Genomic DNA, 131,374 nt, shown 5'->3' with positions numbered 1-131,374 from the left:
TCTGCCCTAGGACTTCTCTACCAAGAAGCCATCCCAGTCTGTGAGTGAGCATAGCCCAGAAGGTCAGGGTGGCACTCCTGGGGTGGTGGTGGGGGCGGGCTGGTGGAGAAAGGCTCCCACAGCCCCACTTCTGGGCAACAGCTCTGGAGGTGGCTCTGTGGCTTCTCAGCAGAACTTGGTGAGGTCACGGCTCCTCCAGACAGAAATGATTAAACACTGTCACCCACCTGGGCTTCCCCTCTTCCACCACCTCTCTCCCAGCCCCTCACTCCTGCTCCCTGGGAACAACTAGCTCTCAAATAAGTCGCCTACACAAAAGTCCTGGTGTCTGTCCCGCTTTCATGTGACACCGGCTGGAGCACCTGTGGTCCTGCTAGGAGCCTCTGGGGTGCTGCCCGGCTACTTGACTTTCTGAATGGAGCAGTCCTGGGTTTTTTAGTTCTAAATTTCCATAGACGAACCTTAGAGATCATCTCGCTGGACCCCCACATTTTGCAGTGAGCCCAAGAGGAAGCTTGCCTGAGATCACGTGGGGAGGTGACTGGCAGAGCTGGGTCTGGAACCCCACCCGTTCCCTGGCCTCCTCCCTCCCAGCAGGCCTCTAAAAGCTGCTCGCTGGAGGTTACAGAGCTGGTTTAATGAGCTTCTATCTGGGGAAAGCCTTGTAAACTGTGAAGCATTATAAAAATGTCATTTGTCATGATTTGTGCCAGACCTAGGACTGGAACCCAGATCTGCTGGCTCCCTGGCCAGTGCATTAAACTCGGCAATAAGAAGACGACATTAGACAGCAAGTTAGGATTCCTTGTTTTTATAGTTACACTCTCAGACACTTGCTTACTAAAATCCTATCCCAGGGGCCACCTCCCTGCACACTCCTTGTGTTGCTTTCTACGGGGTGGCTGGGGGGAGGGGTGGCTGCTATCCTTATTGATCTTTCTTTCTTTCTTTCTTTTTTAGTGAGATAGACAGAGACAGAGACAGGGACAGATAGGGACAGACCGACAGGAAGGGAGAGAAATGAGAAGCATCACTTCTAGTTGTAGCACCTTAGTTCATTGCTTGCTTTCTCATATGTGCCTTGACCGCCCGGGGCCTCCAGCCGAGCCAGTGACCCCTTGCTCAAGCAACCTTGGGCTTCAAGTCAGCAACCTTGGGCTTCAACTCAGCGATCACGGGGTCACGTCTATGATCCCACACTCAAGCTAGCAACCCCGCTCTCAAGCTGGTGAGCCTGTGCTTACGCCAGAGACCTCGGGGTTTCACACCTGGGTCCTCTGCATCACAGGCTGACATTCTATTCACTGCACCACTGCCTGGTTGGGCTCCTTGTTGATCTTTCACTCACTTATTCAAATCTCCTAAGATGTCCCAGGCACTTTGCTAGTTCTGGGGATATAGTGGTGACCAAGACAAACCCAGTTTCTAGCCTCAAGGAGATTAGAGCCTAGTAGGGAAGAAATGTATTCAATAACCACTTGACTAGCTATATAATTTCAACATACTGAGTGTTATGAACAGAGGGCAGGATGCAATGACAACGAGTCCACAGGATACCTAAACAAGTTTGAGGGTCAGGGAAGCTCCTCTGAGGAGGGGACATTTAGTTGAGACCTGAAGAATTAACAGGAAAGAGGCACACTTGAGAGGAGAAGGGTGATCCTGGCAGGAGAAGAGCACTCATGAGGCCCCGGGGGCCAAAAGGAACTCAAAATGTTGGCAAAACCAAAAGGATCCTAAGAATGGCTTCTGTGTTACAGACAAGTGACAGGCAAGCTGAGACTAAGAAGGGCTTGGGCTCCTTGAGGGTTTGTCTTCAAAGCTTTCTTAAAAGCAATGGAACATCATTGAAGGTGTTATGCAGAGCAATGACATAATCAGAGCTTTGTTTTCCAGGGGTCATTCTGCTCATAGGGTGGCTGGCGAACATGTTGGAAAGGGGCCAGCCTGGCTCTGGGGAGGAATGTGAGGAGACTACCGAACAACCCAGGGAAGGGGAGCAGTTGGTGGGCCAGGCGGTGAGGAAAGAACTGGATGAGTTCATATGACATTTTAAGGTGAAATCAGCAACACCCCCAAATGTGGGAAGAGAGGAGAGGAAACTGTCACTGGTGACGCTTGGGTTTCTGACATAAGCAGCAGGGTGGATGGAGGAGATGCCTCTTCCTGAGCTGGCAGCCGGATGGAGGGACAGATTTGGGCGGAGGAACAAGATTTTGGATGTGTTGAGTTTTTGTGCAACAGTCACATGGATATGACAAGTGGCAGTTGGATATGTGAGACTAAGAGCTCTGAACAATGCTCTGGCCTGGAAATACCCAGGCACAGGTGACATTCAAAGCTGTGAAGGAGATCAGCCAGGGATCACAGTGGTGATGGAGACAGGGTCCCTGCCTTCAGGGAGCTCACATACAGAGCGAATAGACTGCCACCTCCGGTAATGTCAGAGTAGCTCAATGGAGACCAGTCCTCTCACTCACAATGAGCTCGACAAAGTTCTGAAGCCATCTGTTTGTAGGCAGCCAGGATTTGAGAGGTCAGGACCCTAGAAAGATGGGGAGCACAGGAAGGTAACATTCAGTGTTACTCTTCCTCTTATGGCATCATGGATTTGTGAGTGGCGTAGGGTAAAAAGACTAAGAATCAAGCCAAGGTGGTGGATTAGAAGCCAAAAACTTGAGCTGAAGCTTTTGGCAATCTCATGGGGTGGGAGACAAAATTGGAGTGCAGAATTCCCAGGCAAGCCAGACCTGAGGGCCAAGATGTCTGGCAGAAAAGAAGCACATTGGGTTCGCTGAAAATTCCAAGACTCTTTCCCTGAGGCATCTGCTGGTTCATAAGCAGCACTCGCCAGACTAGTGAAAGACTGAGCAGGAAGCAGAGCTGAGAGATCCAGATGCTGAGCAGAGGTTTGGAAGTCAGATGGGGGGGGGGGGGAACAAGCTTGAAATCAAAGACCCACCAAAGAGCACAGTCCCTAGAAAACAACCCAGATCCAGTGAGAACTCCAGGAGGGAAGGAAGGATGAGCCAGAAACAACCGCCCTCACAAAGTCTGACAGCCAGAACCAAGGCACCTCCATTCCAGACTGGATCCGGATGGCCTTCCGATACCAGAGCAACCCTCCAAAAAGCCAGAGTAAATCCTCTTGGATGAGAAATGCATCAGTCAGAGCCCAAAGAGAATCTCTGTAATAGCAGATATTGGCGTTATCTGATACTTTCAAATAACCATGATTAATATGGTCCAAAAAATTAGATGACAAGATGAGAATTTTACCAGAGAAACTAGAATCTCTATGCAAAAAGAACCAAATGAAAATTATAGTGGGATGGATAGAATTTGAAAATTAATATCGTTGAAGAACAGTTAGCGTTTTTCCAACAGCCAAGTGGAAGGGTGACCCAGAGGCAGGAAGCCCACCAGTGGCAGCCTCCACAGGCGGCAGCCGGCAAGCAGGACGGAGGGTGGGGCGTGGGGCTGGCTAGTGACGAGGGTGGGGGTGGGGCTGGCTAGTGACTGGCAGCATTCAGCGGAGGAAATTCATGGAAAGCTGGTTGGAAGCACATTATGCTGGAATTTGAATGTTGGAAGAAGAAATTGGAGTTCTGTTCTACGAAGAGTGAACAGTAGTTATGTGTGTCTATGTCTCTGTTTGGGTTTAGCTTGCCTCAGGGTCAGCTTAGAAAAAAAAAACAGTTTGCATTTTTAAAAAATTAGTCTTTTCTCAAACATCAGGAAATATAAAATCTACACCCGTACTTAAAGCATTTTTAATTGTTTTTCTATCCCTGCAGAGTTTCATCTTTTGGGCTATTTTTGTAAAACTGTATAACAAGACTATATTACAGTTTCAGATTGTAATATTGAACTTTTAAACAAATTTTGCTATTGAGCAAGACCTTTCTCGGCTGGTTTATTTTGTCCTTCCTCTGCTGACCTTGTAAACTGCTTAATTGCGAAACATGGTTCATCTCAGAGTGCCTCTTAACATTGTATTCTTTAAAATGGAGATTTTTCCATTGCATGGGAGACCATGCTAACACTCACACACACAGCTCCTCCTTCCACTTACTTAGAGACATATGGTTTCTATCAGCCGCGTCTCTCTTCTTGGCAGAAACCATGGCAAGGACCTAAATTTTATTTAGCAAATAGCCCACTCCTCTCACCATGAGCCCTCAGATGCTGTTTTCTCTCTTCCCCTGTCCCACGTGACCCCACTTCCAGCTCTGTTCCTCAGAGAGCCCCCAATCTCCTGCCAGGCAAACCCTCTTGATTGGGCTGCCCCACCTGCCAGAAACCAACCCAAAGGCCTCTGGGAGTTGGAGCATGAGTATGTGTATGACCACCTCTCAGAAGAGAGGGTTCCTCACATCAGATGGGCCGGCCAGCTGGGAGCTGTTCCTCACTGCTGCAGAGAATGGGCAGCTAATGAAGCTCGTTCAAGGACTGGAGACTGCTGACATTTGGGGTGTCCTGACTCTAAGATGATCCTGTGAGAAAGCCAAGCCACACCCCCTTGCCACGGGCTCCCTCACTTTCTGTTTCTACCAGTTCTTACTCTTCCTGGTGTCATTCTGAGGGAGGCAAGGGGCCCCTACCTCAGTCTCCTTCTAAGCTGGCAGCAGTTTGGTAAGCCCACCATCCCCCTGCCTATCCTTCCTCCGGAGGCTGGCTGAGCACACCGATGTGTAAATGGCCAGAAAGAAGTACCTGCGTGCTAGTGAGAGCAGCCCCAAACTAGGTGCTGAGGGGCCCAGGCTGTCCAGCACCCTCACCACCATAGTTATCACAACAACTGACCATTTCTGCCCTCAACGTACCCTGAACCCATGCTCCCCTTTTCACCTCCCCTGCTGCACCCTGGTCTCAGGCTCCTCCATTGCTGGGACCCAGCATGTCCCCCTGGTTCCCCTCAGGCCTCCCCTTGGTCCATTTTCCCTGCAGAGGCAGAGTGATCTGGCCAAGGCCCCACTGAAAACCTCCTCCGTGGTTTTTCACTGGACTTAGAGTAAAATACTGACTCTACACCCTCAAGGCCCTGCCTGTCTCTCAGGCTCACTCTGAGTGACCCTCCCTCCGCCACTGTGCCCCAGCCACACTGGACTCCCTTCAGTTCCTCCTCACTGCAGCATCCTGGACCTCCCAGGCCCGGAGTTGGCTCAGCCTCTTCCCCTCCAACCCGGAGCTGCACAGCCTCTGTGCCTGCAGGTGGGCCTGGCTCCAGGGACCTAAAGGTAAGATGGTCCCTTCCTAGGACTGGGCTCTATGTGTCTCAACCTCATCTAGCCCACCCCCTCATATTTCAAACAATGAGACAAAGAGACCCACACAGGAGCAGGGGCTGTCCAACAGTTGAAATGAGTTTATGGCAGAACTGGCCCAGAAGCCTGTGTCTTGACTCTCAGGCCAGTGTTCCTTTCTCCTGCCCAGGATACCTGGTGAAGGACCACCAGGGGCCACCCAAGGAGCAGAGAGGGGCCAGGTCTGCAGTGTGTGCAGCATTTGGGAGACTAACCCCCAGTCTGACTGCTGCCCTGCAGGTCCTAGGGTGCAGTGGGGCTCTGATTTAGACAGATGAACGTTTCTTGATGCTTCCCACCAGCTGTGTGTGCCGGGGACTAGCCAGAGCTCACCCTCTGGAACCATGGAGGGTTTAAAAAGCCTGGGTTTGAATCACACACTGTGAGACTTTCAGCCACACAGAAACAGTGATCCCAGGCAAGCAGCAGGGCTCTAAAGGCCCTGCTGAAGGAGGAAGAAGAGGCCTGCCTACAGGTCAAGGCACTTTGTGGCTGGTGCTCCAGGTTGGGGGCAGCAAGAACTGGGAAATAAAGGCTTAGGCTGTTTCCAGAAGGTTCTTGCATTGGGAGAGAGGGTAGAGTTAAGGAGGTACTGACAAAGGAGGGATAGGACCAGAGCGGGAAGGATGTATCAGATTAGGCAGGTAAGGTGATGGAAATATCTCTGGACTGTAGTTAGACTTGAGCAGCAGGAAAGAAAAAGCTGCATTATAAACAACCAACAAAATTAATTTTGTACCCTGCCTTCCAAGGGGGCAAAATTTATATCAAAGGGCTGAGGGATCTTTATGTGCCTGTAGGGACAACTGGGAGGGGACGAGTTAAGACAATTTGATTGTGTTAAAGAAAAAAATAATTTCAACGCTAATCCTTAATATTTTCTGAGCAGCCAGAGGTTGGCCCAGAGGCAGTCTTAGGCAGGGGGTGGGGATGAGCAGCTCCCCAGGAGAAATCGATGCTATGGAGGCTGGCTGGGGTGGGGGTAGGGAGAGGGGAGGCAGCTGGAAACCTGTGATATCCAACTTTACGGTGCTTTCTGTGCTAAAACTCAATATAGCTCTCTCAATTATATGTTGGAAAAATGTGTTACGTGTGCCCTATGCTAGGACTACTTTGGGGAAATCAAGAAAAAGGATCTGAGTTTTACATTAGTCTTGACACAAGGCAGAGAGAAGGAAAGAGCCTCAGGACAAAAAGAAAAAAGGAAAAGAAAAAAAGGAAAGGAAGAATAGGAGATAAGGAGGGAGAAATGGAGGGAGGGAAGAAAGGAGGGAGGGAGGGAGGGAGGGAGGAACGAACGAAGGAACGAAGGAGAGGGAGGGAGGGAGGAAGGAAGAAAGGAAAGAAGGAAGGAAGGAAGGAAGGAAGGAAGGAAGGAAGGAAGGAAGGAAGGAAGGAAGGAAGGAAGGAAGGAAGGAAGGAAGGAAGGAAGGAAATTCAATAGGAACAGAGTAAGAAGTGTTGCAGGAAAGCCTGGGTTTCCCTCTCTTGTGGGTTGAGTGTTTGGTCCATTTTCTCTTGGATATTAAAAGTCAAATGACTCTAGCTGGACCGGGCAGTGGTGCAGTGGATAGAGCGTTGGACTGGGATGTGGAAGACTCAGGTTTGAGACCCTGAGGTCGCCAACTTGAGCGCGGGCACATCTGGTTTGAGCAAAGCTCATCAGCTTGGACCCAAGGTCGCTGGCTTGAACAAGGGGTTACTCGGTCTGCTGAAGGCCCATGGTCAAGACACATATGAGAAAGTAACCAATGAACAACTAAGGTGTTGCAACAAAAAACTAATGATTGATACTTCTCACCTCTCTCTGTTCCTGTCTGTCCCTATCTGTCCCTGTCTCTGACTTTCTCTCTGTCTCTGTAAAAGAAAAAAAGAAAGAAAAAAATAGTCAAATGACTTATAAGCCATAGGACACCCAAAATGGTAGATGTATGGATTTTAATCTTGTAACCTACTAAGTGATCAGGAAGAAGAAAGAGGAGACATGTGAGGTTCAGAGCATTCTGTAAGGGCACTTGAGGGGATTCATTATCTAAGAGTATAAATCCAGGTGTGTTCTGTTGAAGGCAAGTCCTCAGCTCACCTTAACAAAAGGGATGGATATTAGAACCCTTATAGGATCTAAAAGGAAGTGGTCTTGTCCTGGGCCAGGTAGCTCAGTTGGTTAGAGCATTGTCCTGACATGCCAAGGTTGCAGGTTTGATCCCCAGTCAGGGCATATACAAGAATCAACCAAAGAATGCATAAATAAGTGGAACAACAAATTGACCTCTCTCTTTTCTCCTTCCTCTCTCTTTAAAAATCAATCAATAAAAATTAAAAAAAACACAATTTTTTTTTTAAATCACCTGGCCTGTTGTAGCACAGTGGATATAGAGTCAACCTAGAATGCTGAAGTTGCCGGTTTGGAACCCTGGCCTTGCCCAGTCAGGGCACGTATGACAAGCACACAATAAACAACTAAAGTAAAGCAACTATGAGTCGATACTTGTTGTTCCTCCCACCCCCTCTGTAAAATCAATTTTTAAAAAATCTTTAAAAATAAATAAGCCTGACCAGACAGTGGCACAGTGGATAGAGTGTTGGCCTGGGACGCAGAGGACCCAGATTCAAAACCTGAAGTCTCGCCTGACCTGTGGTGGCGCAGTGGGTAAAGTGTCGACCTGGAAATGTTGAGGTCTCTGGTTCAAAACCCTGGGCTTGCCTGGTCAAGGCACATATGGGAGTTGATGCTTCCTGCTCCTCCCCCTTCTCTCTCTCTATCTCTCCTCTCTCTCTCTCTCTCTCTCTCTCTCCCTCTCCTCTCTAAAAATGAATAAATAAAAAATTTAAAATAAATAAATAAATAAATAAATAAATAAAACCTGAAGTCTCCGGCTTGAACAAGGGATCACTTGCTCTGCTGTAGCCCCCCAGTCAAGGCACATATGAAAAAGCAATCAATGAACAACTAAGGTGCTACAGTGAAGAATTGATGCTTCTCATTGCTTTCCCTTCCTGTCTATCTGTCCCCGTCTGTCCCTTTCTCTGTCTCTCTCACAAAAAATAAAATAATAAATAAATAAATAAATAAATAAATAAATAAATAAATGGAAGTTGGCTCATTGTTTCCTTCTGTAAATACACACCCCTTCAGATTGTGATAAGGACAGGCCTGGCTCAAGTGTCTCCCTGCTCACTTCCTCTTGCTATTTCTTAAAGCCAGCTTTAAATTATGGATTGGCTCATTACTAACCAGTTAAGATGACTGAGTGATTTCATCTATATTTCAGGGCAGCCCTGGGATCCTTTTGGCCAGAAATGAGGACACAGTTCTTCCTATTTTCCTTCTCACAACCTGAAATTGTTCAAGGTGCTGATCTCTGAGAACTTCATGTGGTAGAGCCAAGTCACTTCACTTTTTATAGAAATAGACACCTCAAATCATTTTCTACCATGACTGGGGTCCCTTCGAAAGGCCTCCCCAGCACCAGGCCCACAGGTACCAACCTTATATCTTGGTTTCTTCAGAGAGAAGTCAATCCATCATGTACTTTACTGTAACACAACTCTTAGCGAGAAGGCTCCTAGGGATTCTAATGTGGATCTGTTTATCAGAAGAGGATGACCATGGTGGGAGAAACCTAGGAGCTGTCTCACATATCAAATAAATTGAGAATATTGAGTCTAGGGAAGAGCAAACCAGAGAGAACACACAACTGTTAATGAGAATTCTGACTTGTAAGTAAGATAAATGCAACAAATTAGATTATTGGCAAATGTAAAAGGAAAGCTTGATTATGTAGGCTTCAGGAATGGATGGATCCAGTAGCTCAACAATGTCCTTGTGCTTCTCTCTCTCTCTCTCTCTCCTCCAGCTACCTTTCTACTCAGCATTACCCATGGCTGGATCCCTCAAACTATAGCCTGAGGGCTCTGTCTCATGCCATCTCTCAAATATTTTCTCAGCACATAGCAGGAAGCCTTTTTGGCCTCCAGGAGCCCTATATTCATATTTATCAGTTTAGATATCCCCACCAAAAAGAGATGGTCTTTCCTAACAGCTGTCAGGAAAGTCCTGGGTTCTATTGACTGGCCCAAATTAGAAGCACAGACCCCTCTCTGAACAGTATCTGTGGCCAGGAGGTCGGGTATGCCTGTTGGGCAGGCCTGGGTCAGAGGCATACTCCCTGGTTTGAGAAGACTACAATAAACTCTACCCAAATCACATGGAATAGGTGCCCACAGGATAGAGCAGTTCTATTACCACAGGAGAATAGAAAAGGTGCTACCCAAAGAAAAGACAGCAGATGCCTACTACAGCTGCCTACAGCTTCATTAAACAGTCTGGGTTATTGTTATTTCTATATAGTGCGAGTTTGATTACATCACCACCTTGCTTAACATGCTTCAGCGGCTCCCCAGGGCCTAGCAAATAAAGTCCAGTTCTTTCGAATGGCTTGCAAAGCCCTCCACGCACTGGCCCTAGCTCCCCAGTCAGCTTCGCCTCCTACTGCTCTGCCCAGTTCTCTCCTCCACCCGCAGCACCGCTGCATCCAGACAGACCTCTGTCCCTCCACCCAAATCATGGGCCAGGCTTTCTCCTAATCCTCTAGACCACAGCCAATGATTAGTTCATAACACTGCCTAAGGCAAAAAAAAAGAAGTACATATTAGAAAGCACCCCTAGATTGTGTTTAGAAGTGGCTCTGCTAAGAATTCACACTAACTTCAAAGTTCTTCACAAGCCCACTGCCCAGCTCACTGGCCAACTGCCTCCATGTGGTCAGGGATGAATCTCCTGCCACCACTGGCATCTGGCAACTGTTCCCCTTCCTTGGAGCCCAGCCCCAGTTCCTGGAAGTAGTTTCCCTTTCCTGTTCACATCTAAGATCTGCCTCCCAAGCCCCTCTTTCCTGCCCTAGAATTTGCCTTTTCTGTACAATGCATTATTGGCAAGAGGGATATCAAAACAAAATACCTGTATGACATCTTTCAAAAGTTTAGATGGTCAAGCTAAAGCATAGACAGCCTCCTGTGGAACACCAACTCCCAAGTCCAGGTTGGGCGGAGCCGGGCCCAGCCTGGTTCATCTGCACAGTTGTTTTCTTCATTGTAAGCTGAAAGAGTGCTTTTCTCCCACATTCTTCTCCATTCCAGCCCTCACGTTCACACCACTTTGCAAGAACACACCAATTCTAAGTGTAAGGTAGTCTCATTACAAATTAGGAGATGCTCAGACCAGAATTCTGTACCTGACCTCCTGGCCAGTCTAAAAAAACACAATGCTCAGAGGCAGAATTCCACAAATTCATTCAATGTATATTACTAAAGAGTATTAACATTTCAGACTAAGAAATCCCGTTTAGGGCCCCAGCACTGCTTTCCCACACTCACCAAGAATGATAAGCAAGTTTTTGTTTTATATTAGCATAGCTGAAAAAGCCAATTCAAGTGAAACATTCCAAAACAAAGGAACATCATCCATAAAGCAAATTTTAGTCTCCCTCCTGAAAAGCAGACAACTTTTAATCCTAAATGGAATTATTTTCCATTTTAGAAAAACTAACTTATTATAAACTCATTACAGAGTAATTTTTTAATTCCAGGACAAAAGACAACAAAGAGAGCAATTGGGTAAAGGCTAATTTCAAAGTTTTGTCATGAGGGACCTACTGACACATCCAATCAAAACCAAAGACTAATTGAATATGGAAATTTTCTAAACCTGCTCTGAACACTGAAATTTTGCAAATTCTTTAAAATTTTATTTTAAAGCATAGCTAAGCTCAAAAACAAGAACAAAAATATTCTAGGCACCATAAATGAAACAGAAACCTGTACCCATAGAGTCAAGGAGTAAACTTCAAAAGTCAGTAGTGAATCACCCCAAAATAGTCCTTAATAATTCAGAACCATTACAAGACTGTTGTAAAAAAATAACCCTTCTGAGGATGAACTCGCAGACCAAAATGATAAAATATACCGGGAAGTCCAGTGCCAAGACAGAGACTCACTGGCCTAACAAATAGGATCATTCACACCAGAGAAACTGGAGACTAAAAAATTATCTGAAAAGAAACAAGTTTGATTAAAGGTTTAAAGAGATAAAGGAAGGTCTATTTAACAAGAGTAGGAAATTATGAAATAAGGACAAGGGGATTTGTAATCTCTAACTCTAATTGTGGGTTTGTCCATTTCTCTTTGCAGTTCTGTCTCACTTCATGTATTTTAGCCCATACCCATATCCCAACTCTTACCACTCTTATTAGGTGCATATACATTAGAATTCATCTCTAGATGAATTGATTCCTTTGTCACTATGAAATAGCTTTCTTTGGAAATAGTCTTTGCTCTGAAATCTGCTTTGAAAAATGTAAATACAGCTGCTCCAGCTTTCTTTTGATTAGTATTAGTATGGTATATCTTTGCCCAACCTTTCACTTTTAACCTGTTTAAGACTATATTTAGGCCCTGACCGGTTGGCTCAGTGGTAGAGCATCGGCCTGGCGTGCAGGGGTCCCGGGTTCGATTCCCGGCCAGGGCACACAGGAGGGGCGCCCATCTGCTTCTCCACCCCTCCCCCTCTCCTTCCTCTCTGTCTCTCTCTTCCCCTCCCGCAGCTGAGGCTCCATTGGAGCGAAGATGGCCCGGGCGCTGGGGATGGCTCCTTGGCCTCTGCCCCAGGCACTGGAGTGGCTCTGGTCGCAACAGAGCGACACCCTGGAGGGGCAGAGCATCGCCCCCTGGTGGGCAGAGCGTCGCCCCCTGGTGGGCGTGCCGGGTGGATCCCGGTCGGGCGCATGCGGGAGTCTGTCTGTCTTTCCCCATTTCCAGCTTCAGGAAAAAAAAAAAAAAAGAAGACTATATTTAAAGTGAGTTTCTTGTAAGCAATATATAGTTGAATCTTGCTTTTAAAAATATCCAATTTCGTAATCTATGCCTTTTAATTGAGGTGTTTAAATCATTTATATTTAATGTGATTATTGATATGGTTAAGTTTAAATCTGCCACTTTTGATATGGTTAAGTTTAAATCTTCCACTTTGCCATTTGTGTTTTATAAGTATCATCTATTCTTTGTTCTCATTTTCCTCTTCTCTTGAGTTATCTAATGTGTTCTATGATTTCATTTTATCATAGGTCTACTTTATTCATACGATATCATATGGTATTTATTTTAATCATAGGTCTACTTCATTCTTTTTAACCCCAATATAGCATTCCATAGTATGGATATATCATAGCTTATTTATTTATTAATATAAATTTTAATTTTTTTCAATTTTTGAATGTTACCAAAAAATATTGCAGTTAACATCTTTATGCATGCCTCTTTGTATCTCTGTATATCTGGAGCATCAAGTCTCAGAAGTGAAACTTCTGGGTTAAAGGATAAACACTTTTTCACTTCGATGGAGTCTGCCAAGTTGCCCTCCAAAAAAGCTGTATCAGTTTTCTCCACCAAAATATGGCAGTTCCTTAATTCTTGCCAACCTTACATAAAATCAATCTTCTTTTATTATGTTTTGTCATTCTATTGGGGAGGTTGTCAGTTATTGTTCTTAATTTTCATGTCTCTGGTTTTTGATAATATTAAACATTATGACATAAATTCATTGGCCATTTGTACTTCTGTGAATTATCTATTGTTTTTGGATGAATTATACCTCCCCAAATTCATAAGTTGAAGTCCTAACCCCCAGGATCTCAGATGTGACTATATTTGGAGATAGGGCCTTTAAAGCAATAATTAAGGTAAAATAAGGTCAGGTAGTGGGCTCTAATCCAATGTGACTTTTGTCCTTATAAGAAGAGGAGATTAGCACACAGAATTGTGTGTACAGAAGAAGGATCATGTGAGGACACAGTGAGAAGGCAGCCATCTGCAAGACAAGTAAAGAAATCTTAGAAGAAATGAAACCTGTCAACACCTTGATCCTGAAATTCTAGCCTCTGTAACTGTGAGAAAATAAGTTTCTGTTGTGTAAGTCAGTCAGTCTGTCGTATTTTCTTATGGTAGCCCTAGCAAATTAATACTCGTATTCATATATATTGCCCATTATTCTCCTAAATCTTTTTTTCTTATTGTTTTATAAGAGTTCGTTATATAGTATCAATAATAACCTTTTGTATAAGGTGACCATATACTTTATCATTCATACCAAAAACATTTTTGAGAATGACAAATGCTAAACCAGATGGCACACCAGGATAATAGATATAAACCAAAACTGCCCTGAGAAAACTAGAATGGACGTCCACCATATTATTGTTGGTTATATCTGTTGCCAAAATTTTCACCAAGTATAGACTTTGTTTTTAGAGCAGTTTTATGTTTATAGGAAAACAGAGCAGAAAGTTCCCCTATTATTAACGTCTTACATTAGTGTGATAACTTGGTACAATTGATGAACCAATATTGGTACATTATAATTAACTAAAATCTATAGCTTACATTAGCATTGGCTCTCTGCTGTACAGGTCTATGAGTTTTAACAAATGCATAATGTCATGTACCCACCATTAATTATATTATCATACAGAGGGGTTTCACTGACCTAAAAGTGTCCTATGTTCCATCCATTTATCCCTCTCTTCCCCCAAAAAATCTGTGGCAACCAATGATTTTTTGTAATGTTCCTAAATTTCCCATTCCAGAATATTATATAATTTGAGTCATATAGTACATAGCCTTTTCAGACTGACTTCTTTCACTTACCAATATGTATTTAAGATTCTCCAGCTTTTTTCATAACTGTTAATATATAATTGGAAGAAACTATGATATCTTTCAATAGGTGAAGGATAAAGAAATTATGGTATCTCCATACAATCAGATATTTTTCAATGATAAAAAAGGAGCTATCAAGCTATGAAACAACATAGGTAAATACTTAGGAGCAGAATTGCTGGATTGTATAGTAAGCCTATGTATAGTTTTTAAAGAAACTGCCAAACTGTCTTTCAAAGTGGCTATACCATTTGCATTCCTACCAGCAATGAAGAATTCCTGTACTCCACATCCTTGTCAGCATTTGATGTCAGTGTTTGGGATTTTAGTCATTCTACTAGATGTGTAGTTTTATCTTTTTGTTGTTTTAATTTAAAATTCCTTGATAATGTATGATGTTTAATCATCTCATATGCTTATTTGCCATCTGTATGTATTTTTTGTTGAGGTATCTGTTCAGATTATTTTGCAATTTTTGACTGGGTTGGTTGTTCTCTTGTTGAGTTTTAAGAGTTCTTTGTGCCCAACCAGTGGTGGCACAGTGGATAAGGCATCGACCTGGAACACTAAAGTTGCCTGTTTGAAACCCTGGGCTTGCCTGGTCAAGGCACATATGGGAGTTGGTGCTTCCTGCTCCTCCCCTCTTCTCCCTCTCTCTCTTTCTGTCTCTTCTCTAAAATAAATAAATAAATAAAGTCTTTAAAAAAATTTTTTTAAGAGTTCTTTGTATATTTGGATACAGGGCACTTATAAGATATATCTTTCGCAAAGATTTTTCTTCCAGCCTGTGTCTTGTTTTTTCACTCTCTTAACAGTATCATTCACAGAGCAGAAGTTTTTCATTTTAATGAAGTCCAACTTAGCAATTTTTTTTCATTAATTGGTCTTTTATTTCAGAAATCATTTCCAAATCCAAGATCACCTAGATTTTTTCATGTTGTCATCTAAAAAATTTATAATTTTGTATTTTTCACTTAGATCTATGATCCATTTTGAGTTAATTTTTGTGAAGAGTATAAGATCTCTGTCCAGATTTATTATTTTTGTATGTGTATATCTGATCGTTCCAGCACCATTTGTTGAAAAGACTATTCTTTCTCCATTGTATTGCCTTTGCTCCTTTGTCAAGGTCTGTTTGACTGTATTTGTATGGGTCTGTTTGTAATATCTTTATTCTGTCCTGCTGATCTATTTATTCTTTTATCAATACCATATCTTGATCACTTAGCTTTAAAGTAAGTCTTTAAATCATGTCATATCAGTCCTCCAATCTGTTCTTCAGGATTGTGTTGGCTATTCTGTGTCTTTTCCCTTTCAATATGAATGTTTGAATCAGTTTGTTGATATCCACAAAATAACCTACTGGGATTCTGGTTGGAGTTACATTGAATCTATATATCAAATTAGAAAGAACCAACATCTTAAAACTTTTGAGTTTTCCTATCCATGAACATGGAATATTGATCTATTTATTTAGATATTCTTTTATTTCTTTCATCAAGTTTTATAAATTTCATATATATCTGCACATATTTTCTCTTTATACCTGTTGGCTTTTTTCTTCTTTCTCCCTTTCTTTCTCCCTTTCTTTCTTTCTTTCCTTATTTCTTTCTTCCTTCTTTCCTTCCTTCCTTCCTTCCTTCCTTCCTTCCTTCCTTCCTTCCTTCCTTCCTTCCTTCCTTCCTTCCTTCCTTTCTCTTTCTTTCTTTCTTTCTTTCTTTCTTTCTTTCTTTCTTTCTTTCTTTCTTTCTTTCTCTTTCTTGCTAAAGTAAATGATATTGTGTTTTTAAATGTCAAATTCTAATGATTCATTGCTGGTATATAGGAAAGTAATTAATTTTTGTATATTAACCTTGTATCTTGCAACCTTGCTATAATCACTTATGAGTTCCAGGAGATTTTATTGAGTCTTATAATATTCTACATAGACAATGATGTTATCTGAAAATAATGATAGTTTTATTTTTTCCTTCCATTCTGTATATCTTTTATTTTTTTGTCTTATTGTATTAGCTAGGTCTTTCGACACCATGTTAAATAGAACTGGTAAGAGTGGACTTGTTCTCCATCTTAGAGGAAAAGCATCTAGTTTTTCACCGTTAGTTATGTTAGTGTTCATTACTTTTTTTAAAAAGACTTTATTTATTCAATTTTCAGAGAGGAGAGAGAGAGTGTGTGAGAGAGAGAGAGAGAGAGAGAGAGAGAGGCAAAGAAGGAGAGAGAGAGAGAAAGAGAGAGAGAGAGAAGAGGGAGGAGCAGGAAGCATCAACTCCCATATGTGCCTTGATCAGGCAAGCCCAGGGTTTCGAATCAGTGACCTCAGTGTTCCAGGTCAACGCTTTATCCCACTGCACCACCACAGGTCAGGTGTGTTCATTACTTTTAAACATGAAAATAAATAATAACTAATTTAAATATGTCCTTTTGTTTTCTAGATTTTATGTTTTTCTTAAAAAGGCCTTCCTATTAGTTAAATTTAAAAAAAAAGGCTTTCCTTATTCCAAAGTTATGGAAATATATCCTTTATTTTTAAAAAATAAGTATATATATATATTTGCTTTTTACTTGCACCTATTTAATTAACCTGAAATTTATTTTATACATGGTGTGAGGTAGGGATCTGTGATAAATAGATAATATAAATTGGCTGAATCAAAATTCACATCAGTGCCCTTCCAGTGTGTCTTCCTATATTTCAGAAACTTCCTTGAAGCTAGGATTCGAGATGTAATAAAGATTGGATGCCTTCAGGATCAGCCACAGCTCCAAACCCATGACTAAGCATGGAAAGAAGTGTGGCCATTTTTTTCTCACATAGAGGGACTCCTCTATGAGCAATCTTTGTAGTGGCCAAAACTTTCTTAAGTTATATCACAGTCTGAGGCTTTTTCTACCTAATCTTCCTTCTCTCTTTACTTTCATAAGTGTCAGACTTTTATCACAGGTTTCCCCTGCTGCTCCTGCTCCTTCTCCTTTTTTATCTTTTATAGGCATTATCCCAACAAATCCCCTGCCCTTTATACTCCATGTTGGTGTCTGCTTCCTAGAAGACCTAAACAGACACAACATACATGAAGCTTTGAGTTATATGGAGAAAAAGGCAGCAGAGCCTTCATTTCACCAGCACAGATCCTGGCAAAGTTGGTAGTTGGTATGGTTTTTGAACAGTATCCATGGCAAAAAAACATCTTGCTATCTAGAAGCTTCTAGATTATAGCAATGACATCTTGGGTGGCTCAGTTCTGCACTGTGGCTTTAGAAGCTGTTCTAGTAAGCTCAACTTAAAGTATTTCTCCAACATTCCCTATAATTCTGACAACTATACATCCTCCCCTAAATTTCCTTCTGATTAAAATAGCTAGAATAAATTCCCTTTTCAGAAAGAAAGATTGTCACCAATGTATTATATCAAATTTAATTTTTTGCAAAGTGGGTAATCTATTCTCCCCAAACCATTCTTGAATTGCCATTCCTTTCCTAGTGATTTTAAATGCCCTTTTAGCATACACTAGATTTCCATGGATATGTTTCCTTATTCCTTTGTTTGTATTATCTGTTCTTATACCAATATCGCTCTGTGTTGACTACTTTATACTAAATGCTTATATGTGGAAGAGCTGTTTCTTCTACATCGTTCTTACTGTATAAAAATTCTTCTGGCTATTCTTGTGCATTTTTTTCTCCTAGATGACTTTTAGAATGAGCTTGTAAAGTTTCATTTTTTAAACTCTTATTAAGTTTTTATTGGAATTTCACCAAGTTTATAGATTAATTTGGGAAAAATTTATGTCTCTACAATATTGGACCTTCACCAGGACCTATTTGCATTTGAGACTGGCTAAATGGCATGGAACTGGGCCTAAAGCTTGCAAGCACAGGGCTATACGAGGCCAATGAACTTGGCAAAGAGTAGCTTATTGGTGTCATAGGTCTTAGAGAGAGTGAGAAAGTTTTGCAAAACAGTTGAAATGCAAGCCAGACCACCTAGAGTTAAGGAAGGGTTTGATGAAGATAAATTGAAGGATAAATAACCATCTTAAATGTAAAAAAGAAGCACTTTAGGTTATATACTATATAGGTGAGGAAGGGACTCTGTACTAACAAACTCTCCCATGAGGTGGCTATCTCTATGTGCTGGTGTAACCAAAAAAGCCCCCAAATTCTGAGTGACATCAGATGAAACTGAAGACAAAACAACACTGAGGCTTCCAAAGAACTTGGAATCAGGGGAGAATGGAGGAAAAGATCCAGTTTCTGGTTCCTTAGAGACAAGGGTAGCTGAGGAAGAGCTTGACAGATGCTGCTGGAGAATGAGGTGGGACGAGGAATGGAGGACAGGCTCCTTGGAGAGTTAGGAAAAGAAGGACCAGCCTTGGAAGAGACTGGATATGGACTGGAACACAGTCTACAGAGTCAAGGCATTGCTATGCAAGGTTTACCAGTAACAGGAACCACAGATTAGTCCTGTGTCCAGTTAGCAAGGTTTCCTTCATCAGTTTTCTCCCTCAGTTCCCCTCAACACCACTGACCTGGATGTGTATTGTTACTGCTGACTTATTTCGAGTAGAGAGTGAGGATCCATGAGGGTTATATCTTCTTCCCAGGACCAGAGTTTCAAGCCCTGACTGGTAGCAGAGGAAGTGTCAGAGAAGGCAGGGACCTACCCCGACACCTGCTCAGAGCTCTCCTATCAGCATGCTCTCCAGAGGTTGTCTGGACTGACCCAAGTTCTTCGCGAGCAATTTGGGTCCTTGCAGCCACTGTTGAGCTCCAGACTGTATCTTTTGTCTTCTTCCTTTTTATTTTATTTTTAAATATATGGCTAACATTTTAGAGTATATGTTCAGTATCTTATTTGACATCCTAAAAATGCTATGATTTAGGTGTAGCTATAATTACTGATGGGGAAACTGAGGGATTGACTCACCAAAGTTACAAAGCTACTAAGTCTCAAAGCCATTTATTCATTCAGTAAATGTTTCCTAGGAGCTGATTTTTTTGCCCAACATTCAGAAGACCCAAAGTTGAAGGAGAATCTGTCCGTGGTCATCCTGGTGCTCCCAGGCTAATGGGCAGGCAGGTTCGTGAACAAGCAGCTCCAAAGCAATGTATTCCCCTGGTGATGGCCTATACCCATTCAGTGGTTACGCAGGAGAAAGTCCCCAGATGGTGGTGGAGCAGATTTGAGCTGAGACTTGAAGAATGACTAAGAATTTCCAGGGAGAACAAAGGGAAGAATGTATTCCAGGAAGAAACAGGAGCACAGATACCCAGCATGAGTGAATATGGAGTGTTCAGGGAAACTACAAGTTGTTCTGGATCACTGAGTCACACGGTGACGAGGGGTGGGGGCGGTGGTGCAGAGACAGAGACAGATGAGGCTGGAGGGATATTCATTTTGTGGTTGACATATATGCCAGGCTCTATCCTAACCACGTACAAACTCATGGACTCTTCCCTGGTCTAGGCTGGGACCCTGCTGAGCATAATGTACACCCCAGACCCCCTCAGGATGAGGCTGAGGCTGCCCCCTGTGTGACTTGTCCATTTCTCAGGTTGGTCTCTTCCCTGTCCTGCCTGCTCCTCCCCCTTTAGTGCTCCCTGGAAGCATTTAACAAATCTTCACCTCAGGAACTGCTCCTGGGCAGCCCACCCCAAATACCCGCTTTATTACTTTCAACCACTTACAGCTACTTGACACCACACTATGTTTTTATTTGTTCACTGTCTATCCCCTACCATGAGAATATAAGCTCCAGGAGGATGGGGACCTGACCCATTCCATTCACCGTGCCTTCTCATGCCTGGAACAGTGCCTGGCACATAGTAAGTGCCCAAAAGATATTTTGCTGAGTAAATGATCTCAGTTAATGACACTGTGTGATAAATGTTATCATCTCATTTTACAAATAAGAAAACAATTTTTCCCTAGCTGGTTGGCTCAGCAGTAGAGCGTTGGCCTGGCGTGTGGAAGTCCCAGGTTAAATTCCCGGTCAGGGCACACAGGAGATGTGACCATCTGCTTCTCTACCCCTCCCCATCACCTTTCTCTCTCTCTTTCTCTCTCTCTCTCTCTCTCTCTTTCCCCCTCCTGCAGCCATGGCTTGAATGAGCAAGTTGGCCCCAGGTACTAAGGATGGCTCCATGACTTCACCTCTGGCACTAAAAATAGCTCATTTGCCAAACAATGGAGCAGTGGCCCTAGATGGGCAAAGCATCAGCCCCAGATAGGGGTTGATGAATAGATCCCAGTGGGAGTACATAACAGAGTCTGTCTCTCCACCTCCCTGCTTCTCACTTGATAAATAAAAACAAAGGAGACAACTTTGTAAAAGTTTAGTAACTCATCTAGGCAGATACAGATAGAGCACAGGACAACCAGCATTCCAAACTCTGCCTATGACTCCAGACCAAAGCTTAGGCTTTAAACCCAAGCCCATGTTTGCAATTTCCAGAACATTCCAGGCTATTTCACACCTCCTCAAAGTGCTTCATAAGTTGCTTCTTTTGCAAAGAAATATCTTTCTTAATCCTCATTTCATCCCCAATTGACCTTCACAGTGCCCTGTGAACCCCTCTGTCCCTGGACAGATTCTTGGTGGCTTTTGTTTATGTTTATATCCTGTTTCCCTTCTGTGAAGTCCTTTAGGATAAAACTTTACCTTGTTTATTTTTGCTTCCCTAGCACCAAGCTGGAGCTTGATAGAGGCTAGCAACCTGTGCATGTTCGTTGAATGGAATAAAGAAAACACTTGTCAGGTTCGCTCATTTCTGTGGTGTAAATTCTTCCACCACAGCCCATAGCAAGCTGGCAAACTCAGTCACTGCATGTGGTGTTGAAAAGAAATGCACACTGGCTTTCAGGAGCCAGAATGAGCCAGCGCTAGTGCATAACTGACCAAATCCACTTTATTTAAGAGAAAACTGTGGTTCAAAAACTTGCTCCAATTTACACAGTCAGTACTAGCAGGGGATGGGATAGAAGCCCAGGCCTGACTGCCTAAAATTTGGAGACCCCTTTCTCTGTGCCACCTGTAAAATGCTCTCTATTGCCATGTGCTCACAGAGAGAGACTGAACCTAAAATCCAGAGATGTAGGTTTGGAGCCTGCATAGTACTCTCCTCTGTGAGGCTGGTTGCTTCCCTTAGCTTTTCTTAACCTAAGGCCTTGGTCTCCTCATCTATTAAATGGGAGCAAATACATAGCAGACACAGAATCACTGTGGCTTCAATGAACTCTGCCAGCCATGCTTTATGGCCAAAAAAGCTCGACTCTAAGCAAGAGCAATGGGCACTACAGTGGGACTCTAAGCAAGAGCAACTGGCCGTTGCTACCAGCTCAGGGAGCCTGCCTGTCCTGAGGACACTGCTTCCCATGGGCTTGGGATCCCTCCTGCCTCCTTCTGCCTGAGAGTCTGTAGCCAAAGACAGGTGGAAGCAGCATCAGATGCTTGCTTAAGTCCTGCCTCAACCTCCTAACGCTTAACATTCCTGCACAAGGTCCTCCTTCCGCCTCTGCCTGGGAACTCAAGGGACAAGGAAGAGATGCCGGTGACCTGGGTCTCTGGGAGCATTTAGGGAGGCAGAGGGGGAAGCATGGGCTGGAGACTGTGAGGGAAGGAGAAACAGAAGGGATTTCCTGGGTGAGTGATCCTGGAACTGCCCTCAGGAGGGGCAACTTTCCTGGAGCTAACTCGCTTGTCAGGAGGTCTGACCTTGTGCCGTAGGGCTGACTTAGGATCTGAGGAAAAGACTGTTTCTTCAGAATACTAAAGAAGCTCAGAGAAAGCTCTGGCCTTAGAAGGGAGAGAGGGAAGGAGGGAAAAAAAGAGGAAGGAAGAAAGGAAAGAAGGAAAGAAAGAAGGAAGGGATAGAAGGAGGGAGGGAAGAAGGGAGGGAGGGAGGGAGGGAGGAGGGGAGGGAAGGAGGGAGGGAGGGAGGGAGGGAGGGAGGGAGAGAAGGCTAAGACAAGGACTGGGAACCTCATTCCAATGGGCTGTCCAAGCAACGGGCCAGAATAAGTCACATGGGCCAGTGCTGTCCTTACCTGGGCTGCATGCAGTGTCATTCCAAAGCTTTGCTTTAAATATTTGGCTGAGGAGTGGTCTGGGCAAAGACAGGCTCCAGAGAAGCAGAGTTCAGAAGCAGCAGTGGCTTTGGGTCAAGATATGTCATATTCTTGGCATCAGAGGAGAGAGAGAAGTCACTGAGAGAGTTTCTCTCTGTGAGAACCTGAGCTAAGAAGAGGTCATTAATGGGGGTGGCGGTCCAGTAGGCCACGTAATATTGACTAAGGGACCTCTCAGGTGGCATTATCTTGGTAAATTGACCATTATCCCAGGTCTCAGAACCAATCCAAACCATTGGGTCAACTTGCCAATCAAACCCTCAAGAGTCAGAAACTTACAGACCAGCCTTGGCCAATGGGTTTAACCCTCATGAGGGTCTGGCTGTGGAGCCCTTGGACAGCGGAGGCTGAGTGTGGGATGTGTGCAAAGTCTGAGGGCCACTCTATCCTGGCCATGTGAGGCCTGATGACCTGCTCAGACCACTTCAGAGCATGAGGCCTATGTCCTGGGGGTTTCTAGATTCAGGGACTTTCACCCCAATGGTGTTGGGCAAACATTGCCTCTGTGACTCAGGGGTCCTCTTTGCCTCTTCCAGGTCCATCACCCTACATTGTCTGCCCCAGTCTTCGAGTGGGTGGGTCCATCTTATTACCTTCTCCCTCAACCTGTCTCTCAGAGCTCACCCCAGTGAGGCTCGGTGGGCACAAGAGCCATCAGTCCCAGGTATCATTGCTTGGCCGACTTTCTCGAACCATGAGTTTAAGTCTCTGAGGGCAGCTTCTGAGAGTTGCCCCCAGGTCCAGCTCATGAAATAGCCTTTGCCTCGCCCCAGGCAGCTGTGGAATCCCTGAGGGAATGTAGGCCTCCCCCAGTGAGATGCTCAGCTGGTGTGGACTCTACAGACCTCCCTGACCACCATGCACTACACAGATGAGGGCCCGCCCTGAGGCCCAGACTGGGGACACGGCTACTCCTGGGTCACAGAGACAGGCTCAGGGCAGACTGGGGCCGCACCTGGGCCTCCCACTGCCCACCCTTTCTCTTTCAGTTCATTTACTGCTGCTCAGCAATTGAGACACAGGAAGCTTTCCTGCCAGGCCAAGGACCCTGCACCCCTCCACACTCTCCAAAGGTGAGCATTGGTAAGGGACAGGGTGCACTCTGGCCAGGGCAGGAAAGTGCTGTCTAAACAGGCAGTAGGGCCTGTGTGTCTGGCTGGGCTGGCTGTCACCCGGGACCAGGTGGGCCTCTGACAGTCAGCAGGAATTTTCCATTTGCGCATCCTCTTGCTGGTTAGGAGCCAAGGCATTTTTAAACTTTTTTTTTTTTCCATTCCAGTTGTCTCCCCTGCCCCATGAAGATACACCCTGCGGTTCAGACCGTAGGTCCCTAAATTCTCAGGGAGACTCCAGGGAGCCCCACCCAGGAGCCACCTGTTAGCGCCTAAAATATAGAATTCTAGACTGGAGGAGCAAGAAAAGTGCTTTTTAAAAATCTATACAATGGTGAAATTGAAGTTCACAGAGAAGGATGACATGCCCAAGGTCACTCTATCAGTAAGTGGTGCAACCAAGGTCAGGCACAGGTTTGTCTAACCCTGACACTTCCATTTCCACAGTACAGCTGCCCAAGGTCAAGAGCCAAGGTCACTGAGAGACTCCACAGCCACGTGAGGGAGTTTCACAGACGGGGCTGTAAGAGAGAGCTGAGCCGTCCTGTGGGGAAACTGCCAGGCCCCGGCAAGGACAGCCGAGCTGGAAGGTCACACGCTTCCCCATGCTCCTTTCCCAGCCTCTCAAGAGCAGTTCCAATCCTCCTTTCCAAAGGCAAAGCCTGCAGGCGGTTGCCCCAACCTGCAGGGCCTGTGCCCACTCATCTTTCATCACAGTGGTGGGGATGTCTCCTGGGTCAGGGCAGACTTAACCTTGGGGCATTCCTTGAGCAGTAACAAGGGCCCTAACCTGGTGAGCACATGTGAAGTACTGACTGGGAGGCTGGCCCTATGTGTCAGCTGTGCTGGGCTGGAGCCTGGATCTTGTGGGATCTTTGTCAAATGGTGCAGGGGGCTTCAGTGGGCAGCCACAGACAGGAAGTTTGCCCCCAAGACAAACCCTGGTGGTTAGAGCAATACCTGTGCCTGCAGGTCAAAGAGAAAAGACCAATTCTACAAGTTGAGTATAGCATTCGACAGACTCTTCTGTTGGACTCTAGGGATGTTTCCCAGAGTCATAACTCACTCTCCAGAGCATGGGTCTTCACAGAGCTGGACCTCAAGAAGTCCCAGCCTTGTTCAAAGAGGCAGAGGTGGGGAAGGTGGTGATGGCAGACCTGCAGTGCTGTCTGACCCGTGCAACCTTTACCTTCATGAAACTTGTAGAACAAGGTCCCCACTTACCAACCCAGCATTTCCCCGAGACCATGGAGGACCCAGCATCTCCCTCCTGGTCCTCACTGACTCAGGGATAGCAAAACAGAATATAGTCAAGGCATAGAAATGTTGGGCTTGTCAGAATCGGGCAGAAGGGACTGAAATGTGGGTCCAAACTCTGTGGCTTGAACGAGATAATGATGTTGGCAGGTCAGAGATAAGTTTAAAAAGAGACTTGAGATTTTGAGAATAATCTGAAGAGTCAAAGGGAAAAGGGGAAGCTTTGAGGAAGGCTAACTATCCACCTAGAGAAGAGTGAGTGAGTTTAGGGAATTCTATGCCTGATTTCACAGAAGGTGTGAGGCTGGTTTCGGGTGTCTTTAAAGAGTAGTTTTAAACACCATTTATTCATGTACTCATCCAGTGCAGACGGAGCCCCAGTCATTGGGCAGGTGCTGCTGAGACAGTGTTGAGTCAGAAAGACAGACTGATGGGTCCCTGCCCTCCTGGAGCTGATGGTATAGTGAGGGAGACAGACAGCCAATGCTTGAGGTACAACTGGTTTTTGGTTATGATGGTGTTGGGAGGAGAGGGGGACCCAAAGACCATGAGGGACCTAATTTCTCTGAGTCAAGAAGGACTTCCCTGAGGAAGGGACCGTCAGAGGAGCAGCCATGAGCCTGGAGGCAGGTGTGTCTTCTGGACAGAGGTCAGGATCATATGGGGGCTGAGACAGAAGGAGCAATTTGGGTTTGGGACCTGAACGAAGGCTCCAAAAGCCCAGAGGGGCAGGGCAAATGAATCTCGAAGCCAGGCTGGGAAGGTAGGCGGAGAGGATTTGCAAGGACCCTGCAGGCCATGCCCAGGGCCCGGGTCTTTTTATAAAGGCAATGGGAATCATTCCAGGGTTCTGATTGGAACCATGTGAGACAGGCTGAAAAGAACCCGAAACTATGAAAAAACGGCATGGCTTCTCTAGTGGCTAAGACAGACAAAGGGAACCTGTCCTCAGATGGGGGATGGGTATGCAGGTGAGCTAAAGAGGGAAGTGGAGGGGAAATCGTGGACTTGGGGAGGCGCCTGCAGCGTGCTCAGGCCTCGTTCTGGGTGCTATACACGTGACTGCTTACAGCGGCTGGAGGCACCTAACAACAGCCCTGGCCTCACAGAGCCGAGCACACGCTTCCCCCCACCTCACCCCAAACCCTGTGGTCTGGACCTGAAGGCTGTCAGGGAAGTGCTGGCAGAAACAGGCAGGGCCCTTGAGTGGGGGCTGAGGGAGGAAGAGGAAAATAAGCAGGGGACCTGGTCTCAGCAGCTCCAGAGAGGGTGCTGCAGAGGAATTTTAGAAGGTGGCTGCTCCAACCATCCCCCTTACAGATGGGGAAACTGAGGTCCAGGGTTCAATAGTAGAGCTGGAAATAAAACCTAGGTTCCTCCACTGCTCTTTCTGCTGTTCCAGGGGTGTGTGTGTGTGTGTGTGTGTGTGTGTGTGTGTGTGTGTGTGTGTGTACATGTATGTGCACGTGTACTTGTGTGACTGAGATGAGGCCATTGTCACTCCATCTATCCATAATCCAGGTTGGCCGTGATGCCAGCATGAATTAAGATGTATATTACAGCTCAGGGTCTCTCTTGCTGGGCCTGGGGACAGGGGTGGCTGAACCCTGGCCTTGGCTTAGACCAGCTCTGTGCCTCAGTTTCCTGCTCTGCACAGCTGTAGGGCTTCTCTTTCTCCGTCCCTCTCCCCGATTTTGGGGAGAAGGTTGGTCTGGCCCAAGAGCAAAAAGACTCAGCCACAGGAGGAAAGAGGCAGGACTCACATGGAAGAAGCCCAGGGTACCTGGCCTGGCAGGACCCTGCGGGAAGCTCTGCGGGTATTCAGAGAGAGGGGAAGCTGCACAAACTGCAGTATGTTGTGGGGAACAACCCAGGGGTCCCATGGCCCCATTCCCTGCCTGGGTGAACCCCGGAGCCATCCTCCCTCCTTGGGAAAATGGAGACGACAGAGGGAACACATGTGCACCAGGGGTGCTCTTAAAACAGAGTTTCAGGGCAAACAGGAGAAGGTATTTCCAGGGTCCCCACTGGTGGGTGGACAGAGGTCTTGATGCGGCCATTTATTCACCAGTCAAGCCCCTGGTGATCAGCCACCTCCTGGAGCTGCAGCCTACCAGCCCCCACAACTCCCTGACCTAAAATCCCCAGGAAAGAACCCTCCTCTGCAGAAAGCTGGACCCCCAGGATAGCAGGAGGTGAGCGGGAGCCCCACCCAGGGCTCATTGGGTTCTTGGCAATTTTGACTACAATAAAAAAACCAGTTTCCAATTTCTCCAGATTCCAAAGGTCACCACAAGCACTTCTTTTAAGTCTAGTGCCCAGGCCCGTGCCTAGGGCACCATCATCTCTTTGCCAGTCAGGGTTCCTTCCTAGCAGGACACTCAGTGACAGGATTCAAACTCAATCAAGCCCAAGTGCCATCACCATGTTCCATGCTCTTGGCCCTTACCCTGTCTGGGCCTCGGCTTCCTCGCTTGTTTAGTGGAAATTTAGACCAGATGACTCCCCTTCTCCCTCTCCCTCTCTCTCTCTCTCTCTCTCTTTCTCCCTCTCTCTCTCTCTCTCTCTCTCTCTCTCTCCCTCTCTCTCTCTCCCTCTCCCTCTCTCTCTCTCTCTCTCTCTCTCTCTCTCTCTCTCTCTCTCACACACACACACACACACACACACACACACACACGTTCCCCTTGGAACTCATTTCGAGATTATACATTTCGCTGAGTCTCTGCCTCTCATCAGCTCCGTCTCTCCACAGCCCACCCACCGCATCCCAGGTCAGACTCAGAAAGCCCCTTCCCCAGCAGATCCCTCAAGCCTCAGGGTTGGCTTCATAGGGGTTGGTTCCCCTCAGCCTTTACCCACAGAAGAGGGAACAGAGAGAAAGGAAGAAAGCATTTTTGACACACTAGTCCTGACACAAGGACTAGTGCTCCCTGCATCTCACCTAACCCTCCCAACCCCCACTCTAAGCAGGTGGGTTACAGAGCTGGGCAGGGGGGACCCACCCAGGGATGCCGACCCCAGATCCTGAGTGAGCTCTTTCCTCTGCCCCTCGGCTGCCTCCTCAGATCCACTCAGGTGAAACAGGACAATGCTCTCTGGCCAGGTTCCTCTGTTGCACTTTCTGCCCTGACTCAACTCAGCAAGCCTGTACTAACACACCAGAAGGTTGCTTGGCAAGATATTAGGGGACAGAAAAGGTCCACAGAGCCTACGGGGTGATTCCCTTCTGGCCTCTGGGCTGGGGCTCAGTTCCTCCCCCGGGGCAGTGTCAGTCCATCATCAGACACCCCTGGGCCTCTGGCAGCTGTTTTCCCATTTGTGCTTTTGGATCCAGCAAGTTACAGCTCATTCCTTTGGCCACATTGTTCATTAACGACATCACTTTTTCCATCTCCCTGACGGCTCAGTGCCCTCTGCCTGAGCACTTTCTCTCAGCTGATCTCCATCTCCCTGACATGCTGGATTCTGTGGATCACAGGGCTACACCATCTGTGAATCACCTGAGATTCGCTCATCACAGAGCCCAACTACCACACGTGACTCCCCATGGTGACCTAGCAGCGTGACCAACCCTTGTCCGTGTGGTTGAATAGTAATGTCTGTCCCCTTTGAATTGCTTGGTATGCTAGAGATGTTTCCCTTCTTCCAAATACCCAGCTCAAAGGCATCCTTCAATCTGTGCACACCAGTGGAGACCCTTCTAAGTCCCTGTCTAGGCTGGGTGCCTGGGCACCATACTAAGATTGGGCCATGGACAACTTGGCCCCTTCCTTCATCTCCATCTTGGATCCACCGCCAAATCCAGCTGGTTCATGGACAGTCCTGACTCCCAGCCCCTTTGCAACCTGGAGTCACTTGGCCTTACCCACAGTTCTTCCCTGTTTCTTACTCAAAGTCAAGCACCTGTCCCTCTTGGGGCAAATCCAGATTCTGGATCCTGACCCTTTCTGTAACTTTCCTCTCTGAGCTGCTCATTCATTCACATAGCCCCTGTTTTTTCATTTTTTTTTTTTTTACAGGGACAAAGAGAGAGTCAGAGAGAGGGATAGATAGGGACAGACAGACAGGAACGGAGAGAGATGAGAAGCATCAATCATCAGTTTTTCGTTGCGACACCTTAGTTGTTCATTGATTGCTCTCTCATATGTGCCTTGACCGCGGGCCTTCAGCAGACCGAGTAACCCCTTGCTCTAGCCAGCGACCTTGGGTCCAAGCTGGTGAGCTTTTTTTTTCTTTCTCAAGCCAGATGAGCCTGCGCTCAAGCTGGCGAGCTTGGGGTCTCAAACCTGGGTCCTCCGCATCCCAGTCCGATGCTTTATCCACTGCGCCACCGCCTGGTCAGTCTGTTTTTAATTTTTTAATCCTCTTCACTGTTCTGGGCCTTGCTGATAGCACCTTCTCTTCTATTTCCCTGTTGCTGCCTACTTCTGCCCTCAATCATTTTCTAGCAAGGGAGCATGGCAGAGAAGTGGAGGCACAGACTTTAGAGTCAGATTTATCGAGGTTTGAATCCTCAATCTGCCATCTATTTACCCATAAGAACTTAGACAATTTATTTCGCTGTGAGCTTCAGTTTCCTCAACTGTAAAGGAGGACTGTTGCCATTCTGAGGGCTGTTGGGAGCACTAAATGCAATCATATATGTACCTGGCATAACGCGTGTTTCTGGCAGAAAGGCAGGAAAGAGCCTGGAGCATTTGGAGGAACTGTGAAGAACACCAGAATGGCCAGCTACCACTTGTGCCTCCCCATGGTGACTCCTGGCCAGTGCCAGGAGCCCCAAGTGGAGTAAGGGGAGGGGAGGCCAGAGGGTGGGCTTGGCGGCTCAGGCAAGAGCAGACTTAGCTCTGGGCACCACGATCGTGTGCTGGAATAGCCATGCCCAAGCACCTTGCCCCTCCACTGCCTCCAAGTAACAGTGCAAACTTCTTAGACTGGCACTCCAAGCTTCCCTACAACATCCCGGTCCAGCCTTCCTTTCCACCGCTCCCAGAGTCATGTGGAAAATAACATGGTTTCTTCGTTATAGCCTCTCTGCTGGCAAATGATTAATGTGGGGTGCTGAGAAGCAGGGCAATCCAGGCTTGCTTGGTGCCACCCCCCTACCGCTGTATCCCACCTCCTTCCTTCTCCTCCCCACCAGCGCCAGCCTGATCTAGATCTGGGAATCGGCTGTCCTCAACCCCAGTGTTGCTGCTCCTCCCCCACCCACAATGCCCAAGGGCTGTGCATGGCCTCGCAAGGCCACTGGTTGCCAAGCCACAGCAGGGCTCCTCTTTGAGGACAGACCATCTGAGATCACCAAGGCCAGGGAAAGCTGGAAGTCAGGTGGCGGCCACAGCAAGGCCATACTACTCTCAAAGCTACACCACGAAAACCAATACGGGAGCGGGAGCGGAGCGAGGGGCCAGGCTGGGGAGGGAGAGCTGGATCCCAGCTGTTAAATAACAGTGGAACCTGGTTTTTTCTTTTTTAAAAAAAATTGACACATAATTGATATATAACATTGTATTAGTTTTAGGTGTGTAACATAATGATTTGATATATCCATATATAGTGAAATGATAGCCATGATAAATTTAGCTAACATCTATCACCACAAATAGGTACAATATTTTTTTCTCGTGAGAATTTTCAAGATCTAATCTCTTAGATCTTAGATCTCTTAACTTTTAAATATGCATAAAAGTATTAGTAACTAATGTCATCATGCTGTTTATTATATCCCCGGGACTTATTTATCTGGAAATTTATACTTTTTGGCCATGTTCACCCATTTTGAGCCCCTCAACCCCTGCCTCTGGCAACAACCTGTTCTCTGTATCTTATAGCTTCTTCCTTTGTTTGTTTCTTTCATTTTAAGATCCACATATAAGTGAATTCATACAGTATTTTCTTTCCCTGTATGACTTACTTCACTTAGCGTAATGCTCACAGGTCTGTCCATGTTATTACATATGGTAAGATTTCCTTCTTTTTATGATTGAATAATGTCCCATTGTATATATGCACCACATTTAAAATTTTTTTATTTATTAATTTTTAGAGAGAGGAGAGAGAGAGAGAAGGGGGGAGGAGCAGGAAGCATCAACTCCCATATGTGCATTGACCAGGCAAGCTCAGGGTTCCGAACTGCTGACCTCAATGTGCCAGGTCAACGCTTTATTTACTGCACCACCACAGGTCAGGCTTTAAAAAATATTTTTTTTTTACTTATTAATTTTTTTACACCACATTTCCTTATCCATTTTTTTTCTCAGTGGACAGGCTATTTTCATGTCTTGACTATTGTAAATCATGCTGTAACAAACATAGGGGTGCAGATATCATTTTGAGTTTGTGTTTTCATTTTCTTCAGATAATTGCCCAGAAGTGAGATTGCTGGGTCATTTGGTAGTTCTACTTTTAATTTTTTGAGAAACCTTTATGCTATTTTCCATAGTGGCTACACCAATTTACGTTCTTACCAGCAGTGCAAAGGGATTCTTTTTTCTCCACATCCTCACCAACATTTTTATTTGTCTTTTTTGGTATTAGCCACTCTAACAGGTGTGAAGAGATATTTCACTGTGGTTTTGGTTTGCACTTCCCTGATGATTAGTGACATTGAGCACCTTTCCATGTACCTGTTGGCCATTTGTAAGCCCTCTTGGAAAAATATCGATTCATATTTTCTGCCCATTTTTTATTTGGATTGTTTGTGTTTTTGTATTGAGTTGTATCTGTTCTTCATATACTTAGGATATTAATCCTTTATCATATATATTACTTGCAAATATTTTCTACAATTCCATAGGTTGCTTTTTCATTTTGTTGATGGTGTCCTTTGCTGGATAGAAGTCTTCTTTTCATTTAGTTTACACTCTCATGTTTCAATAGAATAGAATTAATTACTAGTCTTAGCTCCACATCCATCTTCTTCCTTGGAGTCCCCCAACCGCTGTGTGAGTGAGGCCACATGGAGATGGCTCTGCTCACTTTTCCCTCTTACACAGAGGAGGAAACTGTGGCTTGCCCCTCTCTCACAGCTGGTCACTGCTGAGGTCTCCTGGCTTCTCATCCTCTCCACTAGGCTGTTTGTCTGGAGAGTCAGGGGTCATACCAGTTGCTTAGTACCAACCTAGAATCCTAGAACCTCAGCAGTGGAAGGGACTAATGTTCAAAATCCCTCCTCAGCATCCTGACAGTGTTCGAAATCCTTGAGGGAGTTCTTCCTGGAAGAGAGAGTCAGCACAGCTCAAAGAAAGACTGCTGTGGCCTTGGGGCTCCTTTGGCTCTCTCCTGCCTGTCACCCCTCATTTTCAGGGACCTCCCTCCCATTTCTTCCAGCTCCGACACAATCCAACCTCCTCAAAGAATCTGGGACTCAGAAGCCACTAAATCATGGTCCAAAAAAATCATGACTGGTTTTTTGGGGGAACATACATTTCACTAAACTTCTAGAGAAAAAAATGCCAGAGGGCATTCATAATTTTAAAAAATATATTATTTCGGTATTTTTAGAAACATAGTCTGAATAATTAGATTCCTCCAGCATATATTTTCCATGTTTGAAGATTTCAGATGGGTTCTTCTCTAGTTGGTCAGCTTGTTTCAGCCTGGCTAGAAGCCAAACCAGATGGACCAGCTAGACTAGAGTTTGTTGTGTTAAAAAAAACCAAAACACTTTACTGAGGTATGATTGGCATGTGAAATGCTGTAAATATTTCATGTATACAGCTTGATGAGTTTTGAGATAAGTATACATCGTGAAACCATCACCAAAATCTATGCCATAAACATACCCATTGCCTTCCAGAAGTTTCCTTCTGTCTTCTGAATTTATTATTATTAATATTTTTATAAGAACACCCGAGGCTTTCCGTCTTTAGGAACTTTAAGTGTATGCTCTATTATTGAGATGGACCAGAGTTTGAAGGTTAGAATAGCTCTCTCTAGTCCATCCTATTCTTTTGATAGACAGGGACACTGAGGGTCAGGTCAGAGAAGTGCTTTCCTCAGTAAAATTCAGCTCCTTAGTGGCAGAGCCAAGTGTCCACCAAGGTCTCTTAGTCCACATGCACTGTGGCCTGGGTCTGGGCAGCCTGGGGAAGGAACAGGGTACACTCTCTGAGCAAACCCTGGCCTCAGAACCACCTGTCCAACCCTGAGCCTCAGGCTGCTTTCATGTTCCCACTCACACGTGTGTCTGGCTCAAACGGCTGTCCCTTTGGACTGCTGCAAGGGGCTGATTAGATGTAATTGCTTTGCCTAGAGCGAGCTATCTGCTTAATAGAATCAGCTCCCAGTTATTAGCCTGCCAGAGGCCCATTTCCCCTGCTGGAGTCCTCTGGCCTCCAGGCCCTTACTCCAACCTGTGAGTGTTGGGCCTCTGCAGGTAGCAGGGTGTCTGGTGTACGTGGTGGTGTGGGCTGCTTTGGGCAGGAGAGAAGCTGGTAGAAAGCAGTGCTGTAAAGGCTCAGCAAAGACTGCAGGTACAGCCCTCCCTGGGGCCAGAGAACTGCAGTATTTCATGGTTGGAGGGGCAGAGAGCCTGGCACAGAAGAACTGCTTCATAAATGTTGAACTGAGCCCAACTGAATCACAAAGGGCTTCTAGTCTAGCCTCAAATTCAATACTTTCAGTAATCAAAAGGCATTTCTTGCAGAACTACTATGTGTTAAGAATTGTACTAGCTTCTTGGATTCTTCTAAAAGGGCTTCAACCCAAGGGGTCAGTCAGGCTATGCTTGCATACCTCCATTGACCAGGAGCTCATTACATCCTGGGAAGCCCATTCCTTCTTCAGAGGCATAGAGAATATTCTGCATATTGGGGGCTGCAAGCTCTTTCACTGCAGCACATCCTCAAAGATTACTGGCCCCTTTTAGGTCACCCAGAGCAAAGTTAACCCCTGCTACATGTGATAGCTCACATGTCCCCTGTATCTTTTCTGCAGACAGAATATCCCAAGTCCCTTTGTATGTGACATCATGCTGGTGAGACCCTGGTTAATATTATTGATGGGCCTGGAACCTGCTTCTGTTGTCAATTCTTCTCTCCCAGCATGGTTAGGAGCCCAGCAGCGGAGACCATGGGATCAGGATTCCTCTCCCAGCAGAAAATGCCACTTTAGCCAGAACATGGGACCAAGGAGTGCCATGGTGGCAACCTGGCTGCTCTACTGAGGGACAAACACCTAAAACCTATTCACTGGGAGTAAAGTCACCTCTCCTGCCCTCTCCCCCACCCAGACACACACCACACACACACACACACACACACACACACACACACACACTGCCATGCACACTCACAGGCACCACTCAATACTCACTGGCTGATTAATCATTGCAAGTGCTATTATAATTATTGTGTTTGGTGCTGAGAACAGGCTGCCTCTGCTTGCTTCTCAGAAGCCATAAACCTGCAAGGAAGGATTTCAAGATTTGTGAGGCTGTTGACTAGATCTTCAGGCTTACTCTTTCTTAGCAGTAACACATTTGTTTGTCAGGGAATACAGGCATGACTGCTCCTGAATCTCTGCAGAGGACAGGCTAAGGGATTTAATTTTTGCAATGGGAAGGGGGCGAATTTCGGGAGCTTATCTTATAGCCAAGGTTTGTAAGTCACGGGAACTAGACTTGAGCCCCCTTTGGCCCAGCAAGCTGGGAGGCCTGAACATGCAATGGTCATAAGCACTATCACACTTTTGGGTACGTGTCCCAGTGAAAATTCCCTGCAGGTCTTTAAGGACACATGTGCAAGGATGCTCATCTAAGCGTGCTATTCAGTCAGAATCAGGGATGGAGGTTGCCGAGGAGACCCTCTCTAGGGGAAGGTATCTGTCAAATGTGATGGATACTGACTTTGGACTAAGGTTTTCTGCTGAGAAAGGGAGCAAGCCTGATCCACAGCAGATCCACGAAGACAAGTTGGTTCCCTCCTCACTAGGAAGAGACCCACATGTATATCCTGAGCTGGTCACAGCTCATGTGGGGCAGGACTGAGAACAGAGCCAGGTGTCTACCTCCCAACGTGCTGCTATCTCCTCCCACAGCTCCCAGAGTCTCTCTTTTGTGAACAGCTGACTTTTGTGTTTGGTTTGGGCTTGAGATGTTAAACAAATAGTGTCTCTTGATAAACGCAAGCAGGCTGCACTGGGACCAGTTATGCTCTGTAAATCCAGACTAATCCTCCATGTCTCTCCCTACCGAGATATACCAAGAAACACCTCAGTCACACCCTAAGCTCCCTGATCCCATCAACTTGCCATCAGATACCATGTCCCCTTGTGCAGCTTTCAGCATCAACCACTTCCCTGTCATTCTGCTGCAGCCCCTGAGCCCATGGGACCCCTTCCTGTCTCAGGCCTGCCCCTGATTTGATGATGAGATGCCTCTGAACACTCCTTCCTACAGCAAACCATGGGCTCCAGGCCCTGCCAATTCATCTAGCCCAGGAGGGCCTACTGGAATAGACGGAGGAGTGTTTATAGAATGTCTTCTGTGTCAGCTGCTATACCAAGGGCTGTGGGGTGCAGGGATGAATAAGACCCTTTCCCTCCCAAGTAAAAGCTAATGATATGATCTAGACAAAATGGACCAGAGTTTCATGTGAGGCTCTAGAGTAGCTTTAATTGATAGTCAGGATTTGAACTTGGCTAGCTAACTCTGGGTCAACTCTTTCACTCCCTACCTCCCTGGCCCCTGGCCCCATCCTGCAGCCCAACTGGCCAATAAAGAGGGGCTTTGAATGCAATGGTCAGAGAGGGCTCTGTGGCCCTTATTCTTTAGACCACATTCTAGACCAACCACTACTGGTCACAGGGCCAGACATGTCATTAACATCACAGAATGTCAGAGCGGGAAGGGACCTTTTGAAACAGTCAACCCTTTCTTCTATAGAAAAGGACACTGAGCCCTGGCCGGTTGGCTCAGCGGTAGAGCGTCGGCCTAGCGTGCGGAGGACCCAGGTTCCATTCCCGGCCAGGGCACACAGGAGAAGCGTCCATTTGCTTCTCCACCCCTCCGCCGCACTTTCCTCTCTGTCTCTCTCTTCCCCTCCCGCATTCAAGGCTCCATTGGAGCAAAGATGGCCCGGGCGCTGGGGATGGCTCTGTGGCCTCTGCCTCAGGCGCTAGAGTGGCTCTGGTCGCAACATGGTGACGCCCAGGATGGGCAGAGCATCGCCCCCTGGTGGGCAGAGCGTTGCCCCTGGTGGGCGTGCCGGGTGGATCCCGGTCGGGCGCATGCGGGAGTCTGTCTGACTGTCTCTCCCTGTTTCCAGCTTCAGAAAAATGAAAAAAAAAAAAAAAAGAAAAGAAAAGAAAAGGACACTGAGCCACAGAAAGGCTGTGTGACTCTTTCAAGACCCCCCGCCCCCGCAGCTAATTGGTAGTTGGTAGCGGAACTGGACCAAGCACCCAGTGTCTTGACTCCCAGTCCAATGCTATCTCCACACACTCCTTCAGGCCTTCGGACACTCACATCTGTCTTTATCCTCTTCCTCTAAACCAGACAGGGCTTGCTCCAGCTTTAGAACTGTCTGTCTACAAAGAGTCACAGAAGCAGATTGCTGGGGCTCTCTGCCTGCAGACTCCACCAGCTGTGCCCCTCTCCCCACTGACACTGCCGGCCTCTAACCCAGCAGGTGTTGGATGCTACTGAGTACACAAGAAAACATGCAGAGCCACTCTGGTGTGCAAAACACTGTGCTCCCCACTGCGGAAGGCATAGTGTGGGCAAGAAGGGTCCCCACACTGGAGAAGATAATGAGCCAGTGCAGAAGACAAATGTTAAAGAATTAACTAATCTAATATGCAGAAGAATTACCTAGTGAATTGAAGTTTAAACAGGGTGCCTTGGAAGCACAAAGAAGCCAGTGGTTTTGTCTGATGGCAGCTATGAAATGTCTCATGGAGAAAGTGGCCTTTAAGTTGGGTCTTGAAGCCTGAATAAGAGTTCAACAGCTAGAAAATGGAGGAGCCAGCATCCCAGTTGGCCCAAAAGTTCCTCACTGTAGTCACCGATGAATTGGGAAAAAAATAGAATATGGAGAAGCCATAGATGAGCAGTCTTTCTCATGTATAACAGACAAGATTGACAGAGGTGCCCTCTGATGCTTGGCTCTGGGCAGACAGTGGGGCTTCCCTGCCAGTGTGGGCAGGTCCTAGGAATCTTGGATGAAAGGGTGTGTGATAGACCAGTGGTCCCCAACCCCCGGGCCGCAGACCGGTACCGGTCCGTGGGCCATTTGGTACCGGTCCGCAGAGAAAGAATAAATAACTTACATTATTTCCGTTTTATTTATATTTAAGTCTGAATGATGTTTTATTTTTTAAAAATGACCAGATTCCCTCTGGTACATCCGTCTAAGACTCACTCTTGATGCTTGTCTCGTAAGTTCGACAATTATATTTAAAAATACCACAGTTTTTACGCCGGTTGCATAATTTTATTTTGTGCATTTATCTGTCCCACCCTAAAGGCTGGTCTATGAAAATATTTTCTGACATTAAACCGGTCTGTGGCCCCAAAAAGGTTGGGGACCACTGCGATAGATGATTGGTCTTTGGGACAGTCCCACCCAGGTCAAGAGTGGGTTGATGGGACTCTTGCCTAAAGATCTCAGGAGCTACTTAGAAGTGTAGTTCCCCTTACCAGTCCCACACCTTAAGAGAAAGGAGGCAGGAGGGGCGGGAGGAGGAGGCTCAGGATGCTTTCCTGGGTTCCAAGGACACTGTGGATGTGTTGTGTTCCCTACCGGAAGGTGTCCTGATCTCACGAATGGAGATTACAGAAAAGATGCCAACCATGCCCCTGCTCCATGAGCCCTGCCCCCCTTCACTCACTGTGTGACCTTGGGCAACCTCCTACACTTTAGGCCTCAGTTTCCTCATCTGTAATGTGAGAGGGTTGGGCTAGACAATCTCTAAAAGTCCTTCCAGTTCTGAAGAGCTGTGAAAACAAGCTTCATCATAATTAATAATAAATGCCTTGCCCCAAAAGACAGCTTTTTCCCTTTTCTAAAGCTCTTACGCTCATAATATCGCCTTTCATCTGCACAGCCATCCAGCCTGGCAGCCAGAAGCAAGCAGACATCAACACATAGCCTTTCACACTGAAAACCAGCTCTAGCAAGTCACTGCTCCTCTAGACTGGCTTTGGGGAACAGATTTCAAGGGGGGTTGTGGCCAGGAGCATAGAACCCAACTTGTACCCTTACCCCTGGGAGCCAGGAAATGCAGTGTTTTTCTTCCAGAAAGCCAGAGATGCCAACAGGGATGCCAATGGGAAAAACCTGTGGTAGGCTGGGTTCGTGGCCAAAGGGGCAGGGCCAGAAAGTTTGTGTCTTCAAATAAACAAAGATCTTGGGGGAAAAAAGGGTAACTCTGGGATAGAGAGAGGTAAGGCCAAAAACAAGGTCCTCTCATAAGGCTTTGGTGAGAGATCCGAGTCTCAGGGGAAAAGAAGGTGCTATCGAGCCCCATATTGTCTTATTTGCACACATGTGGTTTCCTTCAATCCCTCACAACAATTTGTGCAAGAGCTAGTATAATCATCTATCCTATTTTCAGAGTCTTGAAAATTGAGGCTTAAGGAGTCATGATGGAGAAGAGCATGAGTTTAGGGAACAGACTGAAGTCTCTTCCCAGCTAAATGGTCTTGGGTTATTCTCCGCACTGCCTTTAGACTCAGTTTCCCCACCTATAAAATGGGATTGTGGTAAAGACTAGAGATAATGAATGTAATAACATATATATTGAAGGAGGTTGAAGGAAATAATGGGTTGGTGACACTACTGGGAGAAGCAGTACAGTGTCCAGCAGTGACAGGCCAGCCCAGGCCCTGGGCAGATGGTGTTCTGGCTCTGGCTGGCTGACTCCTAAGCCTATCCTCAAGTCAGGGGCCTTGTGGCCTCTTTCATATCTCTCCTCATGGCCCATGCCAGGGTCCTGTGAAATGCTTTTGACCCTCCTTGGCAGTGGGATTTGCATTCCAATCATTCTGCTCACTCAGCCCATCCAAGTCCAGAGTTGTTTAAGCAAAGCCTGCGGGACCATCTGCCACGGCACCTCATCAAGGAGATAAGGAAGTGACACTCGGAACGGTGACGCCTCACCCGAGGTCCCACAGCCTGCCCTTCCTCACCACCACTGCCACCATGTTGACAAATGAGGAAACTGAGGCATAAGGAAGCCTCCTGGTTCCTTCATTCTGTCAGCAAGCCTCTAAATCTGGGCCTCATCTGTCCCATTTCATTGAGAGCTAACTGCTGCAAGATGCCCCATGGTGGTGTCCTGCACTGTCTGTGGAAGCCCAAGCCCAGCCAGGACTGCTGGTGCAGGACAGAGGCCATGAGTGATGTCAAAACAGTCCAATAGCCTCTGGGGAGCAGAGCAGAATAAGGGCCCCTGGGACTGGGTGCTCCTGGCCTCAGCTACCAGTCTGTGCCTTCTCAGCCAATTCCAGGAGTCATGCTGACCTGGGAGGGAACACATTCTATGAGAGCAGGGTTTTCCCTGGGGTTTCGGCCCACATGTGCCCAGGTCCACAGCTGTGCCCTCCTGCTTCTAAGACAGCCAGCAGCCTGGGAGGAGGGAAAGCTTTGGCAGAGCCCCATGCTGGCACTAACTCACTGTGCACCTTTGCATGTCACTTGACCTCTTTGTGCCTCAGTTTCCTCACCCACATATTAAAGGACGGAACAGCAAGGCCCAGGATTCCTTCCAGCTATAGCATCTTGATTTCTGTGTAGGGGTGTGCAGGGGTGGGGCCTCACTCTGCCTTTCCTTTCCCCTCCCTGCTTGTCTGTCTCTGTGTCATTAGTTTCTCTCCAGCGATCCAGGTCTCCCCTACCATGGTCCACTGCTCTCTGCTGCTCTGAGTATTTTTCTGCCGGCCTCTCCTGTCTACCAGGAGTCTACCTCTGGTTTTATCTCCTTGTCTGTCACACCCCCTCTGCCGCTTTCTCTCTCTTCCTCTGTAGTTAAACATGCGTTTCTCTGTCTAGTTATCTCTCGCTGGGTCCCTCTCCGTCCTGGCCGCTCTTTCCGCGGCTCTCCAGCTCGCTCCCCGTTCCTCCCGCTCCACCAGCCCCCCTCCTCCCTCCCTTGGTGCGTCTCCCCAGTCCTTATTTGGCTGGGCGGGAGGGCCGGCGGGAGGAGGCGGCCTGCGGGCGGGGGGCGGAGGGCGGGAGCGGGGCCGGGCGAAGGAGGGCGGTGGGTGGTGCTGAAGGGACAGCTCCGCGGCGGCGTTGGCGGCAGCGGCCCCCCGGCGCGGCGCGGGTGCCCGGCGTGGGGAGCGGCGAGCGCAGCCATGCCCCAGGCCGCCTCCCGGGCAGCAGCAGCGGCGGCCGAGGCCGGGGCGCGGGCCGGGGGCGCCGGGGGGCCGGCGGCGGCCCGTGCGGGACGATGAAGCGGCAGAACGTGCGCACGTTGGCGCTCATCGTGTGCACCTTCACCTACCTGCTGGTGGGCGCCGCGGTCTTCGACGCGCTGGAGTCGGAGCCCGAGATGATCGAGCGGCAGCGGCTGGAGCTGCGGCAGCAGGAGCTGCGGGCGCGCTACAACCTCAGCCAGGGCGGCTACGAGGAGCTCGAGCGCGTCGTGCTGCGCCTCAAGCCGCACAAGGCCGGCGTGCAGTGGCGCTTCGCCGGCTCCTTCTACTTCGCCATCACCGTCATCACCACCATCGGTAACTGCCCGCCGGGCTTGGGGCGGGGGGCGTGGGGCGGGGACCCTGGGGCTGGCAGTCCGGAGCCGACCGGGTAGGGGGGCTTCCCTCGGGAGAGGGTCTAGACGCCGAACCCCGTGCTCCACAAAACCGGAGTTCAGCCTGGCGTGTCTGCTCCGCGGGGACAGGATTCGGGGGAGGCGTCGATTCCTGGCTCCGGATCTGACTCTCCCGCCGGGCCAGCCCCAACTTGTCCCTGCCAGGCTGCGCGGGGCCCCGGGGGACTCTGAAGTGTGTGAGAGGGGCAGGAACGACCGGCGGAGGCTAGGGAGGAGGGGTGTGGCCCGGCCAGGCCGTGCATCGGGGCGCCGAGTGTGAGCCGCTGCGAACGTGCGGCTCCTCCGTGTCCCTGCAAATGGGCTTCCGCACCAGGGACCGGTTGGGGCTCCAGGGAGAGGCGTGTGTGGATGCAGGTACTCGGCACTCTGGGCCACGCTGGATTCTTGAAACACCCGGTAACTGCAGGCTGTGAGTGCCAGTTTGGGCACCTCCTGCCAGTACCTGTAATTTCATTAGGGTAGCAGAGCTGGTGCTGGAAGCCAGATCCAGCGTTGCCTGCCTTCTTCTCTGCTGTCCCAGAAAGCAGTCACCTTACAGGAATGGCCCCAGTTTTCTTCTCCAAGCCAAGGCCAATCCTGGCATAGAAAGCCCCCCCCCCCACACACACACACACACAACTCTCACAACATAGGCATAGGCGCTCACACACAGGTACACATATAAGCACATACGGAGCACACACAGGCACAGAACAGCACACAAACAGATGTCCAGGAGAGAAATCTCCACTGAGGCCCTTGATGTGCTGTTCAAAAGTGTCCAGACAGAGGTAAACACCTTACCCACTCCTGAGACTCTATGATTCCAACCCAGCTCCATCAATTCTCCTGCTGTATGACCTTGGGCAAGTCCCTTCCCTTGTCTGGGTCTTAAGCTCACCTCCAGACAACAAGAGGTTGGCTGAAATGATCTCAAGGGCTCCTCCCATTCCTGACGTGCTCCCAGCCCACCTTCCCCCAAGCCCACTGCGTTGCCTCCAGGAGCTGTTTCCTCCATCTTTCTCGTTCCCTCTCCTCTCCCTGGTCCCCTCCTTGCCTTGGCTGAGCTCCCAGGGGCTTGTTGCCACTTGGCATAGACCATAACAAGATGGCAGTGTTTTCCTGGGAGTCAACAGGAGTTGAGAGGGTAAAAGGCAGGACTAGATGCTGTCCCCGCAGTCGATCCCCAGCGGGACTCTGTACCTAGGCTCCACGGCTCTCTGGGGACCGTAGGGAGCTATGCTGTGTGGTTTCTGGATTCCTTTCTTGGAAAAGAAAAAAAGTAGGCATGGCCCAAGTGGGAGCACCTCTGGGTTCTGCTGACACTCTGACTTTAGAGCAAGATGGCCAGACAGGCCAGCCCAGAGATCAAGCAGTCTGCTTTCCTGGGAAGGACAGGCCAGGGATCTCCTCACTCTCCCACCTCCCTGTCACCTGCCAGGGTTTCAGGAGTACTGAACATTGTCAGACGCTCCCTCCCCCTCTTCCCACACATCACGCCCTTGGTTCTCAGCCCCACTGTACCCTGCTCCCCAGTTCTCAGGTAACCTCCCTACTGACTTCCCTGCCTCCAGCCTCATTTCCCCATGGATCAAGTTCCCCTGGACAACGTTGCCAGAAAAATTCTCTCCAGAGCACAGCTCTGACCATATCAGTACTGTACTCAGAAGCCCCCAATGGCTCCCCCTAAGCATGGAATCTGGTCCATGCTCCTTATCTCTTTCATATTTGGCTTCAATCTCTACATCCAACTTCGTTTCTCACTTCATACTGACATGATTCTTTCACTGCAGCCAAACTGTTCCCTAAGCACACCTTAAGTATGCCTGACACGCCTTTTTCTCTGTCTTCTATTTATCTTGTCAAAGCTAACCTTCCAGCTCCAGCTCAAACTCCACTTCCTCCTTAAAGTCTCCCAGGACATCCCAAGCCACTGCTCTGGACAACTACAGAACTTCAGGATGACCTGGGTGACAGTGAAGGCTTTTTTTGCATGGTTACTTAAATTTTAGGGGGGGGGGTGTTTTGTCTCTTTGACCACATTATAATTAGCCTCCTTGTGGATAGGGCCCCGTAGTTCCCATCTCTGTGCTTCCCGTGCTGGCACAGTACCCAGGGGCTCAACACATGAGCACTCAGAGAAGGCTATTGGTGGGTTCAAGGTGTGTAGAAATGAAAGGACATTGTCTTTTCCTTCCATCCCCACTGTTTCCCAAAGTGCTTGTAGTCCTCATCAAGAAAAATGCCAAGAGCTGGGGGTAAAAGCAGACAGAGTGTGGTTCTGGTGATTATTTATTTATAAAGTTCTGGGCAAAAGGAAAGACAGCATCAAAGCACCATCCTACTTCTGTGGGGGCCCCAGACTGGCACTGCCCACTCCCTGCCTAACCCAATTGTCCCTGGCTTTTTGTCACCTTTCACTCCAGCTATGCCACCTGGCAGGAAGCTGTCCACAGGAGTTCTGCTCTGAAAAATATGTCTGGGCTGTGATCAGATGGCTGGAAAGGGTTTTATATTAGACTGATCTTAACCCAAAACTCAAAGGCAGCGGCTTCTGTCCACCTGACACCTTTGGGGGCCTAAATGGATCTCCTGAGGCACCAGTAATTCCATCAGGATAGACTAATGACAGAACCTACCATTCCATTCATTCAGTGGCTTAATGGTCCCAACGCACTTCCATCTCATGTCATGAGTTCCAGCCTTCACAGCTCAGGGAATTTTCCAGGGCAGGTATTATTAGCTCCATTGCACAGGTGCAGGCATGGAGGCTTAGAGAAGGGAAAAGACTCCCCTAAAGTAATGCAGCTGGTGAGCAGTCAAGTTAGAGCAAGAAGCTGCATCTTCTGACTCCAAACCCAGTCCTCTTTCCCTTGCTGGTCTCTGTTTCCTCTGCCTCCATATGCTGTGAAGCCCAGAGCCAGCCAGGATTGGCATGACCAAGACGCGATTAGTGATGCCAGCTTGCCGGATACCCACAGGCAGCCCTGATTGGTCGAGGGGGTCAGCAAGGTCTGCATTAGTCATTCACCTGGTTAGTCACAGTCTCTGTTGGCCGCAAGGATTCCTCAGCTCCCTCACCTCTGGCCTCCCAGCCAGGAAACCCTTCCTTTCTTGGGCCCTAAGTTCATTAAATGCAAACAGAAACTCTTTTCTTGGAAGCTTATCCTCTCTAGCTGTTGAGTCATTAAACTCCTCCCAGGGCCCCAGCCTCATCTATTCATAGCTGGAGGCTGTCAGAGCAGGAAGGGGCCTTGAGCTCAGCTGGTGCCACCCCTCCTCTTACAGAGAAGTGATGGGAGCCACACAGCCAGTTGTTAAGGATGCTTTTATTTATTTATTTATTTATTTATTTATTTATTTATTTATTTATTATTAACAGCAAGAATAATAGTAGTAGCCACCATTTACTACCTACTTTTGGCAAGCTCTATCTAAAACTCTTTATTTATGTCCCCTCAATTCATTCCCTTACTGACCCATCAAGATAAGCATTGTTACCTACAGTTTTCAGTGGAGGAACCTGAGGCTCTGAGTACAGATGACACCCACGGCCTTGGGACTCGAAAGGCAGCACCTGCCCAGATTCAGTTGAGCCTCTCTGACTCCCATGGCCTGGATATTTTGCCAGTTCTTTCTCCACTTCAAGAACTCAGCCCAGACCCCTGTATCTTAAAGGTACCAAGTAGCCACAGCTTGTCTGTCCCCTAACAAAGCCCTCTCCAGAACAGTACAGCCAGCCTGCTGCTTCCCCGGGGCACCTGGCCCCCAACCAACCCGGACTGCGTGTCGGAGCTGTGCCAGCACCAGGCCTACCTGAGACCGCCACAGGCTCACAGCGTCCTGTGTTCCCACTACAGGTCCCCAGAATCCTTGTGGCTCTACAGGAACAAGAGACCAGGTGACAGATGAGCTGAGGGAGCTGGAGCAGAAGGCTTTGTGCTGCTCCTCCCTCGGCTTCTAGCCTGTTCGCAGCTGAGCACGGGCTCCCACTGCCCACCTCGTGGCCAGGGAACCCTTAGGTTATGAATTCAAGCCGGCCCCTCGTGAAGGAACCTGTACTTGTCACATCTTTCCAAGAAGGAGGAAAGTACAGGAGTGAGTGCCCTGCCATCCCCAAATCCCAGACCTCAAATAAGAATGAAAGGAAACATTAGCAATCACCCAAATGTCCCCAGAGTGACTTGCCCAAAGTCATAGTAAGTTGAAGGTACAACCCTGACTAGAACCTGCACCTTTGGGTACCCAGACTGGAGTTCTCTCCATCACTCTAGCCTGTTCCCCTCACAACCCACCTTCTCTCTAAAGCACTGGGGCCTCAGCTGCTTATCACTCCACTGTTCCCAGTTCTCTCTTGACTTCCCAGGGGGGTTGAAGGGCAGTCCAGCCTGGAACAGTCCCGCTGCCTGCTCTCAGTTGGCATTTCCTTCCTCCCTGCCTACAGGTCACCGCTGTGCTTCAACCACACATGCCTTTGCTGAGTGTGGTGTAAGAACACGGTGCTGGCTTTAAAGCAGAGTGCCTGGGTTCATCTCTCAGCCCACCTCTCCACCAGCCACCCCCAACCCCTGCCATCGCTGTATGATCTTGAACAAATTACTTAGTCTCTCTGAGCTGGTTTTGTCATGTACAAAATGGGAGGATAATATCTACCTCCCAGGATTGAATGGGTTAATATAAAAAAAAAAAAGGTGGTACAGAGCAGGCACTTGATAAACAGTATCTGCAATTATTAGTGTTGTTAATATTATTGTCCATGTATTATTACTTCCCCCCACAAGGCAACAGCTCTGTTTCCCAAGGGTTATCATGACCACAGCTACCTCTGCTACTTCCTAACAGGTGGAGACAGAGGGGTTGAAAACAGGAGGGTTCTACCCACTTCTCTTTATCCTCCTTTTCCCCTCCCCCCATCCCAGGCTTCCAAGATCATCACCTATGCCTGGAGTCTGCCTGGCATCCAAACTCAGGGCCAGTACTCCCTCCTCTGAGCAGGCAGACCCTGCAGAAAACCCATCAGAGAGAATGAGGTGCAAAGTGGCAGGAGAATCTACCCTGGATTGGAGCAAGGAGGCAAAAGTTCCAGTTCCACTCAGTTTAATTGCTGGTTCTCTAAACATATCAGTTTCCTCATCTGCAAAGCAGGTCCATTGGATCAGAGGTCCTCTGACCGCCATGCCTCCTGCCTACATGTCCAGTTCCCACATACCATGATTGGAGACACGGAGGGAGTGGGGGGTGATGATCGGGCAGAACTAGAAGACACACACCTGGCCACAGTGGAGACAGGACCAACACAATAAGTATTTTCTAAGAAAACATAAACAAACACAGATGAATGTAGTGCAAATCACTGCCATAAACAGCTTTCAGCTGGCAGCACAAACGGTGAATCTGTGAGTTGATTTTGTAATTTTAAAAAATGCAAAAATGATTTTCCTGCAGTCAGCCAGTGGGAAGGGAGGAGACCCAGCTCTGACTGAGACCATGATCAGTTTGGGCAAACCTGAGCTGAGACCTGGGATAGGCACTCTCTCACCCTTAGACAAGTTACTTCATCTCTGCATTGGATGCAGGGGTGTGCCACGTGTCTAAACGTCAGGCCCTGTCCGAGGCCCTTCTGACCACCTGCATTCCCGCAGCTGCCCTGGGAGGGCCGGCCTTTTCATCTTGTTACAGTTGAGGAAAAGGAAGTTCGGAGAGGTTCAGATATTGGCCCAGAGCCTTATAAATATTAAATGATAGTGCCAGGGCTTACACCCAAGACTGCAGGGAGTATCTCTTCACAGAGGCATGCAGCCCCCTACCCCTATAGAGCCTCTGCCATCCTCTTACGTGAACATCACAAACAATGAAAATGGGCACCTGGGCCCACACAGGGCATTCAAGCTGTGGCCTCAGTTTCGGGATCTGTTGCCCTTGGGACTATGGATAGAGCCCAAAGAGGACTCAGAGTGTTAGCCCCAGCCCTCTCGTTTCGCAGTGTGGAAACTACAATTCAGATTGGAAAAGGGGCTTGCTAAAGGCCACACTTTCCATGGTCTCAGAGCTGGCCTTGAAGCCCTGTTTACTGATACCCCACTCTGTGTTCTTGGGTCCCCCATGGACTCTTAGAAAAGAGAGCAAGCTGCCAGCCAGCCACTTCTGCTTGCTCTGGGCTGCCTCCTGATGCCTCTGTTAGCCTCTGGTCCTCAGAGAGCCACATGACAAACGCCCTTCGTGGTCACCTAGGGAGCAGTCAACAGGTGAGCTAGTTCCACCGCCTGTCTGTCCACACCTGCTCACCGTCCCTGTCCAGAAACTGCCCATGCTCAGGCAGCTTTACGGTGGCTCATGAAGGCCAGCTCCTCACCTGGAGACACCCGGCCCCAGGCCGCCGCCCCAATCACATTTTCACTTCCCCGTTTGCTAGGGCCGGCCTCAGCTGCTGTCCAGAGCAAACAGCTCCAGTCCTCCTGGTCCTGTGGCCTCCTGGGTTCCCTGCCAAGCTGGGACTAACCCCCTATCCCTGCTTCTTCCAGTAACAACCAACGACCTCTTTGTGAAGGGGGCACTGGCTGCTATGAATACAAAGCAGGAGCCTGACCTAGGAGCTAGAAATGGGGTTCTTTATCTCCCCCCAGAGGCCTTAGACAAATTGTTCCCTCTGCCCTGCTCTCCTGCCCCTGTACTCATGGCAGGAGCAAATACTTTCCTAGTGTGCCTCAGTCTTCCCATCTGTACAGAGGATGTGTTCCACAAGAAGAACTGATATAGGCTAGCTCAGCAATGCGGAGTTTTCTACATTAATGTTTCTCAAACGGTCAGGTCTGGGGGATGACCTGGTTGATCTTGCTTAAATGCAGATTCTGAATCAGTAGGTCTGGGATGAGGCCTAAGACTGAATTTCTAACAAAGCTCCAAGGGACCTGATGCTATTGATCCATGATCCACACGTTTAGTAGCAAGAATCTAAATAGCCTGGAGACTTGACTTCTGGGAATAGACACGCGGTTTCTGGTTTTAAGAACAAGAAGATTTAGGACTGGGAAAATCCTTAGGAATCTGATTGTAGAATGTTTGAACCAGTGGCTTCAGAGGTAATGGACCCTTCTTTGAGGTTTGAAGTAGGGCTGTGATTTGCCCCATTGGGAGCCAGCTATGGAGCCTGGGCGGGGCCACGTGCATCACAGGTACTGTGGGTGGGAGAAAGGGAAGAGGAGAGGGTGGATGGAAAGGGAGAAGAATGGAAAAGGGCTTGTCCCAGAGTGAAGCCTGGGAACGAGGATGCACTGGTCCTCAGCTGTTCTTTTCTCCCCTGTCTGCCACGGAAGTTCCTTAGCTCCACGGAGAACAGGTGCCCCACAGATTAAAGTGGGTGACTGGTTCCTCCTTGTGTCATCTACCCAAAGTCCCAGGGGCAGTCCCATTAGAAGAAATGGCTCAGGCTCATTTCTTCTTTCACAGGCTAGAATCCGGACAGCAAAGACCCATAGAAGTCGCAGGCCCTATGGCTACCAGATACATTCACCCTGTTGCCAGCTACAGTGTGGAATTCAGATAGCAGGACAGGCCCACTCTTTTCTAGACCTGTCAGGCCTCATGTGTCTGCACATTTTAAGAGGGACATCAACAGCCTGGGGGACATTAAGAGGAGGGGAGCAGAACATCGACTGCAGGACACTTAGCAGAGGCAGACCTGCAGAGCATGAGGCTGCCTTCAAATGTCTGCTGGGCTACTGAAAGATAAAAGAGTCAACTTTGGCTGATTGGGTACATGGGGTTGAACCAACACCAGTGGGTAGAGTCCATAGAAAGACTTAATGTAAGTCCAATATAACTCAGAACTTATTAGAGTTGAACCTGACCAAAGATAGATTGTGCTGCCTTAAGAGGTGGTGAACTCCCCATCAGAGGAAGCATACAAAAAGCAACGATTGGGCAGGCAGCTGAGGTCATCTGTATCAGTCAGGGTTCAACCAGAGAGGTAGAACCAGTAGGAGATATATAAGAGATATATTACAGGGAATTGGCTTATGTGGTAATAGTGGCTGGCTAGGCAAGTTCGAAATTCGTAGAGAAGGCCACCAGGAAGGACAGGCAGGAAGTCCTTCCAGCATGGGCTGGAGCTGCTGAATTTTTTCTTCAGAGAATCCTCAGCTTGGCTCTTAAAGCCTTTCAAGCTGATTGAATCAGGTTTACGCAGATTATCTAAAATAATCTCCTTCACTTAAAGACGACTGATTATGGACTTTAATCACATCTACAAAATGCTTTCATGGCAACCTCTAGGTTAGTGTTTGATTAAATAATGAGGAGCTTTATTTAGCCTAGACAAGTTGACACATCAAAAAGATTATTACCCTTGACCATCTATCACACTGCGCGCCGCAAAAAATGGCTTTTGAGAGTCTTCCCAATCCTGAGATGCTTTGATTTCTTCATCTTCAAGAGGGCATCCTGGAAAGTTAGAGCACCCAGAATGGAACTCAGGTGTGGTCTGGGGACCCTCAGACCCTCAGGTCACCTTACAAAGAGAACCAAGGTTGGCCTTCATTTCAGTCAGTTTACCATTAATCAATGAGCTCTCCTGGGTGCCAGGCACTATACCAAGGGAACAGAAAACTAAGACCCAGCTCCTTCCCCAGTGAGCCTCTGGTGCAGTGGAATCCTGAAGCCACAAGCTGAATGGTATATATGCTAAGTCCTAATGAAAAGGCTAAAACAGGGGTCCTTCTGAAGCAGGTGGTACTTCAGGGGGCTTGAATGAAGAGTAAGGACTTCAGTAGGTGAAGAGTGGCAGTAGGAGCTTTCTGGGAAGAGCGAGCGGCGTGAGACTGGCAGAGGGGCATCAGCATGCCCAAGGAAGGCTGGTTGGGAGCAGAGCCTGCAGGGGGCTGAGTACTGGCCCTGGTGGATGGACTTGATTGACAGGTGCTGAAGGAGGGAAGTGACAGACTCCAACCAGTGTTCCGATCCACTACCTGAATCCTGACCAGTGGGTGTCCCCATGGCTCCATTTGAACTACTAAGTGCCTCCATGACCCCAGTTGAATTAGTGGTTACTAGTTCATCAGCTCAATTGAACTAGTGGGTGTCTCCATGACTCCGGTTGAACCAGAAGATAATGACAGCCTGAATCCTAATTGTCCCCCTTCACCTTTTCCTGGTCACTCAGCAGACCTTAGCCAGCACCCAGGAAGAGCTTTCACCCCCCCTCCCCCTCCCCCACTTCCTTTTCTGGGCCAAGTCCACTCTGGAGCCCAGACCAGACCTAGTTTGACGGGTGGCGTGCAGGAGCCATGGGGACAGTGCTGGGCTGAGAGAGACGAGACTCCGGCTGTTCTGTGCATGGACAGCCCTGGGCCCCACTCTCAGATCCCCTTCATCTCTGCTCAAGGCTCCGTGGCTTGGCACGGACTCACTGTCCCTCTTCAGGAATGTGCAGGGCCTCTCCTGACCACAGCTCCAATGCAGAAATAAGCATCTCAGAAACATCTGGAGAGGCACATTCCAGCCTGCTGGCCACAGGATCAGTTGGGGAACTCTCTCCAGAGACCCAAATTGTCAGGCCCCAGTGAGCTTACCGGAGACAGCGATGCCAGGCCCTCAGACAGGAGGCACCCCTCCGCCGGGAAGGGCCATGTCCTCCCGCAGGTGCAGGGGAGCTCCCCAAGGCCTTGGGAGCCGGCAGCAGGCAGGCAGTTCAATCAGAATCAAGTTTCAGGCTGACCCAATGGAGAGGTCTTCCCAGGGCTACCCATCCAGATCTTAGACCTGAACATGAAGCAGTCATTCCCAAGCAGAACTGGCCTCAGTTTCCATGGTCATGAATGAAGGCTGCCATTCACTGGAAGCTTTCTCTGGGCTGAGCTCATTATGGGAATTATCTCATTGAATCCTTCTGATGAGGCTGGCACTGTTATAATCCCCATTTTACATATGAGGACCCTGAAGCTCGGGGGGTTAAGAAATGCTCCCAATGTCACCCTGTGGGCAAGTGCAGAACAGGGCTGCATGAAGCACACACAGCTCTTGGTTTATAAAGCACTTGGTCCTACAGGTTCTCTTTGGAGCCTCACAACAACCCAAAGGTGTGAGTATCATTATTCCTACTTTGCCAATGAAGACATTGGACATGAGAACATGAGGTCCCTTCCTGTAACCCCAGCACCAATAACTGGGAGCAGGAGTCAAATCCAGACCCTCCGACCCTAAACCAAGTTCTCCCCCTGAGGGCAAAGGTGGGTCATACCCACTCTGGATGTTAGTGCGTATGGGAAGCATGTGTCTGCCTATGGAGGGCAAAAGGCAGTGTTGTGGGGCAGTTGTCACTGAGCGGGCTTGGTTCCACTAGAAATGAGAACGGAGTGATGATTCCTATGAGTGGCCGGGGAGTGAGACAGGGAGCCTTTATTGGAGGTGACAGGCAACTCACCTGCTCACTGATGCATTGGCGGGGGTGGGAGAGAGGGGGTAAGATGTCAGCTGTGTGCTGGGTAGGAAGCTGGTCCCAGGACCATGAATGTCAGTGCTCAGCCCTGAAGCATTAATTCATTAGAACGCGCTAAGCCCAGAAGGCTATAAGTTTGAAACACGCCCCAGGTGAAAGCATCACACCCAGGCACAGGAGAGAAAAGAGCTTCTTAAGACCAGCGTTCTGCAGCCCAGAAGCTGGGTCTCTCATGAGCCAGCAGCTAACGTTTTCTTTCTGGGTTTCTTTCGTATTTAAGAAACATTCAAGGGACAGCTGAGGAAGAATTTGGAGTTCACAAGCCAAAGTACCTGGAGTGAGCCAGGTGGCAGAGACATCAGGAGTCAGCGGGTGGCCCCAGGAGAGGTCAGTTTCCCCCACCCCCTCAGAGAAGAAAAGGGACTGAGAGCCTCAGTGAGGGACCAGGGGACAGGCTGTGTCTCCCCTTCATGGCTTTAGCTCTCAAACAACCCCAAGGAAAGGCATCAGCCCACAGGAGGCCCCTCGGCCATACCAGCATCACCAGGGAGCAAACTGGGGGCTTTGGGCAGACTGAGCCAGTGGGACGCCTTCTTCGGCACGGCCTGCCTCATGGATTTTCTGCCATGAGGCTTAGGCAGAGTAAGACCCTCTAGGGCTGTTCATGGTCCTTGGTCCACCTCCAGATGGGGACAGAGACAAAGGCACCTGGACTCAAACTCGGTGGTAGCCTCCTTCCCTGTGATGTCTTGCTCAGCTTAACACCCCAGAGTCCTAAACCCTTGCATATTTCTGGGGCACCCATGAGGCCCTGATGTCCCCTGCCTGCCCCTCAGGATTGTCCAGTGGATTTGTAGAGGCTGTGCATCCTTCCTCGGAACTGGGGCTGATGACAGTGCAGCTGATTGAGGACAGTGGGGGACACGGGCCTCTCCACTGTTCCTCTGCTCCTACTTGGCTGTGAGAGGAGCAGAGCACCCTGGGCTTATCTGTGAAGGACTGGGCTGGTGAGGCCCCCACCCCTGACGGCTAGGACAGCTTCTGCGGGACCTACTCCTGGCCTCTTTCTCCCAGCCCCTCCTGAGAAGCACACTGTCCACGAGTACGCTCTTGTCCCCATCTCACCCCATGCTGGCTGAGCCCTAGAGGGACTTCCTCTGTGTCCAATCCCGAGAATAGAGCTCTGTCCAAGACCTCCAAGTCACCCCTTTCTGGAAAGAAAGCATTTCTGACTGTGGCCTAGGCCCCATTATCAGCAGAGCGAGTCCACTGCCCCAGCGGCTGGGACAGCTGGAATGCAGGAGCCGCTGACGCTGGCAGCTCCCACGGCAGCCCGGAGATGGGTTAAGGGAGGAAGCAGAGGTGCTGAGAGGCTGAGAGCAGGCTGCCCCCAGCCAGTGCCCTCTGACAGGGGTTTCCTGGAGAGGTGGCAGACAGTCTTACTTCCCAGATTGCCTCTAGACCTGAGCCCGCCCAGGGTGAGTGCACTGGTGGCCAGTCCTGCAATCCAGGCCTTCAGCTAACCCAGAGGCTTCCAAGGCCCTGGAAGCCAAGGTCCTGCTCATGGACCACCTTTTGACATCCCAGTGACCTGGTTGACCTGAGAGGGGCTGGGGTTTGCCCCATGGCTCCTTACAATGGTTTGATGACTCAAAGCATTTATGAGACATTACATGATTACCCGTTGTAGAACATACACAGGCCAACCACAGGTCATGGCAAGCATCTTCCCCAGCCTTTGGCCAGAATAGGGTCAGTTCAGGGTGCTGACACTGGCATGCTCATGCAGAACAAGGGCTCCGTTTGGTAGTGGATGGCATTACAGTGATGCCTAGGGTCCTTTGGATTCCTTGAGAATCACTGATTCAGTCCAACCGTTCTCTTTTCCAGATGAGGAGACAGACACCCAGGGTGGGGTGCAGGGGGAAGGGGGCGTGGAGAGTAGCCCACCCCAGCCACTAGCAGTTCAGTAACAGAGACAGTCCTCAGACCCTGGCATCTGACTCTCTCCTTCAGTCACCCACACAGCCATCACTCCAACCCCTTTGGCTTTTTGGGCATCTTCCATGTGTCTGGCACCATTCTAGACATCAGGGACTCAGCACCTGTCCTCACAGTGCCTACATTTTAGAGGAAGCAGATAGTCAAGAAACTAAGTTATGTGATCACAAATAAAAACATCATCCAATGTTAGCAAGCCCAGGAGTCAGTAAACACAAGCATGTGGTAGAGAGTGATGGAGAGGAGGGATGGGCAATCCGGGGGCAGCCTCCCGGGGAGGGGCCTGTGTAATGCAGAGATCAGAAAAGGGCCTTCCGAGGAGGAAGAGCAAATGCAGAATCCCCAGGTAAGCCAGCACTTGGCTTGTTTGAGGAACGGGAGCAGAAAGAACAGTGTGGGTGTGGCCTACTGAGCAAAGAGGTGGAGACTGGGAAGGGCTGAATATTGCAGGGCCATGGAGGCCCCAGTCGAGAACTTGGATTTTATCTAAGTTTGATGGAAGTTGCTGGCAGGTCATAAGCAGAGTTGTGGTGTGATATGACTTAAGTTTTTAGCAGACCCCCTGGCTGCTCCATGGAGGTCAGATGGGTGTAGAATAAGAGGGCAGCTGGGAGACAGGCCATGCTGCAGTTCAGTGACCTAAAAGAGAGGGTGACGGAGGACTGGACCTGGTGGAAACTGTGGAGGTGGAGAGCAGGGTGGATGGAGCGTGTGTTTGCGAGGAAGACTCGCCGGACCTGCTGATGAATAGGCATAATATGGTGGAGAGGAGGGAGGGAGAGGACCACGGGATCAGGGAGAGGAGGTAACCAAGCATGGTCTTGGGCCTAAGCTGCTGGGTGAAGGGTAAGCATTTTCTGAGCTAGGAAGTAAAACCTGGAGAATAACAGGTTTGCTAAAAAGAGGAGATTCAAGAGTTCTGTTTTAGACCCACTGGTTAATTTTGAGATGCTCATTACAGATCCAGGGGGGCAGTCAGAAAGACAAGTCTGCAGCTCAGGGGAGAGGTCAAAGCTGAGATATAAATTTGGGAGTTATCAGATGGAAATAATAAAGTCATGCACTACACAAGAGCAGCTGGGGAGAGGAGTGAGAAGAGCCCAGGGCCAGCCCCTTCTCCACACCAGGAGGCGGAGCCTGAGGGACCTGGGGAGTGCAGGGTCTGGAGGCCAAGGGGGCGTTTCAGGAGGCGGAGCCTGAAAGGGGGGTGCCGGGAGACTGAGGGACCTGGGGAGTGCAGGGTCTGGAGGCCAAGGGGGCGTTTCAGGAGGCGGAGCCTGAAAGGGGGGTGCCGGGAGACTGAGGGACCTGGGGAGTGCAGGGTCTGGAGGCCAAGAGGGGCGTTTCAGGAGGGGGAGCCGTCCACTTCCAGCTGCTGCTGGGCGATCAGGACAGGTGACCGTAGAAAACAACCAATGGGTTTGGCAACATGGTGCCATTGGAGAGAGACATTGACCATGAAAACAGTGTAACATTCAACAGCTTTTCCAGGAGCACGGAAGGTGCGAGCAGGAGTGGGGTCTCTTGTGTTTGCCCAGCGGTAGCGGGGTCTCTTGTGTTTGTCCAGCCTGAAGTGGAACGGAAGAGCCAGATCCAGGACAGGCGGGGGAAAGAAAGAACAGCATCGCTGCTCAGTTTCAGGCTTTTTCATACATGCTTCACGAGCCTCCTCCTGCAGAGGCCCAGGAGGTAGTTATCATTATGTCCATTATGCAAATGAGGCCCAAGGCCCAGCAAGGTTATGGGCTCAGGGCACCCAGCCAGGGACCTGAGTCCAGGCCTGTCCAACACCACAGGCCGTGCCATTGTACGGTGGCCCCCTCCTCCCCACTGCCTGCTCTGCCTGCCTCTCCCTGCAGCTTCTTCCACACCCCCGCCCATCTTCCCGAGGCATCCTTGCCCTTTGATCAGTTCTGCTAGCTTCCAGCAGTCTGGGTCTCTGCCTCCCTGCTTCTCTTTGATCCTGCACATCTGCCCTCAGCTATATCCTCAGTGGGGCTCTGTGCCCCCCACCCTGTTGCTGCAGGATATCCTTGCAATAAGGTGGGGGATCTGCAAGAGTTTCTGAGAGCCTTGGGGAGCCTGGGCCTGCGGGGTGGGAGTGTGGCTTCTGCCTCCTTGATCGCCATTTACTAGAGCCTGGGGGGGGTGGGGTTCAGGCTTGGCCAGCCTGCAGCCCAGCCCCTGTTCAGCACTGAAGGTTCAGAGCTCTCAGGCCAGCGATGCCTGCAGAAGCTGCCAGGAGTGCTAAGAAGGCCATGCATTTTTACCCCAGTGGGGCAAGATGGATTTCAAAGTTCTTCTCAAGAGAATGGTATGGATCAAAGGCGGCCACTACCACCCCCTGCACTTCAGAGAAAAGGGGGACACTGAGGACCTCAGAGTCTCTTTTAGAGCCAGAGCGACTCCAGTGGGAAGTTGTAGACAGGCCCAGAGAGCAGTGAGGTGGGGAAACCTGGCAGGGGCCCAGGCACAGAGCTCTGTGCCCGGCCTGGGTTCCCCCTCCCGCCCTGGCAGCCCAGCCTGGCCCAGATGTCCAGAGCCACCTCCAGCTCCTCTGTCAGAGTCTGAGGTCCTGTCTGTCCCCAGCTGCCCTGGAAGCACCTGGAAGAGAGGAGTAGAGGGGACCCAACACACAGACACCTGGGGCCCGCTGCACTCCCGAAGGCCTGACAGGGGGCTTAAATAGTAATTAGCTTCTCACACATCCCCTGGGTTATTTTTAAGCCCTGTTCTTCCCTGGTTTATTTTTGAAATAGCACTGGCACATGGCTAGTCGGCTGTCCTTCCCAGGTGCTGGTACCAATTTGGGCCAGGAAGGGACCAGAACAAGAGGGGCCCTTCCCCAGGACCTCCAATGAGTGCCAGAGTTAGCCAGCCCCTCACTGGCTGGCCAGGGAGGTTCCTGCTGTGCTAAAAGCCTGGGCCCGGCCTGAAGCGAGCAGGTGGCCGGCAGTGGGGGACCACCAGGAGACTCCCACATCACCATCTTTGACCAGGTCGGTCACTACACCTGTCAAGCCTCAGCTTCCTCGTTTCTCAGTGGGGTGTGTGATAGTGATATCTGCCTTCTGACTGTCAGACACTCAAAAGTGAGCAATAAACTAAAAGCTGCACAAACAGAGTATTGGGAGTAACCCTTCCCACAGACATGCTGCCCTCACCATTGTGCTAACCCGCTCCGGGCCATGCCCTGCTCCCTGGGTGAGTGGTTCCAGTCTTAGCCTCCTCTGTTCCTTTCATCCTTTCTGCACTGGCCCTGAGACCTGCCTTCCACATTTCCAATCAGGCTGAACTCTAATCCAGCTGCTCAGGTGAAGAGTCAGGCTGCTGGTGACCACTGAACAGCTTTGACTTGGATTGGGGGAGGGGGGAGGGCAGAACCACCCTACCCCAGCACTGCCCCTGCCCCCTTCTCCCTGACTGCCTTCTAGACAGCGTAGCTATGGAAAAGCCTCTCCTGGGGCAGGGTGTGTAGCAAAGCTGAGGCTGAAGAGGCATGACATGTGGTAGAGGGCATTGAAAGGTGGGCTGAGAGTTTGGGCTTCTTCCCTGTGATCAATGAGGAGTCATGGAAGGGTTTTGAGTAGAGGAGTGGCGTGACCAAGTGGAGCATAATCTGGGAACAGGTGTGGGGAAGACTAGGGGAGAGGGGGCTGGAAGCTGCCAGGGCACGACAGTTTGGACCAGCCGCCCAAGACCAGATTGAGACTGTGCGTGCCCAGACTATAGTGGTGGCTGAACAGAAAGAAAAGACAGAACCAGGAAAGAAAGAAGGACTGTGATTAGGAATGAGGGAAGAAGAGGAGGGAAAGGTGATGTGTTCACCTGGTTGACTGAGGAATAAGGACATTAGGAATAAGGAAATCAGGCAGCAGAGAGAATGGCCCGGCGTGGGGGGTGGGGGCAGATGATGCATTCAGGTGGCCAAGCCAGGCTTGGGTGTCCTAGTTCAGCCAGGTGGTGGGTAGAAGTACAGCATGGAGCAGAGCTGGAGGCATGGCCTTGGTGGCCTCCCGGGAACCAGCATCAGAGCATCCCAGGCCGAGTCCTGGCCCGCTCTTGCAACCAGGTGCAGAAAGAAGCAGAGGCAGCAAGGGAGATGCAAAGGACCAGTGGGAAGCAGGAGGGTAGGGTTTCGAGAGGAAGAAGACTGGCCATCAGGGCTGAGCGTGACCACAGTGTGAGGACGGTGGGGATGCCACAGCCAAGGCCGCCATGTGTGATTGTCCAGGTCAGGCACTGCCCAGAAGAACCCAGTGGAGGGGTTTGGGTTGCTGAAGTCCAGCCTGCTCATCAAACTGCACTCCCAGGGGCTACATCCGACCAGAGGAGCCCATTTTGTTCTAGTTGTCCCAGCCTGCCACAGAGCTAGGGCAGCCCTGCCCTCAGGGCAGTGGGTCTGGATCTCGGGACATTCCTGAAGCTCTTGGGGAGAGCAGTCCTAGTGGATGAAGTGGGGACCGCCTGATGGGTGAGGGGAAAGTCAGACCAAGGAGAGGGCATGGTAAGCCTGCCTCCCTTCCTCCTTCCCATCTCCCTCCCTTTTTTAAAGACTTAAGGCTAATCGTGAGGATCTGGCAGAGGGCCATTTGAAAATACCCTTAAATGGGGTGGCCTCCAGGAGCAAAGCCAACAGGGCCCTGGCAGAGTGCAGTAAGGGGTCAGCCTTGGGAGGGGAGGCCCACCTCCTCTGACACGGGAGAAGAGGAGAGGGTACAAAGCAAACAGAGAGTAGAATAAGCCATCTGGGAGGGCCTGGCTCTGCCATATATTTGCTACATGACCTTGAGCAAGTCAACCTCTCTGTAGCTCAGTTCCTGCATCTTTAAATGGGGATAATAATAGTACTTACCAAATAGGATTCTTTGAGGATTAACTGGCTTAGAGCAGTGTGGCACATAGTAAACGCTATATAAAGGTCTACTGGTATTGTTTTGAATTGGGGAGGAGGGAGCAGTGACAGAAGCATTTAATCATTTGAATAAAGTCAAGTGCATAGAAAGCCAGCCCAATCCCCCGAGTCAGGGGGAAGAAGGGAGAGGAAGGATGGAGAGGCACAGCAGAAACTATAAGCAGTAGCTGGAGAGAGCTGAGTCCTGGGGACACTGCCCAGCTTGGAGCTCTTAGCACCCTCAAAAGCAAGCTCAGGACACCAGTGCAGAAATAGGCAGCCCCTATAATCCACAGGAACCATGAAGTCATTCTCCTATTATACCCTGGCCCAGCCAGTCTGCCATCCCATCCTGGGCTGTGAACAGTGGTGTGCGGACAGAGGGCTTGGACGGCAGGTGGAGTGGCAGAGATCATTGAAAAGGCTGAAATATCAGAGGTCAGAAGAGAGGTGGCAAGCCCAGGGTGAGTCAGGCAGCAGGAGGCAGGCAGGGGATGAGCATCTGCCTCCATGTCTCTGTGTAAAGGGCAGTGTCCCCAAGGATGGGGACAGCTGCTTGCTGTCCTCACTGAAGACAGGCTGAGCAGGAATGGCCTGAGCCGCAGTCATCATTCTGCCTAAGGAGCATTTCCAACAGACAGGGCGTAGGGTTGAGTGAAGTGTGTTTCCATGGAGAATGGCCGAGTCTTAGCCTCTGAGAAGAGTCTCAGGTCCATGGGGCCTGTGTTGGGTGTAGGGCTAGATTTGCTGGATTTGGTGGCTTCTTTACGTCCCTGATGGTGTAGAACTTGAAGAAACAGCAGGGCCCAGAGGCCAGGTCCTGTGGGGGCTCCTTCTCCCTTTATTAAGGTGCGGACTTTCCCGTTTCCCTGGGTGTGTCCACCCCAAAGCCCATCTGGTTCTTGTACTCTCTGCCCTGAATGGCAGACAGAGTTATGCCAAGAAACCACCGTGGAGGACATGCGGGGTGTTGGTGTTGGAGTGAGTGTGTAGGAGGGGACACTACATCTTCAGTCTGGTTCAAAGGGAGAGAAGGTCCTGGCAGCTGCCTCCAGGCTGAAGTCCTTGTTGCCTGGTGTCCCTCTCCGCCTAGGCACTATGCCAACCTACACCATCTGAGCCTCTAAGCCCTGGGGAGGGTGCTGAGCCTACGAAAAGCCTCCTTTACATCCCCTGGCATCTGCTGCCAAAATGCCTGCCAGCCCAGAGCTGTCTGGGCCAGTAGCCATGACCATAAAGGAGAGTGGGGATGCGGGTGATGGAGACAGGGCCCACAGGGGCCATGCAAGCTCCACGGCCTCCCCACCAAACCCAGCCCATCTATCGAGACTGGCTTCATGTGTCCACTGAGAATCCACCACGGACACTGAGCAAGGTGGGCCAGTGGGACAGGGACGCTGGCCCATGCAAAGCTTGGGGACAGGAGAACGTGTTCCAGAGAAGGCATCCCTGGAGCTGTCCTTGGAGGACAGAAGAGAAGAGATGATGGAGGGAACTCCAGGCAGCCCCAACAACGTGAGGAAGTACTCAGAGGCGAGGCGTGGAACAGCTGCAGAGGGGACCGGGATGGTTGGGGGAGTCAAGAGAAGGAAGGCCAGGCAAGGGGTGGGTCAGGTTGTGGGTGGCCAGCCTACATGCTGGACCAGGAAACCCCCAGACTGTACCGTGTACATTTGGGGGACTGAGGAAGGCTTCTGAGTGGTGAGTGGCAGCTCAGAACTGTGCTTTAGAAAATAATAGAATTAATCACAGCTCCTGCTTCCTGAGACCCTCCACATTGCCAGGCCTTGTACCAGGAATATTACACACTGCATTTCTACACCACGGCTATCCAGCTTCCTAGTTAGATGGGGGATCAGAGCTCCAGCGTGTGTTGTGGAAGAAGCAGTACGCCTGGAATTAGGGTCCCAGGTCCAGCTCTGGAGCTGCAATCTTGGGTGAGACACCAATGTTTCCAGGCTTCACTGTCCCCACCCACTGAGTAGAGACCAGCCCTGCTCTATGGGCAGCGCAGGATGCTGTAAGGATCAGTGGGAGTGTTCCTCAACACTGTAGAGAGCAGTGTCCATGTGGATCCCCTGAAATCCAGCCAGGGCCCTTCTGCTGTGCTGCTCACCTTGCAGGTACACCTAGATGCAGTGCTGGGTACCTGGCCCCTCCATCTGGAGTGGCTAGAGCTTAGTCTGGGCACAGATTGCCCTTGGACCAGTGCAAGTAAAAGCGACTTCAGAAAGGAAACAATGCCACTTAGCCAGGGTCAAAGGCCAGCAATCAAAAGCCCAGGCCTCTCCCTTCCTCTCTCTCAGGCAGCAACATCCCTGTCTCTGCTGTTCCTGATCACATTGGCTTCTCTTCCCTTATAACTGTGACTTGCATGTGATGTTGGTTCACTCTGGTCCCAGCGAGGACCAGACTCTTTGTCACTCTGCAGCTCAGCTCTGCAAAGCTGACCAGCCACTCAGCCTCTGATCACAGTCTCGGGGAGAGTCAGCCTGACTGTATCAGTGAAGCCGATAGCTTGAGTCCTCTTGGATCAGGGGTCCATCCCTGGCCCAATCTGCTGTGGCCTGGGCCTGGGTCACATGGTACAAAGGGGCTGTCTAGGCCCACCTTTGACTAGGGTTGTTGCAAGGACAGCTCCAAAGAGTCAGGAAGGGGGCAGGCGCCCTAGACATTTCCACCACAGGTGGCCTCACTCAGGGCCCTTACCCCTGCCCCCCAGCTTTTCTGTCCTCACCTCCTGCTCTGTCTGGCTCAGGGCCATACTAACCCCTCTCAAGGACTTCCAGTGGGCTGCTCCTTAGGACAGAAAGGGCTGTCCATCAACCTCTGGGTTCATCAGCCTGCTAGAGTGAAGGGGAAAGGTTCAGAGAGAGGGTATTTTGAGGGACACCCTTAGGACACCATCTCCCTCCTCACGTGGTCTGAACACCCACTGTATACGGAGCACCAAGACTCTGGAACCCAGATCCTGCCCTAGGGGCTTACATTGGTCTGAGAATAACGGCCCGCCGGACACCATGTTCTCAAATGAAGTGGATGGTCCCAGGGGTACCTGAAAGGGCCTGGACTTCAAGGTCAAAAGATCTAGGTTGAATCCTAGCTTTGTCAATTTTTATTGATGTGACCTTGGGCAAGTAGTCTTGATTTCCTCATAGAAATGGAGCTAATAATGCCCACCTTGAAGATCATGCTAAAGATTAGAGAAAGTTGACAAAGTATGGGTCTCTAGACTACCTGATACTGTTGCCATTATTAGCAGAGAAGACACAGGCTCTGTTCTGGCCTGTGAATGCCCTCCCTTCCTGTCCTCTTCCTTCTTCTTATCCTCTACCCCCTCCCCGTTCCCATCTGCCACCCCAGACCCAGCCACGCAGGTGGGAGGCCAGGAGGTGAGCCCCCACCCAGGGGACCAGGCCTGGGCCCTGACTGCCTCCCAAAAGCCTTGGCCAGTGTCCAGCATTACCCCAGGCCAGCCGGCTCCCTTCCCCCCATTCTGTGCTGGCAGACTTGATGAAAGGCGCTTTGCTCACCAGGCATCGCTGTGCATAAGGGTGCATAAGGATATGGGTGAATATGCCAGGTAGCGTCTGCCAAGAGAGGCCAAGAGAGGCCGAGTGAGTGGCAGAGATGGATGCTGTGTGAGCACTGAGAGGTGGGGGTGCCTGACGGGCCAGAGAGGAGGAAGCTTCCTGGGAGAGCGCAGGGAGGATGGAGGCGGGACACAGCAGCCAGGAACGCATCAACACCGGGGAGGCGGGGAGTGTTTAAAAAAGGAAGTTCTTCACAATAATTCTGCAACACCTAAAGTTGTTCCAAAGTAAAAAGTTTACTTAAAAATAGTAAATGGTAAAAAAGAAGGAGGAGGAGGAGGAGATGAAGAAGAAAGAAGAGAATATGGCCTCAGACTATGACCTTGATCCAATGTCTAATGACAGCCAGGGCCAAGCAGCTCCGTGTGCTAGCCAGGTGTTCACACACCCCCAACCCAAACAGCGCTTCCAAGTGTCCAGGGCCATCTTCAAAGGCCATCGGGAACAGAGAATGCCATACTCCCAGCCATAGGAGCACTGGCAATGTCTGGGGTGCCCACAGACCCACCGTCACAGAGAGGCCCCCCTAGCATAGACTCGGCACATCCTGGGACAAGGCTTTACTTAAGGGACAGTCCTCTCACCTGCCCCCTGGCTTTTCTCTTTTCCCAGAGGGCAAGACTGAGCCAGCCTTGTCTCTGCATCCTCTCCCAGCACTTAGTCAAGTTCCTGGCACAAGGTAGTAAGTGCTTAAGAAATGTTTGCTCAATTAATTAATTAAGACAAGCTAAGAGGGAATGAAGCCATTTTCGTCTCGCTGATTTCCCAGCTGATATTCTTGAGACAAGCCAAGTGCTACAGCCTCCCTGGGGCTCCTGTTGCCCCCTCAACCTACCCAGGTGCCACGTCCCCTCTTCCAGAGCTAGCTCAGGCTGGGGAGGGTGCCATAGGTGGAGACCAGTGCACTCCCAGGCCAAGCCCCTTGGGAGAAGGCCTGGAGGGGAAGGGGGAGGGATCTCAGCTGGAGAAACACCTGCTTAAACAGGGAACAAGCTGCCCACCTGCCTCTCCTCGCCACCACTTCCCCAGGACAACCTGAAGAGCAATTCATGAAGGTGCCACTTATTGGGCCGTGGACCCTGCTCCCTAAAGGCCACTGAGAAGTGGAAGAAGGAGAGCAGGACTTGGCCTACAAAGGCCTGGCTCTGCCACATACCTGTGTGGCCTTGTCCAAGTCACCCAGCCACTCAGCTCAGTTCCCTCAGCCAGAAAAGCAGGGCACTGCCATCCAGATGTGGCATCTAACCAACTAACACCAGTTAGGCTGTACAAGGCAACAGGCCTGAGTTGGTGCCCTGACTCAGTGTCTCACTAGCTGTGTGTCTTGAATGAGTTACAGAAACTTTCTGTGCCTCAGCTTTCTCATCTGTAAAATGGAAATAATGTTTTGCTCATAAATTTTTTGTAAGGAGTAAATGAAATATTAAAACTAAAGCACTCAAGACAGTACCTGACACACAAATGCTCAATGAACGTGAGCTTTATTATTTACTACTGTTACTACTGCCACTATTGGTACTACTTATCACCCACCACCAATACTCCTAGCCACTGCGGGCCAGCACTGAGCTACTGAAAGGTGTAAGACACTGTCCCTGCCCTCAGAGCCCAGAGGGATACTGAGAAGACAAAATGAGACGAGGAGGAGGAAGGAAGAAGGAAGAAGCAGCTAAAGTAAAAAGAAGCAAAGATTCAAAGTGCCAGGAGACTGGCCTCCAGGGCTAGATGGAGGCAGAGTTAGAACCCTTCAGGGCTCAGCAGTCAGTAGGGAGAACCTGAGGACCAACAAGAGTTCTTGAGCGCACTGGCCTATCTTGGGCTTGGGAGGTTCAGGCAGGGCCACGCAACCATCTCGGCCTGAACCCATGTGGCTTCGTGTGTTGGGAGGTTTTAGAGGAGTGGAGTGGAAGAGACACGATCTTATGTCTCTGAAGAGCTGACTCTGGCTGCCCCTCTGCTCCAGCTATGGGGGTAGGGGGATTTCTCACAGCAGTGCCGACCAGCTCTGGCCCTCCCCTCTGAGGATAGCCCAGGGTTCTCACCCTGTCCACAGCATCTGCTCAGTGCCCACCGGGACAACTCTGCAGAAACACGTGGGCCCCAGCAGCTGTGGGTCTAATATGTACCCAAAGGCTCAGTGCCATTGCTTTGAGAACCAAACAGTCCCACTGAGACTTCTGCTCCCTTCACTGTTTATGGATGAGGGAACATGGCCACTCTGAACACCCAGAGCCCTAGACCATTGCGGGGCCCCAAGAACATATCCTCCAGCCTCTTCATTTCCTGGAGAAGGGACTCCAGGCCCAAAGAAGGACCAGGTCTTGCCTGTAATCACACAGTGGTACAGCAAGAGCCAGGTCCCAAGTCTTCTGACTCCCATCTCTGTGGAAGAGTCCTGGGGCAGCTGACTAATGTGGAAAGAGAACTGCCTTTGAATTGCAAGTTTGGTTCCAGCATTATGGCTGGAGACAAAACACTTCATGTCTCTGAGCCTCAGTTTCCACATCTGTAAAATAGGAGCAATAATGATAATGACACCTACTGGACAGGATTGCTGTGTGAGTGCAAACAATAGAATGTATAGAAATTACTCGTAAATGGGAAAGCCCTGCAGAAGTGAAACACAGGAATTGTTATAACGATTCTAGAACTTGGAGTACTGCACACATTAGGGTCTCAGAACTGCCTTTGGTTGAATGGATGAATGTGTGAAGCGTGGTGAGTAGCGAATAAGGGGCTCCAGCAGCACTGATTTGCTTAGGGGGGTGAGATTGAGGATGGCATCACAGAAGGGGTAACTTCTGAGATGGGCTTTGATGAAGGGGTAGAAACCTGTCCAAAGCGGGGAGTAACATGAGCAGAAATGGGGTGGTGCAGCTGTGCTCTCCAAAGAGCTGTGGACACCGATTCTATACACAGGTTTGGGCTCAAAACTCATCCCTTTCCTCTGGGCCTGTGCATGGCCCTTAGAACAGGGAGCTAGCGATTTGCTACATAGAAATAACCTTCTGAATTAACTTCCCATTTGACAGGTAAGAAAACTGAGGCTCAGAGAGTTGACATGTCCTAACCAAGGTCCTACAGCAGACTTCATAAACTACGTCCCATGGGCCAAATTTGGCCCCCCACCCATTTTTATAACTAGTTATATTGGAGCACGGGCACGCCAATTCATTCACATATTGTCTTGATACAGTGGCAGAGTTGAGTAGTTACAAGAGACCATACGGAGCTGTGAAACCCAAAGTATTTACTATCTGGTCCTTTACAGAAAAATAGTTCGCCACCTTGCCTCCCACAGTAAATGGGGCTCCGATTCCTGGGTGGGTGCTCTTTCACTCGGCACACCCTGCCTCTGGGCCCCACTCCACCCCGGGAGCACGGCCCAGAGGATGCGATTTCAGGCAGCCAGTGTCTGGGCAGGCTTGGCTGCAGAGCACATGGCACAGCTGAGCGGGAACTCCGGGGCGGGCTACTGTTGCCCCTATGACCCAGTGGGGCTTCTTATTGGGAGCAAGTCACCCCTTTTGGGAAAAGCAGACAAGGAGATGGCAACAGGCACCTGCTTCTCCTCCATGGGCAAAGCAAAAAAAGCCAGAAAGTGTAAGTGTCAGAGTCAGGCCAGCCAGAGCCCAGAGTTACAGACACAGCCTTTCAAAAAGTGCACAGAGGAGGACTGGCATCTCAGCAGATGGCCAGGTCCACTTTAAATCGTGCTGTAGGATTTCTTTCTCAATGCCAGACTGTCCCTGGTGGATTTGTGTAATTAAAACCCCACCAGATTTAATCTGTTGGTAGACCTGACTTCTAACAGACTGTCCTGTCCTGCTGGTCATAAGGATGCAGACAGGTAAGAGGCCTAAGCCATAGCCCCCTGGGGCAATGGCTGGCCTGGAACAGAGCCCCTACACCCTAGGTCAGTGTCCTGCCCAGAGCACCTGGATTGCTGCCCTGTTCTGTGCACTGCCCACCTCTGGGCCTCACACTCTGTCCATCTTCCCTGTCTTCACCTCTTTCCATCCTCTGGGTCATTTTTAATGCTTCCCCTCCTTAATTCACTCATTCAACCTGGATTTACTAATTTATAAAATGCCACGCCCTCTGCTAGGTGTGAGGAATAGAGTAGTAACAAAAGAGACAACAATCCTTGCCCTCATGGAGATTACAGTTTAAACCTACAAATGCGAGAGCATCTCACACACTGTGTCTACTCTTTCCTTCCTCCCCTGTGCTCCCTTCCGCCTGCCCTCTGTCCCCTCCTGAACTCAGTACACTGCTGAGCACCTGACAGCAGACCGTGCAGAGGCCTCCTAGTGAATCCTCCTGCTTCCCATCGGCCACTGCCAAGGCCTGCACGGGATGCTAGGAGAGCTCGTCACCATACCTCTCTGACATGTCCCTCCTCTATCCAGGAGCCATCAGTGACTCCTCACTGCCCTCAGATTGAGGTCTGAGCTCCTGCACCGACCCTTCAAAGCGCTTCACATTTCAACCCTTGCCCATTTTACCAGTCTTCACTCCACTAGGGAACTCTCTGCTCCAAGAAAAGCAGAATCCATGTTGTTGTTGGTTTATAATACTTGTTACTTTCTACTCATAAAAGTAATAGATTTTTGTAGAAAATACAAAATATATAAAAGAAAGTCAAAATTAATTATAAGCCCATACTTCAAAGATAAACTCTATGAGCTTTTTAGTACATTTCCTTTCAGCTTCTCTTACTGAGGTGTGTGTGTGTGTGTGTGTGTGTGTGTGTGTGTGTAGATACTTTTTTTATATTTATATATTCAGTGTGGGACCCCATCATACATAAAGAGCTGTATCTCACCATTTGTATTTAACATTCTATGGTGGTTTTCTATGTAATTAAGAGACTCCTTGAGAACAGCACTTTAATGGCTGCACAATATTCCAACACATAAATATACCTTAATATGTTTAACCAAACCCTATCGGTGAACATTAGAACTGTTTACAATTTTTCACAATGAAAATGCTGTTATAAACGTCCCTGTTCATAAATCTTTGTTCCGATCTCTGGTTATTTTCCCAGCAGAGATTCCTAGAAGTGGCACTGCAGGTTCAGCGGGTAGACATGCTTCTGAGGTTCTAGATGCATCTCAGGAAGCTGGCTGCCTGAGAGGTGTGTCAGGCCCCTCACCCCCCATTTCGGAGAATGCCCACCAGCCTCAGAGGGGTCTGTTTTCTCTGCCTCTAACACACCGCCTATCTTCCTAGCTTTGTGTCTCCCAAAGCTCCACTCTGTCAGAACCCTGCCTCTCCCACCACCCTTCAGAGCCCAGGGTTTACCACCTCCTCTGTGAAGCCCTTCCCGATAACCCCAGCCGAAGTTCTCCACCTCTAGCCCTCCTTCAGCCCCTGTCTTAAATTCTTCCTAAAACATTTCCCATTAGTGCCATACATTTACATAATTTGTGTAATAATGACCTCTTCTTTGTTCAGGGCATTGACTTTTTTTTTTCAAAGTGCTTCCATTGAGATATTTCATCTGATTCACTTTCAGATGGAAAGTGTTCTGAGGGCCAGGACCATGGTGTGACCATCCGGGTCTACTTATTCACTCCAGCCCATCACCGGCCTCAAGTCCAGCCCCTCAAGCTAGCCCTTGATTTACTGGAAGACTTCACTACTCCTTGGCCTACCAGAACAGACTTTAGGCTGCCTCTCTCTGCAGAAAGAACTGAGCTAGGACAGAGGGCCCTGACTCATCTTGACCTAGGTCCCTTTCTGGGCCTCAGTTTACCTATCTATAAAATGAGCAAGTTGAGCTACATACATAGTCTCCCACACCCCAGAACTGATTGGCCCTGCAGCCCCTGGCCCCAGGCACTCAGAGCAACCCTGGGGTGCCTCTGAGGGCCCCTGTGCAAAGCAAGCCTCTGGGATAGGCCGGAGGGAGCTGGCCCGGGAGGCAGGCCTGGCTCCAGGCCAGGCTGTGTCTGCAAACACTGACCTTGGCTGCTGCAGGGATTTTCCATGACACTAGCACCCTCCGCCTCAGCTCCCCCTGATCCTGTGGGCCTGGGCAGGGTGGGGGATGGGAGTGATGAAGGCTTTTCTACACCCGAAGACCCTGAACTGGAGTAACAGGGGCACCTGTGGATGGCAGAGAGCTTAGAAAGAGAGAGAGAGAACAGTGGGCCTGTCCTGGAAAGTCTGGAGGAAAGCTGGGGTAGGGGGACCTGCTGGTGGGGAGTGCGGGAAAGAGCTGGAAGAGCAGCTGGGAAGATGGAAGAGAGGCCTTAGAAAGGGGCAGGGTGGAGGGAAGGAGGTGCTATGCTTCAGAGCTGTCCTTCCAAGGAGCTCTGGCCTGGAGGGGACAAACTCCAGACCCACTTCTGCACACTGGTCCCTCCTCCCAACCCAGGTCCATGAGGCCCTGGTGGCTTCCCAGGCCTAGCACAGGCTTGGCCAGGCCCTGCGCAGTAGGGATTCCTTCTGAGGCCCTGAAGCTGGCCTCCTTCGGCAGGGGCCTGGGGGCCACAGGGGGGCGGGAGATGTGAGTCACTGAAGGCTGTTGTCAAGGCCTCCCCTCCCCACACTGGGTGTCTAAGGGAGGTTTCTCTCATCCACATCCTAGGCTCCAGGGCTGTCTGGGCAGGGCAGCTGCCCCAACTAGGCCTTGCACAGGACACTGAGGGGACTCGCTGGCCCTGCAGGAGCTCAGAGTCTGGCAGAACTGCTCTGCAAACCTGAGTGCATAAGGACCAGGCATTTGAATGAGGCAGAGAGGTCCCTCCAGCTCTGGAAATGATCCTAAAAGGTTCTTGAGAAAGGTGCTGCCAGAACTGGACTCTAAAGGATGGGAAAGCACACACTTCTCCCCCACTGCACCAAGCAGGACAGCCTCCTCTGAGGGCCTGGCACTGCTACCAGCTGTCCTCTGCCTCCTCTCCTATCACATCCATTAGGCTCCTTCAGGACTCTGGTCCCGCTGCCTGTCTCCCCGCTGCTGCCATCTCCAGAGCAAGGGGGCAGTCCCCTGTTAGTCCTCAGGCCCCTGAGGAGGCAGGATCCTTGGAGGGCCTTTCTGAGGTGAGGTGCAGGCTCGCGCCCAGCAGGAAAGCCCGGACCCTCCAGCAGGAGAGCCCGGACCCTCCTGGGCAGCTGTGTCTTACAGCCAATCCTCTGGGGCTGTCTCTGTCTCCCTTGAGCTCCCATTCCTCTCTGGTTGCCCCTCAGGCCCCTTCCTCATGGCCCCTTCCCCAGGGCCAGCTCTGAATCAGCCCAGCTTGGCCCAGAGTTTATAGCCTTTGGGCACCTCAGGCTGCAGGTCGTTCATCCATCTTCCCTCAGGGCAAACATTAGGCCGGCCAGTGCCCATATTTACATTAGATAACTAGGTCTGCAGGGAACCAGGAAACAGACTGCAGCCAGGCATTGCCAAGGGCTCTGGGTTTCTAATCTCCAGTGGGGCTGAGCCTACCAGAGATGGGACAACAGAGAAACTCAGAGTCTTGGAAGAAGGACCTTAGGGTTCCTGAGGCTACAGTGAAGTGTCCCAAACTGTGCTCTGGGGAACACTTGTCCAGCAATGTGCACTGTGAGAAAAGTGTTGAAAGGTCAAATAAGTGAAAAATGTAGTTATGTTCTCCAACTGGGACTGACGACCTTGCATATTAACATATGTATGGCTCTGATAAAGCTGACACAGAAGAAATGACAACAGACCCTGTTAAATCCAGTCTTCCTCCAATTCAATTTAACCAAGCAACTCTTTTCTCATTCAACAGTTATTAACAGTCCGTGGAACCAGTATTCTAGGCAATTACTGTAACTTTGGGAAACACTGATCATAGAATGTTGATGCTGAAAGGAACTTTAAAGGCCCTCTAATCTTGATGTTCCCAAAATATTCATACTAATGATTAATATTTATTGATCCTAAGGTCTTAAGCATTTTAAATCTACTAACTCATCAACTCCCACCCAGCTACCCTAGGAGGTAAGCACATCACTATTCCCATTTTACAGATGAGGAAAATGAGGCACTTAGATTCATTAACCTGGCCAAATTGAAAGCTGTTTGCTCTAAGGACTGTGCTCTCATCTATGCCACTACATTGCAGAGATGCCCTCCAGAAAACAGAAATGCCCATTTTTAGTATTACAAAAGCATAACAATAACTTAGTTCAGTCTCATAAAATCAGTTATCCCACGCTCATCAGAAGATTTGATTGGCAAATATGTTCTTAATTTTGATGAGAAAATAATTACTGCTGTCACAATTATTTATTTAATGACTGGTCTATGTGGTAGTTAAGCTGCACTGATCGACACATTGTACTTCATAGATAAAATCTTTCAAAATTTAGGCTCTCTGTGAGTGAACAGAAAAAATTAAAGGGGCCTTGGCTTGTTGGCTCAGCGGTAGAGCGTTGGCCCGGCATGTGGAAGTCCCTGGTTCGATTCCTGGACAGGGCACTCAGGAGAAGTGCCCATCTGCTTCTTTACTCTTCCCCCTGTACTTTCTATCTCTCTCTTCCCCTCCCGCAGCCAAGGCTCCACTGGAGCAAAGTTGGCCCAGGCGCTGAGGATGGCTCTATGACCTTCTACCTCAGGCACTAGAATGGCTCCGATTGCAGCGGAGCAACGCCCCAGAGGGGCCGAGCATCGCCCCCTGGTGGACATGCCAGGTGGATCTCGGTCTTCTTACTATGGAAAAATACAAAAAAAAAAAATTAAAGGGACCCATAGCTAAGAAAAAAGGTGGGAATCTTTTATCTTGTCCTATCCTCCCCTGCTACAGATGAGTACAATTGAGGCCCAGAGGAGGAAAAGGACTTATCTAAGGCACGAAGCTAGTTACGGTTTGGGTCAAGTCAGACCCCCACATCTCCTGCCTCCTAGCCCCATGCTCTTTCCTCCACCCAAGACTGTGGCCAGCCTTCTGGCTTTGTGGCCAGCTGGACCAGGGGTACAAGATTAGGCACTCAGGCTGGCAGGTCACAAAGTCAGTGGGGACAGGCAGCTGAGACCAGTCCAACCAAGGCCATTCTGAAGGTTCAGAGTGGCTACTTGTGCTTTGACTAGAAGGAAATGGGCCAGAAAGCCAGGGAGAGAAAGTCCAACAAGAGTTACAGCTGGACCCCCACCCCTCTGCAGCTCCTTGGAAGGCAGAGCTTCAGCCAGTTTCTGAGCTCCTTGGTGATGCTGGGGAAAAAACAAATAACAACAAAAAACACCTGAGGCCCAGGGATTCCTGTCTCACTTCTCATTTTGCCTCCTACTCAAAAATATTTATAATTAATATTTATGTCCAGCCACCTGGCTTCCTCAGGTGAAGTCCCTGCTTCCGGCTAGGCTCCAGGACCATCTCTTAGCTGAGTGGCTCCCACACCGGGACTGCTGGGCCATGGTTGAATAAACAGGCCAACCTGGATCATACTGAGCCAGTGGGAAGAGGACATAGCACTGAGTGCAGAACTGAGTATCTGGGGTTATAGTCCTGGTTCTGCCATTTACTAGCTGTGTGACCTTGAGAAGGTCATATTTCCTCTCTGGGCCTTTATTTCTCCATCTGTACAGTACAAGAAAGAAGCCATATGACCATTAAGGGCCTCTGTGGCCCTGAGAACCTTGAACTCAATGGATTCAGGCAGGGTGGGGGATGGGGGGACAGGGACAGCCCCAGTCAGCATTTGAGGAGACAGCGGCTAGAGTCTCATGGTTGGGGCATGAGTTCTGGCTGGTCAGCCCATTGGATACTGTGAGGGAGGGTCTTTAGACAATCAGCCCCAGATGGCAGCCTCTGTGTGTATCAGTGACACACAAGGACAGATGGAGCCCCTCCCAGGAGACGCAGGGCTGGCTGGGCGGAGAAGATGTAAACTACCTTTTGCCCCTCTCTCCCTCGTAAAACCAAGCCTGACGTGGGCAAAGACCATGCAGGCTGCAGGCCTGCTGGCAGGCAGACAGGCCTTGCCAAACTCCCAATCACTTCCCAGACCTCGCAGGGTCCCTTGGGAGTGGCTCCACCCCAGCTGGCGCCCTTCCAAGGGGAGCGCCCACGTCAACAGTTCCTCACAGCTCCTGTGTCCTTTCACCCAGTGACAGTAGGACAAGCAAAGGGGCAGGAGCATGCTGACCCCAGGCCTGATACGTGGAGAAGCATCTGAGTCCCTGGGCATCGCACTCCCATTGCCATTTCTGCCAGGTCCAGCTCTGGGCAGTGCCGAGGTGGAGTGCTCCCCTCCTGGGGCCCCAGTTTTCCATCCTAGGCACCCTTCCTGGGTGATGAACTGGCTCTGAGACATCAGAATGAGTGACGAGTCAAAAGGCCTAGTGGTCTTGGCCAACTCACAAGCCCTCTCCAGCCTTCATTATTCTGGCTATCAAACAGAGATAGTCATAATAATGACCTTGTAGGAAGTTTTTGAGAATTAAAGTTAAAAATATACCCGAAAGCCTGACCTGTGGCGGCGCAGTGGATGAAGCGTCAGCCTGGAACACTGAGGTCGCTGGTTCAATACCCTGGGCTTGCCTGGTCAAGGCACATGAGAAGCAACTACAAGTTGATGCTTCCCACTCCTCCCTCCCCCCTTTCTCTCTCTCTCTCCTATCTCTAAAAATCAATAAATAAAATCTTTTTTAAAAATGTACCTGTAAGATAAGACCTTAAGCCCTAGCCTATGGTAGGAAGTAAAGGTGGGCCCTGGGGGGCATCTGACCCCAGGGTAAGGCACATCCAGGCTGGGGCCACCCTGGACAGGACAGTGGTTGTAGTACGACGGCATGAGGCTCTGGCCCGATAAGAGCCTTTGGTTGAGCCTGAATATGCTACTTGCGTTGAAAATCACTACATTCAATAGGAAGCGAGCAGGGAAAGGAGCTGTTGCTTCTGACCCGGAGACAGGTAAAGCATGAGGGCAGGGCAGGCAGAGGCAGGGAGGGGCGTGGTGTGAGGAACCCCTGCGGAAACAGGTAGCCATCATGTCTGCTGGGATGGGGGCTGTATTCAAATCGGGGAGAGTCCCTCTGAAGCTGGGGGCTTTGTGGGCAGCCCACAATGGGCAGTGAAGCTGCCAGGCAGGTGTGCGCTGAGTCTTCCTACAGGATGGCGGGCCAGGAAAAGCCACAGCCTATGTAGACACAGGGTGAGGTGTTGGTAGGGGCCAGAGGGGGTCCTTCTCCCTGACGGTGAGATAGAGCTGCCTAACCCCACAGAGATTGCCCCCACCTCCAGGATTGCACTCTCAAGCTGACTTTCTCCTGTAAGGTTCCATCACTGCTGCTTCTGTCACACAAACTACAAGTTCCAAAGTACTTTCTCATCCAGTCTCTCCTTTACCCCTGAAGACAGCTCTGCCAGGTGGCCAGGGCAGGGATTAACAGCGGTAGCTCAACGCCTCAGCGTGCAGAAAGGTAAGAGAGGTCCAGACTGAGGGATGGATTTGTCCAAGGTCACACAGCTGGGGCTGGGCCAGCACAAGCCAATCCCTATCCAGCCCCATCCATAGTGTCATGGCCTCCCCCACACCCTGTGTGGTGCTGGCTTGGGGGACAGGGAAGGACAGGATGAGAAGCAGATCTGGCTCAGGGCCTGCGCAGCTGTCGAGGTGAGTTGTGATCTGGCTACCATGGCCAAGCTGGCGAGTACAATCTGTTCTCACTGCTGAGACGTGGACAGGCCAGGCATGGTGGCGCACCAGCTCAGCTGTCCAGGTCCCTGGCAAAGGGTGACACAATCACCAGCTAAATGCCAGGGCGGGGGAAGCAGGGAAGCCCTTTCTAAAGGTAACCCACAGCCTTGCATATCCCAAGCAGCTATCCCTAGACCTCCCTGAGCTTTTTTAAGACTCAAATGGGCTCGAGCTGACAGAGATGCCCGCTTTTTTTTGGAACGGAGCTGCCCCCCAACCCAGGTGCTCTCTTGGAAGTATGAGGGCAATCTGGCACTTCATTCATCACTCATCATCATGAGCTGTTACTGAGTCCTTGATATGTACCAGGCTCTAACCTAAGTGCATTAAACACAGTATCTCACCTCTATCTCCCCAAAAGTCCTGTGAGGCAGGTGCTGCTTATTAGCCCCATTTTACAGATGTGGAAACTAAGGCTCAGAGAGATTTTTTTTTTGTATTTTTCTGAAGTTGGAAACGGGGAGGCAGTCAGACAGACTCCCACATGTGCCCGACCGGGATCCACCCGTCACGCCCACCAGGGAGCAATGCTCTGCCCATCTGGGATGTTGCTCTGTTGCAACCAGAGCCATTCTAGCGCCTGAGGCAGAGGCCATAGAGCCATCCTCAGCGCCCGGGCCAACTTTGCTCCAATGGAGCCTTGGCTGCGGGAGGGGAAGAGAGAGACAGAGAGGAAGGAGAGGGGGAGGGGTGGAGAAGCAGATGGGCACTTCTCCTGTGTGCCCTGGCTGGGAATCGAACCCGGGACTCCTGCACGCCAGGCCAACGCTCTACCACTGAGCCAACCAGCCAGGGGCAGAGAGATTAAAAAAAAAAACACACAGAGTGCATGGCAGAGTAAAGATTTTAATTCAGATCATACACCAAAGCACACAGTATCCTATCCTGCCTCATCCCCTGAGCATGAGCTAGAAAGGAATATGACAAGGTCCGGCAGTGCCTACCCACCACCTAAGCTAGTGTTTAGCTGTATAGATGTAGTTGGTGGCCCTGGGGGACTGAGCAGAGGGTGGTGGTAATATTGGCCCCTGGAGTTCAAAGTTGAACATTTTGTACCACTTAAAGCAGAGATCGCTTCCAGCTGTGAAGAATCCAGAACAATGACATGGAAGAAGCAATATTTGATTAAGTTTTGACAAGGCTTAGAAAGGAGGGGAAATTGGGAAGCCTGCCAGCATTATTTTATTATAATAATCCCATTAATAAAGTGACCAACTTTTTTACAATAAAAGGACAAAAATAAATTGAAGAAAACAGTATCGTAAGTAAAAGAAACATTTTATTCATTGCAACAATAATATACTATATGAGGCCCTGGCCGGTTGGCTCAGTGGTAGAGCGTCGGCCTGGCGTGCAGAAGTCCCGGGTACGATTCCCGGCCAGGGCACACAGGAGAAGCGCCCATCTGCTTCTCCATCCCTCCCCCTCTCCTTCCTCTCTGTCTTTCTCTTCCCCTCCCGCAGCCAAGACTCCATTGGAGCAAAGATGGCCCGGGCGCTGGGGATGGCTCCTTGGCCTCTACCCCAGGTGCTAGAGTGGCTCTGGTCATGACAGAGCGACACCCCGGAGGGGCAGAGCATAGCCCCCTGGTGGGCAGAGCGTCGCCCCTGGTGGGCGTGCCGGGTGGATCCCGGTCGGGCGCATGCGGGAGTCTGTCTGACTGTCTCTCCCCGTTTCCAGCTTCGGAAAAATACAAAAATAAAAATAAAAATAAAAAATATATATACTATATGATAAATGCATAATAAAAATATTTGTAATATTTTATATTGTAATTATGCTTACATGCCTATTAATTTTTAATAATAATTGTAAGAAAAAAGTATTCATTTAGATACAAATACGTCACATTACACTCAATGGATCGACTCTGCACTGATCAAATATGGACATTTACAGATTAGTCTTCCAATATCAAAAAGGAGGACATGTAGGAGGACACTTTTTTTTTAATTTTTCTTTTTATTGTTTTATTTACAGGGACAGAGAGAGAGAGTCAGAGAGAGGGATAGATAGGAACAGACAGACAGGAAAGGAGAGAGATGAGAAGCATCAATCATTAGTTTTTCGTTGCGACACCTTAGTTGTTCATTGATTGCTTTCTCATATGTGCCTTGACCGCGGGCCTTCAGCAGACCAAGTAACCCCTTGCTTGAGCCAGCAACCTGGTGTCTAAGCTGGTGAGCATTTTTTATTTTGCTCAAGCCAGATGAGCCCGCGCTCAAGCTGGCGACCTCGGGGTCTCAGACCTGGGTCCTTGGCATCCCAGTCCAACGCTCTATCCACTGCGCCACCGCCTGGTCAGACAGGAGGACACTTTTTAAGGGAGTACGGAACTTACAAAAGGACTGTCTTCCCTAAAGGAGGACGATTGGTTACCTTACCATTAATAAAAGTTAATATTGATATAACCTAGCCCAGTGAAGAAAGCAGAGTCAGGACCAGCAGACCTTTTTATGAATGAGGAAACATGATCCGAGAGCTCACACAGCCACTAGTGACAGGGCTGGAACTTGTGACTAGGTCTTCTGAGTTCCCATCCAGGGTCCTTTCCCCTCCAGGTCTCCAGACAGAACTCATGACTTAAGGCCATTCGATAGATGGCTCAGAGCAGGGGTCGGGAACCTTTTTAGCTGAGAGAGCCATGAACGCCACATATTTTAAAATGTAATTCTGTAAGAGCCATACAAAGACCCGTGTACGTTATGCATTATCCAATAAAAATTTGGTGTTGTCCCGGAGGAAAGCTGTGATTGGCTCCAACCTCCTGCAACCATGAACATGAGCAGTAGGAAATGAATGGATTATAATACATGAGAATGTTTTATATTTTTAACGTTTTTTTTTATTAAAGATTTGTCTGCGAGCCAGATGCAGCCATCGAAAGAGCCACATCTGGCTCACGAGCCATAGGTTCCCAACCCCTGGCTCAGAGGGAAGCTTTGCACCTGCCTGGCTCCTGGCTCTGTGTGGACTGATGGGGCCAGTGGGGTAGATGGGAGACAGGGGTTGGGGTTATCTAGCTAGTGATAGTAACACCTTGAGGGACACCCAGAGGACCTGCTTTGACAAGGGCAAAGCTACTTCCCCATGAGAATAGACCTTAATTTGGGGCCAGGCACAAAGGATGACCCCAAAACCCAGGGGTCCTGGTGAGGATGCTGAAGCACTAATTCAGCCAGTTGGGGAGGGAGGAGCTGGAGGGAAGTCTCCAAGGGAAGTCATCAAGGAGCCATCCATGCCTCAGTTTCCCTCCCTCCACACTGAATCACAGGATGTCAGAAGCCATTCAGTTCAACTTTCTCTCCTTCAAGTCAAGGAGCCTGAGGCCCAAAGAGGACAGGGTACAGGACCAAAGTCCATATACACCCAGCTGGAACCCAGATCTCCCAATGACTTGCCAGTAGCCTTCATACCATCCCTCTGCCTCTGGATGAAGTTCCCAACAGCTCCCCAAATCAGCTCCTTCCCTAATAGAACAAACAGGTCAGGCATTTGGAGGCTAACAGTTCAAACACCAGTTGCTCTGCTTCCAAACAGTGTGACCTTGGAAAAGTCACTTAACCCTCCCAATTTCTTCCTTCCTTCCTACCAACTTCATTGAATTGTCACAGAGTAAACGAGAAAGCATCAGCAAAGAACTAGCACAGTGAGAGGGGACAAGTATATGTCCATAACTGTATGTTCTATTCTCTTTTGCTAGAAGGAAGGAGAGGCCAGACTCTAAAATGGGGGAGGCATAGGGCAGAGAAGAGGCAAGGGCAATGTTTCTGGAAGGACAGCGCTATAGCTCTTGCTTTCTCTCTTCTTCCACTGCTTTCCCCCAGGCTACGGCCACGCAGCACCCAGCACCGATGGCGGCAAGGTGTTCTGCATGTTCTACGCGCTGCTGGGCATCCCACTCACGCTGGTCATGTTCCAGAGCCTGGGCGAGCGCATCAACACCTTTGTGAAGTACCTGCTGCACCGTGCCAAGAGGGGACTGGGCATGCGGCGCGCCGACGTGTCCATGGCCAACATGGTGCTCATTGGCTTCTTCTCGTGCATCAGCACGCTGTGCATTGGCGCCGCCGCCTTCTCCTACTACGAGCACTGGACCTTCTTCCAGGCCTACTACTACTGCTTCATCACGCTCACCACCATCGGCTTCGGCGACTACGTGGCGCTGCAGAAGGACCAAGCACTGCAGACGCAGCCGCAGTATGTGGCCTTCAGCTTCGTCTACATCCTCACCGGCCTCACGGTCATCGGCGCCTTCCTCAACCTCGTGGTGCTGCGCTTCATGACCATGAACGCGGAGGACGAGAAGCGTGACGCCGAGCACCGCGCACTGCTCACGCGCAATGGGCAGGCTGGAGGGAGCAGCGCGGGCGGCGCGGGCGGCGCCAGCGGCAGCGTGCACACCACCGACACCGCCTCGTCCACGGCGGCGGCTGCGGGCAGCGGAGGCGGCTTCCGCAACGTCTACGCCGAGGTGCTGCACTTCCAGTCCATGTGCTCGTGCCTCTGGTACAAAAGCCGCGAGAAGCTGCAGTACTCCATCCCCATGATCATCCCGCGGGACCTCTCCACGTCCGACACGTGCGTGGAGCAGAGCCACTCGTCGCCGGGAGGGGGCGGCCGCTACAGCGACACGCCCTCGCACCGCTGCCTTTGCAGCGGGGCGCAGCGCTCCGCCATCAGCTCGGTGTCCACAGGCCTGCACAGCCTGTCCACCTTCCGAGGTCTCATGAAACGCAGGAGCTCGGTGTGAACGCCCCGCGCGGCCTGGAGCACGTGGGAGCATGGGCTAGGCGGGGCTCCTGCCCAGAGGATCAGCAGGAGTCCACGAGGCACCTGCCCCAGCCGCCATCAGCCCAAGACTGACCCTCCACACCCTTCACCAACCCCCACCCCCGTCCCCCATCTCCGACTGTGCCTGCTAGCACCAGCCAGCAGGAGCTGGGGCTCTGAGGACCCCTGGAGCCCCTAAATGTGCCCTGCAAATTCCTAGAAATGTGAAACTTGGGGGGGGGGTAGCGCGGGGAGGGAAGGCAGAAGCTGGGAGCCTCCCATCCCTTTGGAAATCTAAGGAGCTCCCTAGTTCTCAGAGGTCCTGCTAGTACCCAGATCCCCTCATCCCACTCCTCCCTCCGAGGGGAATTCATGTTCTGTGTACGTTCGCATCTCTATTTATACCTCTGTCCTGACAGGTCTCCCACCTTCCCTTGGCTCCGAAAGCCAGGGTGTCTTTGTCCAGGTCACCCCACTCAGTCCATGCCCCTTCCTCACCCCCAGTTGTGTCTCCCAACCTCCCACAACCTTCTGTGTTGTTTTGCATGGCTTTGCAGTTATGGAGAAAGTAAAAACCCAGCAGTCCCTAAAGCTAGACCCCAGAGGGCAGGCAGACAGAAGCAAGGACAGGCAGGCTACAGGAGGGGCAGAGAAAGGAGAGGGGAGGCAGTGGCCCTCCAGTCTTCAGGGTGGTTCCACTGTCAGGTGAGAACTAAGTGGGGGCAAAGGGAGTCCGGCCTACCAGACACTTCCCTTGGACCTAACAGAAAATGCCCTACTTGCCATCCCGGCCACTGCTCACCATTACCAACTCTGACATCTGTGGAATAAGTTCTAGCCTCTGAAAACTTTATTCTGCCTACTCATCATTCAAGTCTCACAACACTCCAGTTAGGTCACCAGAGCAAGAGTTCTCATCCCCATTTTACAGATGACAACGAGACCCAGGCAGATTATGTGAATTGCCTGAGGGGACACAGACAGCAAAAGGCAAAGGGGAGCAATGACCTAGGCTGCTTGTTCCAGGCTGAGTGCTCTTTCCTTCCAACTCCTCTGCCTGTTCTTGAAAGCAAAGCTCCTGCCCTGTACACTGGCATTGTGTGGCCAGCTGGGGCCCAAAACAGGCCCGAAACCCGGACTGAGCCGGTGCTGGGGCTCAGCCTCTACTTCACACGGCCAGGAGCCAGGGCTCTGAGTGGGTCTCTAAAGCAGGGCAGGACCCCTTAGTTAGACTGCCTGCTTACAAATAAGGAAGTCTTTGGGACCAAAGCTAGCAGGGCTGCGTCTCACGGAGAAAAGGCCACAAACTGGGTCTCTAAAAATTTGGAAATTGGGCAGAGTGGCCCAGAGAGTTGGCAGGCATAGCCTACTGAGACTTGATCCCTGACCCCACAGCCAGTGTTGGTGCTTGTGTCCCAAGTGGCTAGAGATGAGCTAAGACTACAGCAAGAAACCTCCCTCTCAGGTGGGGGGCTTAGAGTTGGTGTGTCTACTGCCTCCTCCCCCACCTGCAACCCAGAAGTCCAGGAAGAGAGCAGCAGATGGAGGTGAGACCCTAGGCTCCACTCCGGGACCCACAGCTGGAGCTGGAACTTAGCACAGCATCAAGGGGTGTGTGAGGGGCTTCTCACCCCCCCCCCCAGTATACCCTCACATGCTGTTCCCGTGTTGGCTCCTTAACACTGCTAAACAAGGCCAGGCCTGATGATCAGCCTCAGCCCAACCCCAGCCTTATGCTCAGCCTCCGGGAACCCCTGGGAGGGAAGAAGACCGGCCTGGCCTGTGTGTGAGTCCTGTCTCAATGTGGAGGAGCTGGCTGCCCACGTGCCAAGGAGAGCAGGTCTTAGGAGCCAGGGATGCCCTCTGTGTTCCTGTTGGGGTGGGGAGCAGTGCTGGCCGCCTCTGTCCTGTGTGTGACCCTGCCCTCGAGGGGTCCTGTCCCGTCAGTCCCGAGGGAGCCACAACCAAAGTTTTAGGGAGATGGTGAGGAAGGAGGCTGAATGGTCCTGGCCGGGCATGGCCACCTGCTCGGTGTCTGGTCTCCGGCTGGGTCTTTCCAGGGACCTGGAAGGCCGGTGTTGCTTCCCCTCACCCCTCCCACTGCAGGCAGCCTTTCTGCTTCCCCAATGCCTTATGCCTGGGCACACTGCCACTGAATATGCAATACATGTGGGTGACACGCCCCCACGCCCACACCCACACCCCGGGCAGCCCCTGGACCCTAAAGGCTGCGGCTGCCACAGCCTCCCTTTAGCCCCTCCTGTCTGTCTTCACACTGAGAATGGCGCCTAATAAATGCTGTCCATGGAGACCAGGTTCAGGCTCAGCTGTCTCTGTTATCAAATGCCCTAAGCACCACCAGGGCTTGGCCATCTGCTGCCCTTCTCACCCCACCACACACCCTATCCCCACCAGCATCTACAGACACACCTACCTGATGCTCCTTGGGCTAACTAGACCCTTTGCTTCCAGGGGTCTTAAAGAGAAGTCTGGGGGCAATACTGGCTTCCCTTTGGTGCTTTCCTCTAAGATTCAGGTTTTCTGTGTCACCCTGGAACAACTATAAGAACAAAACAAGACCTTAGGGCCCTGGCCGGTTGGCTCAGCGGTAGAGCATCGGCCTGGTGTGCGGGGGACCCGGGTTCGATTCCCGGCCAGGGCACACAGAAGAAGCGCCCATTTGCTTCTCCACCCCCCCTCCTTCCTCTCTGTCTCTCTCTTCCCCTCCCGCAGCCAAGGCTCCATTGGAGCAAAGATGGCCCGGGTGCTGGGGATGGCTCCTTGGCCTCTGCCCCAGGCGCTAGAGTGGCTCTGGTCTCGGCAGAGCGACGCCCCAGAGGGGCAGAGCGTCACCCCTGGTGGGCGTGCCGGGTGGGTCCCGGTCGGGCGCATGCAGGAGTCTGTCTGACTGTCTCTCCCCGTTTCCAGCTTCAGAAAAAAAAAAAAAAAAAACCTTAGAAAAAAAGTCACCTGGTCCAATTCTCTCTTTGTATATGAGTAAGCTGAGGCCCAGAGAGGGCAAGGCACTTCCCCTGAGTCACACAGCAGTGAGTGGCAGGCCCAGGATTAGAACCAGAACTGAAGATTCCAAGTCCAGCGCTGCCCCCTTCTCAAATAGCCTGCAGAGTCTGACAACACTCCAGCTGACAGTGACAGCCCCCTGTCACTCCCTGTCAGGAGTGGGAATGCCCTTCTCATGCAGCAGAACTTACAACCATGTGGCCTGATTGGCACAAAAATGTCTCTTTTAAAAGAGGATACATGCCTGACCAGGTGGTGGCGCAGTGGATAGAGCGTCAGACTGGGAAGCCAAGGACCCAGGTTCGAGACCCCGAGGTCGCCAGCTTGAGTGCGGGCTCATCTGGTTTGAGCAAAGCTCACCAGCTTGGACCCAAGGTCGCTGGCTCAAGCAAGGGGTTACTCAGTCTGCTGAAGGCCCGTGGTCAGGGCACATATGAGAAAGCAATCGATGAACAACTAAGGTGTTGCAATGTGCAACGAAAAACTAATGATTGATGCTTCTCATCTCTTCAGGGTACATATTTTTCTAGAGGGATAACTTAGCCTGGGACTGAACCCAGAGCACAGAAAACCCAGGGAGCAGAGGCACCCTGCCCGGCTGGTGCCAGCCCCGAGAATCAGCTAGCCAGTGGCTTTGAGATGTCGCTGGGTACAACCTTTTATACTGCAACTCTGTATCGACCAACATGCCTAGCTACCTATCTTTCTTTCATGAAGCAATACTTAACCTCTACTACAGCCAGTGCATTCCATGACTTACTATTCTAGTTCATGTTATAAAATGCTGGTCACAACCTACCAAATTTATTTCTCTCCCCACTAATGGTTTGCTCCCTGCAGATTGAAATATACTGGAAAAATAAAGGGGGTGGGGTAGAGAGTTTCTCCCAGTCTTCCCACCTACCCACATAAGCCAACTGTGAAAGAGAAAGAGAGAAACGTATTTATTGAGAGTTCAGGGATGAAAGAAGTGGTAGCACCGGCACCACCACTACCAATGCCCCCTCCCCCAGGAGGCAGGACACAATGTGACAGTTCTCCCGGTGGCTCCCTGCAGCTGCAGGCAGGCTCCTGGAACAAGCTCCTCGGTGGTGTGTGTCCCTTAGGGTGGCCTCGGCTCCCGCTGCTCACTGCTCTAAGACCACCTCATCAAAAGCCAGGGCTTCCTGCCCATGGCCCAGTTGCCTCTTTCTTAGTACAACAGCAGCAGAAATTATGTCATTTGTGAGGTCAGCAGTGACCAGTACAAGGTTGCTTTACTTTCTTAAGCAATTCTTGCAGAACACAAACATGCTGACACTTGCCCTCCTTTCTTCAACACCCAGGACAAAATCAACAGAGCTTGAAGGAATCCTGGAAGGGCTGCGCCCACCCCAGGCTCCCAAGGGCCGAGCAGGACATGGCAGTGGTGAACCACATGCCAGCCCCTGCCCACAGCTCCCGAGGGTTCAGAACTGCCCGGGTCCTAGTGTGGGCTCTTTATCTCCGGGTGATAGCATCCCTCCCAGCATCTGAGGAATCCCGCACTAAAAAATACATGTACAGCAATGCAAATATAGACAATCAGTACTGCAGAGAGGGTCTGGGGTATAAACGTACCGAGATCCTGCTGATGTGATTACTCCATGTGAGCATCAGCTGGAGCCAAGAGAGAAAGAGGCGCACACCGGCAACTCTTCCCCAAACATGCTCCATGGTGCACCTTGAGGAAAAGGGTTTCTTGGCCAAACGAATGGGGAAATGCTGTACGTGTCACGCATGTGTGGATCGTCACAAGGCATCTTAGCTTCTAAGGGTTCTGAAAGCCCTGCAGCAAACACAGCAGCCTGCCTCCGCTTACCCCAGCCTTGCCCAAACTCATGCCCAGCCCCAGACTCTCTGTGTGGCAGCTCTCCTGGCCCTGTGCTCTGCAGAGCACGTTTTGGGTAATGCTGCTCTATCGAAATCTCCTTGTCTGATGGAGAGAGAAGGCTGATCCTCCCCATCGATAAATTCTAAAAAGAGTTTAGTTTGTAAGTCCTTCTATAACTGAAGGCCATGGCCTTACCAAGTACATATTTTATTCTCAATGATGTGTCAGCTTGAGCCAAGGCTCAGAGCCAAGATTGGACAGTGGGTTGGTGGCAGAGCTGGGACTTCAGCCCAGGACCAGTGGCCCTGAAGCACTTGCTCTCACCCACCTCACTGGGTCCTGTCCCCAGGCTGGTCCATGTCTTCAGCAAAGATTTGGCAGAAGTCATAGAGCAGCTTAAGGCATGTCCTTTCTTATTCAGAACCTTATTGAGAGGGGAGACTATAACCTAAAATGTCACCCTTTAAAAAAGATTCTGATGGAGCTAAGAAGTTCTTTTCCTCCCAGAGCTCCCCACTCTAGCTCTTTCTACAGGCTCGGCATTGCCTCCAAGCCCAAGAGCATCCCACAACTCATCTTAGGAAGCCAGGGGCTCTGAGGGCTGTCCAGGGTCAGGGAAGAACTTCAGGATAGACATTGCCGGAGGAAAGAGCAACTGCCCACATGACCATGCTAGCCTCCCCACTCCAATGCATACCTCGCCAACTCCATTGAGAAGCTAATGCCCCTTCTCACTCCCAAAGATGGTTCAGACTCCATTTTCCGAGGGGCCCCTAAAGAGCCCAATCTATCATGGACACAGTCCCCTTCTCTTGCCCAGGTGACAGTGATGCTAGAACAACAGCCTCAGGCACTGCTACCACCTCTGTCAAAGGCTGCAAAGAAGCACATACACAGTCTAGACCCTTGGCCCAGCTCCTCTTTTTCAAAGGAAGGAATTTTTGTTTACAGAGAGGAAGTGAGATACTCAAGGTCGTGGAGCAAGATAATGGTGTAGCCAGGATTAGTATCCAAATAACCTAACTTTCCACCCTCACCACCACCACCACCCACAGAGCGAGAGCCCAGCCTTCTCTGACTCTGATTTCAGATGAAAGCTGCTAATCTCTGGAGTTGAGTCATTCTCATGCTGGAAATTTCCCATATCCAGGTCTGCACAAACATCAGGAGACTCACATCTCCGCCGCTCAGTCTCCCAGTAACAGGGGAGGGCCTGGTGGGTGGTGCCACCTCCTTAGGGCAGGGACTGTGGTGGAATTGACCTCCATGATCTTCTCTGGTCATGAACTCCTCAAGAATCCACATTGACGGCATTTACAGGGCTCTCTCAGTTGGCCTCTCATTTAATTGTTGGACAACTCTGTGACTTAGGTGAGGATTAACACCTCCATTGTACAGACTACAGCACGACAGCTCAGAAAGACCCAGGGTCCTGAGGGCAGGCACTGTCCCACAGTCACCTGTTTCTGAGCATTGACCAGACCACCGGCTATTTCCTTGGCAGCACAGCTTGATGAACTGGATACCAGGGTTGGGGAGGCCCCAGATGGACATGGTTCATAGAACCCATTAGCCAAAGAAAACAAGGAGTTATGAACACTTTACCCACTTTACCATGCGCCCTTGTCCAACACTGCCCAGTGCCCTGGACTTTGGATCAAGGGCAGCAGAATGTCCAACCAACAACCCTTGCCCTTCAGCTGGGGAGGCGGAAGGTTCCTGGGGGAAAGATCATGCCTTTGACCCAGACCAACTCCCCAGATCGACACTCTTCCATAACTCTTGTTCCCTGAAGAGGGAGCATGTAACCAGGTCATCCCTCAGTACAAAATATGCTGGCCTGACCACTGGGTCAGAGTGGCAGGAAGAAGGGTCACATCATGGGCTTGCTCTGGCCCCAGCATTGGGGTTTGAGAGGCACTGTCCTTCTAGATTGCACAGGTCCAACCTGGGAAACCAGGGTTCTGCTGTGTTGGGCCCTCACGTTTGTAGTAAAAACTCTCATTTTGCCCTCATTTCACGCCAGAAAAAGCTCTAAGGAAACTTTTGGCTGCCCGGGGTACTAGACAACTAGTACCAGCTTCTCTCCTGAGGTAAAGGACATGCCAGAGAATTAAGGTGACATCCATTATTGAGCATCTACTGAGTGTCATAGACTTAATAAATCTCACAACCACCTGCAAGACAGGTACTATCACCCTCATTTTGGTAGATGAGAAAGGTGAGACTCAGAGAGGTTAAGTGACCTGCCTGAGGTCACGCAACTATTAAATGACAAGACCCCACCCAGGGCCCTTGGACTCTAAAGCTCAGACACTTTCCATTGAATATACATGCCTGGAATGCATCTAGCTTAGCCTCCCTCCAAAGCAAGGTGGCTGGATAGCTTGGTTGGTTAGAGCATCATCTGGAAGCACAAAGATTGCTGGTTCAATCTCCAGTAGGGCAAGTACAGGAGCAGCTCAGTGTTCCTGTCTCTCTCTCTCTCTCTCTCTTGCTGAAATCAATAAATATTTTTTTTATAAAGAATCACCTCGCCTGACCAGGCGGTGGAGCAGTGGATAAAGCGTCGGACTGGGATGCAGAGGACCCAGGTTCGAGACTCCGAGGTCGCCAGCTTGAGCGCGGGCTCATCTGGTTTGAGCAAAAAGCCCACCAGCTTGAACCCAAGGTCGCTGGCTCCAGCAAGGGGTTACTCGGTCTGCTGAAGGCCCGCAGTCAAGGCACATATGAGAAAGCAATCAATGAACAACTAAGGTGTTGCAACACACAATGAAAAACTAATGATTGATGCTTCTCATCTCTCTCCGTTCCTGTCTGTCTGTCCCTGTCTATCCCTCTCTCTGACTCACTATCTGTCTCTGTCAAAAATAAAAAATTAAAAAAAAATAAATAATAATCACCTCAACAGCTTCCATAACAGGTCAGATAGTCCTGATTTACAGGACCCTCACTCACTGAAGTAGCCCCTTCATTCACAGCTCTAATAACTGTGTCTTCCTTCTCTCGAGACAAGAACTTCTTGTTCTAGCTGTGCCCTCTAGGGCCACATGAAGTCATTCCCTCTGATGTGGATTCAAGATGGCTTCCCCCATGGACTGGTGCCTTCCAGTCTTCTCCAAATTAAATGCCCTATTCTCTCAGCCCCACCTCTTGAGACAGTGTGTCTAGATTTACACCCCGCCCCCCTGCCTCCACACACACACCAGCCTGGTTCCCATCTCTGAAAGAGCTTCAGCTTACTCCCAAAGCTGGTTCAGAGCTTGATACACCACCATGTGTGGTCCAGACAGCTCTGCATATTCTTCTCCTATTAATGCAGCTTAAGAGTGCATCTGACTTATTGGCAACCACCTCACCCTGAGCTCACAGCCCACCCACCCCGCTCCTGGAGTTCAGTCATGTGACGCACTGTGGCAGACACTGTTGGTTATCTAATCAAGAGCCATCCCTGTGCCCTTCTGCTTTGATGGCAAAGAGCTAACACTCCTCAGGTGCTAACCCTTCCCCAACCCTAGTTCCAGGGACAAAGTTAATTATAGTGACCTCAGGCATCTTTCCAAAAATTGGATTAAGTATAAGAGTGCTCAATTCTGGTTAATAGGTTCTTAAGGGAAGTCTGCTGGGGCTACTGGGAAAGGCTTTCCTCCTCCTAAAAGAAATCACAGAGGAAGAAACGCTACTCTATTCTAATTGGATTTCCAAGTCTATGTGTGATGCCTGGAACAGTGGCAGCCATCTTGTGAGCATGAGAGAAGACATTGTGGACACAGTGAGAATGACAGAAGGAGGAGACAGAGCTTGTCACTGTGACAATTAATGATCCCTGGAATCCCTTTCCTCAGGACCTTTTGTCACAGGAGAGGGGAAGTGAAAGACCCAGATGGGTTTTTCATTACTGACAGCTGAAAGCCCATAGCCAATGGGCTGCTGCAGCAAGGATAGTGCATTATCTGAACCTGTTGGACCACAAGGCAGAAATGGCTTTGTTTTACCTCCCTTCACAGCCTTTAGCAGCACTAGGTTGACTCTCCTATTCTTGTCTCTTGAACAACAGTTGGGGCCAATTTCAAAGCTTTTTTGGTCATTCTTGGATATAAGGAAGTGCAGTCCAGTTTAGTCCAGTTTAAAATTTTAACCTCAAATCCATTTGAATGCTAATATTCTCTCTGATCCCAAAATAGACCAATCTTCAGCCCACCTTCTATTCCTGGCTGTTCCACAGAGGGGAAGAGGGACTAAAAAGACAATAGAAGCCCTCTATATGGACCAACTCCAAGTGCTGGCTCTCCGGGGTGCCATGTGGGGTTAGCAGAACCCGTAGGAACATCTTCACTGTCCTGTTCCATAGGCGGGGCAATCCAATGTCCTTAGAACTCCAGCCCCTGGGGTTTACCCCCCAGCTCCCTCTAGCCCCCAAACCAGCCCTCTTGGGTGGATTACTGCAAAGATCCAAAGGTGGCCTAAGCCACCTTCCAGTGTCCACTTGGCCCAGAAAATATATATCCTGACCATTCCAGACAGTGGGAGTGCAGACAGCCCCCAGTGAGCCCCCATCTCTCCCCAGTGCTTTATATGCTTGTTCATACAGGCAAAGGGTGGGACGGCAAGTTCACTTCCAAAGCAGACAGCTAACCTAGGAAGCAGATACCATGTCTCCATCTGGTAGTTTCTGTGAGTGACTCCCAGGAGCCTGCTGTCCCAACCTGGCTAGGCTGGGGGAGTAGGGAACCACAGAATTCTTCCCCCAGGCCAATAACTCACAACTGAGGAGACCCTCCCTCCTCTCTGTGACCCCCTGCTTATTTCCCCAGGCCAGGAGGACTCAGAACATCTCTTTCGTCCTTGACTGTGCATTGTGGTAGCAGATTGAAGGGTAAGGGAAAAAGTCTGTGCCTTTTATGTACCTTTCAAGCCAGGCCTCTCCTGTGCTGAAGCCAGGCACTTTCTCTTTTTAATGTCAGTGCAACATGTCACTCACTTAGCGCCACTAGACCCCATCTGGTTGGCGTCAGGCTTTTGATGACGCTCCAGGTGTCAAAGTCTGGTTCCACTATTAAATCCATTCCCCTCTCTCCCAGTTCCAAGCCCAGCCATAGATCTGATAATCCAGCTTTCTGTGCCATTATTCAAGCCTTTGATGAAAATATCAAAGAGAGCAAGCCCAAACAGAGGACTTTAATTCAGGGTGACATTTATTCCGGCATGTTCTTGGTGAATTGTGACTGACACCAGCTACCTACCACTTCCTTTTATCTGTGTTCTGAAACTGCCTGTTTAATCAGAGCTCACAGGTGGTTGGGCTCCAGCCCACAGTTCGCTGGTCCCCCAGGAAGTCAATGACCTGGACTGGGAATGTGCACTTCCTGATAACAGGTGCTTCCTTGCCTGGTGTAGCCTTCACCCCTCTCGCCCACCGCCTCATTTGGGCTTCCTCATTTAGCTCAGCTCTGCCCAGCCCCCACTCCTGAGTCTTCTCTGGCGATTGACCAGTCCCTGAGGTAAGGAGATGGGAGGGTAGACACTGGAGCACTCCAGATGGCCTCAAGAGCTGAGATCTGTCCCAGGAAACTGCTGACATCCAACATCACTAAGTCAGTTCAGGGTGAGGTAGGCAGAGCAAAGATTATTTATTAAGCCAGGAACTGGACTAGGTGTGTCACCAGATCCTCAGCATAGCCCAGCGGAGGTAGGCACAGCCGTATCCATCTCCTGGATGAGGATATTGGGGTTCAAGGAGGTCGTATCACTTTCCCAAAGTCATCCAACCAGTTAGTGGCAGAACCAGGTTTTGACCCAAGGCCAGGTCTTCCACATTCCACCCTTGGCTCACTGTGCCACTGTTTTCTCACCTCCCCAGGTTCCCCTTCCTGGTGACTGAGGTCTCAGCTGCTGCTCCAGTGGCCTCTGGAAGGCAGGGTTCGCCTGAGCACAGTCCTTCCTGGCCCCCAAGAGGGAGCAGCAGGTTGGTGTGCTGAGATCAGGCTGTGGAGAAACCACGCCAGTGTTCCCGAGACCCAAGCGATCTGAGATTAACCTTCCAGATCTGGCTCCACAGATGCAATATGAATCTGCTGCCACCCTGCCCCCTCCAGCCCATTGTGGTGAACAGATGGGCAGACCCCCATCTAAGAACAGATGGGCAGACCCCCGGGCCTAAGTAGGGCACTGCTGAGGCTGCTGGGAGGCAATGAGGGTGGCCATTCACCCTGGGAGGGAAAGGAGGCACAGAACCAGCTCCACCCCACCTGCCAGGGCCTCTGGAGTGTGAAATAGAGGCTCAGCTCTCTGCTCGCCTGGGGCACGTGGGGCCACTGCAGCAAGGCTGACACCTGCCCCTGGGTGCTCACATGGAGCCGAAATGAGCATTGCAGGAATGCATGCGCCAGTCAGGTAGCTTGCTAATTCCCAACTCCCTTGCTTAAGTCCCCTGGGACAGATGAGCAGCAAAGACTTCTTCCTCAGGGCTCCGGAGTGAGGCCTGGGCAGCGCAGTGCCCAGAGTACCCAGGTCCTGATCAGGCCCAGCCTCTGCCATTGGCCCCCGCTGTCACCATGAGCACATCCGGGTGGGGTGGGACATGGGTTCTCAGAATAATGCAGAAACATAGGCTGCAACTTTAAGAGCTGGAGGGACTTAAGGAGCCAGAAGTCCCAAGCTTTATGTTTCAGAACCAAACCCTGTGGCTCAGAGAGAGGAGGGGACATGCATACAGTGAATGATGACAAAGCCAGGGGCTCCAGGCTCCCTGGTTAGTGTTCCCTCCATCTCAACACAAGCTGCAGAGCTTGTAACAGCCAAACACGGAAACAACACAAACGTCCACCAGCAGGTAAATGGATAAACCAACTGAGTGTATTCATGCCAAGGATGACTGCCTACTTAGCGACACAGAGGAATGAACTGGTGATCTGTGCAGCACGGACATATCCCAAATCATCACGCTGAGGGAAAGAAGTCAGATGAAAAAGAGTACATGCTGTAGGAGTCCATTCAGATAAAGCTGAAGAAAGTGTAAACTGATCTGGAGGGACCGAAAGCAGTCCCTGGTTACGGGTGGGGTGGGGTGGGGTGATGAGAGGGACATTAATAAAGGGCACAGGAAAGGTATGGGGGGATAGGGACTTTCACTGTCCTGACCGTGTTGATGGTTTCATAAGTATATACATACATCGAAGTTTATCAGATTCTACATTTTAAATATATGTGGTTTATTAAATATCAATGTTATCTCAGAAAAGCTGTTTATAAAAAACAAGGTGCAGAGACATGAACATGGCCCACCCAGGTGACCCAAGCACGCCCTGCCCGCTCACACCTCAGTGTGTCTGGGTGGCCAGGCTGGGAGGTGCGAGCTCCCTTACGCCTCCTGCCCAGAGGCAGGGTCAGTGGGGAAGCCACCAATGTTTCTCCTCAACTTCTACCCACCCCAACCCAGACGGCTGTAAGCATGGTGTCACCAGTGTCACCCGAAGCCATCTCTGTCTCAAGATGTATGGGTGGAAAGAGCAAACACGAGGCCCCATGGGCAGCTGCTGCACAAGCCAGACATCAAGCAAGAGGCTGACAGGCCTCTCTCTTCTTTGGAGAAGGGAAAATCAATGTCTACTCCACTCTCCCAGGGTGAGAGCAAGCTGGGGTGCCCCGTGGGTGGAAACAAAGAGGAGCCCCTTCTGGAAGGCACAGCCTCAGACCGGTAAACAGCAGCCCTGTGTGCGGGGGAGGGGAGAAGAGGTGGTCCTTGCTCCAGGCGCTTAGCTTGGGGACATGCTCAGCTGGGAAAGAGAGCAAGGAAGTGCCAATGACCCTCCCCCTAGGTCACTTTTCTGGTGTTCTGGGGAAGCTGCAGTTTTCACTTCGGAGAAGACTGTCCTCCCTGATGCAGTGACTCTGCCCGGCCCTCCCCACTAAAGCCCGTCTGGGCTGTGGAAAAAAAGGTCATTCTGCCCAGAGTCACTAAAAATTACACATTAACAGCCCTGCTGATTTCCAGCAGTTTCAAATGCTGGCTTTGGCCAAGACTTCTTAAAAAGGTCATCCTCCCTCCTTATTCCATAGAGTTTACATTTTATAATATTTAAACAGAACCGCTTTTAAGCAAAGGTACGCAGTACTTTCCTCACATGTCCCCATAAAAAGTAAAATCTGGGAACCGTCTACATTGGATGGCTAGAGAATGCTTTCTGAGCCCAGCAGTGATTAGCTCCATCTCTAAAATAGTTCGGAATACTGCTGCCTCCAACCAGGAACTTCTTCCTCCGAGAAGCCCTCACGTCTCCCACCCGGGCTCCGCGCCACAGAGAGCATTCCCCAGGAGAAGGTGTCCTCTGAGCAAGAAGCTCTTCCACTATTTATACACACAACAGCTACGTTTCCTGAGCTTTTTTAATGTGTCAGGGGCACAGACTGCTAAGAGAACTACATATAATTTATTTGCCAGGTCAACCCTATAAGGCAGCTATGACTATTATTCTCATCTCATAGATGGGAAACAGAGGTTCAGAGAGGTCATCAGACCAGCCCAGCCTGACTCCACAGCCGGTGCCTTTGAAGGCTCTCTGCCCAGCCAAGGCATCCTGGAACCGAACCAACGGGGAGATTGAAATCTTGCACCAGGCCTGAGGTCCCGCCAACCTCTTGAGCCAGTCCACCCTGCCATCCTGATTGAGGACACCTGACTGCATCCTCCACCATTTGAGCCCTAAGAAGCTGGCTCTGGCCGGTTGGCTCAGAGGTAGAGCGTCAGCCTGGCGTGCGGGGGACCTGGGTTCGATTCCCGGCCAGGGCACATAGGAGAAGCGCCCATTTGCTTCTCCATCCCCCCCCCCCCTTCCTCTCTGTCTCTCTCTTCCCCTCCCGCAGCCAAGGCTCCATTGGAGCAAAGATGGCCCGGGCGCTGGGGATGGCTCCTTGGCCTCTGCCCCAGGCGCTAGAGTGGCTCTGGTCGGCAAAGCGACGCCCCAGAGGGGCAGAGCATCGCCCCCTGGTGGGCAGAGCCTCGCCCCTGGTGGGCGTGCCGGGTGGATCCCGGTCGGGCGCATGCAGGAGTCTGTCTGACTGTCTCTCCCCATTTCCAGCTTCAGAAAAAAAAATACAAAAAAAAAAAAAAAAGAAGAAGAAGCCAAGCCCTTAGCCCTTTATTTTGTTGTTGTTATTTTGCTCCATTGAATCACTTTCCCCAAGATACTACTGTGGGTTTACTTTTTTGGTATTAAAATTTCCTCAGGTGACTCAAGTTTGTTTTTGTTTTTTTCACAACTAGTATGTTTTATTTGTCTCCATCAAAAGTCTGAATTTTATTTTATTTATTTATTTTTTTTGTATTTTTCTGAAGTTGGAAACGGGGAGGCAGTCAGACAGACTCCCGCATGCGCCCGACCAGGATCCACCCGGCATGCCCACCAGGGGGGCGATGCTCTGCCCATCTGGGGCATCGCTCTGTTGCAACCAGAGCCATTCTAGTGCCTGAGACAGAGGCCATGGAGCCATCCTCAGCGCCCGGGCCAACTTTGCTCCACTGGAGCCTTGGCTGCAAGAGGGGAAGAGAGAGACAGAAAGGAAGGAGGGGGGAGGAGTGGAGAAGCAGATGGCTGCTTCTCCTGTGTGCCCTGGCCGGTAATCGAATCCGGGACTCCTGCATGCTAGGCCGATGCTCTACCACTGAGCCAACCAGCCAGGGCCTTACTGACCACTTTTTTTAAGTCACTGTGTCTGCACCTCTCGGGTGATTTCCATCATCTTCTTCCATATTTGGTGGACCTGTTGGTGCTGAGCATAAAAGGTCTTCTGAATCTGATTGTTGCACTTTTTAGTAAAACCAACACAGAATAGACAAAGCAAATAACCATCGGTAGTCTTGACATCTGCATGAGCTTCGGTCATGGTCTGCCATTTTTTTACCATGAGCATATTTTGTCACACATAAGATCCACGCCGTGGAAATTAGGCAGTTTTTGCCCTGAGCATCCTCAGTAATCAAGTTGGATTTTCGAAATGCAACTTCATGATTCTGCAAGTCAACTAGACTCACTCCAAAAACACAATAACAGCCTGACCAGGTGGTGGCGCAGTGGATAGAGCGTCAGACTGGGATGCAGAAGACTGGGTTCGAGATCTCGAGGTCGCCTGCTTGAGCGCGGGCTCATCTGGCTTGAGCAAAAAAAGCTTACCAGCTTGGACCCAAGGTTGCTGGCTTGAGCAAGGGGTTACTCCATCTGCTGAAGGCCCACGGTCAAGGCACATATGAGAAAGCAATCAATAAACAACTAAGGTGTCAAAACGAATAACTGATGATTGATGCTTCTCATCTCTCCCCGCTCCTGTCTGTCTGTCCCTATCTACCCCTCTCTCTGACTCTCTGTCTCTGTAAAAAATAATAATAAATAAATAAATAAAAAGAGATACATTGTTTAAAAAAACAACAACACGATAACGTACTTGAGACCATCAGAGGCAATTTTGGTTCCTTGAGTTCCCGTGACTATTGTTTTTCCAGTATTTCTTGTATTGACCATAGCTGGTGCTTTCACATCATACCAATCTTTCTTAGAAAAATGGATCAACCACTTTTTCCTTGGCTCCCCTTTTTGCACCTTTCATAAGGCATTTATTTGCTCTCATCCTACCCCATGGTGCTGCTCAGACCAGGTGATTCAACTCTAAAAACTTGGATGGGCCTCAGCCACAGCGCTTCTCCTTTAGCAGCGGGAGCAGCACGCCATCTTGTGGTTGTGAAGTGAATCTTATATTGGAGGACCTGTGGGAGCAGAGCCTGGGATCTGGAAGGCTCTTAGGTTGAGGTTGTCAGGTGGTCCAGCTGAGATTCAGAGAGGGAAAGTGACCAAACTGGAGGCACACAGCAAGTTAGTATGCACTCTCCAGCACTGTGATCAGCTTGGGTAGCAAAACCATGCTTCCCAAACTTTCCTGGTGTTCTGGGGAAGCTGCATGTCTGGAAGCAGTCTCCATTCCAGTTGTTGTGAGTAAAGAAAGGGTCCCATTAGCAGGGCACAATATCTTCCTGGCACTGCGTTTTTTATTCTGCTTACTATTTTTGAATAGGTAAAGGTACACATGGTATAAGGTCCAAATGGTACAAACAGACTATGCAGTGAAAAGTAAAATTCTCACCCCAGCCCTATTCCGCCCAGATCTCAGCTACAGAAGCAACCAGGGTTATCAGCTTTTACATGTCAGTCCAGAGACTGTATTTTTTTTTTTTTTTTTTTTTTAGAGAGACAGAGAATCAGAGAGAGGGATAGATAGGGACAGACAGACAGGAATGGAGAGAGATGAGAAGCATCAATCATCAGTTTTTCATTGTGACACCTTAGTTGTTCATTGATTGCTTTCTCATATGTGCCTTAACCATGGGCCTTCAGCAGACTGAGTAAGCCCTTGCTCAAGCCAGTGACCTTGGTGTTCAAGCTGGCAACCTCGGTGTCTCAAACCTGAGTCCTCCACATCCCAGTCCGTCGCTCTATCCACTACTCCACTGCCTGGTCAGGCGAGACTGTATATTTTTAAGTGTTTTTTTTTTTTTTAATTTCTACACAAATGGTAGCATTTCCTACACAGGGAACTGAAAGTTTCTTGGAGGTCACTGTATATCAGCATCCCTTATAAAGCCACACAGTATTCCTAGTGTGGGGTATATGAAGGTACTATGATTTGTTCGACTTTTTTTTTTTTTTTTTTTTTTGAAAAAGAAAGAGAAAAAGAGAAACACCTACTCTGCTGCTCCATCCACTTATGTATTCATTGGTTGACTGGATGTGCCCTGACTAGAGATTGAATCTGTAACCTTGACATATTGAAACTGCTCTAACCAACTGAGGTACCTAGCCAGGGCTTAACTCCTTTCCTTTTGCTGGACAATTGAGTAGATGAAAATAGTATTCATTATAGTATTCATTGTATTTTTAAGTTTTATTTTTCTTATATTCAACATAAAGTTGAATGAGATGTTTTCTTTTCCATGGATTGTCTGGTTATATTCATTGTCCATTTTCCTTTTGTGTTTCTGGTCTTGTTTGTATTGAATTTTTGTTAATACTATATTTAAGATACAATTCAGCCCTGGCTGGATAGCTCGGTTGGTTAGAGCATTGTCCCAAAGTACAAAGATTGCGTGTTCGGTCCCCGGTCAGGGCACATACAGGCCCAGCTCCTTGTTCCTATCTCTCTCTCTTTATCCCTTCCTTTATCACTGAAATCAAGTAAGTAAAAAAAAAAAATTTTAAAGATACAATTCACATGTGATAAAATGTATCCACATGAAGGGTACAATTCAGTGGTTTTAGTGCATTCACCAAGTTGTACAGCCATCAACACAATTTAATTTTAGAATATTTTGTCTCCCTCATAGAAAGAAACACAGTACTCATTATTAGTCACTCCCCACACAACCCTTGTCCTCAACACCTCCCACAATGAAGCAACCGTTAATCTACTTTCTCCAGAGTTTAGCACATTCTGGACCGTTCATATAAATATAATCATATGAAATGCAGTCCTCTGTGACTGGCTTCTTTCATTCATCATAACATTTTCAGGTTTCATCCATTTTGTAGCCTGTGTCAGTACTTCATTCCTTTTGTGTGTTAATTAATAATATTCCATTGTGTGGAAATGCCTCATTTTGTTTATCCATTCAACGGTTGATGGACATTTTGGTTGTTCCCACTTCTTGACTATTGTGAATAATGCTGCTATAAAGATTCACGTACAGCCTGACCAGGCAGTGGCTCAGTAGATAGAGTGTCGGACTGGGATATGGAAGGACCCAGGTTCGAGACCCCGAAGTCGCCAGCTTGAGTGCAGGCTCATCTGGCTTGAGCAAAGCTCACCAGCTTGGACCCAAGGTTGCTGGCTCCAGCAAGGGGTTCCTCGGTCTGCTGAAGGCCCGCAGTCAAGGCACATATGAGAAAGCAATCAATGAACAACTAAGGTGTCACAACGAAAAACTGATTTTTTGTTTGTTTGTTTTGTTTTGTTTTTGTATTATTCTGAAGCTGGAAACGGGGAGAGACAGTCAGACAGACTCCCGCACGCGCCCAACCAGGATCCACCCAGCACGCCCACCAGGGGCGACGCTCTGCCCAGGGTCGCTGGCTCGAGCAATGGGTTACTCGGTCAGCTGTAGCCCCACAGTCAAGGCACATATGAGAAAGCAATCAATGAACAACTAAGGTGTTGCAATGAAAAACTGATGATTGATGCTTCTCATCTCTCTCCGTTCCTGTCTGTCTGTCCCTATCTATCCCTCTCTCTGACACTCTCTCTGTCTCTGTAAAAAAATTAAATTAAATTAAATTTTAAAAAAAAGATTCACGTACAATTGTTGAAGGCAGACATATGTTTTCATTTCTCTGACAGATACTTAGTGTGGCACTGCTGAGTCATATGGTGAGTCTACCTTTAACCTTTTGAGAAAATGCCAAACTGTTTTTCCAAAGCAGCTGCACTAGTTTCTATTCCCGCAAGCAGTGTATGAGGGTTCTACCTTCTCCACATCCCCAGCACTTGTTACCACGTCCTCTCCAACACTTGTTACATTTCATTTTTTCATTATAGCCAACTGGGAATTGTGATTTGATTTGCATTTCCCTAATGGCTAAGTGTAGTTGAGCACATTTTGATTTTGATGTGCTTATTAGCCATTTTACCCTCTTTGGAGAAATGTCCATCATATTGGTTTTTGTGGGGGTTTTTGTGACAGAGACAGATAGGGACAGATGGACAGGAAGGGAGAGAGATGAGACGCATCAGTTCTTCGTTGCAGCACCTTAGTTGTTCATTGATCACTTTCTCAAATGTGCCTTGACGGGGGGGTCCACAGCAGACTGAGTGACCCCTTGCTCGAGCCAGCGACCTTGGGCCCAAGCTGGTGAGCCTTGTTCAAACCAGATGAGCCCATGCTCAAGCTGGCGACCTCGGGGTTTCAAACCTGGGTCTTCTGCGTCCCAGTTCAATGCTCTATCCACTGCACTGCTGCCTGGTCAGAAGGTCATATTGATTTTTAAAACCTCTTTATATACCTAGGAAATTAGCCCTTAAACTGTAACATGAGTTGCAAATATTTTTCACAGACTATTACACATCTCTGATTTAATTTATGCTTTTTTTCTTCCATGCAAGGTTTGTATGATATATACTCAGGAAGACCTTCCTCCGTGCAGACCTATTGCAATTTTTAAAATTGCATATTTTCTTCCAGAAATTTTATAATTTAATTTTTTCCTCATCAAATCTTTTCTCAAACTGAATTCATTTTGGTGTAAGGTGAGAAGTAGAAATCCAAATTTCTTTTTTTCAGATATCTACCCTATTGTCCCAACACTGTATCAATAATCCTCACTCATTTGAAATGCCATGTTTTATTTACTAAATTCCTACCCGTATTTAAGGCTATTTGTGGAATTCCTATTCTTTTCCTTTTACTTATCTATGTAGCAGTATCATAAAGACTATATGTTTAACTTTTTATTCTGAAAATTTTCAAACGTGCAGATAATTAGAGGAAATAGCACAATGAGCCTCCATGTACCCAGAATTCAGCTTCAACGGCCATCATCTTTCTGCTATTCTTGTCTCCTGGTTTTGTTTTTGTTCTTTTGTTTGTTTTGTTTTCTTTCTATAGACTGGGTAGTTTAAAAACAGTTAGAGAGGTTGGAAAGTCCAAGATCAAAGTGCTGACCAATTTGTTCCCTAAAGCAGTGGTCCCCAGCCCCCGGGCCGCGGACCGGTACCGGTCCTTGGGTCATTTGGTACCAGTCCGCAGAGAAAGAACAAATTACTTACATTATTTCTGTTTTATTTACATTTAAGTCTGAACGATGTTTTATTTTTTTTTAAATGACCAGATTCCCTGTTACATCCGTCTAAGACTCACTCTTGATGCTTGTCTCGGTCACATGATACATTTATCCGTCCCACCCTAAAGGCTGGTCCATGAAAATATTTTCTGACATTAAACTGGTCCATGGCCCCAAAAAGGTTGGGGACCACTGCCCTAAAGCACGCTTGCATCTTGTGTCTAGGGCTCCACCCACTCGCTCCACCCTCACATAGCCTTTCTTCGGAGTGTGCGTGAGGAGAGCAAGCACTCTCTCTTCCTCTCCTTATCAGGCCGCTAATCCCATCAGAAGAGCTTCACCTTCAAAAACTAATATAACCCCAATTACTTCCAAATACCATCACATAGAGGATTAGGGCTTCAGTAAAATGAATTTGACATTTTAAAGTCAATCATCTCAGCCTGACCTGTGGTGGCACAGTGAGATAAAGCGTCGACCTGGAACACTGAGGTTGCCAGTTCGAAACCTTGGGCTTGCCTGGTCAAGGCACATATGGGAGTTGATGCTTCCTGCTCCTCCCCCCGCCCCTCTCTTTCTCTCTCCCTTTTCTCTAAAAATCAATAAATAAAATATTTTTTAAAAAAATAAAGTCAATCATCTCACCTCTGATTACTTCACTTTCTAACAACGAAGGACTTGTTTGATGTGATCAAGATACCTCTATCGCAGCTATGGTAAATGGAATAAGGGCCCACCCAAAGATGTTCCTGTCCTAATTCCCAAAACATGTGAATATGTTACCTTACCTGACAAAAGGGACTTTGCAGATGTGATCAAACTAAGGCTCTTGAGAAGGGAGATTATCCTGGGTTAGCCAGATGGGACCAACGTAATCACAAGGATTTTGTCCTTATAAAATGGGAAAAAGAAAATTAGAGTCAGAGGATATGTGACTAGAGAAACAAAGGTCTGAGCAATATGGGGCCAGCAGCGAAGGAAGACAGGCAGCCACTAGAAGGTGGGAGGGGCAAGGTGCAGATTCCCCTGCCCAAAGCCTCCAGAAAAACAATGGTTCTTAATTTTTGCCTGGTGACTACATTTCACTTCTGTTCTCTAGAACGGGGAAATAAAAAGCCTGTGTTCTTTAAACCAGTGGTCCCCAAACTTTTTATACAGGGGGCCAGTTCACTGTCCTTCAGATCGTTGGAGGGCTGGACTATAAAAAAAACTATGAACAAATCCCTATGCACACTGCACATATCTTATTTTAAAGTATAAAAACAATTGGCCTGACCTGTGGTGGTGCAGTGGATAAAGCGTCGACCTGGAAATGCTGAGGTCACTGGTTCGAAACCCTGGGCTTGCCTGGTCAAGGCACATATGGGAGTTGATGCTTCCTGCTCCTCCCCCCTTCTCTCTCTCTCTCCTCTCTCTCTCCTTTCTAAAATGAATAAAAAACAAAACAAAAAAAAAGTATAAAAACAAAACAGGAACAAATACAATATTTAAAATAAAGAACAAGTAAATTTAAATAACAAACTGACCTGCCTGACCAGGCGGTGGCGCAGTGGATAGAGCGTCTGACTCGGATGCAGAGGACCCAGGTCCGAGACCCCGAGGTCGCCAGCTTGAGCGCGGGCTCATCTGGTTTGAGCAAAAAGCCCACCAGCTTGAACCCAAGGTTGCTGGCTCCAGCAAGGGGTTACTCAGTCTGCTGAAGGCCCGTGGTCAAGGCACATATGAGAAAGCAATCAATGAACAACTAAGGTGTTGCAACGCGCAATGAAAAACTAATGATTGATGCTTCTCATCTCTCTCTGTTCCTATCTGTTTGTCCCTGTCTATCCCTCTCTCTAAAAAAAATAAAAATAAAAAAATAACAAACTGACCAGTATTTCAATAGGAACTATGCTCCTCTCACTGACCACCAATGAAAGAGATGCCCCTTCCGGAAGTGCGGTGGGGGCTGGATAAATGGCCTCAGGGGGCCGCATGTGGCCCCCTGGCCATAGTTTGGGGACCCCTGTTTTAAACCACTACACTCGCTCATGGTAGTTGGTTACTGCAGCTGTAGAGAACTAATACAGCCGATAAAGTCAGCAGTAACACTTTCCAGACTATATTCAGTGTCTCCTAAATATTTCAAAGATACCTTTTTTTAGTGGTTTCTTCACAGGTTGTATTTTTAATGTAATTAAGCACTTATGGGGCCAGCCAATTTGTGTATGACTATCCAGATTAAGGTAAATTAATAAAAACTGAATCCGAGTAAATAAATAATACTGTTCATAGGTCACTCACTATCGGCCTGTGCGAGTCGCCTCCTTTCTGGGACAAGGCTTTCTAATTTGAAAAACAAAAGGATTAAATTAAATCATGTTCCTGGCCCTGGCCGGTTGGCTCAGTGGTAGAGTGTTGGCCTGACGTGCAGGAGTCCCGGGTTCGATTCCCGGCCAGGGCACACAGGAGAAGCGCCCATCTGCTTCTCCACCCCTCCCTTTCTCTTTCCTCTCTGTCTCTCTCTTCCCCTGCCGCAGCCGAGGCTCCATTGGAGCAAAGTTGGCCCTGGGCGCTGAGGATGGCTCTGGGGCTTCTGCCTCAGGCGCTAGAGTGGCTCTGATTGCAACAGAGCCATGCCCCAGATGGGCAGAGCATCACCCCCTGGTGGGCATGCCAGGTGGATCCCGGTAGGGTGTATGCGGAAGTCTGTCTGACTGTCTCCCTGTTTCTGGCTTCGGAAAAATACAAAATAATAATAATAATAATAATAAATCAATAAATAAATCATGTTCCATCTCGAGGGTTCCATGTCTGGGCTGCATGGGCACTAAGAATACCCTGAAATTGCCTGACCAGGTGGTGGCCAGTGGATAGAGCGTCGGACTGGGATGCCGAGGACCCAGGTTCGAGACCCTGTGGTTGCCAGCTTGAGCGCGGGCTCATCTGGTTTGAGCAAAAGCTCACCAGCTTGGACCCAAGGTCCCTGGCTCGAACAAGGGGTTACTCAGTCTGCTAAAGGCCCGCAGTCAAGGCACATATGAGAAAGCAATCAATAAACAACTAAGGTGTCGCAATGCACAACGAAAAACTAATGATTGATGCTTCTCATCTCTTTGATCCTGTCTGTCTGTCCCTATCTATCCCTCTCTCAGTCTCTGTAAAAAAAAAAAAAAAAAAAGAACACCCTGAAATTGTGTGCCAGGGGTGGAGGGTTCTCAATCCCAGAATCATCTCCTTCTGATGCTCCCATCCCTCAACTCTAACCAGAAGAGTGTTAAACACAGGAGCGTGGGGGTTCCCCAATGTGAGACCCATCCCCAAGAGGACTGCTGTCAATTTAGAGATTTAACAGGAATCAGAGGAAGAAAATACCGTGAGCTTGCTCGACAGCATAGTCGAGGGAAGATATTTGCCTTGGATACATCAATTCAATGCAGCTGATGTCATGGTCCACCTTCTCTGAACAAGGGCACCGAGCTAGGTGCCAGACTGGCTCGGTTGTCAGCCTGAGCAAATGAAATACAGAATGCCCAATTAAATTGGAGTTTCAGATAAATAATAAATCATTTTGGTGTAAGTATATTTGAGGATATAATTATAAAACAGTTATTCATCGCTTATCTGAAATAAAATTTAAGCAAGAGTCATGCTTTATGTGCATCTGACTTGATCCTGCTCCCAAGCCAAAAGCACCAGCTCCCAGGATCCAGTGACCCACCCCAAGGCTAATGAACAGCACTGATGGGAGGGGCGTTAGGAACCAAAACAAATGTTAAGAAAAAAAGGCAAAGAGGGAAGTTTTGAGAATGACCTTACCAGGGTCTGAAGCTAGAAGGAGCAGGTGACTTCTGATCTAATCCAATCATCTTCAGTCACCATAGAAACAAGCCAAAAATTCCACCAGAAAGAACTGATAAACAATTGCCTTAGTACCAAACAGACCTTCCACATTCCCTCCCCTGATTAGGTCTTGTCAGGCCTGGTTTTGTTGTCCCAATGTCTCTCCCAGGAGACAGCCAGGACCTACCCTGTCTCCTTCTCCTAAGACCCTGCTCCTCTTCCCAGCTGTAGCCTTGGTGACTGCCCTGCAATGCCCACACTACTGGGAGAGACCGGCAACTGGATACCCAGTCCTATGTCAAAGAAAAACCAGAATCAGACAATAGTTAAAGTGATTGTTGGGTAAATAAGTTTGTAAAATGTGTTTTTTAGGTTTGCTCACTTATATTTTGCATTGGCCTGGGCAGCGCCATCTGTCTGTACTCTGAAAGGCTACGGTGCTTGCCCTCACCTCAGAGTGGCAGATTGCAAATTGCGAATTACCTTACTGCTTGGGAGGGGCCATGGTATTGCTAATGTTTGCTGGAGAAGGGATTTTTTTTTCCCCAGCCTGGGTTTTGCAGGAAGAGGAGGAGTGTAGATGTGGAACCGGAGCTGAGGGGCTTTGGAAGCTCTGCTGAGGCTGGTGGGGGCCTTTGATTCCAGGAGGAACCAGAGGAGATTTTCCGGGTTGTAGAACTGAAGAATATGTCAGGGCTTTGGGAGCTCTGAACGAGAGGGAAGCAGTCTTCCCTACCTGTTTGCTTGTCCACCGGTACGAGACTCTAATAAACAGAATGGCCCACCATTTTTTGGCTCTGCTGTTTCTTCACCATCTGCCCGAATCCAATGAGAACCTGCATGGCCACAACAGCAGAGGCCACTGGTCTTACAGTGATAAAACAATATTGCAAAAGGGTAAAACAGACCTCAGTCTATGCTGGGCTATACAGAGATCAATTCCAAATACAGCCTGGGCAAGTGGTCATTTATAGGCAAACAGCAGGGTGGGGTCAATGGATAGAAAATTACTAGGAGGAAACATCAGGTGTAAGGGGGATTCTGGCTAAACTGACCTAACAGGATTCTTGCTGAAGGCAGGCCAGAGTGAGCTGACGTGCCCTGGGGGGATGGCGGAGAATGAGCTAGATCAGATATGGAGGCTGGGGATTCTGGTTCAACTGACTTTGCAAGGTTTTGCTAAAACTAGATTTTATAAGAAAGTACACAGATGGGCCTAGGTCTAGGAGAAGATTCGTGAGCTTGACGAAAGTTTGGTCATACAGAGTATCTTTCTCACTTGCCCATCAGACAGTCACATTCTACCAGGAGAACTACACAGGAAAATAGCCCAAGGACATACAGCAAAAACTTATTCTAAACAAAACAGGTCTGACGTAAACTGTCTCTGTCCTTCCCAGGATGAAATAACCCTCTCCTATTCCAGAATGTGATTAAATTGATTGGGAAAATGTTTAATCTTTCAGACAAGCCATAGGCTGGCAGTAAGCTTTGAATACAAATGCAGGGGTTTGCACTGACACGTTTTAATTGACTCTGGAAGTTAGAGGCTCTTTGAAGGTAGCATGCAAATTTGTTCAAAATGTCCCCTGACTTTGGGAGAAAAAGCCCAAAGACTGGATTATGCACTTACGCAAAACACGAGAAGTGCTCTTTTATGTCCAGCTTGAGGTCCTTTCTGTTTCTATCTGCTAGGCTGACCCTGACCTCACAGCAGCTGTGCTAATTCTCCCATGTGCCTCCCATGTCATTTCCACTTCTATCCTTCCTCCCTCTGCCCAACAAGCTTGATTATTATTGTTCTCAATTTACAGATAGGAAAGTAGGGCTCTAAGTGATTAAGTAACTGAACCAAGGTCACTGCTCTAAATGACAGACCCCTCCTAGCCTAGCAGTATTCTCTCTCTTCCCTAGTCTGGGGAACTTGTATAGGAGTGTAAAGCCAGTAGCCGAGGCCACCATCACAGCCCCTGGCCTGTGCAGGTTCGCATTTGATTCAGACAGATGGTAATGAAACAACGGAGCCAAGAACTGGTGGGCCATTAGCTTTAATCCTAGCTTGCACCCAGTGGGCAAGAAATACACACAGTGGGAAAACACTTCCCTTTCCATTCAGGGCTCCCAAAGCCACTGACTTATCCGAGTTTTCCTAGGATCAAAGGTTTGTACCTCACCGGCCTTATTCACCTCTGTTCCCCATCTCCTTCTCTCTGCACAAACTGGCTTCTCCTTCAGCACTCCGCCATCTTGGCTGCTTCTCCTCTCCTCCACGTGGCCTTTCTCTGCTCTCTTCCAGCATGGGCTCCTCTGCCCCATTTCATAGTGTAGAAATCAAAACCTTTAATCCAATATACAAACAAGAAAGTCTCTGATACAAAATCACTTATCTCAGGCATAGTGGGATTCCTCATAGACGTGGGGTGGGATTCCACCCCACGTCTTGCAACAGTCAAGGGTGGGAAAAGCTTAGTCTTTAAAACTAAGCCTTAGGCTATAATGATCCTGTCTTCTTATAGCCTGTCCCCCACACCCAATGCAAACCATAAGCGAGCAAACATATACATCATATTTACAAACTTATTTCCCACTTGTGAAGATTCTGTACTCTTAGGAGTACATGAAGAAATTTCCATCTCTGCCCACCACCAACCCCCACATGTGCATTCTGTGGAAGAAACACCCCTAACGCTCAGTAAATTTCCTCCTTTTGCAGAAAATTTCTCAGGTGGAAAGTTTTGGGCACTGCCCTGGTGCCAGGTCACCTAAAGTTTAACCTGGCTAGTTGAGGCTTTTGGTACGGGGCCCTGAACCCAGACCTAACAATCTTCAGGCAAGCTGTAGTCTTTCATCAGGACAATCATATCTGAGTGTAAAGCCAGCAGCTTCAACCACCATCACAGCCGCCTGACCCATGCAGGTTAGCATTTCATTCAGACAGACGGTTGTTGTAAAGTATTGTACCTCACTTCCGTGGGTTTACGTAGAGACACCAAGTCCAGATGAATTTTGAAGGGTTTTATTAAAAGGAGGAAATTTATTAATATGCCAGCCACATATGGCTAACATGGGGCATTGTAGACCCAAATCGTGCAGCCCCAAATGTATCTCAGAGGCTGGTTATATACTCTTTTTTTTTTTTTTTACAGAGACAGAGAGTGAGTCAGAGAGAGGGATAGACAGGGACATACAGACAGGAATGGAGAGAGATGAGAAGCATCAATCATCCGGTTTTTGTTGCGACACCTTAGTTGTTCATTGATTGCTTTCTCATATGTGCCTTGACCGTGGGCCTTCAGCAGACCAAGTAACCCCTTGCTCAAGCCTGCGACCTTGGGTTCAAGTTGGGGGGCTTTTGCTCAAACCAAATGAGCCTGCGCTCAAGCTGGCGACCTCGGGGTCTCGAACCTGAGTCCTCTGCATCCCAGTCCGACGCTCTATCCACTGCGCTACCACCTGGTCAGGCTCAACCCTGGTTTTCACCTGTAAAGCTCAGTCTAACCAGGCTGGCAGAGACCTGGAGCCTTACTGTAGGTCATTCCCCAGCGTGAAGGCTGGCTGGCCATTCCATGATGTCCACATGGTAGTCTTTGCCCCACATGATCCCTTTCCCTACCTGGAGCAATCCACTTCTCAGTGAAGCCTCTGCTCAAATCTCCCTTGAATTCCAGCAAATGGGGAGGCTGTGAGGACTGAGGCCACAGTGGTCAAACTCCCGGCATAAGCGGACATAAATCGGGTACCTGATCCAGGACATCTCTGACTGTCACTGTATGCCTTTGCTCTCACCTCTTTTAAGGAACCCCATGCCTTTCCTAGCTCCCTCTGCCTCATACATGTTGCTACGTGGTTATCTGTGTGTTTACCCTCTCTTTCATAAAATCTCAAACTGCTTGAGGGTAGGAACTTTGTCTCACTTGTCTTGGGGGTCTCATATCTGGCTCTGGGCTTGACACTTAGTGGGCTCCATGTGTATTTCCAAATAAACCCTCCTGTCTTCTAGGCTCCAGGGACAGCAGTTTAATGAATGATCAGAACATGGTAATAAATTAAAATTCATTCTATGATGTGGCTATAGAGACAAAGACTGTGCTACTAGTGATATCATGTCAGGTTGGTGAGACCATTGAGTATTACTAATGGTTATTTCAGGACAATGCCCTTGGCTTGGACCCATGGGAAAAATGGTCCAGAATCCCAGAGTGTGTCACTGTGGTCTGAGGAACTGCCTCCGATAGTGACGGGGCACTCCAGCAGTTGTGCACTGCACCAGCCTGCCCCTTGGGACAGAAGCTATGCTTCATTTATCTCTATGAGCCCCAGAATCTCAGTAAATATTTTTATATTACTGAATTAAATAATTAATTAAATCACATGAATCTAGTGATATTGTTGAGGACAAGAAGCTCAGAAGAAACCTCCTTCTGAATCTCCCATTGTCCCCAATGACTTATGAGAACGGGCTCCAGAGAAGGAAAGTTCCCAGATGGTCCGTGGGTCAGACACACTCCATACCCACTCATACCTCTGTGCCATTTTCCCCTCTGGGGAACCCTTTCCCCTGTCTTCTCCTGTCACCTACATCAGGTCTCCCCTGCAATAAAAGGGTCTGGTACAGTCCCTTAAGAGTTTTTCTGGCCTGACCAGGCAGTGGCACAGTGGATGGAGCATTGGACTGGGACGCAGAGGACTCAGGTTTGAAACCCCGAGGTAGCTGGCTGGAGCGTGGGCTCATCTGGTTTGAGTAAGGCTCACCAGCTTGAGCCCAAGGTCACTGGCTTGAGTAAGGGGTCACTCACTCTGCTGTAGCCCCAGGTCAAGGCAAGTATGAAAAAGCAATCAATGAACAACTAAGGTGCCACAATGAAAAGTTGATACTTCCCATCTCTCTCCCTTCCTGTCTGTCCCTATCTGTTTCTCTTTCTGTCTCTCTCACCAAAAAAAAAAATAAAAATAAAAAAATTAAAGTATTTTGGATTCGATATTGGTCATTTTCACAAATTCAAGGCAGTCTTAGGGTAAGCAGGGAGAGCTGGCAGGCAGGCCCTATCTCTGCAAGTTCAGTAACAAAATCTGTAGTGATGGGGAAATGTGCCCGCTGGGTCTGAAGTAGTTCTTGGAAGGCCATAGGGTCCAATCTGTGGTGTGACAGAGCACGGGGCAAGCTTGAAGATGAGGACAGAGTACGGCTGGAGCTGAAAACCAGGAGCAGGATGAACAAAGCCAGAAAGCCTCCGCAAACAGCCCAGGTCCTTCTGCTGTGACTGCCTCCGAGCAGCAGGGCGGTGGCCAATCACGGAGAAGCAGTGGGGTGATCTTCATGGAGGTGCTGAGTTGAAGGCAAGGATTTGGGGGAGACAGAAGAATCTGCGTTCAAAGCCCTACCCCGTCATTCACTAGCATGATTATAACAAAAGGCAGGGCTGCTCTCAATTTCGTTTCCTGAGCTATAAAATGGTCTCCCCGGGAGCAGAGATTAGCTTCCTACATCATTTTTCTGGACGATGTGAGCAACACCACATGCTGGGATCCCTGGGGACACGTTCCAGGCCTCCCAGGAGTTCCCTGGGTTCCATGCGGAGAAGAGATTCCCACCGCTGGCCATGAACATTTTGTAGTTTGCCTCTGATTATCATTCAGCTCAACCTCCCTAAACGGTTTATAGAACGCTCTAATGTCCAAAATGCATCCTCGATGCGTCGTTCTATCACTTTATTTTACAAATGGGGAGACCTGGGCCCATGACTTGCCATTGTCACCCCGTGGGAACCAGCGCGCCAGGCTCCAGACCTGAAGAGCCTGGGCACCAGGGCTGAGAGAGCGCAGCAGTCACGCCCCACGCCCTACCGGGCGGGGGCGGAGCGAGCCGGAAGGGGGCGGGACCGCCGCGGGTCATGTGACGCCCGGCCCGGAAGCGCTAGCACCCGAGACCCCAGGGTGACCGGGTCAGGGGCTGTAGTTTGGAGTGATCGTGGAGGTCGAGGAGGTCCCCGCACTGTTGCGCTCCCCTCCTCCGCCGCCATGGCCTGGACCAAGTACCAGCTGTTCCTGGCCGGGCTCATGCTCGTCACCGGCTCCATCAACACGCTGTCTGCCAAGTGAGTCCGGGCGCGGCGGGGAGTGGAGGGGGCTCTGCCTGCCGCCGCAGCCCCGCACCTTCCCCGCCCTACCCCTCTCAGCTATCCTCTCCCGGCTTCACCCCTGGCCCAATTTCTGTTCACTCGGTGTATGGACCACCCAAGGGGTGGAAGGCCTGGGGAAATGCGGAGCGGGTTAGGCTCCCGACTGGAGGATCCGAGCCCTGGCTTTAATTAGTTGTGTGTGATCCTACCGTCCGTCTCCGTGCCACAGTTTCCTCATCTTTAAACGCAAGGGTTGGAATAGTTCCTCTGCTGGATCCCTTCCAATGCTGGCGTGGGAAGCCCCACCCTTTAGGAGCTATGGGGGTCCGGGGGTAGATTCCCAGCCTCGTGCACGGGAGCTACAATGAAGGCCATGGATCAGTGAATGTAGAGGCTTCGGCAAAGAAGGGGCTGCCCTGTTAGCCCCTCATGGAGGAAGGGTTATAGCTGGGGTTCTACATGTGGTGGGGACATCGAGACAGGGAACAGCAAGATCACATGCAAGTAGATTGTAACTGACACCAAATGTCCAAGCTGGATTTTACCCCATAATCAAAAAGGAGCTTTTGAGCAGAGGAGTGACATGCTAAGAGTGATATGATGAACCTGGTGGTCAAGGTGAAGAGTAGTTTGGTGCAGGGAAAACCACCCCAAGGCTGCTGCATAGCAGATCAGGGGCACTAGGATGGGCAATGAGGTGGCAAAGGAAGGGACAGGTGGGAGAGACCAGGTACAAAATGAAGCCACAAGGCCTGACCCAATAGATCAAGAGACAATGATCACTCCAGGATTTCTGCCTGGGAGAACAGAAGTGCCATTCACCCAGACAGGGAAGACAGGTGGGCAGTTCAGCTATGATGTATGCCTGAGGGTGTGGTGCTGGGAGGACAGTGAGAGCAGTCCCTAGGAGGTTGGGGATTGAGAACCCAGGGACTTTCATGAGGCTGAGGGACCAAACATAGCCTCCTCTCTCTCATATGCAAGGAGGACGGACCTGGGAGGCAGCCCCTTCTCTTGGCAGCTCTTTGCCTTTCTCTGCCCCACCTCAGAGCAGGGCCTTCCCTCTTTTCACCATCTAAGTGCTCCAGGACCCAGAGCCTGGCCTCTCTCTGAACCAGATCCAAGGTGCACATGGAGAAGAGTGGAAGAGTACTCACTCCAGTCAGACCTCACTTCCACCTGGGCCCTGCCAGGCTCCAGAGCAAGCAGGAGTCACCCTAGTCACCTTCTGGCCTATGTTCCCTAGGAGGAGGGGGCCAGTCATATCTTATTCATTTTTGAGGCTTTTGTTCCTAGCACACTCCGTCAGTGATGTGAGGAATGCCCCAGAAGAGAGGTCTGGGAGATAAGTGTTCTATTCAGTTCACCAGACATGTATAGAGTCCCTACAGTGTGTGAGACACTGTCTGGACTCAGGAAAGTAGACAGAAATGACTAAGAGAAGGTCCCTACTTTTGAGATGCTTAGAATCTGAGGTGGAGGAGACAGATGTGTATGTGCTTGGCAATCACAATATCCTCCCGTCTCCAAAGGAAGAGGCACTCTGGGTGAGGCCCACCTGCTCTCTTTGTCAGCTCTGTGTGTGTCTGTCTTGTAGTGCTGCGGCCTCCTGAAGGTCACTTCTTTTGTGAGCCCTTAGCTATAAAGGAGACTGACCATGAGATTCCTCATCTCAAGTTAGGATCTGAATGCAGCAGAACAGGGCGCCACCTATTCATCTCTAACAACAGCCTCCGTCCAGTGCCTAAAGAGTGGCTGTAGGTCTGCCGGGGCTGTTGTCCCCAGGGCAAGTTGAGATTGCTAGTTCCTACTGGGGTAAACTGTGCTGACTCAGCTCCCTCCTTTAAAAGCTCCAAACCAATCAGGTAGGAAGCCAGAGGATCCTCAGCCTCTGGAGGCCTAGTTTTGAGGGCAGGAAAGAGACTTCCAGGTGGGGACCCAAACTTTGATCCTGTCCCCTGCCGTGGAGCCTTAGAAATCTCCCTGCCTGAGACAGACCCCGGAACTAGACTCTAACTCATATTCTGAAGCCAGACTGTGAGGATACTCTCAGAGAGAAAGAACTGGGGAAAGCATCTGTGTTCATCCTGATAGGAATTAATTATCAACTTGAAATCACACTCTGACCTACAGTTTTTGGCGGGCACAAAGAGACAAGAATTTCATCACAGCAAGTGCTAATCAGCTAATACACAGAGTACCATGTGCCATGTCCTTCCCTGGCTGCCTTTCCTGTGTTAATTTAGTGAATTCTTATAACCACCCAATGAGGTAGATAAATTCATTGTCCCTAGATTAGAAACTGGTATGGAAAGATGGACTTGCTTGCCTAAATTCAACCCAGCTATTATGTAGTTTATATAGAGCCTAGAATCCAGGCTGTTAATCACCAACGTGAGATGAGACTGGGGACTTCTCTAGTCATTTTTCAGGGCATTTGGAATTATTAGAAATATAGAAATCATCCATTAATCTCATAATTTATCGCCGAGGTCCCAAGAGAAGTTTCTTGTGACTCAGCTGGTTGGAGTCAAAACAGGGACCAGAACGTAGGTCTCAGCATTGTAGTACAATCCTGTTACTTTACAACTGCAGAACCCAAAAGTCACACTTCCTTGGAATTTCCTCTCACTTCTCCCCAGACAAGAACAGAACAGATAAACATGTGCCCATGGAAGGTGAGATCCTGTGAGTGGCCTCTCCTTTCCCTGCCCTCAAAGCTCACTCCCTCTGGGGCTGGGCAACAAGCCTCTGTCCCAGCCCAGGGGACCCTGCTGTCACCCTGCCTGTCTTCCCCTGGACCTAGAAGCCATGCAAGGTTCAGGTTTAGAGTCTCTAGTAGCCTCATGCAATTTCTTGGCCTGCAAGGTGAGCATGTTTCCCTCCCGGGTTCTTGGGAGGAGAGCAATAGAGGATGAGGAAGTGTGCGTGAGCACGTGCTGCCTGCTGTGCTGGGACGCCGGTCAGCTGTCCACACAAGAGGCCACTCTGCCCACTCAGCAGGTTTGGGTACACCACAAAGAGATGGGCCTGCCCTGGCTAGGATGGAGCAAGTGTCAAATGCCCACAGGAGGGGAAGCCACCAAGCAGGCTGTTCTTTTGGCTCTGTGCTTGTGTCTTAGCAGAGAGCCACCTCACATTCTTAGCAGACGCCCTTCCCTGTGAAGTGGCCCCTTCTCCTTTCTGTGGCTACTTTCATTACCTCACAGGAACTTCTGCTGATGTGTCTCCTGGAGACCCAACATTTCACCTTCCTCTGCTCTGCTCAGGGCTGTCTGCCCAACCAGTGCCTGTCCGTGGGGTTGTGCCCATTTCAAAGCCCAGTTCTCCTGAATCCCCAGCTGTGATTCTGCATGTAAAGAGCCAGGGTCAAGTAGACACTAAGTAAGGCTCAGATTCTCTCCTAAACATCTGCAGGTTGTGAAGCTCACCCAGCCAGAGAGGGGCCATGGGGGTGACTTGCCCTCTACCAGTCAGGCCCGCTGGGTCCAGGGACCCTGCCAGGAAAGTGGCAGGAGGCTTGCGATCACTGGGCCTCTATTAAGGAAGGACTCTCATTGTCCTTTCTGTGCCAGCTCGAAGTTTTGCCTTGGCTGCTGTCCCCACCCTTGAGTTGTGTGAGCTGGCATGGGATAATTCTTTAGAAGGGTGCCTGGGCCAGTAGAGAAAGCCTGAAATCAAGAGGGCAGTGTGGAGGAGTGAAAAGAGCGTGAGATCAGGAAGCTGGGGTTAGATGGGTCACCAGGCCTCTCTAGGCCTCACTTTCATCTCTAAAAGGGGCATGACTTCCCACCTTTTCCCCAGACTAAGGTGAGGTCTACTTTCTAATTGTACTTAGAGATGACAGGGGTGGTTATCATTTATCACCACCTATGCCTGGGTTACCCTGGAGAGTGGAGAAGCCCTGTGGCCCTTCCCTAGCTCCCATTATGGGAGAAAGGAGCTGACTCACTGGGCTGACAAGCTGGGAACTCGAGAGGAAATGGCAGAGATTCTGTGGGAAATGGCCTCAGCCAGGCGGTCTGAGGCAGCCACATCAGTCACTCCCTCCCTTTCCGTCTGCCACCCCAGCCCACACAGATGCGCTCACCTCTCAGAATGCTGAGGTCTGAGTTTGGCTGGGCAAGGCCGAGTGTAGTGACTCACCCCTCATCAAGGGGAGCCCACCCCAGCCTACCGAGGCCCCGGAGAACTCGCCAGCAGAGACACCTCTTGGGGCCTCAGCCTGACCCTGGCGGGTCCCCTCAGGCCTCCTGCCCTGAAGACCATGGCTTTGCCCTGGGTCCAGTATCTACAGAGGGTCTGCAGAGTGCCCGCCCCACCTCAGTCAGGGCAGTGGGAGAAAACTGGAGTAAGGAGGTAGTAAAAGACCCTCAAATGTGAGGACAGGTCCCGGAACTGGGGGCAGAGACTCCTGGTTGCCGGCCCTGCTGCTCACGAGCCTGAGCTCCTCAGCCCTCCCTGCTCCCTGGGCTCCTCATCTGTGTAATTAGGAGATTTCGTGGGCTGATGGTGAGTTGATGGCCGGTTTCTCCTCTTGCAGCACTTTGCCACACTGGGGAACTGCAGGGACCCTTGGCTCCACCCACAGGGCGGGTCCCAGGCACATGCACTCCCAGATTTCAGGCTGGAGCAGACCCTGCCGGGACAGGGGGCAGTGGCTCCTGCTCAATAGAGGGGAAAGGGAGAAGGGGCTGGAAAGAACTTTGACCTCCTGCCGTGGGCCAGATCTCATATAGCTTATTTTGCTTATTACTTTTGACAATTCATCAGTATTATCTCCATATTAAAGATAAGAACGCTGCAATTTGTCCAGCCTATGAGAATCAAAATGAGCTTTCCACATAGCCAGCTGCCTTTTCTGAATGTAAATCCAATCACATGGGTTTGGGCCTAGATCTGCCTGTTAACTGTATGAGCCCACACGCCTCTCTCCACCCCTCTACCCACACCTTGAAGTGCCCGTCTGTAAAATGAGGATTCTTGATGTGAGGCTTAAACGAGACAATCCACATGAAGTACTCAGCACAGGCCTGGCACAAAGTCAGTACTCAGGGAATCCTATATTTATAAAACCATTTAAGTGACATGTTTTGCAAATAGCCAAGTGCTCTCTCTCCTTAGGGATCATTGCTGTCATCCCCAAATGAACCGGGACTGGATTTTGGCTTCTTGTTCTGTGCCACCTGAGGTCCTTCTGCCTGCACTATGAACTGAATGAAGTCTGTCTCAGGACTGGGGGGAGGAGCCTAACTCCTCCCAAAGTGCCTGCTGGCCTGAGCTCCTTGGCCTGGAGTGAGGCTGGGTAGGGCAGCCTGACCCGATGATACCTAATCCCTTGGGCTGTAAACCACTCCAGGCCCTCAGATACAAAAAGATTCCTTTTCCCCAGCTGGGACTGCTGCCAGCCCCAACCTGTTCAGGCAGACCTATCCCTTGGAGAAAGCAGAGGGCCCCTCTGGGGCTGGGGAAGGTTGCTCACCCAACCCTACAGCCAGTGCCCCACCCTGGGAAAGACAGGCCCAGCCTGTCCCACCAGCAGGGGGCACACCAGACCATGCGGGGAAATTAGGACACGTGAGAAATTGCCTCTGGACTGTATATAGTACCTGCCTATTTGCTTGGAGGGATCTGGAAGTCTCATGCATTCAACCAAATAATGTTTGAGCTCCTGTATAGTAATGTGCTGGGAGCAGGGGCCTGAGATGTGGAAGTTGCTGGATGCTGAACTCGCCCTCTCAAATGGTAGTGGCTGTGGAACCAGAAAGTGATACTGATGCGGTTGTCAGTACTGTAAGTCATGCACGCAGTAGTGGGGTGGAGGGGGGAAGGGGGGGAGGGGGTGTCTGCCAGATGGCTTTACTACTAGATCCTGGGATCCTCTCAGACCTGCCAGTCTTTGTTCCAGCTGTGGCCCCAGGGTGAGGAAGAGGCTTCCATACCTCCCCACGTCCCAGGCTTCTGGTTAGCCATATGGACTTGGCAGGAGGAACTCCCTCACCCCTCCTGGAGGAGCCCGGGCTCCAACCCCAAGAATCCTCATCTCCAGCCTGCTCACTTGCTCCTGGGAAGTTGGCTTTGTGCCCTTGGTAAAGTTTGACCTTTCACCCCTCCTCTGTTTCACTCAGTTGCCTCTCCCAGACCCTCCCAGTGGCTCTTTTTGCAAAAGTGAGCCTGATGTAAAGCAAGCCTGCATGCTGAGCCATACTGTCTGTGGCCCTCGCCCACATCCCATATCCTACCCTCCCTGGGATCCAGGAGCCAGAATCTGTAGCAGATTAGGCAGAAATGAGACCCTAGAGAGCAGGTAGTTTTATTCCATAGTGAGGGCTTCTTTTCTCTATTGGTACTGGGTCCAGTACCCTAACCCAGCTTTCTCTCTGCCTTCCCAACCAGTCATATCAGAACTTCCCCCTGCCCTGCAGCTCTCCTTTGGGCCTTCTCATTCCCAAGACCCACAAACCCTCCTATAGCCTCTCCTACTCCCCCGTCTCAGGGAATGGATATGCATCTCCCTCTGTAAGTAAGACACCTTAGCCTGGTTTGTTCACTCACCCTGAGATGTGCTCACATCTCTGAGGAAACGTGGTGTCTCCTTCCAGTCTGTGCTACCCTCCTGGTCAACCAGGAGCTCACCACCACTCAGCCCGCCCTTCCCGCTGGCAGCATCCAGGCATCATACTTTTTCCTGGGCTGTGAGAAGGAGCGTCCTGTTCCCCTTCCCAAACTCAGGGCACAGAGAAGCCAGAGCTGGATAGGATGTTTGTCAAACCCAGACCCTAGTTGCTTGACACAGCCAGTGGGCCCTGCTTGTGACTCCGTGAAGGGTACAGGAAACAGGAACTCTGGCTTCTGCAAGGATGACTCTGGAGTAGATCTGGGTGCTACAGCGTGGCTGCTCTGGACAGACATTGCAAGGAAAGGCATTTCAGAAGGGGAAGGCCTGAGTCCTTCAGTTTAGAGACAGCTACTGCTTTTGCATGGAGTTCTGCTCAGTGGCCCACATGAAGCAGCCCTGGGTCCGCATTGACCTGAGTCAGCAGTGTGACACAGTCAAAATGTGTCAACTAATGAGTCAGCAGACCAGGACACTCAACATGAGGGAGGAGCCACTATCTTGCCAGGCTCAGTCTGGGCCAGATCACATGCCCTTGGCTCTGGGCTTGAGCCCACCAGAAGTCACCGTCCAGGGAAGTGAAAGGTCAGGAAGGGTTGGGGCTGTTTAGCCAGGAGATGAGAAGATTCAGAAGGTGGAAAAGTCTCAAGATATCTGAAGGGCTTTCAAATGAAAGAGAGATCAGACTAGACCACAGGGACACAACTAAGCCCAGCAAAAATGAAATTCAAGGGCAGGAGTTATAGCACACAGACAGCAGACGATGCAGAATTATTTGGTGGTAGCTGCCCAGGGCTCTGTGCCGCAAAGGATTCTGGGCCTGTGTGTAGGCTCTTTGTGGAAGCATGCCATAATCAGTTATGCCATCTGCCAGGGTGCTGGCAGGGAGGCCACTCCACTAGTGCCAGATACTTGCCACTTGCTTTAGAGTCTGTACTGGGAAGACCCTCCAGACTCTTCAGGTCCTATGAAGGTAACCAGGTGGTCTATGTCAGATGGCCGTTTCCCAGGGCCCAAGTGACCTTGTAGACCAGTGGTTCTTCATATTTTTGTGTCATGGCTTCCTTTAATAATCTGGTGAATCCAAAAGTAATTGTTTAAAATGTACAAATAAAAGACTAGGGATTGCCTGACCAGGCGGTGGCGCAGTGGCTAGAGCGTCGGACTGGGATGCAGAGGACCCAGGTTCGAGACCCCAAGGTCGCCAGCTTGAGCGCAGGCTCATCTGGTTTGAGCAAAAACCCACCAGCTTGAATCCAAGGTCGCTGGCTCCAGCAAGGGGTTACTCAGTCTGCTGAAGGCCCACAGTCAAGGCACATATAAGAAAGTAATCAATGAACAACTAAGATATTGCAACGTGCAATGAAAAACTAATGATTGATGCTTCTCATCTCTCTCCGTTCCTATCTGTCTGTCCCTGTCTATCCCTCTCTCTGACTCACTCTCTGTCTCTGTAAAAAATAAATAAATAAAATTAAAAAAAAAAAGACTAGGGATTACAGAAAAAGCCAATTATGCTAAAATTTATCAAAACATTAAAAAGACAAATTTGTGATATACTAATACATATGTGTATATGCTTCTTAACAAAAAAGTATAAGTAGTGAGTCTAATTAGTATAATTTGGGGGCTGTGATGAGTGTAAACGATACTTTACAATATCTGCAACCACCCTGATGTGATAACAAGAATAGCAGTGACTTCTATGTGACAGATTCACAGGTACTGCAACAGTACATCTGTAATTTTTTTTTAAACATTCTTTTTTATTTATTTCTTTTACAGAGAGAGTCAGAGAGAGGGACAGACAGAGAGGGATGAAGAGAGATGAGAAGCATCAATCATCAGTTTTTCCGTTGTGGCACTTTAGTTGTTCATTGATTGCTTTCTCATATGTGCCTTGACCGTGGGGCTACAGCAGACTGAGTAACCCCTTGCTCAAGTCATTGACCTTGGGTGCAAGCTGGTGAGCTATTTTTTTTTTTTTCAAACCAGATGCGCCTGCGCTCAAGTTGGCGACCTTGGGGTCTCGAACCTGGGTCTTTTGCATCCCAGTCTGACGCTCTATCCACTGCGCCACCACCTGGCCAGGCTACATCCATAATTTGAGAAACTGCTTAACTTCGGTTAGAGGTTCATGGCATTTCAGCTGAAGGTTTCGAGACCCCCACCTTCTGTCCATGATTCTAGATAAAGACTGCTTGCCCTGGAGATTGGCCCCTTGAGAGGAAGTCCCACTCTGGCTGAGCCCCCTGCGCATGGTCTCTTGGCATTGGGAGGAGTGAGCTTGTCCGCAGGTACCCGCAGCACTACAGGGTTTGATCTTCTCTCTCTCTGCTGCAGGTGGGCGGACAACTTCGTGGCCCAGGGCTGTGGAGGAAGCAAGGAGCACAGCTTCCAGCATCCCTTCCTCCAGGTATCGGCCCCATCCCTCCCCACTGCCTGCCTCCCAGACCTCAGACCAGGGGCCTCGGAGGCTCTGCTGTTTCCTGACCTAGGGGTGGAGTCCTCCCCTGCTCCCAGAAGAGCTACTTGTTTCTCTCTCCCTCCCTGAACTGAGGCCAGAGTATGAGCGCCCCTGGAAGGGAACAGAGGGCACAGTCCTCTGTGAGAGGCCTGAGTGAGCAGTCATGCCCTGGGTACCGTGAGGCCAACACTCACCACATCTAAGTCAGGACACATTTGGAAAATGTCAACCCTCATAGCAAAACCCGCTTTTTGTCCACTGGGAGCCCAGACCCCCTGGGACAGCACAGACACCATAAATAGGAGGCACTTCATTACTTGACTGGAAGTGGGAGACCCAAATGTCAGCCCAGCTCTGCCACCAGCTTGCTCTGTGACCTTAAACAAGTTCATGAGCCTCTCTGGGCCTCAGTTTCTCCATCTGGAACTTGACCAGGGCTTGGCCTAGGTCGATGATGTTCAGACGAGTCTCTACACAGCCTTAGGGTTAGTGTCAAGGTGTTTGAGGGGCTTAGGCCCAAACCCGGGAGGCAGTCTCTGGCCTCCCACACACAGCAGCTTTGCTTTTGCCTGTTTTATGTGTTGGGGTTATAGGTAAGCTCTTGTTTGAAGAGAGGTTATGTTCAAAAGTTTTTTGTTAAAGGTGATTCTCCTTTGAGCGCTAAACTCCTCGGGTTCTGTCCCTGCAGGCAGTGGGCATGTTCCTGGGGGAGTTCTCCTGCCTGGCTGCCTTCTACCTACTCCAGTGCAGAGCTGCAAGGCACCCGGATGCCAGCATAGACCCCCAACAGCCCTTCAACCCCCTGCTTTTCCTGCCCCCAGCCCTTTGTGACATGACTGGGACTAGCATCATGTATGTGGGTGAGTAGCCGGGCCAGGCTGAGTGGGGTTCAGTGAGGCCCATGACATGACCCAAGGGGCCGTTGATGTAACAGCTGCCCTCAGCCCCAGAGCATCTATACCTCAGCCCTGCCCCACATACTTTCACAAACACACACTCACCCAAGATTTACTGAGCACATACTGGGCAGGAGGCACGTCTTCAGCCCTGAGCACACCTCAGTGAACAGACAGCCTCGGCCCTCAGGAGCTGATGCCGTGTGTCTGTCCTCCCCTAGCCCTGAACATGACCAGCGCCTCCAGTTTCCAGATGCTTCGTGGAGCAGTGATCATATTCACAGGCCTGTTCTCAGTGGCCTTCCTCGGGCGCAGGCTGGTACTGAGCCAATGGCTGGGTATCCTGGCGACCATCGCAGGGCTGGTGGTCGTGGGCCTGGCCGACCTCCTGAACAAGCATGACGATCAGCACAAGCTCAGCGAAGTGATCACAGGTGTGGCCAGGGTTGGGAATCCAGAGGCTGCCTTCCTGTCCTGTTCTAAGAGCCCACCACAGAGTTATTCAACAAACTCTTACAGGCTCTGCTGTGCTTGGGGGAGGGCATGTGGGGACCAGCTGCTGTGGACGAGCACCTGCTCTCAAGTTGACAGAGTGTAGGAAGGCTAAAGGCCCAAGCAGCAGGAGAAATGGGTAGATAGGGAGCCAGAGGGCTTGTGCTGTGATGTACCTATATACACACAAACCACCGAATTTGGGAAAGGAGAAAAATGAACATTTATCAAGCACTTACTAAGTGACCAGTTTGGTGCTGAGCGCTGCATTTATTGTCATCACAGTGATCCCCACAATCCCAGAAAGTGGTGCAGCCTACCCTGGTCACTCAGAGATAGTATTAAACCAGAAACGTCTATCTCCAAGCCTCTGGACCATCTGAGGCCTGAGCCCAGAGCAGGTGACAGTGCCTATCTTTTCAGGGGCCAGGAGATCAGGCATGAAGGTAGTCATGACTATGCCTCGTGAACTGTAGGGTGCTGGCAAAAGTCAGGGGCTGTTGTTGTGTCCCCGTGGGTGCTCTCTTCCTCAGCTTTAGGCCCGCCACTCGGCCAACAGCCCCATGGTCTTGCTGTCTCCCTGCCTCCCTCACCCTTGGCCCTGTTGATCCTTTCCCACAGGGGACCTGTTGATCATCATGGCTCAGATCATCGTCTCCATACAGATGGTGCTAGAGGAGAAGTTCGTCTACAAGCACAATGTGCACCCTCTGCGGGCAGTTGGCACTGAGGGTGTGTGAGCACAGGGGCCGGGGGAGGGCACTGGTCGGGGGCACACTGGAGGGGAGCGTGTGGAGTGCATGCACACGGAGGAGCACGGGCCCAGCGACCAGGGACCACTGGGAGGCGGGAACGTCCTGCCCTGTTTCTTCCTTCCTTCCCCACAACTGTGCTGACAACTACCCTGACACCTGCTGTGCACATGGCCAGGAGCTCAGGGAGGACGATGCTGAAGATGAATTAGGTGTAAGCCTCACTCTAGAGGAGCTGACCAGCAAGGACCGAGCAGTGTGTTTGAGCTCAGACCACTTATGCTCTACTGATATTTCACCTGCCAATCATATCTGAGTGTCTTGGATTGGAGAAGGTCACATTTCAGCTGTAGTTTCAACAGTCGGAGAGGGAAGGAGGGAACTCCAGACAGAGCAAACACCTGGGTAACTGGCCGTGAGTTTGGAAACCATTGAGGAATAGTTTGGGTGAGATGCAGGTTTGATGTGGGAAAATGACCAAGTCAAGATCATGGAGAACCTTGAACATCAGGTAAGAAGATTTAGACTGTAAGTAGCAGGCAGTGAAGAATCACTCATGGTTTTTAAGCAGGGAAATAACTATGAAAATTATGCTTTAAACTATGAAACTAGCAAGGATTAGAGCAGTGCTACGAAGTGTGGGCTGTGGACGAGTCAGGGAGCTGTTTTTGCCTGGTCCACAGTGAGCTGAGGGCTAAGGCAGAATGTTAATCAGCTAAATCGGTGACATCGTGAAGCATACTGTTTGTTTCTGCTCATTTGTTTTTCTAGCAAGACTTTCTGAATGAAGCACTGTGCTGATTTATATCTTGGTTCATCCCCTTATCACAGACCAGTGCCACTGAGTGACAGAACTGTTTTCCCACACTTGTGAGCACTGTAGTGGTTATAACCAGCAATTCTTTTTTAAATGAATAGATTAGAATTTAAAAGTGTCAGAGCATATTGTACATTGTTAGGGTGGCTGCTATTTTGTGAAAGCTTGTGTGTATGTGCCTGTGTGTACGTATACTGGTCACAATGTAGAAGTATTTCTTGGTTTTGGTCCAGTTGGAAAATGTGGATTAACATGTGAAGGGGCAGCTAGAGCCCATTCAGTAGGCCGCTGTGAAATCCTGGTGAGAGGGCACGGACCCAGGACCCGAAAAGAAGGCGCTAGTGCGAGGGCCACTAGGAAGGGGTGGCAGGAGATGGGGAGGCCTTGTTGGTCCTGACGTGCTGGGAGTCAGGACCAAGCAGACATTGCGATGTGCTTCCTCCTCTCCCGCAGGCCTCTTTGGCTTCGTGATCCTGTCCCTGCTGCTGGTGCCCATGTACTACATCCCTGCCGGTTCCTTTAGTGGGAACCCTCGCGGGATGCTAGAGGACGCACTGGATGCCTTTTGCCAGGTGGGCCGACAGCCGCTCATTGCTCTGGCACTGCTGGGCAACATCAGCAGCATCGCCTTCTTCAACTTTGCGGGCATCAGCGTCACCAAGGAGCTGAGTGCCACCACCCGCATGGTGCTGGACAGCCTGCGGACCGTCGTCATCTGGGCACTGAGCCTGGCACTGGGCTGGGAGGCCTTCCACCCCTTGCAGATCCTCGGCTTCCTCATCCTCCTGATGGGCACTGCCCTCTACAATGGGCTGCACCGCCCGCTGCTGACCCGCCTGATCCGGCCCCCAGCTGAGGGGGGCGAGCGAGAGAGACTGCTGGATCCCTCTCGGACTCCCATCAACGACGGCAGCTGAGCCTCCTTCAGGGTCTTGTTGCCACCTGATTGTTCCTTGTTCATCCTGAGGCTGAGGCCACACAGGCTAGCGAGCCTCAAGTTCCCTGTCCTCAAAGCCTCGCCCCGCCCCTCCCCATTAACCCCCACACACAGCTGCTCCCACAGAAGATTACAGGACACCCAGGTCCTCCTTTGTCACCAACTCCTGCAGAAGGTGTTAGCCCAGCGCTCACAGGCCTGAGTGCAACGACTGCCCCACCCCCCAGGCCCCTGCAGCACTAGAGCAATATCATGAAGTGGTGTTGCAGGAACTAACCACTACCCTAGGATTTTCTAAATTGAGCTCAAATTGAATCTCTGAAGAAGAGAGGTCAGTGAGCAAATTCAGAGCAGAGCTCAGTACAGTACGTTTTAAAACTAAGGTAATCCCTAACCCTGCCTGGAGCCCTAGGTTTCACTGACGCAGTGCATGCTCCCCAGCCCCCACCCTCCTCCCTGGGACTCGTGTTCTGCTCTGTAATGCAGATGGTGTCAAAGCTGTGGCTTCCATGCCCAGCTGGGCGCATTCTGTGGGCCTGTGATCTTGACCAGCCAAGGAAAGAAGTAACAGCACATTTATTGGAAATTCCCCTCTGCCCACAGTGCCTCCTCCCCAGGCCTGTGTCAGTGTCCAGTGTCCTTGCTGACACACCCTCAGGACCTCCGTATCTGAGAGGGATTGCAGGGGGATTCCAGGCAGCCCTGGATAACAGCTTTTATGAACTCTACACCTTCCATTTTAAAGGCGAGGAAACTGAGGCCCAGAATTACAAGTTGTTTGGCAAGAGGGGTGTCCTGCTATGGGCTTTGCCGTGTAGCCACATGATCCTGCCAAAGGCTGGGATCCAGAGCACAGCTGGTCCTCTACCCCACCCCCAGCAACCTGACCCCACAGAACACTCTCCAGGGTAATGGATTCAAATCTGTAGCCCCATCTACAGTACTGGTCTCTCTCGGGGATCTTTGGGGGAATTTCCTGTGGCTGGGATAGAAACTTCATGAGCGACTATCCTCCCAGAAATGCCCCTGCTCCTCCCTTCCCCCAAGAGAGGGAACTGGCATCACGGACCCCAGTGTTCCTCACCATGTGGCCGTTCCTGGAGCCTCCAACCATTTTCCTGGACAGCTGGATCATAAAGCACCACATGCCTTAAAATGGACTCTGGCTGAAGGCATCTTAGACAAGCAACATGCTCGGGCTGTGTGGGAATCCAGCAGGTTATTAAAGTTTGTTGGGAGAAAAGGATCTTTTCATCCCACCAGCCCCGAGTCCCAGGGACCCTGAGCGTCTGGGCCATGGTGCATGTCACAGGAAGAAAAATGGAGAGTGAGGGTCGTGGGGACTACAGCTGCTTTGTCCAAAAAATAGCCTTATGAGGTTGTTTTAAGTTTTATGTTAAAAAAGAAAAGGGAAATTGATGGTATGAACTTTTTTTTTTTTTCTTTTTTTTAGAGAGGAGAGGGGGAGAGAGAGAGAGGAGAGGGGGAGAGAGAGAAGGGGGGAGGAGCTGGAAGCATCAACTCCCATATGTGCCTTGACCAGGCAAGCCCAGGGATTCGAACCAGCGACCTCAACATTTCCAGGTCGACGCTTTATCCACTGCGCCACCACAGGTCAGGCATGAACTTTTTTTAATGAGGGAAGGAGCACCAGGGTTGGGACGTTCTTGGAAGTAGCATCTAGAATGTTGGATGGAAAAGCTCTAAAAAAAGAAAACCTAATATAGTGAAGCATAGAAATCACCCAGCCCATCATACATTGTTCAGATGAAGAAACTAAAGCCCAAAGAGGGAGGAACTTCACAGGGTCGCACAGCCAGTACAGGCACAGCTGGAGTGGTTCAGTCCTTGCCCATCCCTTTGTGCCACTGGGGGCGTAGGCAGGAGCCTGTGCCAGGAAACCAGGGCTACCCCTCTGCAGTGGGCCTCGCAGCCTGTGCGCCCAACTCTGCAAATCCCCTAAAAGGATGGTAGGGAAGCACTTGGCCTTTATTTCCTGCCATGGGGGATTGCGTGGATTTTAATGTTGAAGGGTTGGGGAAATTATAATGGGTCTTGAGGGATGGCAGAGCATGGGGTGGGGGGCACCTCATCAGGCCAAATGTCTTTACCTCCCGGAGCTTTGGGTCTTCACATCTCCAGCATGGGGAAGCCAGCCTCCATCTGGCAGGATGAGCATGAAAACTACATAAGATAATGAGTTGCTGGGCCTATGAAGGCCAGTGCTCAGCGCGGTGTCACGGAAGGCTGTGCTGTCCACCAGCATGGTGGGTGGGGCACTGAAGTCCCTGCTGAGCACATTGAAGCATTTGCTCAGAGGAGAAGAACTGTTTTATTGTATACACTGTCGTGGAGTGGAATATAAAATTCACAGAGATTATAGGAAAAAATAGGCGCCTCAGGAAAACTGCTGACAGTAGGTCCCCTCCCAACCGCTGGAAACGTGCACTCTGTCCTTTTGTTGGGTTCTTTGAAGGGTGAGTTTGAGAAGCTTCGCTTTCCCACACTGATTGTGTGGACAGGAGGTTGAGGACCTCCACTCCTGCTGGGTCTGGAGGGCTGTGAGGCTGTCTATAGGTGTGGCCTGACTCTTCTGAGGAGTAAGACCGTGAACAGTGGAGGTTTGGCATGGAGGCCCTGGACCCTTAAGTCAGAATTGACTGCTAAGCCTCTGTAAACATCAGTTCAAACACAATGTGGCCCTGGCCAGTTGGCTCAGTGGTAGAGCGTCGGCCTGGCGTGCGGAGTCCTTCTCCACCCCCCCCCCTCCTTCCTCTGTCTCTCTCTTCCCCTCCCGCAGCCAAGGCTCCATTGGAGCAAAGATGGCCCGGGCGCTGAGGATGGCTCTATGGCCTCTGCCCCAGGTGCTAGAGTGGCTCTGGTTGCAACAGAGCGGTGCCCCAGATGGGCAGAGCATCGCCCCCTGGTGGGCATGCCGGTTGGATCCCGGTCGGGGGCATGCGGGAGTCTGTCTGACTGCGTCCTCATTTCCAACTTCAGAAAAATACAAAAAAATAAAATAAAAAATAAAAACGCAATGTGATATGAACCATCTGTGTGGTAGTGAACTGATCAGTGCCTGCCCCTCACAGAGTGGTCCTGGGGAGCCTGGGGCCAGGGCTCCTTCAGGACTGCCATTTAGGCCCTGGCATACCCCTTGGACCTTCACCGGAATCTGCCCACAAAGTGGAAATTTAGGGTCCTACCAAGTGGTTCTTTTTGCCTTCACTACGTCCAAAGGTTTCTGCATGGTTTAAGCCAGGGGTCTCAAACTCGCGGCCCACGGGCCGCATGCGGCCCGCCGAACAATTTTGTGCGGCCCGCAGACTAATCCACGAAGTTCAAAATATTTTGGATAAAATTAAGTAAGCCTAGGGGCCTACTTGTATTTTTCATTTCTCTAGCATCCTAGCTAGATATTAGCTTAGTTAACAGCAGTTGTGATGCGAACTACAGTTTCTGGTCGTTTTGTGACACTGAGTAAACTGCATGTACGATTGTGCTTGTTGTACTGATTTTTTTTTGTTTTCAACTGCAGTGAGAAAAGTGTTGCGTAACAGTTGCTTTTGTAGACCTAGTGTGGCCCGCCGAACGGCTGTGATCTTGCTCTGCGGCCCACATGCTGAGTTGAGTTTGAGACCCCTGGTTTAAGCAAACAACAGTCCAGGAGGTTGGAGCCCTGGCCCCTGATGGGGCTGGGCAGAGGACTGGAGCAAAGGCTCAGTTGTGCAGAAGAAAGAAGCAGACTCAGGAGGCAGAGAGCTGTGTCCTCAGTCCCGCCTCTACCTTGACTAGGTGGCCTTGGACAAGTCATGTTACCTCTTAAGACCTTGGCTACCTGCCTGACCTGTGGTGGCGCAGTGGATCAAGCTTGGACCTGGAACGCTGAGGTTGCCGGTTAAAAACCCTGGGCTTGCCCGGTCAAGGCACATATGGGAGTTGATGCTTCCTGCTCCTCCCTCCCTCCCTTCTCTCCCTCTCTCTCTCTCTCCTCTAAAATGAATAAATAAATAAAAATTAAAAAAAAAAGACCTTAGCTACCTATAAAAGGGGAGGTTCTCAGCATTCCTAAATGTGTTCACCTTCCTATAGATCAATATCATTCTTTTGTATTTACCTTGGTTTAGAGCCCCTCTGGCCTTTTGTTGACTACTTTCAAAATCCATTTATAGCCATGAAAATTTATAAATCACCTTTCTTCATTAGGAACTCTTGCCCAACAATATTTTAATGAGGGATTTCTGTCCCACAATTCAGCAAAGTTTATGGAGAACTGATGTGCTCTTTGATGTGGATTCATCAAAGAAAACAGGAAAGCCAAAGGCAAAGCATGAATTCCAGCACAGAGTGCTGTGCAGTGAGAGGCTTTGCAAGGGGTGCAGGGGAGGAGGGTACTGGAGAGATCAGCTAACTCTGTCTTGAATGTGGAGAGTGCTCCGCTTGAGCTAAGTGCTCCAGGATGGACAGGAGTCTTCTAGGCTTGGCAGCATGGGGCGAGGGAAAGATGAAGAAGTCTTCCAGAAAGAAGGAACAGCTTGTAGAATGCACAAGGTAATAATGTATTCAAGAACTGCACGTAAGTAGACTGGTATCCCTGGCAATAAGCAAGCCACACAGGAAGTGGCCAGAGTGGGGCAGGTGCCCAGACAGTGCTGTTCCTTTTAGGCTTTCCTGAGGCATTAGGACTCTGTAGAGCAGGGGTCGGGAAACTTTTTGGCTGAAAGAGCCATGAACACCACATATTTTAAAATGTAATTCTGTAAGAGCCATACAAAGACCCATGCACCTTACGCATTATCCAATAAAAATTTGGTGTTGTCCCGGAGGACAGCTGTGATTGGCTCTAGCCACTCACAACCATGAATGTGAGCGGTAGGAAATGAATGGATTGTAATACATGAGAATGTTTTATATTTTTAACATTATTTTTTTAAAGATTTTATTTATTCATTTTAGAGAAGGGGGGAGAGAGGGAGGGGAGGAGCAAGAAGCATCAACTCCCATATGTGCCTTGACTGGGCAAGCCCAGGGTTTCGAACCAGCGACCTCAGCGTTTCAGGTCGACGCTTTATCCACTGCACCACCACAGGTCAGGCAACATTTTTGTTTGTTTGTTTGTTTGTTTGTTTTTGTATTTTTCTGAAGCTGGAAACGGGGAGGCAGTCAGACAGACTCCCATATGTGCCTGACCGGGATCCACCCAGCACGCCCACCAGGGGGCGATGTTCTGCCCATCCGGGGTGTCGCTCTGTCGTGACCAGAGCCACTCTAGTGCCTGGGGCAGAGGCCAAGAGCCATCCCCTGCGCCCGGGCCATCTTTTGCTCCAGTGGAGCCTTGGCTGCGGGAGGGGAAGAGAGAGACAGAGAGGAAGGAGAGGGGGAGGGGTGGAGAAGCAGATTGGTGCTTCTCCTGTGTGCCCGGCCGGGAATCGAACCTGGGACTTCCGCATGCCAGACCGACGCTCTACCACTGAGCCAACCGGCCAGGGCTTGCTTTTTTTTTTTTTTTTTTTTTTTTTTTTTGGTATTTTTCTGAAGTTGGAAACGGGGAGGCAGTCAGACAGACTCCCGCATGCGCCTGACCGGGATCCACCCGGCACACCCACCAGGGGGTGATGCTCTGCCCATCTGGGGCATCGCTCTGTTGCAACCAGAGCCATTCTAAGCACCTGAGGCAGAGGCCACAGAGCCACCCCCAGCGCCCCGGGCCAACTTTGCTCCAATGGAGCCTTGGCTGCGGGCGGAGAAGAGAGAGACAGAGAGGAAGGAGAGGGGGAGGGGTGGAGAAGCAGATGGGCGCTTCTACTGTGTGCCCTGGCCGGGAATCGAACCCGGGACTCCCGCATGCCAGGCCGACACTCTACCACTGAGCCAACTGGCCAGAGCCATTATTTTTTTTTATTAAAGATTTGTCGCTCTCGGTTCCTGGGATTATTAGTATTAGAGGAGAGAGCAGAGCAGAGCAGAGAAAGGCCTCGTGGAGGAGGCCAGGAGAGGCAGCCAAGATGGCGGAGTGTTGAGTGAGAAGCCAGTTAGTGCAGAGTTTGTGCAGGGAGAAGGAAGGAGATGGGGAACAGAGGTGAATAAGTCTGGTGAGCTAGAAACCTTTGATTCTAGGAAACTCGGATAAGTCAGTAGCTTTGTGAGCACTGAATGTGAGTGGGTTTTGGAGCCCAGTGTGTGTTTTTACTTGCCCGCTGGGTGCGAGCTAGGATTAAAGATGAAGGCCCATCAGTTTTTGGCTCTGTTGTTTTTTACCGACTGTCCGAATCCAATGTGAACCTGCATGGGCCGGGCTGCTGTGATAGTGGCCGTGGCTTCTGGCTTTACATTTGGCGTAGTCTGTGGCAGGATTTGATACAAATTGGTATGGAGTCACCACCACTTTTGAGTGGTGGAGTAGAGGACTGCCTGCTGTTATGGTTCCCCATGGCTGTCCTTTTGGGGGCCATAGGCTGGCTGACTTTTACAGCCATGTGTGAGGAAACTGAGAGCTCTGTGGAAGAGGCTGCCCGGGACCTGCAAACAAGCAGTGGAAGGAGCTGGAGCAAACGCGGGAGAAAAAGATGCTGACCCTGGAGCTGGAGGAAGCGCTGGAGGAGGCCGACCAGGTTTGCGCGATTCACCTGGAAATGGAGCAGCTGCTGGAGGAGGATTCACAGGTTTGTGAGTTGCAGATTGCCCTGGACTTTGTGGAGAGCCAGCAGCAGCGGGAGGCCAGGGCTGAGGCAGGAGGTGAGGCTGGAGCTGGGGCTGCAAGGTCTGCGGAGCAGAGGGAGCTGGTGTTTTCAGTTCCTCTTTGGAGGATGAGGAGAATTGGGCTGGAGTTGCAATCTGCAGTCTCCATAAAATGGGAGCCCAGCTGGAAGGAGCACCTACTACAGCCCTGGTAGGTCTGCAATTTTGGGACATAGGGCTGGACGCAATGTGCCCCTCTTTGGGACAGTGTAAGACCTGCCAGGACGGCAGGGATGAGGGGGGTGGCTGACGCCCCATGTACCTGGACTGATTTCCTGGACTACGACCGGAGTGGGCATTGGCTCCTTTGTTGGATGGATTTACGGATTATGGATTTTGGACAATGTGAAATACCCTGATGGGGGTGGGGGGTGGCTTTGCTGGAAGCACTCCCCTGCCCCAGTAAGCTTTTTCCATGGCTAGAAAGAAGGCTGAGGACATTTTGCGCTTTGGGCTAAGTGCTCAGAGATTGGTGAAATGTACCTTTGTAGTTGTTGAAACTGTATGATTTGTGCTGTTGTAATTTGTGTAATGTTCTAATTTCCTTGCACAGGGATGCTGGTGATGTAGATTATGGGTTGTAAAGTGAGCATAGGGGTGGATTGTTGGGCAGATAAAATATATTATGCTCACTTTGTTAAAAATGGCGCTGCCCACGTGGAAGCCATTGCCCAGGTGATATTAATGTGTGTCCCTGTGGGCAGCAGAATCCTTGTAGCCTGGGGCTTGGTTTTGGGATTAAGCCTTTCCCACCTTTTTTGATGTGGGGTGGTACAATCCAATCATGCCTCAGAGAAGTGACTTTGTATTAGAGACTTCCCTATTTTGTATATTGGATTAAAGGTTTGTATTTCTACACTATAAAATAGGGGCAGAACGGGAGCTTGCTCTCTCGGTTCCTGGGATTATTAGCATTAGAGGAGAGAGCAGAGCAGAGAGCAGAGAAAGGCCATGTATTGAGGCAGCCAAGATGGCGGAGTGTTGAGTGAGAAGCCAGTTAGTGCAGAGTTTGTGCAGGAAGAAGGAAGGAGATGGGGAACAGAGGTGAATAAATCTGGTGAGCTAGAAACCTTTGATTCTAGGAAACTCGGATAAGTCAGTAGCTTTGTGAGCACTGAATGAGTGGGTTTTGGAGCCCAGTGTGTGTTTTTACTTGCCCGCTGGGTGCAAGCTAGGATTAAAGATGAAGGCCCATCAAAAAAAAAAGATTTGTCTGCGAGCCAGATGCAGCCATCAAAAGAGCTGCATGTGGCTCACAAACCATAGGTTTCCAACCCCTGCTGTAGAGTGTAGAGTGCCCTGGAAAGTTTCAAGCAAGAGAAGAACATGACGCAAATTGCTATTTGGGAAGATCGCCTTGTTATATGGAAATAAATTTGATTAGTGTTAGGAAGTACTAAAGGCCAGTAAGACCACCTTTGATTAATTAGGATGTGGACAGTGGACATGCTGGTGAGGATGAATACAAGAGCCATTCAAGAAGCGGACTCGCACCTGACCAGGCAGTGGCGCAGTGGATAGAGTGTCTGACTGGGATGCAGACGACCCAGGTTCGAGACCCCGAGGTCACCAGCTTGAGCACGGGCTCATCTGGTTTGAGCAAAAAGCTCACCAGCTTGAACCCAAGGTCGCTGGCTCCAGCAAGGGGTTACTCGGTCTGCTGAAGGCCCGCAGTCAAGGCACGTATGAGAAAGCAATCAATGAATGAACAACTAAGGTTTCGCAACACGCAATGAAAAATTAATGATTGATGCTTCTCATCTCTCTCCATTCCTGTCTGTCTGTCCCTGTCTATCCCTCTCTCTGACTCACTCTCTGTCTCTGTAAATAAATAAATAAATAAATTCTAAAAAAAAAGAAGCAGACTCGCCTGACCAGGTGGTGGTGCAGTGGATAGAGTGTCAGACTGGGATGCAGAGGACCCAGGTTCGAGACCCCGAGATCACCAACTTGAGCGTGGGCTCATCTGGTTTGAGCAAAAGCTCACCAGCTTGGACCCAAGGTCACTGGCTCCAGCAAGGGGTTACTCAATCTGCTGAACACGGTCAAGGCACATATGAGAAAGCAATCAATGAACAACTAAGGTCTCGCAACGAAAACCTGATGGTTGATGCTTCTTATCTCTCTCCGTTCCTGTCTATCCCTCTCTCTGACTCTCTCTCTGTCCCTGTTAAAAAAAAAAAAAAAAAAAAGAATAAGAAGAAGCAGACTCTGATCTTTATAGCCCTGGTTACAGGATATTGTATTGTGTAAGGCAACAGTTTTCAACCGATGTGCCTCAAGAATTTTTAAAACATGCCAGGGGCGCTGACCTCTTTTCCCTTAGACTGTTAAATTAAAAAATGACAACACCTACCTGGGCTCTTTTCCTTTTCAAAAAAAAAAAAAAAAATGACAACAGCGAGTACAATAGCTGTCTGGTATGAATGAATCAAAGCTATGCCTGTTTTTCTTTTGTCAGATCAGCAAAAAAGTATATTTTTGGGTGTGCAGCAGAATTTTATTTTATTTATTTATTTATTTAAATAATTTTTTGCCGGGGTCCAGCCCCAGGGGGAAGCCAGGGGTCCCACAGGAAGAGACGGCGTCAGCGCAATTCGAGTGAGAGATCCAAATTCTTTTCTTTCTCTTTATTCTCTCGTTAGCATTTACTGCCAGGCATCTCTGCCAAATGCTGGTCTAGCTCTCTTTTTATACACACACACTAAGTTACAATCACATGGTATTAATCATTGCTTTTGTTTCACTATGGTTACATATTTCCAGATAACAGTTAATTCATATTTATAAGCTACAAATCAGGTGGTAAGTCATTCAAAGTACAGATATACAATAACTTAATAGCAATAACAATATCAGTACAAACTTCTAAAAGATTAGTACTAATTAATAACTCTACTTTACTGTTGTTGTGAGTCAAGGGCGCAGAGAGAGATTAGCAGACGAAATCATCAAGGACTAGCAAAGGACCACCGCTTGCTCAGGCAAATGGCCTTGAGTTCATGCAGTGTCCTAATTTTTCTCACAAGACTTCAAAAGGCTTGCTTATTAAGAAATTGGCATAACATCAAGAGTAACTTTTGCTTAAAGATATATAGAGTGCACCTGCAAGATAGCTTAGTAGCAACATAATATCAGAAGGCATTAATTGCTATTGCTGCTATGGATCCCACCACATTCCTCTCCTTATTCTTGGAAAATACAAAAATCTCATGAGAATATTTTACTGAGAAAAGCCCAGCAACTGCCTTCAGTCACAAAACAAGTCTCTTAACAAAACATTCTTTACTTGCCGGCTGTGCTCCCATCCAAGGCCACGCAACGGGCCACTCCGCTACACCTTACCTAAGATTCTATTGTCTAGTCAAATTTTATTTATTTACTATATTCATACACTAGTTAAGTTCTAACTTTATTCTTCTCAGAGTGTTCCACCACCTGTAGGTCAGGTATGCAAGAAGAAAGGAAAGTTTCTCTACTCTATCACATGAAAAGGCTAGGGAGGAAAAATGATGAATTAAGTGAAGGCTGAAAGGTGCTCTGTGTATAGTTACTGTTTCCTACCTATTCATAAGTCACAATCTATTCTTTCTAACATGATTAATAAGAAGAAATTCTCCTACAAACTTAACCCTTTACAAGGGATATCATAGCCAGCCTCTTATGTTTATGAGCCCAGTTCAAGGGGCTTACAGGCTTTTCTGTGGAACTTACACCTTCTGTCTCATTTCCAAAGAAATTACTACGAATCTACAGGGAAAGCACGGTACTATTATCCCTGTGCCATAAATAATAGCACACACCCAGAAAAAGGGGGGATATAAGGTCAGATTAATTCAAAAGGTCAAAGGGGGAAGTATTGTTGTGCCTTTCCTTTGCGGTGACTTTGTCAACCCGCAGCCATTGGTCTTCACTGCAGTGACTTTGTCACCCTGCAGCCATTGGTCTTCTCTGCTGTGACTTTGTCAATCAGCAGTTTTTGATCTTCTTCTGCTGTGACCTTGTCAGCCAGCAGTTGTGGGTCTTCTCTGCTGTGACCTTGTCAGCCAGCAGTCGTTGATCGGCTCCCGACAATTTTTTTATAGACTTTATTTTATTTTTCATAGAGGAGAGAGAGAGAAAGAGAGAGAGAGAAACAGGGAGAGAGAGAGAGAAGGGAGGGGGCAGGAAGCATCAACTCCCATATGTGCCTTGACCAGGCAAGCCCAGGGTTTTGAACTGGCAACCTCAGTGTTCCATGTCAATGCTTCATCCCACTGTGCCACCACAGGTCAGGCCAGCAGAATTTTAATAATTAGTTTATGTGTGCCATGAGATGAATGAGTTTGAAAATTGCTCATGTGAGGATATTCTGCTAAGTGAAATACATTCAGAGAAAAACAAATACACTATGATCTGTATTCT

At 49.7% G+C, this 131,374-nt stretch overlaps 2 protein-coding genes across 2 annotated transcripts; both read left to right on the top strand.

The window, feature by feature from the left end:
* Positions 1–39,737: 39,737 nt before the first annotated feature.
* KCNK3 (potassium two pore domain channel subfamily K member 3) lies at positions 39,738–78,341 on the top strand. The gene is made up of 2 exons (XM_066378702.1): positions 39,738–40,191; positions 76,680–78,341. The coding sequence occupies exons 1-2, from the start codon at positions 39,909–39,911 to the stop codon at positions 77,603–77,605; spliced, it is 1,209 nt and encodes a 402-aa protein (XP_066234799.1). The 5' UTR covers positions 39,738–39,908; the 3' UTR covers positions 77,606–78,341.
* Positions 78,342–107,022: 28,681 nt separating this feature from the next.
* On the top strand, positions 107,023–121,392 carry SLC35F6 (solute carrier family 35 member F6). The gene is made up of 6 exons (XM_066378701.1): positions 107,023–107,231; positions 116,215–116,287; positions 117,027–117,198; positions 117,456–117,668; positions 118,348–118,458; positions 119,749–121,392. The coding sequence occupies exons 1-6, from the start codon at positions 107,155–107,157 to the stop codon at positions 120,210–120,212; spliced, it is 1,110 nt and encodes a 369-aa protein (XP_066234798.1). The 5' UTR covers positions 107,023–107,154; the 3' UTR covers positions 120,213–121,392.
* The last annotated feature ends 9,982 nt before the right edge of the window (positions 121,393–131,374 follow it).

The sequence above is a fragment of the Saccopteryx leptura genome, chromosome 3 (genome assembly GCF_036850995.1).
Source record: "Saccopteryx leptura isolate mSacLep1 chromosome 3, mSacLep1_pri_phased_curated, whole genome shotgun sequence".
Lineage (NCBI taxonomy): Eukaryota > Metazoa > Chordata > Mammalia > Chiroptera > Emballonuridae > Saccopteryx > Saccopteryx leptura.
Note: the sequence above shows the minus strand (reverse complement) of the source record. Positions and strands in the feature narration are given on the sequence as shown.

What these genes read in the sequence shown, in the direction of transcription:
- KCNK3 (XM_066378702.1), top strand. Translation starts at nt 39,909, where the DNA reads ATGAAGCGGCAGAACGTGCGCACGTTGGCGCTCATCGTGTGCACCTTC. An exon ending in CACCGTCATCACCACCATCG is followed by an intron (nt 40,192 to 76,679) that starts GTAACTGCCCGC and finishes GCTTTCCCCCAG; the next exon opens with GCTACGGCCACGCAGCACCC.
- SLC35F6 (XM_066378701.1), top strand. Translation starts at nt 107,155, where the DNA reads ATGGCCTGGACCAAGTACCAGCTGTTCCTGGCCGGGCTCATGCTCGTC. An exon ending in GACTAGCATCATGTATGTGG is followed by an intron (nt 117,199 to 117,455) that starts GTGAGTAGCCGG and finishes GTCCTCCCCTAG; the next exon opens with CCCTGAACATGACCAGCGCC. An exon ending in GCGGGCAGTTGGCACTGAGG is followed by an intron (nt 118,459 to 119,748) that starts GTGTGTGAGCAC and finishes CCTCTCCCGCAG; the next exon opens with GCCTCTTTGGCTTCGTGATC.